Source organism: Ranitomeya variabilis, chromosome 7 (assembly GCF_051348905.1).
Source record: "Ranitomeya variabilis isolate aRanVar5 chromosome 7, aRanVar5.hap1, whole genome shotgun sequence".
In the NCBI taxonomy this organism is placed as follows: domain Eukaryota; kingdom Metazoa; phylum Chordata; class Amphibia; order Anura; family Dendrobatidae; genus Ranitomeya; species Ranitomeya variabilis.
Genome location: NC_135238.1, coordinates 165,234,939 through 165,360,455, shown reverse-complemented (window position 1 = coordinate 165,360,455; position 125,517 = coordinate 165,234,939). Strand labels below are relative to the sequence as shown.

The following is a 125,517-nucleotide window of genomic DNA, read 5'->3' as shown; positions in this document are numbered from 1 at the left end:
CTTGCCTCACCCCTCACTTTGTCTCTTGCTTTTTCTGGGTTCGCCCACGGCGTTTCTCAGCACCGGTGCTGTCTCTTACATTCCTGATGGTTGCTTGCTCTATTCAGCTCAACCCTTGAGCCTGTGGCCTTTTTCTGGTTACCCACCCTCCAAATAATCATGGGTGGCTTGTCCTATACTTAGTTGGACCTAGGTATATAGCCTTGGCATACATAGGGACAGATTTACCGGTGCCATCATCAGTTTGGGCATTGAGCATGCCAATATAATACTGCAAGTTAGCACACTCAGTATATGGGGTCTCTTGACTGGCAGAATACCCCTCAAATGATATCGGGTGGCCTGCTCTATATCTGGTTGGGACCTGGATACATAGCCTAAGCATATATTGTGATGGGCATACCGGTATGATTATTCTTTGGTATATGTACGTTTGGGCACTGAGCATGCTAATATAACACTACAAACTGGTATGTTCAATATATGGGATTATTATAATATCCATGTGTGACTATAGTGAATTGTATGTTCCCATTTAATTATTTTTGCCTTGCATGTATTATACAATATATTGGCATATCTTTGCGCCGTTTGAGACATCTTACCCGGGAACATGAGACTATATATATATATTTTTGTATGCATATAACCAAGTATATTATTTCATTTGGATTGGCAATAATAATTTATATTATGGTTATGCTGTATTATGTATTTTGTACCTAGGGGTGAGGGCTATTGGTCCTGTATTCAGGCATTTTTAAATGGTTTTATTCTATGTGTGTCTTTTTTGAGGTGTCAATAAAATTTGTTGATTTTTTGTACGATTCATGGGTGTGCATACCATCATTGGTCTAGTCTTTTTTCTTCCGAATTAGTGTGTATTGGAACAACACAAAAAAAACTGAGAAAAAAAGGCCGATTGTACATAATTTTACACAAAATTCCCAAAATGTCAATGAACTGATTGAAAGGCTGGAGATGTAACTTACCACTCTTGACCTCACGAAAAGGTATTGGCAAATTCTTATGTCCCAAGATGCAAATGACAAGACTTCATTCTCGAAGCCAGACGGTTTGATCCAGTACATAAGGATGCCGTTTGGGTTGCAAGGAGTTCCAGCCACCTTCCAGAGATCCATGGACCAGATCCTAGCTCCCCACAAATAGTAGGCAGCCGCCTACCTGGATGACATGGTGATCTTCAGCCAGGTTTAGAAAAGCCATCTAAGAAAAGTCAAGGCAATACTTGATGCTCAGCGGAAGGCGGGGTTTTCCATAAACCATAAGAAATGTGCCATGGGCATGGAGGAAGCTAAATAATTGGGCTATGTAGTAGGCAGGGGCGTAATAATTCTACAAATAAATAAAACTGCCATGATCCAGAGTTGGACACAACCTCTCTCATAGCGGCAGGTCAGAGCGTTCTTGGGCATCGTGGGTAGACATGAGCGAATATCTTCGGCGCCCTCCTTATTTGGCAAGCAATAGAGCTTACCGAAGAAGCTGCAGTGGGAACCCGGATACCTGGATCACTCCCAATAATCAGGTGTCCGGTGTCGCAGCTGCATGTGTTGCGGCTGTGTGACAGTCACAACACATGCATGGAGAGCCTGTGTGCTGTGACTGTCACACAGCCGCAACACCTGATTATCGGGAGATCTCCAGGTATCCTGGTTCCCGCTGCAGCTTCTTTGGTAAGTGCTGTAACTTGCGGAATAAGGAGGGAGCCGAAGATATTCGCTCATGTCTACCCAAGATGTCTACCCAAGATGCCCAAGAACTGTCTGACCTGCCGCTATGAGAGAGGTTGTGTCCAACTCTGGATCACGGCAGTTTATTTGTAGAATTATTACGCCCCTGCCTATGCTCATCTCTGATCGTGGGCTATTACCGCTGGATTATCCCTAACTTCACCATGATAGCCACCCCTTTGATGGGCCTCCTTAAAGGGATGAAGTCAGTTATGGATAAGAGGTCTCCAGCAGCTGAGGCGGCCTTTCAGGAACTGAAGCTAGCCCAGTGTGAACAGCCAGTGTTTGTAGCACCAGACTTCTCTAAGGAGTTTGCGGTCCAGACAAACCTGTCAGATGTCGGTCTGGGAGCTGTCTTATCACAAGAGGTCAATGGGCAATAGCACTCCATAATGTATCTAGGTCGAAAGCTGTTATCCTGGGAGAACTACTCCATAGTGGAGAAGGAATGTTTGGCCTTCAAGTGGGTGTTGGACACTCCAAGTACTACCTCTTGGGAAGGAAATTCAGGCTAGTGACAGACTATGCCCCACTGAGGTGCATGCGGGAGAAGAAGGGGAGCAATGCCTGAGTGACCAGGTGGTTCCTAGCACTTCAGTATTTTAGCTTTCATGTAGAGCATAGGTCCAGGAAACTGCATGGCAATGCTAACACTGTCAACGGTCCACTGTTTCATGGCAGAAGGTGCCAAGCCCCCCTGAACTTTGGGTAGAGGTGGGTATGTAAGATGGCTGCCGGACAGATCCTTGAAGGAAGATATGTATCATCGAAGTTGGTAGCTTCAGTGATGTAAGCCCAGGAAAGCAAGCTCCAGCACATATATTGCTGAGAGATTTAATAGGGCATATCTGGGCTGGGTTTACAAGCAATCAGAGAGATGAGTGGGATTGGCTACTCACATATCCCCACCTCAGGGCTTTGGTATGGAAGATAAAAAAGAGACCAGTTGTCTCATTCAGTATCTGTGTCTGGAGGTACGTAGACCTCCAATATTGCTTGTGTTTGCTAAAGGACTCAAGAGCTGGACCCTAACCTGAGTGGCGAACCTGCACTACTGTATAGACTATTTACTTTCTGTTTTCACTCTGTGCCGGAAAAGGCTGTCTTTTTGTTTGATTATGATGATCAGTTTATGAAGTTTGAATAATCCAGCCTAGACTTTTTACAGAAACCATTTCCTGTGCCTACCTCAATCACAGCTGAGTGAGTAGAATAGATATATAGATATAACTCTACACACATACAGCTGATCAGGGCCGAACTGGCCATCTGGCAATTCTGGCAAATGCCAGAAGGGCCTGTCTGGTGGTGGGCCTCCCTGACTGCTACGTTATTAACAGAATTGTTCTCACCCATACCGTTAAGAGTTGTGACGGAGCACAAAGTTGCTGACTCCATCACTTACCCCAGTAGGCCACGGGTATCATTAGAAAGGTCTTGTAGTAAATATTGCTTTCCTCCATCCAGGTTAATATTAGTAATATATCCCATCTGGTGCTTGGGGACGGTGACAGCATGGGCCTGTGTGATTTCAAATGCCCGGGCTGAATTTCTGCCCCAGTCCATACCTGCAGCTGATAGACACTTCTCAACATTATAATTGCAACACCATGAAGGAAAAGTCGTTGAATTATGTAAATCACAGGAAGGATAGATATGCTAATCCCTTTCTGACATCTGACGTACTATCCCGTCGAGGTTAACCGGGCCTGTATAACCATCGATGGGATAGTACGTCATATGCGATCAGCCGCGCTCACGGGGGGTGCGCAGCCGATCGCGGCTGGGTGTCAGCTGACTATCACAGCTGACATCCGGCACTATGTGCCAGGAGTGGTCAAGGACCACTCCCGACACATTAACCCCTGGCACACTGCGATCAAACATGATCGCAGTGTTCCGGCGGTATAGGGAAGCATCGCGCAGGGAGGAGGCTCCCTGCATGCTTCCCTGAGACCTTCAGAACAACGCGATGTGATCGCGTTGTTCTGAGGGTCTCCTCCGTTCTCCTCCCTGCATGCCCCGGATCCAAGATGGCTGCAGGGGTCCTTCCAGGTCCTGTAGGGAGGTGGCTTGCTAGCGCCTGCTGAGAGCAGGCGCTGAGAAGCCTACTGTACTGCCTGACAGATCGCTGATCTGATACAGTGCTCTGCAAAGCGTCAGATCAACGATCTGACAATATATAGTGATGTCCCACCCTGGGACAATGTAAAAAAGTTTAAAAAAAAAAAATTACACTGTGTAAAAATATTTTTTTTTTAAATTCCTAAATAAAGAAAAAAAAAAAATAAATATTGTTCCAATAAATACATTTCTTTATGTAAATAAAAAAGCAATAAAAGTACACATATTTAGTATCACGGCGTCCGTAACGACCCGGCCTATAAAACTGTCCCACTAGTTAACCTCTTCAGTTAACACCGTAAAAAAATAAATAAAAAACGAGGCAAAAAAACAATGCTTTATCATCATACCGCCAAACAAAAAGTGGAATAACACGCGATCAAAAAGACAGATATGAATAAACATGGTACCGCTGACAACGTCTTTTGTCCCGCAAAAACGAGCTGCCATACAGCATCATCAGCGAAAATATTTAAAAAAGTTATAGCCCTCAGAATAAAGCGATGCAAAAATAATTATTTTTTATATAAAATAGTCTTTATTGTATAAAAGCGCCACAACATAAAAAAAATATAAATGAGGTATCGCTGTAATCGTACTAACCCGAAGAATAAAACTGCTTTATCAATTTTACCAAACGCAGAATGGTATAAACGCAACCCCCAAAAGAAATTCATGAATTGCTGGTTTTTGTTCATTGGGCCTAACAAAAATCGTAATAAAAAGCAAACAAAAATCGTAATAAAAAGAGATAAAAAAAAGTCATGTGCCCGAAAGTGGTAGCAATAAAAACGTCAACTCATCCCGAAAAAAACAAGACCTCAAGTGACTCTGTGGACCAAAATATGAAAAAATTATAGCTCTCAAAATGTGGTGACGCAAAAACTATTTTTTGCAATAAAAAGCATCTTTTAGTGTGTGACAGCTGCCAAACATAAAAACCCGCTATAAAAACCCGCTATAAATAGTAAATCAAACCCCCCTTATCACCGCCTTAGTTAGGGAAAAATAATAAAATAAAAAAAAGTATTTATTTCTATTTTCCAATTAGGGTTAGGGTTAGGGTTGGGGCTAAAGTTAAGGTTGGGGCTCAAGTTAGGGTTAGGGTTGGGGCTAAAGTTAGGGTTGGGGCTAGAGTTGGGGTAAGGGTTTGGATTACGTTAACGGTTGGGCTAGGGGTGTTTCAGGGTTAGGGGTGTGGTTAGGGTTATGGTTAGGGTTGTGATTAGAGTTAGGGGTGTGTTGGGGTTAGGGCTGTGTTGGGGTTGGGATTAGGGTTAGGGGTGTGTTCGGGTTAGGGGTGTGGTTAGGGTTATGGTTAGGGTTGGGATTAGGGTTAGGGGTGTGTGGGGTTAAGGGTGTGTTGGGGTTAGGGGTGTGGTTAGGGTTGGCGTTGGAGTTAGAATTGCGGGGTTTCAACTGTTTAGGCACATCAGGGGCTCTGCAAACGCAACATGATGCCCGCAGACCATTCCATAAAAGTCTGCATTCTAAAACACCACGTCTTCCCTTCCGAGCCCCGTCGTGCACCCAAACAGTGGTTTACCCCCACATATGGGGTATCAGCGTACTCAGGACAAATTGGACAACCACCTTTGTGGTCCAATTTCTCGTGTAACCCTTGGGAAAATAAAAATTTGGGGCTAAAAAATCATTTTTGTGGGAAAAAAATGATTTTTTCTTATTTTACGGCTTTGCGTTATAAACTTTAGTGAAACACTTGGGGATTCAAAGTTCTCACAACACATCTAGATATGTTCCCTAGGGAGTCTAGTTTCCAAAATGGGGTCACTTGTGGGGGGTTTCTACTGTTTAGGTACATCAGGGGCTCTGCAAACGCAACGTGACGCCCCCAGACCATTCCATTAAAGTCTGCATTCCAAAACGGCGCTTCTTCCCTTCCGAGCTCTGCCATGAACCCAAACAGTGGTTCCCCCCACATATGGGGTATCAGCATACTCAGGACAAATTGCACAACAACTTTTGGGGTCCAAGTTCTCCGGATACCCTTGGGAAAATAAAAAATTGGGGGTGAAAAGATCATTTTTGTGGAAAAAAAATGATTTTTTAATTTTCACAGCTCTACATTATAAACTTTAGTGAAACAATTGGGGGTTCAAAGTGCACACCACACATCTAGATAAGTTCCTTAGGTGATCTAGTTTCCAAAATGGGGTCACTTGTTGGGGGTTTCCACTGTTTAGGCACATCAGGGGCTCTCCAAACGCGACATGGCATCTGATTTCAATTCCAGCCAATTCTGTGTTGAAAAAGTCAAATGGTGCTTCTTCTATTCCGAGCTCTGCCATGCGCCCAAACAGTGGTTTACCCCCACATACGGGGTATCAACATACTCAGGACAAATTGCACAACAACTTTTGTGGTCCAATTTCTCCTGTTACCCTTGAGAAAATAAAAAATTGGGGGTGAAAAAATCATTTTTGTGAAAAAAATATGATTTTTTATTTAAACGGCTCTAAATTATAAAATTCTGTGAAGAACTTGGGGGTTCAAAGTGCTCACCACACATCTAGATAAGTTCCTTAGAGGGTCTAATTTCCAAAATAGTGTCACTTGTGGCGAGTTTCCACTGTTTAGGCAAACGTGACATGGCATCCGATCTCAATTCCAGCCAATTTTGCATTGAAAAGTGAAACGGTGCTCCTTCCCTTCCGAGCTCTGCCATGCACCCAAACAGTGGTTTACCCCAACATATGGGGTATCGGTGTACTCAGGGCAAATTGCAGAACAACTTTTGGGGTCCAATTTCTCCTATTACCCTTGGTAAAATAAAACAAATTGGTTCTGAAGTAATTTTTTTGTGAAAAAAAAGTTAAATGTTCATTTTTTTTAAACATTCCAAAAATTCCTGTGAAGCACCTGAAGGGTTAATACACTTCTTAAATGTGGTTTTGAGCACCTTGAGGGGTGCAGATTTTAGAATGGTGTCACTTTTTGGTATTTTCTATCATATAGACCCCTCAAAGTTACTTCAAATGTGATGTGGTCCCTAAAAAAAATGGTGTTGTAAAAATGAGAAATCGCTGGTCAACTGGCTGGGGGCAGATGTTTGTAGCCAGGGGGGGGCCAATAACCATGGACCCTCTCTAGGCTATTAATATCTGCCCTCAGTCACTGGCTTTACCATTCTGGTGGAGAAAATTGCGCGGGAGCCCACGCCAATTTTTTCCGCCATTTAACCCTTTATTTTAGCAGCTACAGCGCTGAAATTTTGCACATACACACTACTAACATTAGTAGTGTGGAATATGCAAAAAAAAGGGGGATATCAGATGGTTTACTGTATGTAAACCATGTCTCATATCCTGTCGGGTTTGTGAAGGAGAAATGAAAAGCCGGCAATTGAATTACCGACTTTTCACTAACACCGCTGCGTATTTCTCGCAAGTCACACTGCTAGTCCGTGTGGAATCTGTATTTTTCTCGCCCCCATAGACTTTCATTGGCGATTTTTTTGCGCAATACGCTGACAAATGCAGCATGCTGCGATTTTGTACGGCCGTAGAAAGCCGTATAATACTGAACCGTAATATACGGCTGATAGGAGCAGCCCCATTGAGAATAATTGTGCCGTATGTTATGCGAGTTTTACGGACGTAGTTTCTGCGCTCTTACGTACGTAAAACACGCATGTGTGACGCCGGCCTAACCCTTATAACTCCCTAACAAAAAAAATTTTGGCTCCAAAATTGTGCTGATGTAAAGTAGACATGTGGGAAATGTTACTTATTAAGTATTTTGTGTAACATATCTCTGTGATTTAAGGGCATGAAAATTCAAAGTTGGAAAATTGCGAAATTTTCAAAATTTTCACCAAATTTCCATTTTTTTTCACAAAAAGTAATATCAAAGAAATTTTACCACTATCATGAAGTACAATATGTCACAAGAAAACACTGTCAGAATCACCGGGATCTATTGAAGCTTTCCAGAGTTATAACCTCATAAAGGGACAGTGGTCAGAATTGTAAAAATTGGCCCGGTCATTAAAGTGCAAACCACCCTTGGGGGTAAAGGGGTTAATGGTACGCAAATGATGAAAAAAATGGAAACTACATTTTCTAAATATCTTGATTTATTCAGCATCGTGTATGAATGCCACACACAGCTGCTATGAAAGAGGTTAATAACGCTTGTCTGAGGAATGTGTTCCTGGTAGCTTCAGGTTTGATTCTTATCAAATCTTTGGTAGTTAATGTGGTTCTATTTTGCTTAACACATTTTTTGTGACTTTGTTAACTACTTGCAACAAAACTTTAGATGGTTCTGTGATCAATGTTTTAGCAATTTCAAGAGTGCTGCATCCCTCTTTAAAACTTATAGCAATTTTTGACTTTTCAGAGTCAGTTTCATTTTGCCTGAGGAAAACAAGCTGCCTAAGGCTATGATCACACGCTGCGGATTTTGCTGCGGAACTGCAGCGTTTCCGCAGCTGTTTCCCATGCTTTTACAGTACAATGTAAACCTATGGGAAACGCAATCCGCAGTGCATATGCTGCAGAAAAAAACGTGCGGAAACGCAGTGGTTTACATTCCGCATCATGTCAATTCTTTGTGCAGAATCCACAGCGGTTTTATATCTGCTCCATAATAGAAAACTGCAGGTGGAAAACCGCAGTGGAATCCGCACAAAAACCGTGGTAATTCCACAGGAAATCCGCAGGTAAAACGGAGTGCCTTTTACCTGCGGTTTTCACAAATCCACTGCGGAAAAATCCGCAGAGCTACAAAATACGTGTGCACATACACTCATAATTCTGCACACCTTGATAAAGGGTGAAGTATCCATAGGCCTCACCATCCCTCATTACACAAATACACATCACCTGATCTGCTTCATCCAATAAACATTCACGTTTATTCACACACTTTCCAAAATTTTGTAGAAAACCTTCCCAAAAGAGTGGAAGCTGTTATATCTGCAGAAGGGGAACCAACTCCTCATTAATGGTTATGGATTTAGAATGAGATCTCATCAAAACTTCTATAGGTGTAATGTATAGGTGTCCCAAAGCTTTTGTCCAAATAGTGTGTCTAAGGTAAATAGGCTCTTTGTGACAAATAGAACCTTAATCAATACAATAACTTCTTTAACCCCTTAATGACCCCAGCTTTTTTCGGTTTTGCGTTTTCTTTTTTCGCCCCCCTTCTTCCCAGAGCCATAACTTTTTTTTTTCCCGTCAATATGGCCATGTGAGGGCTTATTTATTGCGGGCCGAGTTGTAAATTTGAACAATACCATTGGTTTTAGCATGTCATGTATTAGAAAACAGGAAAAAAATTCCAAATGCGGTGAAATTGGAAAAAAAGTGCAATCCCACACTTGTTTTTTGTTCGGCTTTTTTGCTAGGTTCACTAAATGCTAAAACTGGCCTGCAATTATGATTCTCCAGGTCATTACGAGTTCATATAAACATAAGGATGAATGACCTCAGGGAGATCAAAATATCCAACACCGCGGAGACACCATCACGTGTTTCTCAACGCAGTGATCCAGAACACTGCCCCCATCCCTAAAGGGAAATATGCAAATGCATGTAGAAAAGCCACGGAGACACCATCACGTGTGTGTTTCTCAACGCAAGCAATAAATAGCCAGGTCTTTCACCGGGAAGGAACAACCACGGGAAGGACAGCATCCAATAAAGGAAAACCACCTATGCCAAAACTGCGTTGAGAAACACGTGATGGTGTCTCCGCGGTGTTGGATGTTTTGATCTCCCCGAGGTCATTCATCCTTATATTTATAGTCCTTTCACTAGGCACTGCTCCTAATAGCCAGTTTCCTACTCCACACTGATGAGGGGCAAATACCCCGAAACAGCTGTCTGTGGATGGATACCATGTTTTGGCATAGGTGGTTTTCCTTTATTGGATGCTGCTCTTCCCGTGGTTGTTCCTTCCCGGTGAAAGACCTGGCTATTTATTGCTTGCGTTGAGAAACATGTGATGGTGTCTCCGCGGCTTTTCTACATGAATTACGAGTTCATAGGCACCAAATATTTCTAGGTTATTTTTTATCTGAGTGGCAAAAAAAAATTCCAAACTTTGCTAAAAAAAATAAAATTGTGCAATTTTCCGTTACCCGTAGCGTCTCCATTTTTCGTGGTCTGGGGTCGGGTGAGTGCTCATATTTTGTGTGCCGAGCTGACGTTTTTAATGATACCATTTTGGTGCAGATATGTTCTTTTGATCGCCCATTAGTGCATTTTAATGCAATGTCGCGGCAACCAAAAAAATGTAATTCTGGTATTTTGAAGTTTTTTTTCTCGCTACGCCATTTAGCGATCAGGTTAATCTTTTTTTTATTGATAGATTAGGTGAATCTACACGCGGTGATACCAAATATGTGTATGTTTGATTTTGAATGAGGCGAAAGGGGGTGATTTGAACTTTTATATTTTTTTATTTTTTTCATATTTTTTTAAAACATTTTTTTTTACTTTTGCCATGCTTCAATAGCCTCCATGGGAGGCTAGAAGCTGCCATAACTTGATCGCCTCTGCTACATAGAGGTGATGCTCAGATCGCTCCTATGTAGCGAAATTACAGCATTGCTATGAGCGCCAACCAAAGGGTGGCGCTCACAGCAATCTGGCATCAACAACCATAGAGGTCTTCAGGAGACATCTGGTTGCCATGCCGATGCATTGCTGACCCCCGATCACGTGATGGGGGTTAGCAATGCGTGCATTTCCGGCCTGATGTCCGGAAGCACTAGTTAAATGTTGCTGTCAGAGTTTGACAGCGGCATTTAACTAGTTAATAGGCGTGGGCGGATTGCGATTCCGCCCGCACCTATTGCGGGCACATGTCAGCTGTTAAGAAGTCTGCAGAAGTAGGCGGAGCTTCAGGGAGGAAGAAAGGAGGAAGTAGGCAGCCATCTGCAGCCCTCCTGAACGCAAGTATGAAACCAACCTAACTTGATGAACTCCCAAAAATTCCTCCATTTCTCAAAGGCCAATTTAACAGCAAGTAACTTGCAATTCCCAACATCATAATTTCTCTCAACAGATGAGAATTTTTTAGAAAACAAAAATCACATGGACACAGGTTAGTCACAGTTTTGGACCCCTACGATAAAATGGCCCTACCCGACCTCTTAAGCATCCACCTCCACAATGAAAGGTTCTTGGAGATGGGGTTGGATTAGAACAGGAGCAGACAGCAAATAATCATTTAATTTTTCAAAAGCCCTGATAGCATCCGGCAACCAAATTTTGAAATCTGCCCTCCATTAGTAAGGCCTCTTTCACACTTCTGTCTTTTCAGATCCGTTGCAATATGTCGTTTTGGGAAAAAACTGGATCCTGCAAATGTGCCCGCAGGATCCGTTTTTTTCCCATAGACTTGTATTAGCGACAGATCGCGACGGATGGCAACACGTTGCATCCGTCGTACGATGGAACCGTCGTGTTTTGGCAGACCGTCGTCTGGAAAAAACATTCAATGTAAGGCTACTTTCACACTAGCGTCGGGCTCGGCCCGTCGCGGTGCGTCGGGCCGAGGTTCCCGACGCTAGCGTTGTCTCCGCCGCACAACGGGGGCAGCGGATGCATTTTTCCAGCGCATCCGCTGCCCCATTGTGAGGTGCGGGAAAGTGCGGGGAGGTGGGGGCGGAGTTCCGGCCGCGCATGCGCGGTCGCAAAAAGCGGACCGTCGGGAGCAAAAAACGTTACATGTAACGTTTTTTGCTCCCGACGGTCCGCCACAGCACGGCGCAACCGTCGCACGACGGTTGCGACGTGTGTCATTGCGTCGCAAATGCGTCGCTAATGTTAGTCAATGCAGAAAAAACGCATCCTGCAAGCACTTTTGCAGGATGCGTTTTTTCAGCAAAACGACGCATTGCGACGTAATGCAGTTAACGCCAGTGTGAAAGTAGCCTAACGTTTTTTGTCTGCATCGAAAAAACGTACAGCAACGGATCCTGCGGCGTCCGTCGTTGGCTAAAATGGAAGCCTATGGGCGCAGGATCCGTTGCTGTCCGTCAAATGATGGAATCCAGCAACAGATTCCGTTTTTTTACACTGAGCATGCCTGGAAGGATTTCTATTCCTTTAATTTAACCAATTTTTCCTGCAGCTGCTGCATCGACAGATCCGTCAAAAAACAGGATCCAGTGCATCCGTTTTTTACAATCTGCACAGGATCCATCTTTTCAACACTTTGACGGATTGTGACTGCTTCTAAAAGACGGAAGTGTGAAAGAGGCCTAAGAGGTTTAGTAATCTGAGAAAACCCCTTGATAAATTTTTTATAATTGTTGGCGAATCCAAGAAAACGTTGTAAAGCCTTAAGGTCACAAAGTTGAATCCAATTAATTATGACCTGCGCCTTGCCAGGGTCCATCATAAGCCCTTCTGCTGACAAGATAACCCCCAAGAATTAAATTTCCTGAACAGAAAAACAGATTTCTCCACTTTAGCAAACAAAGTTCTACTTCAACCTTTGTAATACTACACGGACGTGTTCCTGGTGAGAGTTCAAATCAGGAGAGCAAATTAGAATATCATCTAGGTAAATCACAACAAATCTCTCAATACAATAAGGGAAAATATCATTCATAAAGTTTTGAAAAACAGCAGGTGCATTGGACTACCCAAATGGCATGACAAGATTTTGAAAAAAACCTCAGATGTTAAAAACGCCGTTTTCCATTCATAACCCTTCCAGATGCATATCAAATTGTAAACCCATCTAAGACCAAGTTTAGAAAACCACTTAGCTCCTAAATAGCACAATTATAAGAATGATGGGGAGGTAGTATCTCCGCCTCTTGTCCCAGAACACATCTCCGAAGTCCTTCGGATACCGCGGCAGAACCTTCAGACTAGCAGAGCATATTTGCACCGATTTTAGACATTTCTTGTAATAATTAGGGCTCCATTTAACAATTTCCTTCTGACACCAATCAATAACAGGATTGTGAAGAAACAGCCATGGAATCCCCAGTAACAACCCAGCAAGTAAGTTATCCTAAACAAAACAGGAGATAGATTCAAAGTGAAGTGCTCCCACATGGAGCATGAAAACCACAGTTACCTTCTTGACCAAATTTCGGGCAAATAGTGTTTTGGCAATGGCAAAAATTTGAATGGGTCTTTCCAAACTAACTGTCCCTAATCCTAACTTTAGAACCAGTCATAAATCAATAAAGTTAGCAGCAGACCTGCAGTCAATGAACGCCAATGGTTCCAATGCTTCTAACACCGTATTCATTAATACTTAATCAGAGAAAGAAAAAGGTACCTGTCGGTCTGGGTGACCTGGCCGGAAATCACCCAGACCCCGACCCCAGACATTCTTCTGACGGGTTGCTTGCCCGATGAGTTAGGCAATTCTTAACAAAATATCCAGGAGACCACAGTATAGACAGAGTCCGAGATCTTGTCTATGTTTTCTCTCCACCATACGAAAACTGGCAACTCCAATAGCTCCTCCTCAGGTAAACTGACTTGATTTGGGGAAGTATAATGGGTGAAACTCAGTGCAGTAGTCCTGTGAACAGAATCCATACTGGTGAAAAAGAATAATGTATTGGCCAGATGTAACATGACACTGAGTCACTTCTCACAGACAAGCCTTGAGTTAGAGTGGTCAAAGTGTCCAAGGTCAACAGTCAGGAGGGTACGCATAAACAGAGGGAAGAGACATAGGCATAGTCAGGTAATGGTCCGAGGTCAGAATACCTCTAGGATAATGGACCAGAGCAAAGAGGCTAGGCAAAATGGATGGTCAGAATGAGGTCCAAGGACTGGCAACAAAAAAATCCACAAGCAAAGCACTAGGCACATAGAAAAAAACCCAACAGAGCTGAATCTACATCTGGCAGAAATCCGGTACTGACAATTATCTTACCCAGGGAACACCTGAAGGCAGCCCAGCACCTCCCAGTCTCAGATTGGACAGCTGAGCTGTCAATCAAAACACTGACAGCTTCAGGGCGCCTCAGCATTAAATTGGACGGTTGAGCTGTCCACAACAAATGCATTTACATTAAATAATGTTTGCTGATCAGTGGTCATTTAATAGCTTTATTAAGGTACCTTCACACGAAGCGACGCTGCAGCGATAGCGACAACGATGCCGATCGCTGCAGCGTCGCTGTTTGATCGCTGGGGAGCTGTCACACAGACCGCTCTCCAGCGACCAACGATGCCGAGGTCCCCGGGTAACCAGGGTAAACATCGGGTTGCTAAGCGCAGGGCCGCGCTTAGTAACCCGATGTTTACCCTGGTTACCAGCGTAAAAGTAAAAAAAACAAACAGTACATACTCACCTGCGCGTCCCCCAGCGTCTGCTTCCTGACACTGACTGAGCTCCGGCCCTAACAGCACAGCGGTGACGTCACCGCTGTGCTTTCACTTTCACTTTAGGGCCGGCGCTCAGTACGTGTCAGGAAGCAGACGCTGGGGGACGCGCAGGTGAGTATGTACTGTTTGGTTTTTTTACTTTTACGCTGGTAACCAGGGTAAACATCGGGTTACTAAGCTCGGCCCTGCGCTTGGTAACCCGATGTTTACCCTGGTTACCAGTGTAAAATATCGCTGGTATCGTTGCTTTTGCTTTCAAACACAACGATACACGGCGATCGGACGACCAAATAAAGTTCTGGACTTTATTCAGCGACCAGCGACATCACAGCAGGATCCTGATCGCTGCTGCGTGTCAAACTAAACGATATCGCTAGCGAGGACGCTGCAACGTCACGGATCGCTAGCGATATCGTTACAAAGTCGTTTCGTGTGAAGGTACCTTTACACAGGCTGACTGCGCTTTAGAAATGCACTGAATCATCAGTAGGAGATCGAACAGTGCACTTAGTCTGCTACTGTCCTCGGTAGCACAGGTCTTGGTCACATAGGACTTTTTGCTGCCGAAAATGATGATCTTTTGTTCATTCATCAGGTGATTGACAGCCTGTTTAGACTGCATGATTATTGTAAAACAAACGTTGCAAGGGACCATATTGGTCAACTGATTGTTCTGAGGAAATCTGCCAGTAGTTGTTATATATTTCCCCCAGCACCACCACAGGCCAAACTAAGTATTACACAGTAGATAGTAGAAAAGGTATATACGGCACTCCAGATGAGTGATTCTGGTGTCCAGGTAGGGTTCCACCCCATAATCCAATAGCAACAATAAACCTGGCACTCAGAATGGTTTCAATGTATAAAAGATTTATTAGCAATCCACAATTTAACATTTAAGTCTGTTTAGACCTTTGTAGGAAGATGGACCTGGCTAGTGGTCCCTCTTGTGTATTCGGGCTGGAAGTGTCGGGGCTGCCACCATTGTTTCCAGGGGAAAGAATTTCTGACTGGAGCAGACCTTTGAACCTGACTGATGGGGGCAGGTCAGATATAAAAGGGACTGAGAGCGGGAAGGCGGGGCTTTTGGCGGGTACCCAGCGTGAGCAACAAGAGAAGGTTGACTCCCTCTCCGCTGACCAACGCCAATTGACAAGGCCGCATGAACTGACTACGGACCCCGCTCAGACAGACTCTGCATCTGTAGGGAACATTCCCATGCTTCCCTCGGACCCCAATACCACTTACCAGACTGTACCACTGACATCTGCGGACACTCCGCGCAGTACCGATCCTGCGGTACAAGCTGAATGCAGGAGTGAGACTGTGGCCTGCTCCCCCAGACAGTGTATTCCACCTGTGGTGCGATGTACTTGCTTGCGGAAAGCATCCCGTACCAAGATCAGGAGACCACGTGTAGGAAGACCCAGATACATCACCTCCAGGACTGGCTTCTCACGTCACCTACGGTGCCATCGTGGGATTTTCCAGCCTCCATCGTCCAGGAACCAGAGACTAATAAGTGAACTTGTTACTTGACCCTTACTATTACCCTGTTGTCGTTAACGTTTTAGTGTTACCTTCATATTGTTTCCCCCATACTCCCTGTGTGGAGAATTACTGCTGTGTTAGTTAAATATAAAGAACCCATTAACTCTTTCTCTGTCTCCTGCTTGTCACTGCATCCCACGTTCCTGCTAGTACCGTACACCTTCATCAGAACTGATTGCCGCAGGAGAACTGTCAGAAAAGAGCACTGACACTGGGCAATCCGAATTGCTACAGAAAGGCGAAATGTTAAATTGCGGATTGCCAATAAATGTGTCATACGCTCAAACTATCATGAGTGCCAGGTTTATTGCTACTATAAGTATTACACAGTGGCAGTGTTATTCAAATCAAATTGGTTGCTTCAAATAGGGTGTCTGTGTAATGCATGACAGGACCAACAGTCATTTACCAGAGCCAATGTATTTTCATGTTCTTCTATTTTAACAGTACATCCCTCCCACTCTACAAAATCATTAAATAAGTGCATTTTCTTGCTATGTTGCATAATATATAGGTGCTTCTCACAAAATTAGAATATCATCAAAAAGTTAATTTATTTCAGTTCTTCAATACAAAAAGTGAAACTCATATATTGTATAGAGTCATTACAAACAGAGTGATCTATTTCTGTTAATGTTGATGATTATGGCTTACAGCCAATAAAAATCCAAAAGTCATTATCTCAGTAAATTAGAATACTTTAAGTCACCATCTTGAAAAATTATTTTAACCCCTTTCTGACCTCAGATGGGATAGTATGTCCGAGGTCAGATCCCCTCCCCTCACCGCCTGAGCCCGCATCAAAGCTGGGATATGTAAGCATGTCAGCAATTCACCCGCCGCTATTAACTAGTTAAATGCTGCTGTCAAACGCTGACAGCGGCATTTAACTAGCGATTCCGGCCATCAGGCCGGAAATGAGCGCATCGCTGACCCCGTCACGTGATCGGGGTCAGCGATGCGTCGGCATGACAACCAGAGGTCTCCTTGAGACTGCTATGGTTGTTGATGCCGGATTGCTATGAGCACCACCCTGTGGTCGGCGCTCGTAGCAATGCAACAATTCTACCACATAGGAGTGATCTGAGCTTCGCTCCTATGTAGCAGAGGTGATCGAGTTGTGCCAGCTTCTAGCCTCCTATGGAGACTATTGAAACATGGCAAAAGTAAAAAAAAATGTTTTAAAAAATATTTAAAAAAAATATACATAAAAGTTTAAATCATCCCCCTTTTGCCCCATTCAAAATAAAACAATTTAAAAAAAAAATCAAATATACACATACTTGGTATTGCCGCGTTCAGAATCGCCCAATCTATCAATAAAAAAAGGATAAACCTGATCCCTAAACGTCGTAGTGAGAAACAAATTGAAACACCAGAATTACCTTTTTTTGGTCACTGCGACATTGCATTAAAATGCAATAACGGGCGATCAAAAGAACGTATCTGCACCAAAATGGTATCATTAAAAATGTCACCTTGGCATGCAAAAAATAAGCCCTCAACTGATCCCAGATCATGAAAAATGCAGACACTACAGGTATCGGAAATTGGCACAATTTTTTTTTTTTTTTTTTTTTGCAAAGTTTGGAAAAATGTTTTCACCAAAAGAACCCAGACATGTTTGGTATTAATGAACTCGTAATGACCTGGAGAATCAAAATGGCAGGTCAGTTTTAGCATTTAGTGAACCTAGCAAAAAAGCGAAACAAAAACTAGTGTGGGATTGCACTTTTTTTGCAATTTCACCGCTCTTGGAATTTGTTTCCCATTTTCTAGTACATGACATGCTAAAACCAATGATGTTGTTCAAAAGTACAGCTCATCCCGCAAAATATAAGCCCTCACATGGCCATATTGACGGAAAAATAAAAAAGTTATGGCTCTGGGAAGGAGGGGAGCGAAAAACGAAACCGAAAAAATGAAAATACCCCGGGTCATGAAGGGGTTAAAATCTGAAATGTTGGCCTACTGAAATGTATGTTGAATAAATGCACTCAATACTTGGTCGGGGTTCCTTTTGCATCAATTACTGCATCAATGCGGTGTGGCATTGAGGCGATCAGCCTGTGGCACTGCTGAAGTGTTATGGAAGCCCAGGTTGCTTTGATAGCAGCCTTCAGCTCATCTGCATTGTTGGGTCTGGTGTCTCTCATCTTCCGCTTGACAATACCCCATAGATTCTCTATGGTTAAGGTCAGGCGAGTTTGCTGGCCAATCAAGCACAGTGATACTATTGTTTTTAAACCAGGTATTGGTACTTTTGGCAGTGTGGACAGTCCTGCTGGAGAATGAAATTTCCATCTCCGAAAAGCTTATCGGCAGAGGGAAGCATGAAGTGCTCTAATATTTCCTGGTAGATGGCTGCGCTGACTTTGGTCCTGATAAAACACAGTGGACCTACACCAGCAGATGACTGGCTCCCCAAACCATCACTGATTGTGGAAACTTCACACTAGACCTCAAGCAGCTTGGATTGTGGCCTCTCCACTTTTCCTCCAGACTCTGGGACCTTGATTTCCAAATGAAATGCAAAATTTACATTTGGCTGAAAACAACACCTTGGACCACTAAGCAACAGTCCTGTTCTTTTTCTCCTTGGCCCAGGTAAGACGCTTCTGGCGTTATCTATTGGTCATGAGTGGCTTGACACAAGGAATGCGAAACTTGTAGCCCATGTCCTGGATACGTCTGTGTGTGGAGGCTCTTGAAGCAATGACTCCAGCAGCAGTCCACTCCTTGTGAATCTCCCCCACATTTTTTAATGGTCTTTTCTTAACAATCCTATCAAGGCTGTGGTTATCCCGGTTGCTTGTGAACCTTTTTTTCTACCACACTTTTTCCTACCACTCAACTTTCCATTAATATGCTTGGATACAGCATTCTGTGAACAGCCAGCTTCTTTACCAATGATCTTTTGTGGCTTACCCTCATGGTGGAGTGTGTCAATTGACTGCCTTCTAGACATCTGTCAAGTCAGCAGTCTTCCCCATGATTGTGGAGCCTACTGAAATAGACTAAGGAACCTTTTTAAACGCTTAGGAAAACTTTGCAGGTGTTTTTGTTAATTATTAATATTATTATTATTATACATTTTTATAGCGCCATTTATTCCATGGTGCTTTGTGCAGCGCCCCAGAGTCCTGGTCGTTGCAGTACTGTGGCTCCGCCACTATGGGGAGCTATGGTGCGTCCGATGGCACTGAAGGAGTTCATCTGATCAGGTATCACAGACACCAATACATTTCACAGCCGGGCCTCCGGGGGGAGCTAAGGGTGCTATTCATTAGGCCACTCCCCACCATAGTGGGTAAACTGGGGGTCAGGCAGGAAGTTAGATCAGAAAGCTGACTGGGTTGGAACCAGGCAACACCTTGTGGCAGAGGGTGTTGTAGGGGAAGATACAGTAGGGTCTCTGTCAGGGGTGGGATCCTGACAGAGGCTTGGCAACGAGAACGAACGTAACGGGACCTGTCATGATTCTCAATGGCGAGAGAACATAGCCCAGCATATATGAGAACTAGCTCTTGGAAGATGGAAACTATACTGACCATGAACTAAACCTGCCGCACAACTAGAAGTGGCCGGGTAGCATGCCTACGTTTTTTTATCCCTAGATGCCCAGCGCCAGCCGGAGAACTACCTAATCCTAGCAGAGGAAAAGACAGTCCTGGCTCACCTCTAGAGAAATTTTCCCAAAAGGCAGACAGAGGCCCCCACATATATTGGCGGTGATTTTAGATGAAATGACAAACGTAGTATGAAAATAGGTTTAGCAAAAATCGAGGTCCGCTTACTAGATAGAAAGAAGACAGAAAGGGCACTTTCATGGTCAGCAGAAAACCCTATCAAAACACCATCCAGAAATTACTTTAAGACTCTAGCATTAACTCATAACACCAGAGTGGCAATTTCCGCTCACAAGAGCTTTCCAGACACAGTAACGAAACAGCAGCTGTGAACAGGAACAAAATGCAAAAACACACAAGGACAAAAGTCCAACTTAGCTGGGAGTAGTCTAGTAGCAGGAACATGCACAGAAAGGCTTCTGATTACATTGTTGACCGGCATGAAACTGACAGAGGAGCAAGGTTATATAGCGACTCCCACATCCTGATAGGAGCAGGTGAACAGAGGGGATGATGCACACAAGTACAATTCCACAAGTGGCCACCGGGGGAGCCCAGAATCCAATTTCACAACAGTACCCCCCCCTCAAGGAGGGGGCACCGAACCCTCACCAGAACCACCAGGGCGATCAGGATGAGCCCTATGAAAGGCACGGACAAGATCGGAGGCATGAACATCAGAGGCAGTGACCCAAGAATTATCCTCCTGACCGTATCCCTTCCATTTGACCAGATACTGGAGTTTCCGTCTGGAAACACGAGAGTCCAAGATCTTTTCCACAACGTACTCCAACTCACCCTCAACCAACACCGGAGCAGGAGGCTCAACGGAAGGCACAGCCGGTACCTCATACCTGCGCAACAATGACCGATGAAAAACATTATGAATCGAAAAGGATGCAGGGAGGTCCAAACGGAAGGACACAGGGTTAAGAATCTCCAATATCTTGTACGGGCCGATGAACCGAGGCTTAAACTTAGGAGAAGAAACCCTCATAGGGACAAAACGAGAAGACAACCACACCAAGTCCCCAACACAAAGCCGAGGACCAACACGACGACGGCGGTTGGCAAAAAGCTGAGTCTTCTCCTGGGACAACTTCAAATTGTCCACCACCTGCCCCCAAATCTGATGCAACCTCTCCACCACAGCATCCACTCCAGGACAATCCGAAGATTCCACTTGACCGGAGGAAAATCGAGGATGAAACCCCGAATTACAGAAAAACGGGGACACCAAGGTGGCAGAGCTGGCCCGATTATTGAGGGCGAACTCCGCCAAAGGCAAAAAAGCAACCCAATCATCCTGATCCGCAGACACAAAACACCTCAAATATGTCTCCAAGGTCTGATTAGTCCGCTCGGTCTGGCCATTAGTCTGAGGATGGAAAGCAGATGAAAAAGACAAATCTATGCCCATCCTAGCACAGAATGCCCGCCAAAATCTAGACACGAATTGGGTCCCTCTGTCAGAAACGATATTCTCCGGAATACCATGCAAACGAACAACATTTTGAAAAAACAGAGGAACCAACTCGGAAGAAGAAGGCAACTTAGGCAAGGGAACCAGATGGACCATCTTAGAGAAACGGTCACACACCACCCAGATGACAGACATCTTATGAGAAACAGGCAGATCCGAAATAAAATCCATCGAGATGTGCGTCCAAGGCCTCTTCGGGATAGGCAAGGGTAACAACAATCCACTAGCCCGAGAACAACAAGGCTTGGCCCGAGCACAAACGTCACAAGACTGCACAAAGCCTCGCACATCTCGTGACAGGGAAGGCCACCAGAAGGACCTTGCCACCAAATCCCTGGTACCAAAGATTCCAGGATGACCTGCCAACGCAGAAGAATGAACCTCAGAGATGACTCTACTGGTCCAATCATCAGGAACAAACAGTCTACCAGGTGGGCAACGATCAGGTCTATCCGCCTGAAACTCCTGCAAGGCCCGCCGCAGGTCTGGAGAAACGGCAGACAATATCACTCCATCTTTAAGGATACCTGTGGGCTCAGAATTACCAGGGGAGTCAGGCTCAAAACTCCTAGAAAGGGCATCCGCCTTAACATTCTTAGAACCCGGTAGGTAAGACACCACAAAATTAAACCGAGAGAAAAACAACGACCAGCGCGCCTGTCTAGGATTCAGGCGCCTGGCAGACTCAAGGTAAATTAAATTTTTGTGGTCAGTCAATACCACCACCTGATGTCTGGCCCCCTCAAGCCAGTGACGCCACTCCTCAAAAGCCCACTTCATGGCCAAAAGCTCCCGATTCCCAATATCATAATTCCGCTCGGCGGGCGAAAATTTACGGGAAAAAAAAGCACAAGGTCTCATCACGGAGCAGTCGGAACTTCTCTGCGACAACACCGCCCCAGCTCCGATTTCAGAAGCGTCGACCTCAACCTGAAAAGGAAGAGCAACATCAGGCTGACGCAACACTGGGGCGGAAGAAAAGCGGCGCTTGAGCTCCCGAAAGGCCTCCACAGCATCAGGGGACCAATCAGCAACATCAGCACCCTTCTTAGTCAAATCAGTCAATGGTTTTACAACATCAGAAAAACCAGCAATAAATCGACGATAAAAGTTAGCAAAGCCCAAAAATTTCTGAAGACTCTTAAGAGAAGAGGGTTGCGTCCAATCACCAATAGCCTGAACCTTGACAGGATCCATCTCGATGGAAGAGGGGGAAAAAATGTATCCCAAGAAGGAAATCTTTTGAACCCCAAAAACACACTTAGAACCCTTCACACACAAAGAATTAGACCGCAAAACCTGAAAAACCCTCCTGACCTGCTGGACATGAGAGTCCCAGTCATCCGAAAAAATCAGAATATCATCCAGATACACAATCATAAATTTGTCCAAATAATCGCGGAAAATGTCATGCATAAAGGACTGGAAGACTGAAGGGGCATTTGAAAGACCAAAAGGCATCACCAAATACTCAAAATGGCCCTCGGGCGTATTAAATGCGGTTTTCCACTCATCCCCCTGCTTGATTCGCACCAAATTATACGCCCCACGGAGATCAATCTTAGAGAACCACTTGGCCCCCTTTATACGAGCAAACAAATCAGTAAGCAGTGGTAACGGATATTGATATTTAACCGTGATTTTATTCAAAAGTCGATAATCAATACACGGCCTCAAAGAGCCGTCTTTCTTAGACACAAAGAAAAAACCGGCTCCTAAGGGAGATGACGAAGGACGAATATGTCCCTTTTCCAAGGACTCCTTTATATATTCTCGCATAGCCGCGTGTTCAGGCACAGACAGATTAAATAAACGACCCTTAGGGTATTTACTACCCGGGATCAAGTCTATGGCACAATCGCACTCCCGGTGCGGAGGTAGTGAACCAACCTTGGGTTCTTCAAAAACGTCACGAAAGTCAGACAAGAATTCAGGAATCTCAGAGGGAATAGATGATGAAATGGAAACCAAAGGTACGTCCCCATGAGTTCCTTTACATCCCCAGCTTAACACAGACATAGCTCTCCAGTCGAGGACTGGGTTATGAGATTGCAGCCATGGCAATCCCAGCACCAAAACATCATGTAGATTATACAGCACCAGAAAGCGAATAACCTCCTGGTGATCCGGATTAACACGCATAGTCACTTGTGTCCAGTATTGTGGTTTATTACTAGCCAATGGGGTGGAGTCAATCCCTTTCAGAGGTATCGGAGCCTCCAATGGCTCCAAATCATACCCACAGCGTTTGGCAAAGGACCAATCCATAAGACTCAAAGCAGCGCCAGAGTCGACATAGGCGTCCGCGGTAATAGATGACAAAGAACAAATCAGGGTCACAGATAGAATAAACTTAGACTGTAAAGTGCTAATTGAAACAGACTTGTCAGGCTTCTTAGTACGCTTAAAGCATGCTGATATAACATGAGTTGAATCACCACAATAGAAGCACAACCCATTTTTTCGTCTAAAATTCTGCCGCTCGCTTCTGGACAGAATTCTATCACATTGCATATTTTCTGGCGTTTTCTCAGTAGACACCGCCAAATGGTGCACAGGTTTGCGCTCCCGCAGACGCCTATCGATCTGAATAGCCATCGTCATGGACTCATTCAGACTCGCAGGCACAGGGAACCCCACCATAACATCCTTAATGGCATCAGAGAGACCTTCTCTGAAAATCGCCGCCAGGGCGCACTCATTCCACTGAGTAAGCACAGACCATTTGCGGAATTTTTGGCAGTATATTTCAGCTTCATCTTGCCCCTGAGACAAGGACATCAAGGCCTTTTCCGCCTGAAGCTCTAAATGAGGTTCCTCATAAAGCAACCCCAAGGCCAGAAAAAACGCATCCACATTGAGCAACGCAGGATCCCCTGGTGCCAATGCAAAAGCCCAGTCTTGAGGGTCGCCCTGGAGCAAGGAAATTACAATCCTGACCTGCTGTGCAGGGTCTCCGGCAGAGCGAGACTTCAGGGACAAAAACAATTTGCAATTATTTTTAAAATTTTGAAAGTGAGATCTATTCCCCGAGAAGAATTCAGGCAAAGGAATTCTAGGCTCAGACATAGGTGCATGAACAACGAAATCTTGCAAATTTTGTACCTTTGTGGCGAGATTATTCAAACCTGTAGCTACACTCTGAAGATCCATTTGAAACAGGTGAACACAGAGCCATTCAAGGATAAGAAGGAGAGAAAGAGAGGAAGGCTGCAGTGTAGGCAGACTAGCAAGTGATTCAATTAAGAGCACACTCAGAACTAGAGGAAAAAAAAAAAAAAAAAAAAAATTGTAGCAGACTTCTTTTTTCTCTCCTTTCTCAGCCAGTAATTTAACCCTTTTTTTTGGGCCGGTCAAACTGTCATGATTCTCAATGGCGAGAGAACATAGCCCAGCATATATGAGAACTAGCTCTTGGAAGATGGAAACTATACTGACCATGAACTAAACCTGCCGCACAACTAGAAGTGGCCGGGTAGCATGCCTACGTTTTTTTATCCCTAGATGCCCAGCGCCAGCCGGAGAACTACCTAATCCTAGCAGAGGAAAAGACAGTCCTGGCTCACCTCTAGAGAAATTTTCCCAAAAGGCAGACAGAGGCCCCCACATATATTGGCGGTGATTTTAGATGAAATGACAAACGTAGTATGAAAATAGGTTTAGCAAAAATCGAGGTCCGCTTACTAGATAGAAAGAAGACAGAAAGGGCACTTTCATGGTCAGCAGAAAACCCTATCAAAACACCATCCAGAAATTACTTTAAGACTCTAGCATTAACTCATAACACCAGAGTGGCAATTTCCGCTCACAAGAGCTTTCCAGACACAGTAACGAAACAGCAGCTGTGAACAGGAACAAAATGCAAAAACACACAAGGACAAAAGTCCAACTTAGCTGGGAGTAGTCTAGTAGCAGGAACATGCACAGAAAGGCTTCTGATTACATTGTTGACCGGCATGAAACTGACAGAGGAGCAAGGTTATATAGCGACTCCCACATCCTGATAGGAGCAGGTGAACAGAGGGGATGATGCACACAAGTACAATTCCACAAGTGGCCACCGGGGGAGCCCAGAATCCAATTTCACAACAGGGACCGCGCCTGCTCCGGGTAGCGGCGGTGCCCAAGAAAGGATTAAGAAGAGAGATAGATTGTGCTGAGTGAGAAACGGGATCACGCAAAGGAGAAATACCAGTAGGAGTCGTGCTGTAAGACCGAAGCAACATCCTACTGAGGCGCACTACCGGTGGCCGGAACGCCGAGGGAGTAGAATAACATTCAGCTTCAAGCAATACTCCAAACAGCGGCAGGGCAGTCAGTCTCAGGCGGGCTGTCTAACTCAAATCACCTATGAAGTCTTGGGAGGCAATTGCGGGAGAGGGGCGTCTCTAGGGTCCCGGAAGAACTCCAGGCCTACCCGTCAAACGGGTGCCGTTCCTACCCGAACCTCAGGGAGGGACGGAGGATTAGCAGAACATCATCTAGTCGAGTTGTGAGGGAACATCAGAAACAGACACAACAGTTGTGGGGTACTTTCCGTAAGCACAGCAGGGAAGGACTACAACACATAGCGCTAGGGGGAAGGCACAGATTTCCTCATGTGAAGAGAACTCTGGAAGTGCCATTGGACCGGCCGGACTTGCGCAGCCTGGTGAACCGTATTCTGGATTGAGGACTCAGAGATCTTCAGTAAAGAGGTAAAGAGACTGCAACCTGGTGTCCTTGTTGTTTATCGCGACCTGCACCCCACAACTGCACCATTACAACATCACTTATTGCACCGGACGTCCCCCACTGACAGACAGGGCCACGGACCGGGTCTAGCCACCATGACAACCCCAGGACTGAGTCCCAGAGGCCCGGCTCCGGGTACCCCTCGGCCCTGCGGCGGTGTGGGGGCGCTCCAACTTGGCGTCACGAACAGGATCTACTTAAGCCTGAAGAATCAGGTCATGTGTGCCTTGGAACTGTGATTTGTTGTGCTTGGACTGAACTTTATTGCAAAGACTGTGTGCTGCGCCACTTGCCGCCAAAATCCGCCGCCATTGTAGCGCTGAGGAGAGCGCCGGAAGAGAAGAGGGGCGTGGAGTAGGCGTAGACAAGCTGGAGAGCGCGAAGGACAATGGCCGCCCAGTCTAAACATTTCCTGGTCCTGAGGACGTGTCCGTCAACGGCCGAGGTCCGCCTCCTGATCCTGTTTGGAGGGTGGAGACCATGGAGACGGGGCCGCCCACGAAAGAGACCGCGGGAAGAGGACACCGAGGAAGGAGCAAAGATGGCGACACCAAGAATCCCGCGGGGGACTGACCCGATCCAGCCTGAGGCTGCACCGTCTGACACAGCCTCAGATGCACCAGCGTTGCGGGGACTGACCCTCACGGAGCTACCGATGGGCCGACCCCCCTTGCCACCATCGGAGGAGTGTGTAGCTGCAGCCGAGGCCCGCCAGATAGCGCGCCGCGTGGAGGCCGATGCCCGCGTGCTTGCTCGGCTAGGTCAGCCCACAGAAGTCCACCTATCTCCGGTGTCCCCTGCTCCTTCCCACCCGGCCGCGGCTGAAGGTACGCTGCAGGCACAGGGCATAAAGATCCTGCCGGAGGCTGAGCACCTGCGGCGCTTAATGGCTGCATGGCGGAACCGACCACAACCGGCAGCCCAGATTGATTTAACCACCGTTGCGGAGCCCCCCTTGTCTCACTGGGGTGTGGTGGTCTCTTTCAACCCCCAATATGGACGCGGGGTTATTCAAGAGATTGGAGAGCCGCTACAAGTCCATGTGGACCGGGGGGAGGTGGAGCCTTGCGAAGGACGATTCCCTCGCGATCTGGAGCCTGGTGACGCGGTAACTTATACCAGATGGAGGAGGGCCATGGGAGAGGCTGGCTGGATGGCGCGGGGCGTCCAGCGGTGCGTCGCACTACAAGCCACTGCCGGAGCACCGGAGGATAAATCTCCTGCTGAAAAAGCCGCTGAACCTGGCCATGAAGAACAACGGAGCACCCAGACTCACCATGTACCTTGGGGGCGTGCCGGAGCTTCAGTGAAAAGAACATCCCGGCGAGGGATCCTGTCGCTGTTGGGGCGGGACCCGATCCTGGAACCAGCCGGACGACCCGTTGGTCTGGTGAGGCCCGGGAGGAAACCACCTTCTTCCCCAAAAAACGAGTAAGCATGACTGCTTTAAAAATGTAAATAGTTCTCTCTTTGTTTAACTGTTTGTTTACTGTTTGCTGCTAAACCCGTCCAGGGTTAATTCCTCATGGATCCCTTTGTTGACCCGGGATCCTTGTTGATTTGTTTACTTTTCTTCAAGTTTGCACAAAATTGAAAGAACTGCAGTAATCATGGACCGTGCATGATACAAACTTTTCCCTCTATATAGTTTGCACCTTCTTAAAGGCGCTTCCTACTGGTTTTATTTAAAGACTCTTTGCGAAGATACCGTACCGGAACCTTTGCTGAGCATGGACTGGTAGTCTGAGAAGACGAACTACCTCAGAAAGACTTGATCCCCTCTTAAAGGGGATGCCAAAAGTGTACTTATGAGTGATACTGTTTTAGAACAGTAATGTGATGACAATGCTTAAAGTGAAAATGATAATTTTCTACATGTAACAGTTATATGTATTTGATTGGTTAAATGTAAAGAAATGTAGATGATGTTTCCAGAAAGAAAGTTAGAAGAAAGATGCAGAAGGCCCGTAGGGGTAGACAGAGTGTTCTGCATAGTCAGTAGTAAGAACGTAATAATGAGGATTGATGTTATAAGAGAATAGTTGATAATGTTGATAAGAAAATGGGGATAGAAGGTAAACCCTGAGTCCTCCATAGTAAGTTAGTTATTGTAAAGAAAGAGTTAATAATGTGTTACAGAGGACAGAAAGTGAACCCGTAGGGGTTAGGTAGTGAGTCCTCCTAGGAGCCGTACGTAGATGGCTCAGTGCTTCTAAAACTGAAAGTAATGTTATGATTAGTGTTGAGCGATACCGTCCGATACTTGAAAGTATCGGTATCGGAAAGTATCGGCCGATACCGGCAAAATATCGGATCCAATCCGATACCGATACCCGATACCAATACAAGTCAATGGGACTCATGTATCGGACGGTATTCCTGATGGTTCCCAGGGTCTGAAGGAGAGGAAACTCTCCTTCAGGCCCTGGGAACCATATAAATGTGTAAAAGAAAGAATTAAAATAAAAAATATCGCTATACTCACCTGTCCGACGCAGCCGGGACTTCAGCGAGGGAACCGGCAGCGTTGTTTGTTTAAAATTCGCGCTATTACTTGGTTACGTGAATTCCCGGCTTGTGATTGGTCAGGTCGGCCATGTTGCCGGGACGCGGACCAATCACAGCAAGCCGTGACGAAATTACGTCACGGCTTGCTGTGATTGGTCCGCGTCCCGGCAATATGGCCGCCCTGACCAATCACAAGCCGTGACGTCACGGGAGGCTGGACACGCGCTCATTTTAAAATGGGCGCGTGTCCAGCCTCCCGTGACGTCACGGCTTGTGATTGGTTGCGCCGCGGTCAACCAATCACAAGCCGGGAGGCTGGACGCGCTCATTTTAAAATGGGCGCGTGTCCAGCCTCCCGTGACGTCACGGCTTGTGATTGGTTGCGCCGCGGTCAACCAATCACAAGCCGGGAGGCTGGACGCGCTCATTTTAAAATGGGCGCGTGTCCAGCCTCCCGTGACGTCACGGCTTGTGATTGGTTGCGCCGCGGTCAACCAATCACAAGCCGGGAGGCTGGACGCGCTCATTTTAAAATGGGCGCGTGTCCAGCCTCCCGTGACGTCACGGCTTGTGATTGGTCAGGGCGGCCATATTGCCGGGACGCGGACCAATCACAGCAAGCCGTGACGTAATTTCGTCACGGCTTGCTATGATTGGTCCGCGTCCCGGCAACGTGGCCGACCTGACCAATCACAAGCCGGGAATTCACGTAACCAAGTAATAGCGCGAATTTTAAACAAACAACGCTGCCGGTTCCCTCGCTGAAGTCCCGGCTGCGTCGGAGAGGTGAGTATAGCGATATTTTTTATTTTAATTCTCTCTTTTACACATTTTAACATTAATGTTGTTGCGATACCCGATACCCGATACCACAAGAGTATCGGAATCCCGGTATCGGAATTCCGATACAGCAAGTATCGGCCGATACCCGATACTTGCAGCATCGGAATGCTCAACACTAGTTATGATCTATACTGTGTATAGAAGTTGAAAAGGCAGTAGGCCCTGGCTGAACGGGGCGGTCCTGTAACAGAAAGGAGAGGCAGTAGGTCTGGTGCCGATAGGACAGGTGGTCCTGCAGATTCAAAGAAGGAGAATGAAAAAGTTAACTTACCTTATAATGTGATTATAGGAAGGTCTTTGGTGGATACAGAGTGTATGTCCTTAAAGGCAATGTTAAAGTATTGTTCAGCAATTTTTGCACTTAGTAGAATACCCGGTTGGGTAACAGGAGTTATTTATAGCCTGTAATTTATAATGTTTAATGTTTAACCATGTTTTGTAACGTTCAAGTGTCCTCACCTCCCATAAAGGGAAGCTTGTTCAAGTATACATATTGTTATTTGCACTCAACAAAAATTGTATGTCTTTTTGCTAAACTTGTATTGTTGTTTTCTTCTCAGTCCCGGAGTACTGTGTTTAACCAGGGGGGAGTGCAGCTCCCCAGAGTCCTGGTCGTTGCAGTACTGTGGCTCCGCCACTATGGGGAGCTATGGTGCGTCCGATGGCACTGAAGGAGTTCATCTGATCAGGTATCACAGACACCAATACATTTCACAGCCGGGCCTCCGGGGGGAGCTAAGGGTGCTATTCATTAGGCCACTCCCCACCATAGTGGGTAAACTGGGGGTCAGGCAGGAAGTTAGATCAGAAAGCTGACTGGGTTGGAACCAGGCAACACCTTGTGGCAGAGGGTGTTGTAGGGGAAGATACAGTAGGGTCTCTGTCAGGGGTGGGATCCTGACAGAGGCTTGGCAACGAGAATGAACGTAACGGGACCGCCCCTGCTCCGGGTAGCGGCGGTGCCCAAGAAAGGATTAAGAAGAGAGATAGATTGTGCTGAGTGAGAAACGGGATCACGCAAAGGAGAAATACCAGTAGGAGTCGTGCTGTAAGACCGAAGCAACATCCTACTGAGGCGCACTACCGGTGGCCGGAACGCCGAGGGAGTAGAATAACATTCAGCTTCAAGCAATACTCCAAACAGCGGCAGGGCAGTCAGTCTCAGGCGGGCTGTCTAACTCAAATCACCTATGAAGTCTTGGGAGGCAATTGCGGGAGAGGGGCGTCTCTAGGGTCCCGGAAGAACTCCAGGCCTACCCGTCAAACGGGTGCCGTTCCTACCCGAACCTCAGGGAGGGACGGAGGATTAGCAGAACATCATCTAGTCGAGTTGTGAGGGAACATCAGAAACAGACACAACAGTTGTGGGGTACTTTCCGTAAGCACAGCAGGGAAGGACTACAACACATAGCGCTAGGGGGAAGGCACAGATTTCCTCCTGTGAAGAGAACTCTGGAAGTGCCATTGGACCGGCCGGACTTGCGCAGCCTGGTGAACCGTATTCTGGATTGAGGACTCAGAGATCTTCAGTAAAGAGGTAAAGAGACTGCAACCTGGTGTCCTTGTTGTTTATCGCGACCTGCACCCCACAACTGCACCGTTACAACACCACTTATTGCACCGGACGTCCCCCACTGACAGACAGGGCCACGGACCGGGTCTAGCCACCGTGACAACCCCAGGACTGAGTCCCAGAGGCCCGGCTCCGGGTACCCCTCGGCCCTGCGGCGGTGTGGGGGCGCTCCACTTTACATTATTCTAATTTACTGAGATAATGACTTTTGGGTTTTCATTGACTGTAAGATATAATCATCAACATTAACAGAAATAAAAACTTGAAATAGATCACTCTGTTTGTAATGATTCTATATAATATATGAGGTTTACTTTTTGTTTTGAAGAACTGAAATAAATTAACTTTTTGATGATATTCTCTCTCTGTATGTCTCACTACTTCCATTCATATATTGATTACCATGTTGCGGCAGCTTTATAGACTATTTGTCCATACAATTAGTTATATTCTGGTATACAATCATATATAACACTAGATGGTGGCCCGATTCTAACGCATCGGGTATTCTAGTGTATGCATGTCCACGTAGTATATTGCCCAGCCACGTAGTATATTGCCCAGCCACGTATTATATTGCCCCGCCACGTAGGATATTGCACAGCCCACGTATTATATTGCCCAGCCACGTAGTATATTACACAGCCCACGTAGTATATTGCACAGCCCACGTAGTATATTGCACAGCCCAGGTAGTATATTGCACAACCCAGGTAGTATATTGCACAGCCCAGGTAGTATATTGCACAGCCACGTAGTATAATGCCCAGCCACGTAGTATATTGCACAGCCATGTAGTATATTGCACAGCCCACGTAGTATATTGCACAGCCATGTAGTATATTGTCTAGCCATGTAGCATATTGCACAGCCCACGTAGTATATTGCACAGCCCACATAGTATATTACACAGCCACGTAGTAAATTGCACAGCCACGTAGTATATTGCCCAGCCACGTAGTATATTGCACAGCCCACATAGTATATTGCACAGCCCATGTAGTATATTGCCCAGCCACATAGCATATTGCACAGCCACGTAGTATATTGCACAGCCGCGTAGTATATAGCACAGCCCACGTAGTATATTGCCCAACCACGTAGTATATTGCCCAGCCACGTAGTATATTGCCCAGCCATGTAGTATATTGCACAGCCCACGTAGTATATTGCACAGTCATGTAGTATATTGACCAGCCATGTAGTATATTGCACAGCAATGTAGTATATAGCACAGCCATGTAGTATATTGCCCAGCCACGTAGTATATTGCACAACCCACGTAGTATATTGCACAGCCCACGTACTATGTTGCACAGCCCACGTATTGTGTTGCACAGCCCACGTAGTATATTGCCCAGCCACGTAGTATATTGCCCAGCCACGTAGTATATTGCCCAGCCACGTAGTATATTGCCCAGCTACGTAGTATATTGCACAGCCCACGTAGTATATTGCCCAGCCATGTAGTATATAGCACAGCCACAGAGTATATAGCACATCCCAAGTAGTATATTGCCCAGCCCACATAGTATATTGCACAGCCCACATAGTATATTGCACAGCCCACATAGTATATTGCACAGCCATTTAGTATATTGCCCAGCCACGTAGTATATTGCCCAGCCACATAGAATATTGCCCAGCCATGTAGTATATTGCACAGCCCACATAGTATATTGCCCAGCCCACATAGTATATTGCACAGCCCACGTAGTATATTGCCCAGCCCACGTAGTATATTGCACAGCCCACATAGTATATAGCACAGCCCACGTAGTATATTGCCCAGCCACGTAGTATATTTCCCAGCCACGAAATATATTGCCCAGCCACGGAGTATATTGCCCAGCCACGTAGTATATTGCACAGCCCACGTAGTATATTGCACAGCCCACATAGTATATTGCCCAGCCATGTAGTATATTGCACAGCAATGTAGTATATAGCACAGCCACAGAGTATATAGCACATCCCAAGTTGTATATACTCACCTTCTGTCCGCAGCTGTCAACGCCGCATGTGCTGTGCTGTTTCCTGCTGTCGCAGCTGTCATGAATAACCGTGGCCGTCATCACTGACCGCGGCCGCAAATTTAGTCCCCGGCTTTTTGCCGGGGTAGGCCCAACAGTGCCCATGGTCCCAGCTGGCTCCGCCCTCCTCATGGCAACTCCGCCCCCTTTACAGCACTTGTGGCCGGGCCTGTATGGAGTGGGCGGGGACTCGCTGTGCATACTTACTGGCCTCCCCTGTCCTTTTGTCTACGCCCACTGGCTGGTCTCGACCAATGAATATCCGGGACAGACAGACAGACAGACAGACAGACGGAAGTATCCCTTAGACAATTATATAGTAGATTAACATAATATAATTGATATCAATTAATTTTGAATCATTAAGACTAAATAACACATATGAAAATCTATTAACATTTTCTACTAGTGTCTGTATTAGACCTCATTCAGACATCTGTGTTGTAACAATTCTTTTCATGGATGCAACATGTACCAATTATAATTTATGCTGCTGTTCACATGTGTTTTGCACAGACTGTGAGTCCATGCATAACACATGGATGGAGACATGTCCATTTCATTTCAGGCAGCATTGATGAAAAGGGTCAATACAAGTCTATAAGTCCATTAATACACATACAGCACATGGATGGCATCAGTGTGCCATCCGTGTGCTGTCCATGCCTCACATTGCAAAGTATAGAAGAACATGGAGAAGATTTGTAATGTATTTCTTTATCCATCCATGAAAAAAACTATTGAAATACTGATAGTAAAAATGGACCAACGGATCAAACACTGATGGTAAAAATGGTCATATGGATGAAACACTGATGCACAACACTGATGACACCGGTACTATTTTTTTACGTACGTGTTTAAACACAGACGTGTGAATGGGATGCTAATAGTAGTGTTAATGAGCAGATTTTTCAGACTAGAATCACAGATAGTTTGGCCACATCCCAAGAGCCACTATGGAGGAAGTTCCGTGGTTATCCAAATCGTTTGGAGGGAAACAAAGAACAAAATAAATACACTTCGTTATTTTTTTTACTTGCCTATTAAATACTGCTTTATCTTCAGATGGGAAGTAAATGCATACATAACTATAGAGCCATTACATTCTATTGACCATTAGGTTAAGACTACCTGTCAGTAATAATCTGTCTTCTTGTCTAGACATAGTGACAGAACAGCCCGAAGGACAAGGCTGAAGTATGTTTGTAAACATTCCGACATGGAGACTATGCTCTGTGTTTGCGTCCTTTGTGATCATATACATTTTCCTGATTATTAATAAGGGCCGGGCTCCTTTTATTATGTGCATACACAACGCTCTTAAACGTGTGTCAGGAATTCAGAGACTGATTTGAATTTCCGTCGGGTTTAAATAAGACTAAACAGCTGCTCCTTTCCAGCAAGGATGGGCGATGATTGACGCTGCTATGGAGGCCAACCTGCAGCTGTTGTCACCCTGCTGGAGAATATAAGTTGTGAAATAAAAGACTGCAGAAGACCCTGGGGCTTTATGGTTAAAGCCAACCAATAAGGAAACAAAAGTAAAAAAGCACAATAATCCATTACTTCATCAATTTGACTTCATTTGTTTTCCAACTCTCTTCTCTTCAATGTTCTGTAAATATTATATAAACCATTGCATATTACTGACCAATCCAAATCAATACCTGAAAGACTAATGGCTGTGAATTTATGCCACATTTTTCTGAATCTACAACTGCAAGTAGATTAGAACCTGATCTATTGCTTTTTATGGCAAACAGTCCATCTCCCCTACCAATGATAAATACTGTAGAAATATTTTCTGAAAACTTTGGACTTGGGATTTAGACCATATGCAGAGTTCTTTAAGTAGTTTTTGTAGGAAAGGTAGTGCATATAACTTATTTTTAAGCATCTCCTGATGATGAAAAATGCTCCAAACTAAGCAATGTCTAATCAAAAGGCTTTAAAATTGTTTCAGGTAAATAAAACGCTGCAAAAATGCTTGAAAAACTCTTTAAAACTGCTTCAGTAAACCAAAAACTCATTGTCTTGACCACCCCCAAAAAACTTCATGTGAACCCAACTGGTCCAAGTCTGCCATGCTACCAGTTGGTAATAGTGACATTAAAGATGGGTGTTAGGCTGACTTCACACATCCAAGCTTCGCTGTCCATGATGTAACACACTATAGAACAGCTCTATAGTGTGAAGATAACTAGAAGTTCACCCACTATTCAGGTCCATGACGGGAAGTATAGGACCTCAAAAATCAGAAGTGCAAGACACAGGCCACATGCAAAGCAGGTGATACCAGGAACAGCATCCAGGAGTAGGATGACATTAGACCAAGGAGATATCAGGAATGGTGTCCTGGAGCAGGCCATGGTGAGAATCAGGAGTTACATGGAAACAGCTATCAAGAACAGGTCTCGGATAGGGCCATATCAAGAACTGTAAAGCACTGTAGTTGACAGTCATGCATCGAGGATTGAGAAGACTGCTGCAGGTGGCTTGCAGCAAAGCAGGAAAGGATGAAGCTGTATAAACTGTATACTGTCATGGAGGGAAATGAATGAGATAATTTGCTGAGTTTATATAGCTGACCTGAAGAACATCTGCAGAGCGACAGAATACACAAACAGCAAGAATTAACTCCTGAATATATTTTTTTTGCTGCAGCATTGTGTAGTTGTACAATAAAAATAGAAAACCATCAGGAACAAATACAGGATTACAGGATCAGATAATATCCCACCAGTGGCATTAGCTGTGGGCACTGGCTACCCAGTAGTGCAGTGCAATGGCCAAGAGGATACAGGAGGATGGTGCTGGTGGAGCAGATAACAGTGAGTAATAGAGCAGTACATAATTAAGGTCCTTATGAATTGACTCATTAGAATCTAGAGAACTAATGATTTACAGACTGGGATGCTAAGAGAATAATAGTAAATAAATGATAAGTGACAATTTAGGGACACTAATACAGATCTTACAGTGGTCCTAGGCGATTTTAAGGGGTATTCCAATCTCCGAGATCCTATCCCAATATGTAGTAGGTGTAATAGTAATATTAGCAAATACCTCTAATTTGAAATTTAGTATAGTCCTTTGATTTGCTATGTCGCTAACCCCATGGTAAGGGCATTGCAGTAGCTTAGGTATCCATGGTTATGACCACTATGACTATTTAACTGTGACTATATGAGTGGTCGTAACCATGGATACCTAAGCTACTGCAGTGCCCTGCACATGGAGTAAGTGACATAGCAAATCAGAAGAACTATACTAGATTTATAATTTCAGGTGTTTGTTAATATTATACTTACTACATATTGGGATAGGATCTTGGAGACTGGAATACCCCTTTAAGTTATGCCTTCATTAACCGTAGCAAGATCTTTCAGATGCTGTAGAGCATCCTCCGCCAACAGCACATAGGACATTACTTGCTACAAATCTGACTGCAGGAAAAGTTGATTAGGCCCCAGAGGACCAGAGGATGCTTTTGATGTAAGTCATCTAGGAGGTGTACAGTGATATGGGAAGGTATTCAGACCCCTTTACATTTTTCACTCTTTGTTTTATTGCAGCCATTTGGTAAATTCAAAAAAGTTCAAATTTTTTCACATTAATGAACACTCTGCACCCCATCTTGACTGAAAAAAACAGAAATATAGAATTTTTTGCAAATTTAATTTAAAAAAATCTGAAATATCACATGGTCATAGGTATTCAGACCCTTTGCTCAGACACTCATATTTAAGTCACATGCTGCCCATTTCCTTGTGATCCTCCTTGAGATGGTTCTGCTCTTTCATTGGAATCCAGCTGTGTTTAATTAAACTGATAGGACTTGATTTGGAAAGGCACATGTAACACCCCAGGGTCCTGGTTGTTACAGTGGCATTGCTTTCTTCATGGGGAGAGTAATGTCATGCTTGGAAACGAGGAAGGATCTCTTTTATTAGGTAATCACAAACATGCAACATGTTCATACTCCAGGCCAGAAGGCCAGGAGCTCTGATCCAGCTTGTGGGTGGCTCACTCTATATATATATTCTGGTCTGGAGGGGAAGTTAGGGAGTGAGTGCCAGACAGCAGACTGGAGCAGTCTGAGGGAGAGAAGAAAGAGAGGGTCCGTGCAGCCACGAGAGGTGCTGCAGCTCCTGGAAAGAGCCAAAGGGAAAAGCAGAACAGATTGAAGAGAGCGTGAAGGGGAAGTGAAGCACAGGAAAGTGAAGAACTGGAGGTTAGCAGCGACTGAGCTACCTCCCTGCTGAGCCTGAGCGCAGATACCGGTAGCTGGAAGACTGGGGTTGTGAAGTACTCTACGTCTCACAGCAGAAACCGACAGGACAGCTGGATTGCAAGTCACCTGTCCACCATCGAAACCTGAGGACACAGTAGCGCATAGAGCCCGGGTCATGATAGAGATCCTGTAAAAAGGCTCGAGCTACCTGTCGTACGGGTAATGTCCTACCAACCTGGGGGACAGAGAGAAAACGTGAGGACCTTGTGAGAGGCCTAAGGCAGCAATGGACTACACCACAGCGCTAGAAGGAAGGATTCTAATCCCACCTGGTAAGGTGGGACTCCCAACTCGCTTCCAAGCCAGCCGGACCATCGACACCTGTGATACGGTACCCTGGACTGTGGATGCCTGAACCCTTCACTAAAGAGGTAAAGAGACTGCAACCCTGTGTCCTCAGCTTCTTTCTGGCACCACACCATCCTTGCCAAACACACCAGGAGCCCTGGCGACCCAGCTTCACCTGTGGGAAACAATACCATCTTTGCCGCAGTACTATCATCCCCAGAGGACCCCTTTAAGCAGCGTCGGTCACTCCTAACCAAGTACCACAGGTGGCGTCACGAAGAAACTTTATTCATACCCCTTTAAAGACCGTCCCTTTTACTTGGGCACCCAGGGCCATGGACCAGGTCGCCGCCACCGTGAAACATCCCCTTTAAGTACCAGACCCGGTACCGAGTACCCCACAGCCCTGGCGGTCGTTCCACACACACCTGTCTATATAAGACCTCACAGCTCACAGTGCATGTGAGACCAAATGAGAATCATGAGGTCAAAGGAACTGGCCAGGGAGCTCAGAGACAGAATTGTGGCAAGGCACAGATCTGGCCAAGGTTACAACAGAATTTCTGTAGTACTCAATGTTCCTAAGAGCACAGTGGCCTCCATAATCCTTAAATGGAAGAAGTTGGGACCACCAGAAGTCTTCTTAGACCTGGCCGTCCAGCCAAACTGAGCAATCGTGGGAGAAGTGCCTTCGTGAGAGAGGTAAAGAAGAACCCCAAGAACACTGTGGCTGAGCTCCAGAGATGCACTAGAGAAATGGAAGAAAGTTTCACAAAGTCAACTATCACTGCAGTCTCCACCAGTCGGGCCTTTATGGCAGAGTGGCCAAACGGAAGCCTCTCCTCAGTGCAAGTGAGTCACCCGCCCGGTCGCACTTAAAGAGGATGTCACGGTGGCTGCGACCCGGTCCGTGGGCGCCCAATTAAAAGTGAAAGGTCTTTTAAAGGGTTTTGTATTAAAGTTTGTGTTCGTGACGCCACCTGTGGTTCTCGGTCAGAGGGGACCGACGCTGCTTAAAGGGGTCCTTTGGGGTGATGTTGTTGCAGCAAGATAGTGACACTTCTCACAGGTGAAGCGGGTCCCCTGGGCTCCCAAGGTGTATGGGCAAGGATGGTGTATGCTGGCAAATAAGTGGAGGACACAAAGTTGTAAAGTCTTTACCTGGTTTACTGACAGTAGCCGTCCATAGTCCAGGGTACCAGGAACAGGTGATGGTATGGTCCGGCCGGCCTGGAGGCAATAGTGAATCCCTCTCCCAGGTGAGGTCCATAAGCCTTCCTACTCGAGCTAGTGTGCGAGGTCCCTGCTGTCTGTAGCTGCTGGCAAAGTCCTCTCTCTCCTGTCCTGGGACAGTTACCTGTATCAGTGTTCAGAGCTCTCCCTTCTGGCCTGGATTCAGAATTTGTTGAATGTGGGTGTGTTACCTGATAAAGAGAATCCTCCGTGCCTCCAAGCATGATATTGCCCTTCCTGAAAGGAAGGCAACATCACTGTAACAACCGGTTACCTGGGGTGTTACACAAGACATATGAAAGCACGCATAGAGTTTGCTAAAAAAACACATGAAGGACTCCCAGACTATGAGAAATAAAATTCTCTGGTCTGACGATACGAAGATAGACCTTTTTGGTGATAATTCTAAGCGGTATGTGTGGGGAAAACCAGGCACTGCTCATCACCTGCCCAATGCAATCCCAACAGTGAAACATGGTGGTGGTAGCATCATGCTGTGGGGGTGTTTTTCAGCTGCAGGGACAGGACGACTGGTTGTCATTGAAGGAAACATGAATGCGGCCAAGTACAGAGATATCCTGGATGAAAACATCTTCCAGTGTGCTCTGGACCTCAGACTTGGCCAAAGATTCACCTTCTAACAAGACAATGACCCTAAGCACACAGCTAAAATAACAAAGGAGTGACTTCAGTACAACTCTGTGACCATTCTTGACTGGCCCATCCAGAGCCCTGACCTAAACCCAATTGAGCATCTCTGGAGAAACCTGAAAATGGCTGTCCACCAACATTCACCATCCAACCTGACAGAACTGGAGAGGATCTGCAAGGAAGAAAGGCAGAGGATCAACAAATCCAGGTGTGAAAAACTTGTTGCATCATTGCCAAGAAGACTCATGGCTGTACTAGCTCAAAAGGGTGCTTCTACTCAATACTGAGCAAAGAGTCTAAATACTTATGACCATGTGATATTTCAGTTTTTCAATAAATTTGCAAAAATTACTATATTTCTGGTTTTTTTCAGTCAAGATGGGGTGCAGAATGTACATTAATGAGAAAAAAATGAACTTTTTTGAATTTACTAATTGGCTGCATTGAAACAAACTGAAAAATGTAAAGGGGTCTGAATACTTTCCCACTATATCACTGATGCCAGCAAAGTCCTCCTCTGATTAACTCAACTCCTCGTCACTTCTGCCTTGTTCCAAGATCTTGTTCAAAACAGAATCATCATCAGGTTCATCCATGATTTGGCTGACAGTTGCCTCTGTGTGTGAGATGGCCAGCACTTCTTTTCTCCTTGCTTAATTCCCTGATTCCCGAGGTTGCCCGGGCTCAGAGTGCTACTAATATGTTTTCTCTACCTTCTTGGCTCACAGAGCTTTCAACACAGATTAACATTAGAATTGTGTTGTCCATCTCCTCCGGCAAAATGTCTTGTGAGAACAAAGGCTGTTCATGTCTTCCAAATTATCAACTGGAAGAAGTTTTTTCTGGTGTACTATTTTTCTTAGCCCCATGGTGCTGTGAACTAGAGAAATATGAGGCAGAAGAATAACAGGTATTGACAGATTGCAGATTTCGCTCAGTACAACATTAACTGCTATGCCAGCAAAGGAGGTGGACTGAGTTAAATGCTGACTCCAGCTGCTGGTGTCACTGTCAGAGGCTGCATCATTCTGCTCTGAGTGAGATGAGCGATGGAACATATACTCCATTACGCCCTGCGCTTCCTCTCTGCTAATGCGCTTGTCAGAGTTTGCATGGGAAGCCAAATATGATTTGCAAGTTGTACTACTACTGCTATGACAGTTGCTGCCAGCACTATGGGTGGTGATAGAGCTGCTGCTAGAATGGCAACCATATTATTATCATTTGATATTAACTGCTGCACCCCTCTCTAGAACCACACTCCACTTCCAAATGACTTGAGCCCATACTCTTCCTCCAATTGACTGCAAGTCTCAGGCAGCACACCACACTGCCTCCTGCAATGTTGTCTGCCCTTCTCCCCGATGGTACCATCATATGCTTTTATCTTGCAATCCCTTCTTTTGTTTTTTTTCTCAGTTGGTGACATGTTACCTGAGTCACCACTCAAAGAGCTCTGCACTTCCCCACAGACACGCGGCCAAAAAGTTAAATTTTGGTCTTATCACTCCAAATTCCCTGGCTCCAGAAGTTTTAAGGCTTGCTGTTTTGTGTATTGTAGGCGAGATACTTTGTGGCATTTGCGCAGTAATGGCTTTCATCTTGCGACTTGACCATGCAGCCCATTTTTCTTCAAGTGCCTCCTTATTGTGCATCTTGAAACAGACACACCACTAGTTTTCAGAGAGTCCAGTATTTCAGCTGATGTTATTTGTGTGTTTTTCTTTGCATCTCGAACAATTTTTCTAAGCAGCTGTGGACAAAATTTTTGTTGGTCTACCTGACCATAGTTTTGTTTTTACAGAGCCCCTGATTTTCCATTTATTAATCACAGTTTGAACACTGCTGACTGGCATTATCAATTCCTTGGATATCTTTTTGTATCCCTATCCTATTTTATAAAGATCAGCCACCTTTTCCAGTAGATCCATTGACAATTCTTTTGCTTTCCCCATTACCCACAATCCAGAAACATCAGTGGCTGGATGAAAGATGCAAGAGTCTGTCTGGATCCCAAAAACTCACTCAGCTTTTATGCACACGCACTGATTACAAGCAAACAGGTCACAGGTGAGGATGTTACTTTTAGTAGCCATTCAGATCCATTTCTGTCAACTTCTGTGCATGTATAAGGCTTTCTAAGAACTGGTACTAACCCCTACTCCTTTAACCCCTTAGTGACAGAGCCAATTTGGTACTTAATGACCGGGCCAATTTTCACAATTCTGACCACTGTCACTTTATGAGGTTATAACTCTGGAACGCTTCAACGGATCCCGCTGATTCTGAGATTGTTTTTTCGTGACATATTGTACTTCATATTAGTGGTAACATTTCTTCGATATTTCTTGCGATTATTTATGAAAAAAATGGAAATATGGCGAAAATTTTTAAATTTTGCAATTTTCAAACTTTGTATTTTTATGCCCTTAAATCACAGACATATGTCACACAAAATAGTTAATAAATAACATTTCCCACATGTCTACTTTACATCAGCACAATTTTGGAAACAAAATTTTTTTTGTTAGGGAGGTATAAGGGTTAAAAGTTGACCAGCAATTTCTCATTTTTACAACACCATTTTTTTTTAGGGACCACATCAAATTTGAAGTAATTTTGAGGGGTCTATATGATAGAAAATAACCAAGTGTGACACCATTCTAAAAACTGCACCCCTCAAGGTGCTCAAAACCACATTCAAGAAGTTTATTAACCCTTTACGTGCTTCACAGGAACTGAAACAATGTGGAAGGAAAAAATGAACATTTAACTTTTTTTGCAAACATTTTAATTCAGAACCATATTTTTTTATTTTCACAAGTGTAAAAACAGAAATTTAACCATACATTTTGTTGTGCAATTTCTCCTGAATATGCCGATACCCCATATCTGGGGATAAACCACTGTTTGGGCGCACCGCAGAGCTTGGAAGAGAAGGAGCGCCGTTTGACTTTTTCAATGCAGAATTGGCTGGAATTGAGATCGGGTGCCATGTCATGTTTAGAGAGCCCCTGATGTGCCTAAACAGTGGAAACGCTCCACAAGTGACACCATTTTGGAAACTAGACCCCATAAGGAACTTAACTAGATGTGTGGTGAGCACTTTAAACCCCCAGGTGCTTCACAGAAGTTTATAACGTAGAGCCGTGAAAATAAAAAATCACATTTTTACTACAAAAATGATATTTTTGCCCCCAAATTTTTATTTTCACAAGGGTAACAGGAGAAATTAGACCACAAAAGTTGTTGTGCAATTTCTCCTGAGTACGTCGATACCCCATATGTGGGGGTAAACCACTGTTTGGGCGCACTGCCAAGCTTGGAAGAGAAGGAGTGCCGTTTTACTTTTTCAATGTAGAATTGGCTGGAATTGAGATCGGACACCATGTCGCGTTTGGAGAGCCCCTGATGTGACTAAACAGTGGAAACCCCCCACAAATGACACCATTTTGGAAACTAGACCCCTTAAGGAACTTATCTAGATGTATGGTGAGCACTTTAAACCCCCAGGTGCTTCACGGAAGTTTATAACGTAGAGCCGTGAAAATAAAAAATCGCATTTTTTCTACAAAAATGTTTTTTTGCCCCCAAATTTTTATTTTGACAAGGGTAACAGGAGAAATTAGACCACAAAAGTTGTTGTGCAATTTCTCCTGAGTACGTCGATACCCCACATGTGGGGGTAAACCACTGTTTGGGAGCACCGCAGAGCTTGGAAGAGAAGGAGTGCCGTTTTACTTTTTCAATGTAGAATTGGCTGGAATTGAGATCAGACACCATGTCGCGTTTGGAGAGCCCCTGATGTGCCTAAACAGTAGAAACCCCCCACAAGTGACCCCATTTTGGAAACTAGACCCCTTAAGAAACTTATCTAGATGTGTGGTGAGCACTTTAAACCCCCAAGTGCCTCACAGAAATTTATAACGTAGAGCCGTGAAAATAAAAAATCCTTTTTTTTCCCTCAAAAATGATTTTTTAGCCTGCAATTTTTTATTTTCTCAGGGGGAACAGGAGACATTGGACCCCAAAATCTGTTGATCAGTTTATCCTGAGTACGCTGATACCCCATATGTGAGGGGCACTGTTTGGGTACCCATCAGGGCTCGGAAGGGAAGGAGCGCCGCTTGGAATACAGACTTTGATGGGATGGTCTGCGGGTGTCTTGTTGCATTTGCAGAGCTCCTGATGTGCCTAAACAGTAGAAACCCCCCACAAGTGACCCCATTATGGAAACTAGACCCCCAAAGAGCTTATCTAGATATGTGGTGAGCACTATGAACCCCCAACTGCTTCACAAAAGTTTATAATGTAGAGCCATGAAAATAAAAAAAATCATATTTTTTCCACAAAAATGATGTTTTCACCACCAAATTTTTACTTTCACAAGGGCAACAGGAGAAATTGGACCCCAAAATTTATTGTGCAATTTATGCTGAGTAGGCTGATACCCCATATGTGGGGGATAAACCACTGTTTGGGCGCATGGCAGAGCTCGGAAGGGAAGGAGCGCCGTTTTGGAATGCAGACTTTGATAGAATGGTCTGTGGGCATTATGTTACGTTTGCAGAGCCCTTGATGTACCTAAACAGTAGAAACCCCCCACAAGTGACCCCATTTTGGAAACTAGACCCCCAAAGGAACTTATCTAGATGTGTGGTGAGAACTTTGAATGCCCAAGTGCTTCACAGAAGTTTAGAATGCAGAGTCGTGAAAATAAAAAATATTTTTTTTCCACAAAAAAGATTTTTAGCCCCCAAGTTTTTATTTTCACAAGGGTAACAGGAGAAATTGGACCCCAAAAGTTGTTGTCCAATTTATCCCGAGTACGCTGATGCCCCATATGTGGGGGTAAACCACTGTTTGGGCGCACGGCAGAGCTCAGAAGGGAGGGAGCACCATTTGACTTTTTGAGCGCAAAATTGGCTGTGGCATTTAGAGACCCCCTGATGTACCTAAACAGTAGAAACCCCCCAATTCTAACTCCAACCCTAACCCCCAAAACACCCCTAACCCTAATCCCAAAGCTAACCATAACCCTAATCAAAACCCTAAACCGAACACACCCCTAATCCTAATCTCAACCCTAACCTCAAAACCTAACCCTAATCCCAATACACCCCTATCCCTAATCCCAACCCTAGCCTTAACCCTAATCCCAAAGCTAACCCTAATCCCAAATGTAACCCTAATGCCAACCCTAATCTAAACCCTAATCCCAACTCTAACCCTAACTTTAGCCCCAACCCTAGCCCTAACCCTAACTTTAGTCCAAACCCTAACTTTAGCCCTAAACCTAGCCCCAACCCTAACCCTAACTTTAGCCCCAACCCTAACCCTAGCCCTAACCCTAGCTCTAACCCTAATCCTAGCTCTAACCCTAGCCCTAACCCTAACCCAAGCCCTATCCCTAGCCCTAATCCTAAGGCTATGTGCACACGTTGCGGATTTTGCTGCGGATCCGCAGCGTTTCCGCAGCTGCGGGTCCACAGCAGTTTCCCATGAGTTTACAGTACAATGTAAACCTATGGGAAACATAAAACGCTGTGCCCATGCATGTCAATTCTTTCTGCGGATTCCGCAGCGGTTTTACACCTGCTCCATAATAGAAAACCGCAGGTGTAAAACCGCAGGGGAATCCGCACAAAAACCGCGGTACATCCGCGATAAATCCGCAGGAAAAACGCAGCGTTTTGGACCTGCGGATTTATCAAATCCGCTGCGGAAAAATCCACAGAGAACCATTCTACGTGTGCACATATCCTAACCCTACCCCTAACCCTACCCCTAACCCTACCCCTAACCCTAACCCTTCCCCTAACCCTACCCCTAACCCTAATTGGAAAATAGAAATTCATACATTTTTTTAATTTTATTATTTTTTCCTTACTAAGGGGGTGATAAAGGGGGGGTTATTTACTATTTTTTTTATTTTGATCACTGTGATAGGATCTCACAGTGACCAAAATAAAACAAGAGGAAGAATTTTCCTCTGCCGGCCGGCAGATCATGGCGGGCGCACTGCGCATGCGCCCGCCATTTTCTTACCGGAGCAAGAAGCCGGCGGCCAGCAGAAGAAGCAGGAGGACCCAGGGACACCGGTAAGTATAACAGGGTCCCCGAATCCCCCTATTTCTCTGTCCTCTGATGTGCGATCACATCAGAGGACAGAGAATAACATCGCTTTTTTTTTTTTAAACAGTTAATTACCGGCGATCGCAAAACAGGGGTCGGTAAAAACCGACCCCGATCATATTCTTTGGGGTCTCGGCTACCCCCGGCAGCCGAGACCCCAAAGATCTTCCGGGTGTCGGCGGCGGGCGCACTACGCATGCGCCCGCCATTTTTTCCCCGGAAAAAGATGGCGGCGCCCATGGGGAGCCACGAGGAGCACCGGGGGAGATAGGTGAGTATTGGGGGGTGATCGGGGACCCCATTTCTCTGTCCTCCGATGTGCGATCACATCGGAGAACAGAGAAATTAAATGGCAAATCACGTTTGTTTTTTTTGTTGCGACCGCCGGTAAACGGTTAATTACCGGCGATCGCAACTCGGGGGTCGGTAAAAAAAACCCCGAATCATGTTCTCTGGGGTCTCGGCTACCCTCGGCAACCGAGACCCCAGAGAAAATCCGACTCTGGGGGGCGCTATTCACTTTTTCCACAGCGCCGTTAATTAACGGCGCTGTGGTTTAAGTACCCTTAGCGGCCGCCGTTAAAAGGCGTATCGGCGGTCGTTAAGGGGTTAAGAACAGACTTGGTTATTATTGTAAAGTTGATATATGATAATTGCTGATATTTCCCTTTATGCTGCTATGTTGCCGTATTTCTATGTCATTATATATGCTGTACAATGTATATTGTTTGGTTTGCTTAACCCCTTCATGACCAGATTTTTTTTGGTTTTGCGTTTTTGTTTTTCGCTTCCCTCCTTCCCAAAGCCATAACTTTTTTATTTTTCCGTCAATATGGCCATGTGAGGGCTTATTTTTTGCAGGACGAGTTGTACTTTTGAACAACACAATTGGTTTTAGCATGTCATGTATAAAAAACTGGAAAAAAATTCTAAGTGCTGTAAAATTGCAGCAAAAGTGCAATCCCACACTTGTTTTTTGTTTTGCTTTTTTGCTAGGTTCGCTAAATACTAAAACTGATCTGCCATTATGATTCTCCAGGTCATTATGAGCTCATAGACACCAAGCATGTCTAGGGTCTTATTTATCTAAGTGTTGAAACAAAATTCCCAAATTTGCTAAATTTTTCTTTTTAAAAAATTGTGCCATTTTCCGAGACCCGTAGCGTCTCCATTTTTTGTGATCTCGGGTTGGGTGAGGGCTTATTTTTTGCATGCCGAGCTGAAATTTTTAATGATACCATTTTTGTGCAGATACGTTCTTTTGATCTCCCATTATTCCATTTTAATGCCATGTCATGGCGACCAAAAAAACATAATTCTGCTGTTTTGATTTGTTTCTCGCTACGCCATTTAGCGATCAGTTTAATCCTTTTGACTCTGATAGATCAGACAATTGTGAATGCGGTGATACCAAATATGTGTAGGTTTGATTTTATTTTTATTGTTTTATTTTGAATGTGGCGAAAGGGGGGTGATTTAAACTTTTATATTTTTTTATTTTTTTCATATTTTTTATCATTTTTTTTTACTTTTGGTACTTTTGGCATGCTTCAATATCCTCCATGGGAGGCTACAAGCTGGCACAACTTTATTGGCTCTCCTACATAGAGGCAGCGCTCACATCGCCTCTATGTAGTAGATTTACTGCATTGCTATGGGCGCCGACCACAGGGTGGTGCTCATAGCAATCCGACATCAACAACCATAGAGGTCTCAAGGAGACCTCTGGTTGTCATGCCGACGCACCGCTGACCCCCAATCATGTGACGGGGGTCAGCAGTGTGTGTATTTCTGGCCCAATGGCTGGAAGCGCGTGTTAAATGCCGCTGTCAGCGTTTGACAGCGGAATTTAACTAATCGATAAGCACGGGAGGATCACAATTCTACCTATTGCGGGCACATGTCAGCTGTTGAAAATAGCTGACATGTCGCTGCTTTGAGGTGGGCTCACCGCCGGCCTCAAAGCAGGGCTTCTGATGTCGGACGTACTAACCCGTCCAATGTCAGAAAGGGGTTCATGTACTGCTGCATGTATAGCTTTGCCCTATAATGCTTTTAAAACATACATAATATGCTGTGTATATAGGGAAAGTGCAGTGCCTCAGTTGGGACACTAGATGAGGTAATATATAGAGTGGGAGAAAGTTCAGTGTAGTAAATAGTTAATGTAGGAGGGGTCAGCTGCAACTAAGAGAAGGATAACTTCCTCAAAGTAGTCAGTCGTGCCAGGGTGCCCAAACCGTCTGCACGGGCTTAAGTATGATAGCAGTGACCATGCAACGTTAATTAAGGGAGAAGCCCAGCAATCCACAGCACTGGGCCTTGCAAAGTAGTAGGCCAGAACAGCAGTAGGTAAAAAAGCTTAAGACAGAAGCAGTGACAGTACAGGGATGCAGGTGGCAACTTACCACATGGGTTGATGCCCTCAGAACCAGTGTGAAACGGCTGAGAGAAATCTCAGATGCAGTGAGTTTTGACCAGGAGGATGCTGTGTCACCGCAAGAGACAGTACAGATGGGCAGGTAGCTCGCCATGTGGCAACTGACTTCGGAGTCTGATACTCTCATGTCTGGCGCGAAACAGACTAGGGAGGGTCTAACCTTTCCAGAGCTGAACAGGGAGGACACTGAGGAACCATGTGAGATGGTCTGACCCGGGTACGTGCTGTGTGACAGAGAGAGAAGTGCAGGGAAAGAGGAATAAATGTGCAATGTGAAACCTGTTGTGAATGCTGTGAAGAATATGGATGTGCTGCGTAAAGAAAATAGTAAAGTTGTTCATTTGAAATGGACTGTGTCTCTATTTATGCGGAATCGTCTATAGGGAGCCTACAGAAGAGCAGAGAAGACACTGACGGTGTAGAAAGTGGAGCCACAGGTATGAAGAGTAACAGACGCTATTTTCATGTGATGAGATGCCAGGGCACAAATGCCCCAGAGTCCTCGGCCATGACTACGGCCCTGGCAAGCCCTCACACATGTTATCAGGCCAAAATCACTAGGGTATGTGAAATTTTCATCAGGGTCGTTTGGATGTTTTAGGTTGTCATTATGATTTAAAAAGAGAAAGCACAGTAGTTTGACAATAAATGGCTTCACCCAACCACTAACCATGAGTGGAGAAAAAGTTTTGGCGGTATCATTCATATTCTCTGAAAAAAGGCCAAGAAAGCAAAAATTCTCCTGGGGTATGTAAACTTTTGAGCACAACTGTATGTGGAGCACCTGGACAATGAAGAGATTTTTATCATACAGGAGTAACACAATCAATTACTTTTGCAGGGACGCAGGCTTCTCCTACTGGAACAGCAGGAAAGTGCAACCCAGTCAAATGCTTTATAAGTGATCAACTAGACAAGAGATATTTAGAGTGTGCAGTGAAGAAGAGAAACCAGAGAGCATGTCTTCTTCTAATTTCTGTGGTTGACTTTAAATAGAATGTGCCTTGTAACATAGGCTAATTCCACATGGCTGTATGGCAGCATTGTAGAGTTCATATTACCACAACAATACACAGACCTATAGTGATGGCACTGGAAAAAACGTAGATTTATCATAGTGTTCCACAGATATTTAAAGAGGTTGCCCTTTTCAACTAAGGTTAGCTTGTAGGCTTAATGAGTTTAAAAAAACAAACAAACCAACTGATTTTTATTTATCCTCTTTGAGTTCAGGGCTGTGCCTCAGACGCTGCCCAGTCTTTGTTGATCTGCTGCAGTGGCTGTAAGGGATATAGAGGCACAATCTTAATGGTTATAAGTGGCGGCACGTAGCTTGTGGAGGACTTTGCACTTGTACAGCAAGTTTCCCTGAGTAACCCCATCCTCTCAGTATAGGGGTCACACTGGTCAATATGTGTCACTGCGGCTTCTCACACACAATACTACGTTCTACTTATATAATGGCCGCTCTCCCAGCTGCTATACCTTATATGATAATGTTCCAACCTGGCCGATCCCGTATTCCTTCACTAGGACCAGGAACTGACTTCCCGAGTTACCCTGTAACTCCTCCCTTCATATGGGCTGACCCAGTTCTTTACCCTGTCACCCCCTAGATTAATTATTTATCATTAACATCACTGTAGCCAAATTACCGAGCTCTGTGGCTCATGCCATATGCATGGTCAGAGCCATTGAGCTCAGTGATTGGCCGTAGTTCTGTAGAAGTGATGTCACCGCTGCAGCTGATCAAGACAGTGGTAGTGAGTCGCCTGCCAGGGCCTGGGGTACTTGGTACCGGGTCCGGTCGCACGTAAAGGGGATGTCACGGTGGCTGTGATCCAGTCTGTGGCCCTGAGCACTCAATTAAAGGGGAAAGGTCTTTAAGGGGTATTTTGGAATAAAGTCTATTCATGATGCCACTTGTGGTTCTCGGTCAGAGGGGACCGACGCTGCTTAAAGGGGCCCTCTGGGGTGATATTGTTGCAGCAAGATGGTGGTGCATCCAACAGGTGAAGCGGGATCCCCAGGGCTCCCAAGGTGTACGGCAAGGATGGTGGGTTGCCGGTAAATAACGGAGGACACAGGGTTGCAGTCTTTACCTGGTTTACTGAAGTAGTAGTCAGTCTCAGTCCAGGGTACCAGCAACAGGTGCAGAAGGAGTCCAGGCAGCCCGAAAACAAGTAGAAATCTTCTTGGCAGGTCAGGTTGGGAGCCTTCCACTATGTGCTGGTTTTCTGGTCCCTTGCTACCTGTAGCTTGCTAGCAAGGTACCTCTTTCTCTCTCCTGTCCTAGGACTGTACCTGCACCAAGGGCAAATTGAGCTGTTCTCTTGGGGTCTCTGACACGGTGACTCCAGGCTCTCACTGCTGCTGTAACTCAGGTTTAGTATGGGCAATTTACGTATAGTCCTATGACCTCCGGTTCTACTGTGGACCTTGCAGTATTCCACAGCCTCGGGCTCCCGGTGCCCGGTTTCTGCGCTCTGGCTCACAGGAGGCCAAATCGCCGCCTCCTTAAGCTCCTAATCACTCCTCTGAGCTCCTTTCCTGTGTCTTGTCTAACACAGACTGAACTGACTCCTCCTCCAGACCAGGATCTTTATTGAGGGAAGTTCCCCTAAAACAGGGTTTTGAGCTCCCCCTTCTGGCCTGGATTCAGAATGTGTTGTGTGTAAGATTACCTGCCAAAGGGATCCTACTTGTCTCCAGGCATGGCACTACCCTCCCCGAGAGGAAGGCAGCACCACTGTGGTATCTGAACTCCTGGGGTGCCACAGTAGCGTCTTATGCAGCTCTGGACCAAGGGAAGGTAAGTTAAATTCAGATTGTTTCTTTAGATATCATTGAGCCCAGGGCCGGTTTTAAACAAAAAGGGGCCCAGGGCAAAAAGTGAAAGTGGGGCCCCAAATTCGGGATCCAAATAATGATATTACCAGTACTGCCACTAGCCCATTGCCTCTCTAACAAGACACGTGACTGATACCAATCATGGCAATCATGCGTCCCACCAGGTATGTGTAGATGGGACTTCATTAGCTCATGTCACCTCCTGATGCAACAATGAATGATGCTGGACAAGCACTTTAACTTTAAGTCAAAAGATTCACTTAAAGGAGTTGTCCGGTGAAAACAAATCATCTATCACGTGATAGGTGATAAGTTATTGATCAGTACAAACATTGGGACTCACACTGATCGGCAGAACAGGGAACCTTTATCCCAATCATAATGAAGTGCCAGTGCACATATGAGATCTGCGCTCTTTATTCATATACTATGGGGCTGCCAACCTCTGTTTTTTGGCAGCTTTACAAAGAATGAATGGATCAGCAATGAGACGTTCCCTGTACTGACGATTAGTGCAGGTTCCAGCATTCGGACACCCAAAGATCAGTATCTTGTTTTTACTGGACTACCCCTTTAATCTCCTAATACCGCATGTGTTTTAGACCTTAGCCCCTTAAAGACACTCATATTTTGGGCTTTAAGGACACAATAATTGTTTTGATGTTTCTACTAGTGTGTTTCAACCAGTCAACAAAGCCATTCAAGGGATTTTTTTCCCAGGATAAGTTGTAATTTAATTATTGCATTTTGGCCTACATATGTGTTGCAAAAGTATCTTTTTAGGGCTCATTCACACGTCCGAGATTAGATGCGAATGTGAAAAACGCTACCGGTGTCATCAGTGTTGTGCATCAGCGTGTCCGTTTTTACCATCAGTCATCAGTGCTTTTCACAGTTGGGTAAATTACAAATCTTCTATTATACTTTGCAATATTAAACACGGACACGACACAGATGGCACACGGATGGGACTTGTATTGCCCTTGTTATCCATGCTGCTGGGAAAAAATGGACATGACTCATTGTGTTTTACATGGACACATGGTCTGTGTAAAAACAAGGACATGTGAATAGCACCATAGGTTATAATGGGTACGTGTGGGATCCATGAAAAAATAAATAATACACATACTGGAAACATGGACATATGAAGTCCTTAACCCCTTTCCGACCCTAGACGTATCCATACGTCCCAGTGGCCTGGTACTTACCTACCTCTGCGGTGAGGATACGATTAGGAGATTTTGCGCACCGGCGCTGCACGTACTCGATCGCCACCGGGTGTCAGCTGATTCTGACAGCTGTTACCCGCACTCAGTGCCAGAAGCAGTCCCGCACTTTAATCCCCTAAATGCTGCAATCAAACTTGATCACAACATTTTGAGAGCAGGCAGAGGTGGGAAGAAAGCCCCACTGCTCTTCAATCGGATGACGTCGTGGGGTTCCGATCGTTGCCATGGTGACCGTAGTGCTCAGGGCATGATGAAGCAAGTTTGTTTGTGCTCCTGTTCTCCTATGATATACAAGCGTTCAGCCCGCAAGAAAGTCTCATAGTGGAATAAAGTGCAATAGTGAAAAAAAAATTGTAAAAATATAGAAATAAAAAATTTAAATATATATATATATATATATATATATATATATATATATATATATATATATATACTGTATATAAAATAGAAAAATTGGAACAGCATCAAAAAAACTACCTTGAAAAATGTGCAGAGCTTCCCCAACCACTGTTTAGATGGTTCTTAAATTTAAAGATGAAAAAAGGAAAACAGCACAACAAAATGAAAAAAAGGTGGACTTTATTGCCCAAACGGCGTGGCAACGTTTCGGATGTAATATCCTTTCTCAAGGCTTGAGAAAGGATATTACATCCGAAAAGTTGCCACGCCGTTTGGGCAATAAAGTCCGCCTTTTTTTCACTTTGTTGTGCTGTTTTCCTTTTTTCATCTTTACATATATGCCCTGGCAGAATTTTTGCTTTCTTGGCCATTTTTCAGAGAATATGAATGATAAAACCAAAACTTTTTCTCCGCTCATGGTTAGTGGTTGGGTGAAACTATTTATTGTCAATCTATTGTGTTTTCTCTTTTTAAATCATAATAATGTAAGGAGGAGAGCCGACCCTGGTGTGCCTTGTCCGGGACGAGTCCAGAACCATCAGTGCTGCCGCCCGAGTTGCAGGGGGTAAGCCTAGTTCTCTGGACAGACCTTCGAACTTGAGACCGGGGGGCATGGAGAATATAAAAGGACGACAGTGCGCAGGAACAAGCAGAGTGGCGGCGGGATGCTGTAGTGCACGGAGGTCGACTGTAAGTCCTCCCTTGCTGTATAGTAAGGACAAAGTAGGCCCAAGCCCGAGGAACCCACGGAGTCTTACCTGAGACGATAGGCAGCGATGCCTCCCGGTATCCCTGACAGTTCCGACTCCCATAACACCACTGAGCCTGAGTGATTCCTCTTAACGACCAACCGCAGGGGACGCACTTCAAGACGGGACAACCAGGCCACAGACCGAATACAGCTGCCTGATATATCTGCTCCCGTATACTGCAGCGCTGTGCGCATAAAAGAAAGGACTGTCACCTCTCCAGCGATTCTTCTCTTGGATCCAGGACCCGCGACTGGAAATCTCAGTACCACCGACAACATCAGGACTCAGGACCTCTTCCGAACCTGGACTACTCCGGATCCTTCAAGTGTTCAAGCCGGGACACCTCCGCCATCATCGCAGAGACTGCTCCTCATCTACGTCTGATTGATAAGTTTGATACCTTTGAACTCTCCCCTACCCAATCTTCCCACTGTTGCCCCTAAGTTTACCAAGTATAGCTTGTTCATCCTCCCCTCCACTTATTTTCTCCCTGTGTGGAGTAACGCTGTTACATTAAATCCCTCTGTTAACCCTTGTTCTGCCTCCGACTGTTACTGCATCCTGGTACCTGCTATAATGACAACCCAAAACATCAAATGACCCTGATCAAAAGTTCACATACCCCATTTCTTAATTCCGTGTATTGCCCCCTCTAACATCAATGACAGCTTGAAGTCTTTTGTGGTAGTTGTGGTAGATGTTCTTTATTTTCTCAGATGGTAAAGCTGCCCACTCTTCTTGGTAAAAAAAACCCAGTTCCTGTTAATTCCTGGGCTGTCTAGCATGAACTGCATGCTAGAGATCTTCCCAGAGTGCCTCAATGATATTGAGGTCAGGAGACTGAGATGGCCACTAGAGAACATTCACTTTGCTCTACTATAGCCAATGACAGGTCAACTTGGCCTTGTGTTTTGGATCTCTGTCATGTTGAAACGTCCAAGTATGTCCCATGCGCATCTTCCAGGCTGATGATTGCAAATTTTCCACCAGTATTTGCTGATAACGTGCTACATTAATCTTTCCTTCAACTTTGACCAAGTTTCCTGTGCCTTTGTAGCTCACACGTCAACAAAACAGCAGCGATCCACCTCCGTGGTTTACAGTAGGAAAGGTGTTCCGTTCATCATAGGCCTTTTTGACCGCTCTCCAAATGTAACATTTATGGTTGTGGCCAAAAAGTTCAATTGTGGTCTCATCACTCCAAATTACCTTGTTCCAGAAGTTTTTAGGCTTGTCTCTGTGCTGCTTTGCAGGCGAGATACTTTGAGGCATTTGCACAGTAATGGCTTTCTTCTGGAGACTCGACCATTCAGTCCATTTTTCTTCAAGTGCCTCCTTATTGGGCATCTTGAAACAGCCACACTGCTAGTTTTCAGAGAGTCCAGTATTTCAGCTGATGTTATTTGTGTTTTTTTCTTTGCATTCCGAACAATTTTCCTGCCAGTTGTGGATGAAATTTTTGTTTTTTTACAGAGCCCCTGATTTTCCATTTGTTAATCACAGTTTGGCCCCTGTGACTGGCATTATCAAATCCTTGGATATCTTTTTGTATCCCTTTCCTGTTTTATACAGTTCAACTACCTTTTCCCGTAGATCCATTGACAATTCTTTTGCTTTCCTATGATTCACAATCCAGAAAGGCCAGTGGCTGGATGAAAGATGCAAGGGTCTGTCTGGATCCCAGACACTCACTCAGCTTTTATGCACACGCACTGATTACAAGCAAACAGGTCACAGGTGAGGATGTTACCTTTAGTAGCCATTCAAACCCATTTGTATCAGCTTCTGTGCATGTTATCAGGCCAAAATCACCTGGGTATGTGAACTTTTGATCAGGGTCACTTGGATGTTTTGGGTTGTCATTAGTGTTGAGCATTCCGATACCGCAAGTATCGGGTATCGGCCGATACTTGCGGGTATCGGAATTCCGATACCGAGATCCGATACTTTTGTGGTATCGGGTATCGGTATCGAAACAACATTAATGTGTAAAATAAAGAATTAAAATAAAAAATATTGCTATACTCACCTCTCCGACGCAGCCTGGACCTCACCGAGGGAACCGGCAGCGTTCTTTGCTTAAAATGCGCGCGTTTACTTCCTGCCGTGACGTCACGGCTTCTGATTGGTCGCGTGCCGCCCATGTGGCCGCGACGCGACCAATCACAGCAAGCCGTGACGTAATTTTCAGGTCCTCAATGCCTAATTCTAGGCATTCAGGATTTTAAAATTACGTTCCGGGTTGTGATTGGTCGCGTCGCGGTCACATGGGCGACGCGACCAATCACAAGCCGTGACGTCACGGGAGGCAGGAAACGCACGCATTTTAAAATTACGTCACGGCTTGTGATTGTGATTGGATGATAGAATTAGGCATTGAGGACCTGAAAATTACGTCACGGCTTGCTGTGATTGGTCGCGTCGCGGCCACATGGGCGGCACGCGACCAATCAGAAGCTGTGACATCACGGCAGGAAGTAAACGCGCGCATTTTAAGCAAAGAACGCTGACGGTTCCCTCGGTGAGGTCCAGGCTGCGTCGGAGAGGTGAGTATAGCAATATTTTTTATTTTAATTCTTTATTTTACACATTGATATGGATTCCAGGACCTGAAGGAGAGTTTCCTCTCCTTCAGACCCTGGGAACCATCAGGGATACCGTCCAATACTTGAGTCCCATTGACTTGTATTGGTATCGGGTATCGGTATCGGATTAGATCCGATACTTTGCCGGTATCGGCCGATACTTTCCGATACCGATACTTTCAAGTATCGGACGGTATCGCTCAACACTAGTTGTCATTATGATTTAAAAAGAGAAAACATAGTAGTTTGACAATAAATGGCTTCACCGAACCACTAACCATGAGAGGAGAAAAAGTTTTGGTGTTATCATTCATATTCTACCGGGGTAAGTAAACTTTTGAGCAATTGTATATACAGCTCTGTCAAAAATTAAGAGACCACCACATCAAAACCCTGTTCAGGGCAGCCCAATCTCCAGACCTGAACTCCATTGAAAACCTCTGGAATGCAACCAAGAGGATGATGGATAGTCACAAGCTATCAAACAAAGAAGAACTACTTAAATTTTGCTCCAGAAGCAGTGTGAAAGACTGGTGGAAAGCATGCCAAGACGCATGAAAGCTGTGATTAAAAATCATGTTTGTTCCACAAAATATTGATTTCTGAACTTTTCCTGAGTTAAAACATTAGTATTGTTGTTTCTAAATGATTATGAACTTGATTTCTTTGCATCATTTGAAGTCTGAAAGCACTGTTTTTTTTAATTGACCATTTTTCTTTATCAGAAAAAAATACAAAATTTATTGCTTGGAAATTTGGAGACATGTTGTCAGAAGTTTATAGAATAAAAGAACAATTTACATTTTACTCAAAAATATACCTATAAAGAGAGAAATCAGACAAACTGAATATTTTGCAGTGGTCTCTTAATATTTGCCAGAGCTGCATATGTATAATATATATAGCTGCTGTGACCAGATTATTAGATCACATTCTGGACTGGACAGGTAATATATGTCAACTAAGAAATAAGAATAAATATAGAATGTGTGACATAAATTAATATATTGACATACATCTGCTAGAATGTGTCCTGATTCTGGTCACCTCCTTTTGGCTGCGAACAGCTTTTTAATGCACCTATTTCCAGTATCATGCCTCCCCTGATGGTTTGTCCCGGTCTGTCTGTTATTTGTCCTTGTTCATTTTTCTGCCATCTGACAAATAGATATATTAAGTAGAATTCTTTACTTCGGCTATCCCTCTCTTCTTTATACACTATTAGCTCTCAATCATTTGTGACACCACACTTTCTATCTATTTTATTCTGGCATAAGTCTTCCCACTATATTGTCTCATATTTGGGGGTGAACTTAATGGGTCAGTTTTACATCTTGTGGTTCCCTTATTTTGACATACAGCCCCACCTTGTGGACTTAGACAGTATCATTCTACTTGTCAGTTATATCCTACTCATACCCAGCATTTTATATTCCTTTTATTCAATCTATCCCACTTGGTTATTCCTTCCATGTATTTTAGATAAGCATTAACCTAGTTCCAATTGCCTATGTTTTGGGTTGCTATTTGTGTATTGTGGCGGTTTGAGTGTTTATTTGATTTATTAAGGTTAATTTTTACGATAATTTTTCCCCTTGTTCTGTTTTTGGCATATACCTCTGTCCTGTGTGGTCTGGGGTGTTTTAATTTATTATTCACCCTTGTATTTACATGTGTATACCTACCATTGATGTTTTTACTGCTGTGTGGGCACCTGTCTTCTGTAGCGCCACCATAAAACCATTGTTTGCTCATAAAGGTTTTCTACTATTATTATATTTGTTCTCACTTTTTTGATGGCCACAGGTTCGGTTTTTCTTCTTTGGGTACATATTTTCTCTGAATGATCTGACATTTGACATTCTAGCAGATGTATGTCAATATATTGATTTGTGTCACACATTCTATGTTCATTCTTATTTCTCGGTGATGCAAGGTCAACTTCCTGAGTCCAGAAATTGACGTGACCACCTGATGTCAGCAGTGGCTGCAGCCAGGGGTCACATGATAGGGACTGAGCGAGCAGCGAGATAGTGCCACTCAAAGGCAAATGTGTCAACATGATGTATTTGCAAAAAGGCTTATTTGAACGGTTTAAATGAATGTGCATAATATACATTATAGTGGACTACCTCTTTAACAGTTGTGTTAGGAAATGGGCCCCCTCCTCATCATTTACATCTGGAAGTCATACTTTCTCTGCCACATTTCCAAAGTTGCGTAATATTGCTATATCCCTAAATATGTCTTCGCTTAAACCTGTAAATTGTTGGCTTCAATATGTTTTTGTTTTAAATGCCTTAAAGTGAGAGCAGGTCTTAAATTATTCAATTTATTTACAGCCTCTGTGATGATGCGAGTTCCAGATGCTAGACGTTTCGAAATCTCGATTTTTCGACTACTGTATATTATGTATTACCAACAAATGAGAATTAAAAGCTTCCAAAGCAATTCATTGTAACTAGAGACACTCCACTGACTATAAATACCTCCAAGAGGACAAAAAAATAGGTGCAAAGGTCTCTTAAAAAATTCAATGTTTATTACATTTATTAACTACAAAATGTAATACATTTCATATTCCAACAGAGTATCACAATGGAGGACCACATGGAGTATAATTGTTATAAACATGTAAGGCATCAGAGTAGATACATCCTAGTATTTATTATTATTCCTACTTTTTACTGAAAAGGTATATAGACCATACTAGTTAATCGCCATTACACTAGAACCTTAGCCTCATAACAAGATACTAAAAAAGAAGGAAAAATACTCAAATATCAGATAAGTTAGTATAGCATGTGGTCCTAGAGCCCTATGTCCTGACAAAGCAAGGGTGAAACTTACAATAGATGGATTTATGGTTAAGCTGAGCTTGTTGTCAAAGAAACTGGTTCTTGCATTTAACCCCTTCCCGACCTGTGACACCACGTAGGCGTCATGAAAGTCGGTGCCAATCCGACCTGTGACGCCTATGTGGCGTCATGGAATGATCGCGTTCCTGCAGATCGGGTGAAAGGGTTATCTCCAATTTCACCCGATCTGCAGGGACAGGGGGAGTGGTACTTCAGCCCCCATGGCTACGATTGCTCTGATTGGCTGTTGAAAGTGAAACAGCCAATCAGAGCGATTTGTAATATTTCACCTATGAAAATGGTGAAATATTACAATCCAGCCATGGCCGATGCTGCAATATCATCGGCCATGGCTGGAAACCCTGATCTGCCCTCCCATCGCCACCGATCTGCTCCCTAGTCCTCCTTTCTGCCCCGTACTGTGGTCCGCTCCCCTTCGTCCTCCTGTCTGCTCCCCCGTCCTCCTGTTTGCTCCCCCCGTTCTTCGATCCACCCCCCGTGCTCTGATCACCACCGTGCTCCGATCTCCCTCCCCTCATACTTACCGAGCCTCGCGGTGTCCGTCCGTCTTCTTCATGGGCGCCGCCATCTTCCAAAATGGTGGGCGCATGCGCAGTGCGCCCGCCGAATCTGCCGGCCGGCAGATTCGTTCCAGGTACATTTTGATCACTGTGATAAAACCTATCACAGTGATCAAAATAAAAAAAAAAGTAAATGAACCCCCCTTTATCACCCCCATAGGTAGGGACAATAATAAAATAAAGAAATTTTTTTTTCCTTCCCCCACTAGGGTTAGGGTTAGGGCTAGGGTTAGGGCTAGGGTTAGGGTTAGGCTAGGGTTAGGGCTAGGGTTAGGGATAGGGTTAGAATTAGGGTTAGAACTAGAGTTAGGGTTAGATTAGGCTATGTGCACACATGGTGCGGATTTGGCTGCGGATCTGCAGCCGATTGGCCGCTGCTGATTCGTAGCAGTTTTCCATCAGGTTTACAGTACCATGTATACCTATGGAAAACCAAATCCGCTGTGCCCATGGTGCGGAAAATACCGCGCGGAAACGCTGTGCTGTATTTTCCGCAGCATGTCAAGTCTTTGTGCGGATTCCGTTTTACACCTGTAAATTGTAGTTGTAATTCCTCAATAGGAATCCGCAGGTGAAATCCGCACAAAAAAACACTGGAAATCCGCGGTGCCTTTTACCTGGAGATTTTTCAAAAATGGTGCGGAAAAATCTCACACGAATCCGCAATGTGGGCACATAGCCTTAGGGTTAGGGTTGGAATTAGAGTTAGGGTTGGAATTAGGGCTAGGGTTGGAAATAGGGTTAAGATTAGGCTTGTGGTTAGGGTTATGGTTAGGGTTAGGGGTGTGTTGGGGTTAGGGTTGTGGTTAGGGTTGGGATTAGGGTTAGGGTTGGGATTAGGGTTAGGGGTGTGTTGGGGTTAGGGTTGTGGTTAGTGGTGTATTGGGGTTAGGGTTATATCTAGAGTTGGGATAAGGGTTTGGGGTGTCTTGAGGTTAGTGTTGGAGATAGAATTGAGGGGTTTCCACTGTTTAGGCACATCAGGCGTCTCCAAACGCAACATGGCGCCACCATTGATTCCAGCCAATCTTGCGTTCAAAAAGTCAAATGGTGCTCCCTCCCTTCCGAGCCCCGACGTGCGCCCAAACAGTGGTTTACCCCCACATATGGGGAGCCAGCATACTCAGGACAAACTGGGCAACAATTATTGTGGTCCAATTTCTCCTGTTACCCTTGCGAAAATAAAAAATTGCTTGCTAAAACATAATTTTAGAGGAATGAAAAATTATTTTTTATTTTCACGGCTCTGCGTTGTAAACTTTTGTGAAGCACTTGGGGGTTCAAAGTGCTCACCACACATCTAGATAAGTTCCTTGGGGGGTCTAGTTTCCAAAATGGGGTCACTTGTGCAGGGTTTCTACTGTTTAGGCACATCAGGGGCTCTGCAAACGTAACATGATGCCCGCAGACCATTCCATCAAAGTCTGCATTCCAAAACGTCACTACTTCCCCTCCGAGCCCCGACGTGTGCCCAAACAGTGGTTCCCTCCCACATATGGGGTATCAGCTTACTCAGGACAAACTGGACAACAACTTTTCGGGTCCAATTTCTCCTGTTACTCTTGTGAAAATAAAAAATTGCGGGCTAAAAAATAATTTTTGAGGAAAGAAAAATGATTTTTTATTTTCACGGCTCTGCGTTATAAACTTCTGTGAAGCACTTGGGGGTTCAAAGTGCTCACCGCACATCTAGATTAAATAGTAAAATATAGGTCACCGCGCTACCTTACTCCAGAAAAAGAGGTTGATTGAATATTACCCCCAAGAAGAATAGAGTGAAAGACTTACTTAATCGCTGTAGTGCCGGTACTGTGTCTGTGGGAGCAGTTCTTTTAACGAGGTGGAGCTGAAAGGGAACAGCTGCTCCTCCGTGTGTCTGGAGTTGAGGGTCCGATCGGCAGTGTGGGATGGCAGGGCTGCGGGGAGCGTCCTCCCCTGTTGGCGCCTAACCACCACGCGCACCAGAGAAGTAGACAGGCGGCGTCTCGGCCAGGGAACGCCGCTGTGCTGCAGCGGGGGATGAGGGGGCGTGGTCTGGGTGACGTCACCCGGAGCTGTAGGGAATGAGAAGGAGACGGATGCCGAGCAGGGCCTCTATTGCCTACGCGTTTCGAAGGTCTCCGGACCTTCTTCGTCAGGGCTAGAGGTGCCAGCTGTCTGCTGCTCAGTATATAAAGAAAAAGCCCCGCCCACTACTGGTTAAAAAATGCATGTGTATGTGTCTGAAGGTACTTAAATGTAAATGTATCTAGAAACAAAGAACCCCCCCCAGAAAGAAAACGGCTAGGGGACTGTTTAAGAACTAATTCTAAATTACACATACAAAGCAATTGGAAAGTAGATTGCCTATACTCCTTTGAATCAAATATGGGCATAATTATATCACATTGTGCTATTTGGAAAATGCAAAAGGCCTTTTTACGTTAAAAATATACTTTTTATTAAATTACATTAAAAAGGGAGTGTTGTTAAAACCAAATTTAGTCACACTAACAAAAAATACAGGTATTTCTGTATATATGTACATACACATGCACATACACATATACACACATATACCGATAAAAATTATATATAAAACCATACCAAAAAAAAAAAAAGGAGAGAAATGGTGACCATATAGTCCAAGTGGCCACCCAAGGACAAATATGGAAAGGGAGGGAAGAGGAAGGAATTGAACAAGGAAAAAGAGGTTGCTGAAATTTAATACATGAATAAATAACTATTTAAAAGCATAAAGCTCTAATTCATGGTTCAGACCCCTAGGGGCCATACTATCCAGCAAGAAGATCCACCTGGATTCGGTACGTGACATTAGTTTAATATAGTCACCTCCCCTCCAGTTCTTGCGTACTACCTGAATGCCACAAAATATTAACCCCTTTGTGGACCTATTGTGATGCTCCCTAAAGTGCCTTGAGAGGGGATGGCCGACAAAACCTTTTTCTATATTGTTAAAATGTTCCTTCAGTCGGTCCCTCAATTTGCGCTTAGTGCGGCCTACATATATGTTACCGCAGGGGCATTTAATCAAATAGATGACTCCCGACGACCAGCATGTTATATAGTCCTTAATTCAAAATTCCTGAGTGCCATTGAAGTTAAAAAATTTAAGTTGTTTTGTTTTTTTGAAGTTTGTACGCACACAGCAGGAACAAGTGCCACAGGGTACAAAACCTGGACTCTGTGAGGATGTACTCTTAATAGGGCCCTTGTTGGTTGTTGGAGCTATAATGTTACCTATTGTTTGCGATTTTCTAAAAACAAACTTTGGATGTTTGGGTAGCAGTTCCCCTATCACTTTATCCGACTGCAGAATTGACCAATGCTTATAGATAATTTTTGTAAATTGTTTATATCCATGATGGAATTGCGTGATGATAGGTAACTGATAAATTTGTTTAGGGATATCCATTGGAATAGATTTGTCCCTCATTGTTTTTTGTATCAGAGTGTCTCTTGGTATTTCATATATCTCTTGGTTAGCCACATCTAACGAGTCTTTGGAATACCCTTTTTCTAAAAATTGTCCAGTTAGGTACTCTGCTTCTGTCATGTAGACCTGTATTTTGGTGCAATTGCGTCTTACCCGGGTGAATTGACTTTTGGGGATATTAGTCAACCAAATAGGTAGATGGCAGCTGTTTATATCGATAAATCCATTAGAGTCCACTGTTGTGAATTTGGATTCTGGGCTCCCCCGGTGGCTACTGGTGGAATTGAACTTGTGACATCATCTTCCCTGTTCACCTGTTCTGATTAGATCTGGGTGTCGCTATATAACCTGGCTTCTCTGTTAGATGCTTGCCGGTCAACAATGTTATCAGAAGCCTCTCTGTGCTTGTTCCTGCTCCCAGACATCTACTAGATAAGTTGGACATTCGTCCATGTTTTGTTTTTGTATTTTGGTTCCAGTTCACAGCTGCAGTTTCGTTACTGTGTCTGGAAAGCTCTTGTTGATCAGGAATTGCCACTCTGGTATTATGAGTTAATGCCAGAGTCCTAAAGTAATTTCTGGATGTGTTTTGTTAGGGTTTTCTACTGACCATGAAAGTATGCTTTCTGTCTTCTGCTATCTAGAAAGCGGACCTCAAATTTGCTAAAACTATTTTCCTGCTGCGTTTGTTGTTTCATCTCATATCACCGCCAATATATGTGGGGGGCTTCTGTCTCCTTTTGGGCATTTCTCTAGAGGTGAGTCAGGTCTTATATTTCCCTCTGCTAGCATTATTTAGTTCTCCGGCCGGCGCTGGGCATATAGGGATAAAAAGTAGGACATGCTACCTGGCTACTTCTAGATGATGCGGTAGGTTTAGTTCATGGTCAGTACAGTTACATCTTCCAAGAGCTTGTTCCTATAGAGGCTTATGCTAGTTCTCTGGCCATGGAGATCATGACAGTTTGACCGGCCCACTAAAGGGTTAAAATCCTTGGCTGAGAAAGGAGAGAAATAAGAAGTCTGCTGAGAGTTTTTTTTTTTTCTCTCTCCTTATAATCTTTGAATGGCTTTGTGTTCACCTGTTAATAATGGATCTTCAGAGTGTAACTGCAGGTTTGAATAATCTCACCACGAAAGTACAAAATTTGCAAGATTTTATTATTCATGCTCCGGTATCTGAGCCGAGAATTCCTTTGCCGGAATTCTTCTCAGGGAATAGATCTAGCTTTCAGAATTTTAGAAATAATTGTAAGCTATTTTTGTCCCTGAAATCTCGTTCTGCTGGAGACTCTGCACAGCAGGTTGGGATTGTGATTTCCTTGCTCCGCGGCGACCCTCAAGACTGGGCTTTTGCATTGGCACCAGGGGATCCTGCGTTGCGCAATGTGGATGCGTTTTTTTTGGCCTTGGGCTTGCTGTATGAGGAACCTCATTTGGAACTTCAGGCAGAAAAAACTTTGATGTCCCTATCGCAGGGGCAAGATGAAGCTGAAATTTACTGCCAAAGATTCCGTAAATGGTCTGTGCTTACTCAGTGGAATGAGTGTGCCTTGGCGGCTACTTTCAGAGAGGGTCTCTCTGATGCCATTAAGGATGTTATGGTGGGGTTCCCTGTGCCTGCGGGTCTGAATGAGTCCATGACAATGGCCATTCAGATCGATAGGCGTCTGCGGGAGCGCAAACCTGTGCACCATCTGGCGGTGTCCACTGAGAAGACGCCAGAAAGCATGCAGTGTGATAGAATTCTGTCCAGAAGCGAGCGGCAGAATTTTAGACGGAAAAATGGGTTGTGTTTCTATTGTGGGGATTCTACTCATGTTATATCAGCGTGCTCTAAGCGTACTAAAAAGCTTGATAAATCCGTTTCCATTGGCACTTTACAGTCTAAATTTATTTTGTCTGTGACCCTGATTTGCTCTTTGTCATCTATTACTACTGACGCCTATATCGACTCTGGCGCCGCTTTGAGTCTTATGGATTGGTCCTTTGCCAATCGTTGTGGGTATGATTTAGAGCCTTTGGAAACTCTTATTCCTCTGAAGGGGATTGACTCCACCCCATTGGTTAATAATAAACCACAATACTGGACACAAGTGACTATGTGTATTAATCCGGATCACCAGGAGACTATTCGTTTTCTAGTGCTGTATAATCTACATGAGGATTTGGTGCTGGGATTGCCATGGCTGCAGTCTCACAACCCAGTCCTTGACTGGAGAGCTATGTCTGTGTTGAGCTGGGGATGTAAGGGGACTCATGGGGACGTACCTTTGGTGTCCATTTCATCATCTATTCCCTCTGAAATCCCTGAGTTCCTGTCTGATTATCGTGACGTCTTTGAAGAACCCAAGCTGGGTTCACTACCTCCGCACCGTGAGTGCGATTGTGCTATAGATTTAATTCCGGGTAGTAAATACCCAAAGGGTCGTTTATTTAATCTGTCTGTGCCTGAACATACTGCTATGCGAGAATATATAAAGGAGTCCTTGGAAAAGGGACATATTCGTCCATCGTCATCTCCCTTAGGAGCCGGTTTTTTCTTTGTGTCAAAAAAAGACGGCTCTTTGAGACCATGTATTGATTATCGGCTTTTGAATAAAATCACGGTTAAATATCAATACCCATTGCCGTTGCTGACTGATTTGTTTGCTCGCATAAAGGGGGCCAAGTGGTTCTCTAAGATTGATCTCCGTGGGGCGTATAATTTGGTGCGGATCAGGCAGGGGGATGAGTGGAAAACCGCATTTAATACGCCCGAGGGCCACTTTGAGTATTTGGTGATGCCTTTTGGTCTTTCTAATGCCCCTTCAGTCTTCCAGTCCTTTATGCATGATATTTTCCGCGATTTTTTGGATAAATTTATGATAGTGTATCTGGATGATATTCTGATTTTTTCGGATGACTGGGACTCTCATGTCCGGCAAGTTAAGAGGGTTTTTCAGGTTTTGCGGTCTAATTCTCTGTGTGTCAAGGGTTCTAAGTGCGTTTTTGGGGTTCAGAGAATTTCCTTTTTGGGATATATTTTTTCTCCCTCTTCCATTGAGATGGATCCTGTCAAGGTTCAAGCTATTTGTGATTGGACGCAGCCCTCTTCTCTTAAAAGTCTTCAGAAATTTTTGGGCTTTGCCAACTTTTATCGTCGATTTATTTCTGGTTTTTCGGATGTCGTTAAGCCATTGACCGATTTGACTAGACAGGGTGCTGATGTTGCTAATTGGTCCCCTGATGCTGTGGAGGCCTTTCAGGAGCTTAAGCGCCGTTTTTCTTCTGCCCCTGTGTTGCGTCAGCCTGATGTGACTCTTCCTTTTCAGGTTGAGGTCGACGCTTCTGAGATCGGAGCTGGGGCAGTGTTGTCGCAGAAAAGTTCTGACTGTGCCGTGATGAGGCCTTGTGCCTTCTTTTCCCGTAAATTTTCGCCCGCTGAGCGGAATTATGATGTTGGGAATCGGGAGCTTTTGGCGATGAAGTGGGCGTTTGAGGAGTGGCGCCATTGGCTCGAGGGGGCCAGACATCAGGTGGTGGTATTGACTGACCACAAAAATTTGATTTATCTTGAGACCGCCAGGCGCCTGAATCCTAGACAGGCGCGCTGGTCATTATTTTTTTCTCGGTTTAATTTTGTGGTATCGTACCTACCAGGTTCTAAGAATGTTAAGGCGGATGCCCTTTCTAGGAGTTTTGAGCCTGATTCACCTGGCAACTCTGACCCCACAGGTATTCTTAAGGAGGGAGTTATCTTGTCAGTTGTTTCTCCAGACCTGCGGCGGGCCTTGCAGGAGTTTCAGGCGGATAGACCGGATCGTTGTCCGCCTGATAGGCTGTTTGTTCCTGATGATTGGACCAGTAAAGTCATCTCTGAGGTGCATTCTTCTGCGTTGGCAGGTCATCCTGGAATTTTTGGTACCAGGGATTTGGTGGCAAGATCCTTCTGGTGGCCTTCCCTGTCACGAGATGTGCGAGGCTTTGTGCAGTCTTGTGACGTTTGTGCTCGGGCCAAGCCTTGTTGTTCTCGGGCTAGTGGATTATTGTTGCCCTTGCCTATTCCTAAGAGGCCTTGGACACACATCTCGATGGATTTTATTTCAGATCTGCCTGTTTCTCAGAAGATGTCTGTCATCTGGGTGGTGTGTGACCGTTTTTCTAAGATGGTTCATTTGGTTCCCCTGCCCAAATTGCCTTCTTCTTCCGAGTTGGTGCCCCTGTTTTTTCAAAATGTTGTTCGTTTGCATGGTATTCCTGAGAATATCGTTTCTGACAGAGGAACCCAATTTGTGTCTAGATTTTGGCGGGCATTTTGTGCTAGGATGGGCATAGATTTGTCTTTTTCGTCTGCTTTTCACCCTCAGACTAATGGCCAGACCGAGCGGACTAATCAGACCCTGGAGACATATCTGAGGTGTTTTGTGTCTGCTGACCAGGATGATTGGGTTGCTTTTTTGCCATTGGCGGAGTTCGCCCTCAATAATCGGGCCAGCTCTGCCACCTTGGTTTCCCCGTTTTTCTGTAATTCGGGGTTCCATCCTCGATTTTCCTCCGGTCAGATGGAATCCTCGGATTGTCCTGGAGTGGATGCGGTGGTGGAGAGATTGCATCATATCTGGGGGCAGGTGATGGACAATTTAAAGTTGTCCCAGGAGAAGACTCAGCTTTTTGCCAACCGTCACCGTCGTGTTGGTCCTCGGCTTTGTGTTGGAGATTTGGTGTGGTTGTCTTCTCGTTTTGTCCCTATGAGGGTCTCATCTCCTAAGTTTAAGCCTCGGTTCATCGGTCCGTATAAAATATTGGAGATTCTTAACCCTGTTTCCTTCCGTTTGGACCTCCCTGCATCCTTTTCTATTCATAACGTTTTTCATCGGTCGTTATTGCGCAGGTATGAGGCACCGGTTGTGCCTTCCGTTGAGCCTCCTGCTCCGGTGTTGGTTGAGGGTGAGTTGGAGTACGTTGTGGAAAAAATCCTAGACTCCCGTGTTTCCAGACGGAGACTCCAGTATCTGGTCAAGTGGAGGGGATACGGCCAGGAGGATAATTCTTGGGTCACTGCATCTGATGTTCATGCCTCTGATCTGGTTCGTGCCTTTCATAGGGCCCATCCTGATCGCCCTGGTGGTTCTGGTGAGGGTTCGGTGCCCCCTCCTTGAGGGGGGGGTACTGTTGTGAATTTGGATTCTGGGCTCCCCCGGTGGCTACTGGTGGAATTGAACTTGTGACATCATCTTCCCTGTTCACCTGTTCTGATTAGATCTGGGTGTCGCTATATAACCTGGCTTCTCTGTTAGATGCTTGCCGGTCAACAATGTTATCAGAAGCCTCTCTGTGCTTGTTCCTGCTCCCAGACATCTACTAGATAAGTTGGACATTCGTCCATGTTTTGTTTTTGTATTTTGGTTCCAGTTCACAGCTGCAGTTTCGTTACTGTGTCTGGAAAGCTCTTGTTGATCAGGAATTGCCACTCTGGTATTATGAGTTAATGCCAGAGTCCTAAAGTAATTTCTGGATGTGTTTTGTTAGGGTTTTCTACTGACCATGAAAGTATGCTTTCTGTCTTCTGCTATCTAGAAAGCGGACCTCAAATTTGCTAAAACTATTTTCCTGCTGCGTTTGTTGTTTCATCTCATATCACCGCCAATATATGTGGGGGGCTTCTGTCTCCTTTTGGGCATTTCTCTAGAGGTGAGTCAGGTCTTATATTTCCCTCTGCTAGCATTATTTAGTTCTCCGGCCGGCGCTGGGCATATAGGGATAAAAAGTAGGACATGCTACCTGGCTACTTCTAGATGATGCGGTAGGTTTAGTTCATGGTCAGTACAGTTACATCTTCCAAGAGCTTGTTCCTATAGAGGCTTATGCTAGTTCTCTGGCCATGGAGATCATGACAGTCCACTGACTTACGGTGACACTTAGTTAATACCCGATTGTCTTCAATAAAAATATTCAAGTCTAAAAAGTTAATTTCGGTTTTACTAGTAGTGGCCGTAAACTCCAACCCAAAATCGTTAAAGTTGAGGTTGGCAATAAATACATCTAGTTCGCTTTGAGGGCCATTCCAGATCAATAGCACATCGTCAATAAATCTTCTCCACATAATCAGACCGGTATTGGGGCTTTTTGTGAGCGTAATATGTAGCTCCTCCCATTTGGCTACATAAATATTTGCGTAGCTGGGAGCAAAGCGAGTGCCCATGGCCGTACCCCATGTTTGAAGACAAAACTGACCGTCATGAATAAAATAATTATGTTCTAAAATAAACAAAATGCTCTCCACAATAAACTGGATCTGTGTTTTCTTATAGATGGCTAGTTTATTTAAGTAGTATTCTGCCGCTTGGCACCCTTTTGAGTGACCTATTACCGTAAACAAAGATTTAATATCCAATGTCCCCAAAATAAAGCCACTTTCCCATTGTATTTTTTCCAATATTTGGAGCACCTGACTGGTGTCTTTGAGGTAAGCTGGGATGATGGGCATACATTTCTGAAGATGTGTGTCGACATACCTTGATAGGTTAGATGTCAAGCAATTAATGCCCGAGATAATCGGTCTCCCGGGTGGATGCCTTGCATCTTTATGGATTTTCGGAAGATAATAGAACACTGCTACACTGGGGGTTTTATTCATGATGAATAGGAATTCTTTTTTGTTTAAAATACCTAAAGCTTTACCTCGTGATGCTAAGACGTTTAGATTTTTTACATAACGTTCAGTGGGGTCATTATTTAGTTTCCTATAGGTGATCTCATCATTCAGGAGTCTACCAGATTCCTCCTGATATGCAGTCTGATTGAGAATAACGATCCCACCCCCTTTATCTGCTGAACGTATGATGATGTCGTTATTTTCTTGGAGATCTAGCAGTGCCTTTCGTTCAAGATTGTTTAAATTTTGGGAGATGTATTTTGGGTTTTTTCTCTTCATTTTCCTAATATCTTGAATAACTGCAGTTTCAAATGAACGAAATGCACTTGAATATTCTTGTACGGGGTGAAACGCAGATGGGTTGGATAATGGAGTCTGCATTCCAAATGGCGCTCCTTCACTTCCGAGCCCTTCCATGCGTCCAAACGGTGGTTCCCCCCACATATGGGGTATCAGCGCACTCAGGACAAATTGGACAACAACTTTTGTGGTCCAATTTCTCCTGTTACCCTCGGGAAAATACAAAACTGGGGGCTGAAAAATAATTTTTGTGGGAAAAAATTTTTGTTTTATTTTTACGGCTCTGCATTATAAACTTCTGTGAAGCCCTTGGTGGGTCAAAGCACTCACCACACATCTAGATAAGTTCCTTAGGGGGTCTACTTTCCAAAATGGTGTCACTTGTGGGGGGTTTCTACTGTTTAGGTACATTAGGGGCTCTGCAAACGCAATGTGACGCCTGCAGACCATTCCATCTAAGTCTGCATTCCAAATGGCGCTCCTTCACTTCCGAGCCCTTCCATGCGTCCAAATGGTGGTTCCCCCCCACATATGGGGTATCAGCGCACTCAGGACAAATTGGACAACAAATTTTGGGGTCCAATTTCTCCTGTTACCCTCGGGAAAATACAAAACTGGGGGCTGAAAAATAATTTTTGTGGGAAAAAATTTTTGTTTTATTTTTACGGCTCTGCATTATTAACTTCTGTGAAGCCCTTGGTGGGTCAAAGCGCTCAAAACACATCTAGATAAGTTCCATAGGGGGTCTACTTTCCAAAATGGTGTCACTTGTGGGGGGTTTCAATGTTTAGGCACATCAATGGCTCTCCAAACGCAACATGGCGTCCCATCTCAATTCCTGTCAATTTTGCATTGAAAAGTCAAACGGTGCTACTTCCCTTCCGAGCTCTCCCATGCGCCCAAACAGTGGTTTACCCCCACATATGGGGTATCAGCGTACTCAGGACAAATTGTACAACAACTTTTGGGGTCCAATTTCTTCTCTTACCCTTGGGAAAATATAAAATTGGGGGTGAAAAGATAATTTTTGTGAAAAAATATGATTTTTTATTTTTACGGTTCTGCATTATAAACTTCTGTGAAGCACTTGGTGGGTCAAAGTGCTCACCACACCTCTAGATAAGTTCCTTAGGGGGTCTACTTTCCAAAATGGTGTCACTTGTGGGGGGTTTCAATGTTTACGCACATCAGGGGCTCTCCAAACGCAACATGACGTCCCATCTCAATTCCTGTCAATTTTGCATTGAAAAGTCAAACGGCGCTCCTTCCCTTCCGAGGTCTCCCATGCGCCCAAACAGTGGTTTATCCCCACATATGGGGTATCAGCGTACTCAGGACAAATTGTACAACAACTTTTGGGGTCCAATTTCTTCTCTTACCCTTGGGAAAATAAAAAATTGGGGGCGAAAAATAATTTTTGTGAAAAAATATGATTTTTTATTTTTACGGTTCTGCATTATAAACTTCTGTGAAGCACTTGGTGGGTCAAAGTGCTCACCACACCTCTAGATAAGTTCCTTAGGGGGTCTACTTTCCAAAATGGTGTCACTTGTGGGGGGTATCAATGTTTAGGCACATCAGGGGCTCCCCAAACGCAACATGGCGTCCCATCTCAATTCCAGTCAATTTTGCATTGAAAAGTCAAATGGCGCTCCTTCGCTTCCGAGCTCTGTCATGCGCCCAAACAGTGGTTTACCCCCACATATGGGGTATCGGCGTACTCAGGACAAATTGTACAACAACTTTTGGGGTCCATTTTCTCCTGTTACCCTTGGTAAAATAAAACAAATTGGAGCTGAAGTAAATTTTGTGTGAAAAAAAGTTAAATGTTCATTTTTATTTAAACATTCCAAAAATTCCTGTGAAGCACCAGAAGGGTTAATAAACTTCTTGAATGTGGTTTTGAGTACCTTGAGGGGTGCAGTTTTTAGAATGGTGTCACACTTGGGTATTTTCTATCATTTAGACCCCTCAAAATGACTTCAAATGAGATGTGGTCCCTAAAAAAAAATGGTGTTGTAAAAATGAGAAATTGCTGGTCAACTTTTAACCCTTATAACTCCGTCACAAAAAAAAATTTTGGTTCCAAAATTGTGCTGATGTAAAGTAGACATGTGGGAAATGTTACTTATTAAGTATTTTGTGTGACATATCTCTGTGATTTAAGGGCATAAAAATTCAAAGTTGGAAAATTGCAAAATTTTCAAAATTTTCGCCAAATTTCCATTTTTTTGCAAATAAACGCAGGTAATATCAAAGAAATTTTACCACTATCATGAAGTACAATATGTCACGAGAAAACAGTGTCAGAATCGCCAAGATCCGTTGAAGCGTTCCAGAGTTATAACCTCATAAAGGGACAGTGGTCAGAATTGTAAAAATTGGCCCGGTCATTAACGTGCAAACCACCCTTGGGGGTGAAGGGGTTAAATAGAGTAAATTTATTCTGAACAGTCTGAAAATGTGAAAGTGCGCCCAATTTATCACAGTGGCTCATGCTGGTTAATTAACTTGGTACATCTTTAGACATGTTTGTCTATTTTTATTTTACCTATTCATACACTTTATTACATTAGCAGCGCAAATTTCAACAAATGTATCAATAGGCACTAGATGAATAATAAATCTTCAGATTTGGGCTTCTATTTGTAACTGGGTAAAGTAATAATTTTACAACACCTCTTCCCTGAGTAAAATTGGATTAAAATATGTAAAAAAAAATGCACAAATTTATTTTTCTTATCTTGATTGCCGATATAGCGCCATTAGTATCCACAATGCTTTATAGACATCATCACTGTCTCCATTCGAGTTCACAATATAAATTATATATTTCACGGTGTCTTTAGTGTGTAGGAGGAAACTGGAGAACACCATACAAACTACTTACAGATGTCGTTCTTGTTGGGATTCGAAACCAGGATCCCGGAGCTACAAGGTTACAGTGGTAACCACTGAGATAGGGAATAGCTTCATGATCACTGTGGGTCCAACCTCTGAGACCCCCACTGACACCAAGAACTGGGGCTTTGAAGATTCCTTTGTGAATGGAGCAGTGGCTAATCATGTACATTGCCGCTCCATTCATCCTCTATGGGACCTCCGGAGATAGCTGAGCGCTGCGCTCAGCTGGTTTTCAGCACTCCTATAAGAATGAAGTGGCATTATGCATGATCGACCTCTGCTCCATTCACACCAGGCTCCAACTTCTTGGGTTCGGTAGGGCTGGTAGCAGTCGGAAAGTTTTTCGATATCCTATGGCTAGGGGATAATTTCCAAACTTGATGCGACCCTTTTAATAATAAGCAATCATTTTACACTTATAGGACCCTACCCTGAGTCATTATTGGCCACAGCATCAAAAATTGTATGCGTCTTTACAGCAAATTCATGCAGTTTTGCAATGTAGGTGAAAAACATTAACTTTACAAGTTTTAACTGTAAGGGTAAGTTCACACTAGGTGTTTTTTCAGTGTTTTTATTGGGGGGAGCACGTTTTCCTTGTTTTTTTCGCAGCGGTTTTGATGCATTTTTGGCTATGGCGGTTTTGCTAGATTTGTCTCTTGTGCATGCTGATAAAGTTTAGTGTTAAAAAAACAAAGTCCTATTCCACAGAATCAGGTTTTGGCACAGAAACTGCAGCAAAACATGCTACCTGAGTTTTTTAGCATTTTTTCGCCACCCATTAAAGTTAATGGATGAACGCTAAAAGAAGTGATATGCACTATTGTGCAAAAAAAAACATGCAAAGCACAAAATACTGATGACAAAAAAAACTATTGTGTGTGCATGAGATTACTGGAATCTTATAGGCTTTGCTGGTACTGTAAAACGCAGCTGAAAATTAGCATAAAAACGTAGCCAAAAAACGCCCTGTGTGAACTTAGCCTAAAAATCAAGTGGTCAAAAAAAAGCACATTCCTAAAGTGCTGCAAGTTTTTTTTATATATATTCTTGAGGCGCATTGTAACACGCTCTGAAAAGAGTTTGCACTTTATTTTAACAGCTCTAACAGGTTCTCCTCCTGCTCTTGTTGGTGCAGCTATCCTCACAGATGCCACAGCTCTCCTGTCCACAAAATGGCTGGTGGTAGACAAGCACATGACCAGACCTGTCCATTCGTAGCCTCTAGTTGTAAACAGCTTTTCTGTATGAGGTGTTTTACAGTTGGGCAGGTCTGGTCACACGCTCCTCCACCAGCAGCCATTTTGTGGACAGGGGAGCTGTACAGTCTGTGAGGAACAACTATATTAACAGGAGTAAGAGACGATGCAATATTTATATATTTGGCCGAATTCACAAGTCCGTGAATCAGACTGTGCTTGGATTGTGACACTTGACCCAACCGGTCCTGACATTACTATCTCTATATAGGCCTATGAGGCAGTTAGCGCCAGTCAGAAGGCCGCCAGTCACGTCCGACATTGTGATCTGAGCACAGACGTGTGAATTTTGCCTTGGCAAGTGTCACAAAATCATGTCCCCCAATGTATGTGTCATCATGGACATAAAGAGGCGAATCCCCCTAAGGCCTCATTCACACATCCGTATACGAGAAAAACCTGAACCAGTGTCATCAGTGTTTTCCTTCTGTGTGCTGGTTTTTACCATCGGTGTTTTTCTGGTATAGTTAAAGAAATATCTTACAAAGCTTTTCCTGTACTTTACAATGTTAAAGACGGACAGCACACGGATGGCACACAGATTACGGCCTCTTTCACATGTCAGTGTATCCGGTACGTGTAGTGACAGTTTTCCCACGTACCGGAGACACTGACACACGTAGACACATTAGAATCTATGTGTTTCTGCACATGTGCGTGTTTTCACACGGACCGTATGTCCGTGTGCAAAACACGTAGACATGTCCGTTTTTTTCCGGCAGCATGTACAGCAATACGTCCTGCACACGTGCACACGGAGAACAGTGTGCACTCTCCTCCGTGTGCACGTACCGCCCGCAGGAGAGACAGCGCTACAGTAAGCGATGTCCCCCCCGCTGTGGTGCTGAAGGCGGCATTCATCTCTTCTCCCCCGCAGGAGAGAAGAGATGAAAGATCAAGTTTTTGTTCTTTTTTGTGAAAAATAAAGTTTGCATGTGACCCCCACCTCCCACCCCCAGTGCGCAGCCCGGCCCCTTGCAGAAGAAATACTCACCCAGCTCCCGCGATGTCTCCACTCTCCTCTCAGCGCTGGCCCCTTGTCCTGTGTGAGCGGTCACGTGGGACCGCTCATTACAGTGAGGAATATGCGCATATTCCTCACTGTAATGAGCGGTCTCACGTGACCGCTCACTCAGGACAGGCTGCCGGCGCTGAGAGGAGAGTGGAGACATCGCGGGAGCTGGGTGAGTATTTCTTCTGCAAGGGGCCGGGCGGCGCACTGGGGGTGGGAGGCGGGGGTCACATGCAAACTTTATTTTTCACAAAAAATAACAAAAACTTGATCTTTCATCTCTTCTCTCCTGCGGGGGAGAAGAGATGAATGCCGCCTTCAGCACCACACAGGGGGGACAGCGCTTAGTGTAGCGCTGTCTCTCCTGCACGGTCCGTGTGGTCCTCAGGCGGCACACGGGCGGCACATGGATACCGCACGTATACCACACTGATGTGCCACGTGAGCACACGGACACACGTACACGGATACCTCCGGTACCGATTTCTCCGGTACCGGAATTATCTGGACGTGTGAAAGAGGCCTACAGATGGATACCAACCGTGTGCTGGGTTTTTCACTGACCCATAAGACCGGTTTCACACGTCAGTGGCTCCGGTACGTGTGGTGACAGTTTTATCACGTACCGAAGACACTGATGCAGCGCCCCAGAGTCCTGGTCGTTGCAGTACTGTGGCTCCGCCGCTAAGGGGAGCTATGGTACGTCTGATGGCACTGAAGGAGTTCATCTGACCAGGTATCACAGACACCAATACATTTCACAGCCGGGCCTCCAGGGGGAGCTAAGGGTTCTATTCATTAGGCCACTCCTCACATACTGGTAAAACTGGGGGTCAGGCAGGAAGTTAGAAAGCCGACTGGATGGGAACCAGGCAACACCTTGTGGCAGAGGGTGTTGCAGGGGAAGATTCGGTAGGGTCCCTGTCAGGGGTGGGATCCTGACAGAGACTTGGCAACTTGAGCGAACGTAACGGGGCCGTGCCTGCTCAGCATAGCGGCGGTGCCCAAGGAGGGATTGGAAGCGAGATAGATTGTGCTGAGTGAGAAACGAGATCAAAGCAAGAAGGAGAATACCAGTAGGAGTCGTGCTGTAAGACCGAGGCAACATCCTACTGAGGCGCCTAACCGGCGGCCGGAACGCCGAGGGAGTATTACAATATTCAGCTTCAAGCAATACTCTAAACCAACGGCAGGACAGTCAGTCAAAGGCGGGCTGTCTCATCTAAATCACCTATGCAGTCTTGGGGGGCAACTTGTGGAGAGGGGCGGCTCTAGGGTCCCGGAAGAGCTCCGAGCCTACCCGTCATACGGGTGCCGTCCTAACCGTAACATCAGGGAGGGACGGAGGATTAGCAGAACATCATCTAATCGAGTTGTGAGGGAACTTAAGAAACAGACACAACAGTTGTGGGGACTTTCCGTAAGCACAGCAGAGAAGGACCACAACACATAGCGCTAGAAGGAAGGCACCGATTTCCACCTGTGAAGAGAACTCTGGAGGTGCCATTGAACCGGCTGGACTTGCGAAGCCTGGTTATCCGGACTCCGGACTGAGGACCCAGAGATCTTCAGTAAAGAGGTAAAGAGACTGCAACCTGGTGTCCTCGTTACTTACTGCACCGCACCACCACATCCACCTATCATCATTATCTGATACTGTGCGTCCCTCGGCAGGGTCACGGACCGGGGCCTAGCCACCGTGACAACCCCAGAGCAGAGCAGTCGGCACACGGGCGGCACACGGCTGCTGCACGTGTGCCACACTGATGTGCCACGTGAGTTCACGGACACGGATAACTCCGGTACCGATTTTTCCGGTACCGGAATTATCTGGACGTGTGGGACAGGCCTACAGTCCGTGAGCTCACGTGGCACATCAGTGTGGCACACGTGCGGCAGCCGTGTGCCGACTGGGTACCACACGGACCGTGCAGGAGACAGCGCTACAGTAAGCGCTGTACCCTGCTTTGGGTGCTGAAGCCGCCATTCATTTCTTCTCTCCAGCAGCGTTCGCTGGAGAGAAGAAATGAAAAATCATTGTATTTTTTTTTTTTTGCGGTAGAAATAAAGATTTTTGTCTCCAACCCCCTCCCACCCCCTGTGCGCCCGCCCGCTGGAAATAAAATACCCGGCTCCCTCGAAGCGTCCTCTCCGTGCCGCAGCTTCTCCTGTATGAGTGGTCACATGGTGCCGTCCATTACAGTGATGAATATGCGGCTCCACCTCCCATAGGGGTGGAGCCGCATATTCATCACTGTAATGGGCGGCACCACGTGACCGCTCATATAGGAGAAGCTGCGGCGCGAAGAGGAAGCATCGAGGGAGCCGGGTGAGTATTTTCTTTCCAGCGGTCAGGCGCACAGAGGGTGGGAGGGGGGGGGGAACAAAGATCTTTATTTCTACCGCAAAAAAACCCAAAATACAATGATTTTTCATTTCTTCTCTCCTGCGAACGCTGCTGGAGAGAAGAAATGAATGGCGGCTTCAGCACCACGCTGGGGGGACAGCGCTTACTGTAGCGCTGTCTCCTGCATGGCACACGGACAGCACACGGACAGCATCCGTGTGTGGTACGTGTTTTACACGGACCCATTGATTTTAATGGGTCCGTGTGATCCGTGCGCTCCCACGAACACTGACATGTCTCCGTGTTTTTCAAACGGACACACGGTCCGTGAAAACACGCTGACATGTGCAGAGACACATTGATTTTAATGTGTCTATGTGTGTCAGTGTCTCCGGTACATGAGAAAACTGACACGTCACATACCGGAATCACTGACGTGTGAAACCGGCCTACACTTGTATTTGCACTTGTCATCCGTGCTGACGGAAAAAAACAGACATGTGCATAGCACCATAGGTTATAATGGGTACGTGTTGCATACGTGAAAAAACGGATACAACACGAACTGGAAACACGGCTGTGTGAAGGAGCCATGGACTTGTCCTGTAGGTTGTGTCCCATGACAACTGGATGGAAAAACGGAGTTGCTGGTAGAATTTCCATTAGTTGCCACTAGAGGGCAGTGATGTGCTGCCATGAACCCTCTGAGCACACTGCTGCCTAGATGACACTGTTACTGCTGCCACCCATCCTGCTTCTCTCTACTTCCTGCCTGTAGTCTGCACACACGTCTGTACAATGGCTGCCGGCCTGAGAATCCTTGGAAGATCCGTCCAGCAGCTGAGCAATGTCTGCTCAGCCAGAGTGCCTGTCTGTGCCAGTATTAGGTAAGCCTGTGCTGTCAGCTGTGTGTGCTGTACTCCTCTGTGTGTCTTTTGTTGTGTACTTGATACCTGACCCCAAATATCAAGGTCGGCGGTCCCAGATGTATGGTGAGTAGTAAGTGGTCTGAATGGCTGAATCGTCCTCCAGATGCAAAAATCCTTTACACGTATCTAAAATTTACCTCAGTTTACAGATTGACACATCCTTCGGTGCAGACTGCAGTAGGTGACGGCTGTGAACTTTGTCCCAGTTCTGTGCTGGGAAAGTGATAAGAGCAGACTGGGAATTACACCTTAACCCTGAGGCGGCCGTCGGCACAGAATCCATGTAAACACTTAGGAGCGCACTTGTATTTTGCAGCCCAGAATAATGTTCAGTATCAGGGCTCAGGTCCATGGCAGTATGAGGGCGCTGTGTGGTCCCGGGACCCTCTCTTTTGCGTGAGCACTTCTAATCCTGCCAAACGGGTGGAAAGCGAGGCGCCGCAGCAGGCGGGATTGATTATAACCTTGGACTTAGTGCCACTTCCATTATTCTACAGAGCAAAGTTCTCCGGAGCAGATTCGCTATAAGGCCTCATTTAGACTTCCTTGTGTCACGTCCATGCTTTTTTATGTACAGCACATGTAGCCATTATAGTTTAGCACCACTCCAGTGTTTTTTTTATTTCACTACTGGAGTGGTGCCACTAACATTAGGTCTCTGTCCCCGGTTCCACACTTACCTGCCGCTCTTCCCGGCGCCACTCCGGTTCCGCACCATCATCTTGTGACCGCAGTTTCTGACTAACCAGATGTCAGAGGTAACAGTCACAAGCTCTCAGTGTAAGGCTACTTTCACACTAGCGTTAACTGCAATCCGCCACAATGCGTCGTTTTGCCGAAAAAACGCATCCTGCAAAAGTGCTTGCAGGATGCGTTTTTTCCACATAGACTAACATTAAGCGACGGATTGCCACACGTCGCAACCGTCGTGCGACGGTTGCGCCGTGTTGTGGTGGACCGTCGGGACCAAAAAACACTACATGTAACATTTTTTGCTCACTACGGTCCGCTTTTTCCAAATGCGCATGCGCGGCCGGAACTCTGCCCCCACCTCCTCGCACTTCCCCGCACCTCACAATGGGGCAGCGGATGCGCTGGAAAAATGCATCCGCTGCCCCCGTTGTGCGGCGGAGACAACGCTAGCGTCGGGAACCTCGGCCCGACGCACCGCGACGGGTTGAGCCCGACGCTAGTGTGAAAGTAGCCTTAGTCTATGAGACCCTCGGTCTGGCCTCGTTCTGCGTCTCATAGACTTACGATGAGTTATGACTTCTGGATCGCTCAGCAAACACTGGAGGGATCCAGCAGGTCACAACCTGCAGAAGACCAACCGGAACGACACCAATAACAGAAGAAGATGGCGGCTGGTAATAAGTATGAGACTATGGGCAGGGAATTTAGATTACTGGCGATAAAATAAAATACAACTCTGGAGTGGTGATTTAAGGCTGTGCACATATCAATGGTTTTTTGCAGACTGAGCAGTCCACAAAAAATCACCGTAACATGTCAGATTTTGACCAAATTACCCAAACAAATCTATGGGTCCATGAGAATTACAGAAAGCTCACAGATGGTGTCAGAGTGCAATCCCTGTGCTGACCGTGATTAACATACTAATGGATACAAGAAACTTTTCTATTATTTGTTTATTCTTCAGTGAAAATAACTAATGAAACACTAATGATAAAAACTGACCTACTGAGAAAACTATTTCAAAGACTGGTGAAAAACTGTCTGTACTTTTATGCCCAATGGAAGCTCAATGAGGCCTAAAGTTAGAGAATCGGTGTACCCTTGTTCCTCAGCTGGTAATGACGACCTGTCACCCACTCAAACACTTGAGTTAAATTAAATACCTTATAAAAATCACTGAGCGCCCTTGATTCTGGCCCCTTTTTGGTTCTGCCTCACTCCGTTGTAGAAATATTCACATTTGCTGCCCTTGGACTCAGTATGTGAATTGTTTCCTTCTTTGGCCATATGCTCTCACTTACCCCCCCCCCCCCCCCCTTGGTAGAGCCTGGGATGGTGAAGTGAGAATGCACACCCCTAGAGAGGACTCTGAAGCTGCCAGACTGCTGAGCTACGACTGCCAAGGAGGGAGGCAGGGGTGAATGCGCACGCACCCAGAGCAGACTGAAGAAACGACCAGTTGCACTACAAGCAGAGATTTCACATACTGCGCTACTAAAGCAATAAGTGTGAATATCTCTGCAATGGAGCAATGCAGTACAAAATGAAAAAAGTCACCTTCAGGGGGGACCAGGGATTTATAGAAGGTATTTGACTCAATCATGTTGAACAAGTAACAGGTCCTCTTTAATAAAGGCATATAAGATATGTATGAACCTCTGAATGAGGTTTTAGGCTGTATTCCAAGTGGCATTCAGCTAAAAGGGTGATCCCTCCAAATATGCCTGCAGCAGGATACCGGGTACAGTATACAGCTACCAAACTCAGATTCTGGGACCTGTTTAGTGGGGAGCCTGGGAACAGAGGCTTCTGCGCTGTGTTATAAGATTGTCTGGCCATTTGAATGGGGGACACGTAAAACATAATTTCCACTTCAGTGTAAACATGGGGCTGCCTGCAGAATTCTTCTCTGATAGCTACTGAAAGCTTGGTAGCCATAGTTGTGGGTCCTGAGTCATCAAAGTGATTACGCCAGAATTCTGGAGTAATCGCTTTGCATAGTGGCTACTCCAGGCTGTCATTCATTAAAGTGAAACTAACAGCTGATCGTTGCTGCCCGACCCACAAGCAACATGCATCAGACACCGGCCGCAAGATTCCAGTCTTGCAGGTTTGACTGTGCAATGCTGCGACATTTCAGAAAATACATGCTTCAAAAGCCGTTGGGGACTGAGCCACATGGGCTAGTTGGACAGATGAGTCTCCATTGGCTTTTGATGCCTGCTATCCTTGATAGACAGGTCCTTCCCTATACACACACATGGCGACAGACCTGTCGCTTAAGGGGAACAGGTAGGAGAAGCGGACGAGTACCGGACTTTCCAAATAGTCTCCTATACGACTCAGTCCCTGGAAACTCTTAAAGTATGTTGTTTTTTTCTGAAATCATATGGCTGAAATCATGAAGCCAATGTCTGATACTGACCGATAGATATACGGGCAAAATGTATGCGTCAGCTTTTATTTTCCCTGCATTTCTTATGCCAAATTTCTACGCAAGTCCCTGAATGGAGTTGCATTTCTGGCAAAGATGCTGAATTCACTTAGTATGCACTTCTTTATGAATTTGGCACATCGTACTTCAGCGAGCTCTTTGTTGTGACTGGTGTCATGAGTGCGTCACGTCCACCTTGGAGGACATATTACATATTGTGAATCGCAGGTCTTCCATTTAGCCTGTGTGTTTTGTTACTCATATTAAATGGACTTTGTTTCCTTTGGTGCTGAAGAGGTTAAATACTCTTTCTATGCTGGTTAGAGACATGCAGCTCCATCTCACAGCTGCTCCTGACCTGCACATTTCCTCTCTCTATAAATCTTGGCCAGACCTGCTCATCCCTGACCAGTGAAAGTTTACTTCCTGATTTGCTGGAGTTGGGAGTGCTGAAGTTGGAATTTGCAGTTGCATGCTGTTTTTGAGTGTATGCTTTCTTCATTATCCTATTCCCATTTGGTTTGTATATTTCTATGCTTCCCTATATTCCGCTCTACCTTTTGGTGAGTGTTTTTTGTATGTATGTTGCTTTTTTATTTATTTATTTATTTTTAGCCCTATTTGACTTACATGTTTATTCACTAACATATCTGTCCAGACCTCCTGGGGGAGGGGACGGCTTAGGGTATTACAGGAGAACACTAATGCTTGTGGCCCAAACATCCTCACCTTTAGAGGTACCTTTGGGAGGAGGGATAGTTAGGGCCCAAGCTCTAGGGATGGTGCAGGGACCCTTTCTCTAATCACGTAACGTACAGCCATAGCGTGACCTTAATAACGTAGCCTTAATAAATTTGCCCCAATAAGTACCATATTTTTAAGAACATGTCTATGTAAAGCAATAGGTGGTGATCTATAAAAAGACTTCTTCCTGCTAAAGTGACCAGCTGCCACTTCAAGATTGGCACACTATCCTGGTGCTAACATGTATGTCCTCACTCATTCTTCATTGGCGACCTTGGAGATGTTGCCAGTGGTCAAAAAAAGCTGTCATTATCAAGCCAAGTAACTGACCTGTATGGTGAATTACATGTGCTGCAGAGCTGAACTCCTAATGCCAATGTATAGCGCAGGGAGTTGAGCTATGATTATATTTTTAGTCAAATGTAAACTAGAGATGGCAGAGTATGACATCTTTGAAGAGTGGTCCCCAGCGACAGAATCATGTTTTACACAGATCAGTGGCCAGAAATGCTGATAATGTTTCTCCAGTGTATGAGGACTGTAAAAAGGGACAACACTGTATAAACCTGAATAAAGAGAATACATATTGCAGCACTCTATGTATGCAGTAAGCTTTGCCTGGCGATGACCTTGGGGTACAGCTCCAGACTCTGTATGTTCCTTACAGGCACTTACACTATACAACAAACTGTAAGGAGCTTCCATATCGGTGATTTCAGTTTCCTTTGATAACAATTCAGGAAATCTCAGGATCTTTCTCATGGCCACTTCCAGGTTATAAATGGGGTGTCCCAACAGAAAATGTGGATGGCAAATCACTACGATATTTCTGATTGGGACCGGTGGAGACCACGGAGCTCAGATGCCGCCGAATATGAAGTGGGATGTGCCATCTCTTCTTAAAGGGACAATATATGTCCATAAATGCATTTTGGGCATTGGTACCGATCAGGTGGCTTTCTCGAGGAGCCAAAACAGACAGGCGCTTTCATAGAGCTGCAGCTCCACCCAGATTACTGGTATTGAACGAAGCACGGTGGTGATCTAACTTTTTATTTTCTTCCAGTCAAATTACTGATTTACATGTGGATATGATAAATAGATATAGCAGTATACTATTAAAACATTAGGTAAATAAGGAAAACTTTGAGAGTTTTTCAGGGGTTTGTGCAGGGCTTGCAATAAGAGATCTGCTTTTTTTCTAGAGATGGCACCATACAGTGAACTGCAGTACCAGACACGGCCTATGAACAGATGTGGCGCTGTTTCAGTGAGAAGGCAGAACTCTTTTTCTATTCCTGAAATCCTAATGTTTTGCTTTCCGTGGTGGTTTCTTGCCACCATCACATATTTTCCTTCCCAATCATGGTTTCTCTGGAACACTTGCCTTCAGTGCATTGTCTGGCAATCTCCTGCGCTCAGCATATCTATTTCTTTTCTGGTAATATGATGGAGAATGTTTTGATAAATTTAGAACATTCTTCATAATGCTGCTCGCATCTCAGCAATTTATTCTGGAAATCATTTTCATGTAGGCTTTACATTCTAAAAAAATAAAATGATTTTATTCTATTCTAGATGCCAGCAAACTCAGCCCAGTTCCCATGAGCAAATATCTCGCTTAGAGCCCAGCCAGGCCAAGAGCTTAATGGACATTGGTACAAGACGCATATTCACTGCTGACCACGACATCTTCAGAGAGAGCGTCCGGAGATTCTTCCAGCAAGAGGTGGCACCTTACCATGCAGAGTAAGTTGGGTGTAAGTTCTCCACTGGAGGAGAGAAAAGAGTCTAGACTAGGGTTGAGCGACTTTGACTGTTTTAGGGTCGAGTCATGTTTAGCGAAACCCGACTATTTGAAAAGTCGAGTCGGACGAAATCGGCCGATTACTGCAAAAAGTCTGGGATCGGCCGGAACACGAAACCCTATGCACGTCAATGGAGAAAATCTCTCAATCTCTCTCTCTCTCTCTCGAAAATTTCCTGTTGCACATTGCAAATCCCTACTGCGCACAAGCAATAAAATGGCGATAGGCGTTCACTCCCCTAAGACCTATGTCATCACTCTGCCCACGCTCCTTCATTGGCTGAAAAAATGGCGCTAAACGCGTCATACGAAACGCAACTTTGGCGCCAAGATCGCGTACCGCATGGCCGACCCCACACAGGGATCGGGTCGGGTTTCATGAGACGCCGACTTTGCCAAAAGTCGGCGACTTATGAAAATGACCGATCCGTTTCGCTCAACCCTAGTCTAGACTAATTTTCTTTGTCTATGAACTACTACTCCCCACATGTGCTAACAACAGTGTTTATCAGAACATGCTAGGAGTTGTATTTTTGAAGCAGGTGGAGAGCCAGAGGTAGAGGTTAGGGTTTGCCCTATGTTAACTCCATTGTGAAGCTACAACCTTAATAAGGTAATGAGGTGGAAACAGGTTGTCATCTATCCACAGAGTAGGTGATAATTTGCTGATGGGTGCGGGTCCATCTACTGTGACTTGTGCCAGTAGGCAAAACGGGAAGCTTTTATCTGCATTAGAATGGAGCGGCAGTGCGCGTACTCAACCTATGCTCCATTTGTTCCCTGTGGAGCTGCTGAGGGTTGTGTTTGGCTCTTTCCGGCAAACCCCATAAATAATGGGGCGGCGGTCAGGTATCCAACCTGCTGCGCCATTTTGTAATGTGAATAAAAACTCGATCTACTGATGTGGGTCTGAGCGGTTGTGAAATCACTGATCCGCAAATATTTACCTATCAGATAGGTGATAACTAGTGATGAGCGAATATACTCATTACTCGAGATTTCTCGAGCACGCTCGGGGGTCCTCCGAGTTTTTTTTAGTGCTCGGAGTTTTCGTTTTCAGTGCCGCAGCAGAATGATTTACATCTGTTAGCCAGCATAAGTACATGTGGGGATTCCTTAGCAACCAGGCAACCCCCACATGTACTTATGCTGGCTAACAGATGTAAATCATTCAGCTGCGGCGCTAAAAACTAAAATTCCGAGCACTAAATACTCGGAGGACACCCGTGCGTGCTTGGGAAATCTCGAGTAACGAGTATATTCGCTCATCACTAGTGATAACTTTTTTCTGCCCGAGCAACCCTTCAAAGAGGTTGTCTTTAATGAGTTTGTCCACTACTTGGACAACTTCTTGTCATACCCCGATAACATAATAAAGCCTATACTCACCTTCTGTGCTAGCACCGGTCCCACTGTGTCGGCATTCGCTCTCCCCGGGCTACTCGTTTGTTGTTGTGACACCAGAATCCAATCAGCGCTGGCATCACTGTCCTCGCCTTGGGAGGTTTTGAGCAGGAAGAAGTAGCTCAAAATATTTGCCAGAGGGATCAAATACTTATTTCTCAATGCAAGATGCAAATGCATTTATATAAAGTGCCTTGCGAAAGTATTCGGCTCCCTGGAACTTTTCAACCTTTTCCCACATATCATGCTTCAAACATAAAGATACCAAATGTAAATTTTTGGTGAAGAATCAACAAGTGGAACACAATTGTGAAGTTGAACAAAATTTATTGTTTATTTAAAATTTTTGTGGAAATTCAAAAACTGAAAAGTGGGGCGTGAAATATTATTCGGCCCCTTTAACTTACCATATATACTCGAGTATAAGCCGAGACCCCTAATTTTACCACAAAAAACTGGGAAAACTTAATGACTCGAGTATAAGCCTAGGGTGGAAAATGCAGCAGCTACCGATAAATGTCAAAAATAAAAATAGATACCAATAAAAGTAAAATTAATTGAGACATCAGTAGGTTAAATGTTTTTGAATATCCATATTGAATCAGAAGCCCCATATAATGCTCCATACAGTTCATGATGGCCCCATAAGATGCTTCATATTAAAATATGCCCCATATAATGCTGCACAAATGCTGATTATGGCCCCATAAGATGCTCAATACAGACATTTGCCCCGTATAATGCTGCACAAATGCTGATTATGGCCCCATAAGATGCTCCATACAGACATTTGCCCCGTATAATGCTGCACAAATGCTGATTATGGCCCCATAAGATTCTCCATAGACACATTTGCCCCATATGCTGTTGCTGCGATTAAAAAAAAAAAAAAATGACATACTCGCCTCTCGTTGCTTAGGCCCCCGGCACTTGCTATAGTCACCTTTCCCTGTTCCACCGCCGGGCGCCGCTGTGTCTTCCTCGTCCTCCGCAGTGACGCTCAGGCAGAGGGCGCGCACTAACCACGTCATCGCGCCTTCTGACCTGAGCGTCACAGGCAGATGACGCAGAAGACGGCACCTGGTGATAAACGAGGACAGGTGAATATCTGCGTGCTCCCCCTCCCCATTATACTCACCTGCTCCCGACGCGGTCCCTGGCAGCTTCTCTGATGGACTCTCTGGGCGCGGCAGCTCTTTCAGCTTTGAGCGGTCACTGGTACCGCTCATTACAGTAATGAATATGCGGCTCCACCCCTATGGGAGTGGAGTCGCATCCATATTCATTACTATAATGAGCGGTACGATGTGACCACTCAAAGCTGGAAGAGCTGCCGACGCCTGGAGACCATCAGAGATGCACGGACCGCGCCGGGAGCAGGTGAGTATGTCACAGCCGCCGCTCCCCCTCCCCTGCCGCCCCTCCAGGGACAATGACTCGAGTATAAGCAGAGAGGGGCACTTTCAGCCTAAAAAAATGGGCTGAAAATCTCGGCTTATACTCGAGTATATACGGTAATACTTTGTTGCGCCACCTTTTGCTGCGATTACAGCTGCAAGTCGCTTGGGGTATGTCTCTATTAGTTTTGTACATCGAGAGACTGAAATTCTTGCCCATTCTTCCTTGGCAAACAGCTCAAGCTCAGTGAGGTTTCATGGAGATCGTTTGTGAACAGCAGTTTTCAGCTGTTTCCACAGATTCTCAATTGGATTGAGGTCTGGACTTTGACTTGGCCATTCTATCACCTGGATACGTTTATTTGTGAACGATTCCATTGTAGATTTTGCTTTATGTTTGGGATCACTGTCTTGTTGGAAGACAAATCTCCGTCTCAGGTCTTTTGCAGACTCAAACAGGTTTTCTTCAAGAATGGTTCTGTATTTGGCTCCATCCATCTTCCCATCAATTTTAACCATCTTCCCTGTCCCTGCTGAAGAAAAGCAGGCCCAAACCATGATGCTGCCACCACCATGATTGACAGTGGGGATGGTGTGCTCAGGGTGATGAGCTGTGTTGCCTTTACGCCAAACATATCGTTTGGCATTGTTGTCAAAAAGTTTAATTTTGGTTTCATCTGACCAGAGCACCTTCTTCCACATGTTTGGTGTCTCTCCCAGGTGGCTTGTTGCAAACTTTAAACGACACTTTTTATGGATATCTTTGAGAAATGGCTTTCTTTTTGCCACTCTTCCATAAAAGCCAGATTTGTGCAGTGTACGACTGATTGTTGTCCTATGGACAGACTGTCCCACTTCAGTTGTAGATCTCTGCAGTTCATCCAGAGTGATCATGGGCCTCTTGGCTGCATCTCTCTCTGATCAGTCTTCTCCTTGTTTGAGATGAAAGTTTAGAGGGACGGCCGGGTCTTGGTAGATTTGCAGTGGTATGATACTCCTTCCATTTCAATATTATCGCTTGCACAGTGCTCCTTGGGATGTTTAAAGTTTTGGAAATAATTTTGTATCCAAATCCGGCTTTAAACTTCTCCACAACAGTATCACGGACCTGCCTGTTGTGTTCCTTGGTCTTCATGATGCTCTCTGTGCTTCAAACAGAACCCTGAGACTATCACAGAGCAGGTGCATTTATACGGAGACTTGATTACACACAGGTGGATTATATTTATCATCATTAGGCATTTAGGACAACATTGGATCATTCAAAGATCCACAATGAACTTCTGGAGTGAGTTTGCTGCACTGAAAGTAAAGGGGCAGGATAATATTGCACGCCCCACTTTTCAGTTTTTGAATTTCACAAAAAATTTAAAATAACCAATAAATTTCGTTCAACTTCACAATTGTGTTCCACTTGTTGTTGATTCTTCACCAAAAAATTTACATTTGGTATCTTTATGTTTGAAGCATGATATGTGGGAAAAGTTCCAGGGAGCTGAATACTTTGCAAGGCACTGTCATTTATACAATGTGATTTTCTGGATTTCATTTTTGATATTCTATCTCTCAATGTTAAAATTAACCTACCCTTAAAATTATAGGCTGTTCATGTCTTTGTCAGTGGGCAAACTTACAATTCGACAAGGGATGTCGGTGGGTCTCTCACCCACGTGGGCCTATCCGAGGTTGCGACCTCCGCGATCACTATTGTTACGCCCCTGGAAAAGGAGTAGTGTTTATAAAATTGTGTTTTCCCAATTCCCCTCAAGTGAACCTTTGAAAACACTATTTAGCAATACTTTTCTTACTATATTGTAAAAACGTACAATTATATATAATTTTCTCTATGGTCACTAGAGGGAAGCAGACTCAAACTTGTTAGCTAAAAATGAATGAAAACAGATAGAGATATGCAAGTATACATACCTATATATTGTTGTACCAGTAGATTCTTCTAAAGTCCCACACTCCATAGAAACAAAATCCTTTATGGATACAGTTTTATAAGCGTTATTTAGCGTTACTGCTCTTAATTATAGATTATGCTCAAAAGGCGTAAGATGGACATGCACTAACTTATAAAAGTGCATGCATAAAGAAAGGATTTTGCCTGAATTTTGAAGAATCTGTTGTTGAGTCTTGAAGCCACCAAGAGATCTAGTGCACCCATTGCTTTAAGGGATACAGACTTACCCTGTACAGCAGAATAGACGTGGGAGCTCTCTTCTGTCTGCATATATTGGTATACACCTATATACAATATCTCACAAACTACTCACATGGCCTGTGATAATGTGTGCATTAATAGAGAATAATAAGTCTATATCTTATCATTTATGTTCTGTGGTTTCACTGTCCCAGTGACGTCAGTATAAAGATATTGTGATTTCCATAAGCCTATCTATCTTCACATAATGTTACATCTCTGTAATACCAAGGAAATTCCCACCAGTGGCTTATACACAGGACTGCGTCCCTTCAGGTGCTGCTTGATAACGGCACACTGCAGACCACCCAGGAGCAGAGCTGCTAGTACTACTATCCCATGGTCCTGACTGATACATTTTGCAGTTTCTTGTAACTGTGAAGACCACATCTCGATAATATAAGTTCTTATCACCGAAGAAAGGGGAGACCAGACCACCCTGGGACCACTCCATGCTATTTACACCCTTGGATTCCCCTAACGTTGACATTTCTGGGACCAACTGTGTAGAAATGCTTTGCTTGGAAACCATCCAAAAATGGTCTGCTGTTATTTTTAGGCAGCTTGTGTATTCTTCAATGTACTAACTACTCACTATATGAAGTATTATCAGCTGCTATTAGACAAAGCTTTATATATATTTACTAGCTATTGAACCCATTCTACGCCCGGGTGGCGAGCATTTATATTGGTATATGGTCTCCATCCTGGTATGTGCTGCTCCCATCTTGCTCTCCCACCCTGTCATGTGCTGCTCCATCCTGCATCCCCATCCTGTCATGTGCTGCTCCACCGTGTCATGTGCTGCTCCATCCTGCGCCCCCATCCTGTCATGTGCTGCTCCACCGTGTCATGTGCTGCTCCATCCTGCATCCCCATCCTGTCATGTGCTCCCATCCTGCGCCCCCATCCTATCACGTGCTGCTCCATCCTGCACCCCCATCAGTGCGGGCGGCTGTGCTGAGTGCGGGCGGCTGTGCTGAGTGCGGGCGGCTGTGCTGAGTGCGGGCGGCTGTGCTGAGTGCGGGCGGCTGTGCTGAGTGCGGGCGGCTGTATGTGGCGCGGCTGTGCGTGGCTGTGGTGGGTGCGGTGGCTGTGGTGGGTGCGGCGGCTGTGCGTGGCTGTGCTGTGTGCGGTGGCTGTGCTGGGTGCGGCGGCTGTGGACGGCTGTGCTGGGTGCGGTGGCTGTGCTGGGTGCAGCGGCTGTGCGTGGCTGTAGGCGGCTGTGCGTGGCTGTGCTGGGTGCGGCGGCTGTGCTGGGTGCGGCGGCTGTGCTGGGTGCGGCGGCTGTGCGTGGCTGTAGGCGGCTGTGCGTGGCTGTGGGCGGCTGTGTGTGGCTGTGCTGGGTGCAGCGGCTGTGCGTGGCTGTGGGCGGCTGCGTGGCTGTGCTGGGTGCGGCGGCTGTGCTGGGTGCGGCGGCTGTGCTGGGTGCGGCGGCTGTGCTGGGTGCGGTGGCTGTGCTGGGTGCGGCGGCTGTGCGTGGCTGTAGGCGGCTGTGCGTGGCTGTAGGTGGCTGTGCGTGGCTGTGGGCGGCTGTGCGTGGCTGTGCTGGGTGCGGCGGCTGTGGACGGCTGTGCTGGGTGCGGCGGCTGTGCGTGGCTGTGGGCGGCTGTGCGTGGCTGTGCTGGGTGCGGCGGCTGTGCTGGGTGCGGCGGCTGTGCTGGGTGTGGCGGCTGTGCTGGGTGCGGCGGCTGTGCGTGGCTGTAGGCGGCTGTGCGTGGCTGTGGGCGGCTGTGCGTGGCTGTGCTGGGTGCGGCGGCTGTGCTGGGTGCGGCGGCTGTGCTGGGTGCGGCGGCTGTGCGTGGCTGTGGGCGGCTGTGCGTGGCTGTGCTGGGTGCGGCGGCTGTGCTGGGTGTGGCGGCTGTGCGTGGCTGTGCTGGGTGCGGTGGCTGTGGTGGGTGCGGCGGCTGTGGGTGGCTGTGCGTGGCTGTGGGCGTCTGTGCGTGGCTGTGGGCGGCTGTGCGTGGCTGTGCTGGGTGCAGCGGCTGTAGGCGGCTGTGCGTGGCTGTGCTGGGTGCGGTGGCTGTGGTGGGTGCAGCGGCTGTGCGTGGCTGTGGTGGGTGCGGCGGCTGTGCTGGGTGCGGCGGCTGTGCGTGGCTGTGCTGGGTGCGGCGGCTGTGCTCGGTGCGGCGGCTGTGCGTGGCTGTGCTGGGTGCGGTGGCTGTGGTGGGTGCGGCGGCTGTGGACGTAAGTGACGTAAGTATAAATAGCTGTGGCATGAAGTGCCACAGCCTCATGGCACAGCAATTTGTTAATTGCGGTACCTTATTCATTTCCAGCGCCATTTTCTGTGTCCTCCTGGTTCCCGGAATCGGCGCCTGCGCAGTCTGCGCTTTCCGGCGCCATTTTCTTGAAGACACACTGCAATGTGTCTTCAAGAAAATGGCGCCGGAAAGCGCGGACTGCGCAGGCGCCGATTCCGGGAGCAGGGGGATATTCATGGCCCGGAATGGCGTCGGTGGAACGGGACAGGTAAGTATACTCACCCTCCGCCTCCTGGCTCGTCCCTGTTTCTCCGTTGGAGATCGCGGTGTGCGTTCAGTGCTTACGCATACCGCGATCTCCTGGGAGCGTCGCTCTGTGGGGTCCAGACTGCGCCGGCGCTTGCGCTTGCGCAGTCTATAAAGGCTTTGGAAAGAGTGATGCTCCCAGCGTTATATTATAGATATGGAATTGAATCATGGTGCTTTGTGTTCTTTGAACTTTTCAGGTGGGAGAAAGCTGGACAGGTGAGCCGGGAGTTGTGGGAGAAGGCTGGTCAGCAGGGGCTCCTAGGTGCTTCCATCCCAGAAGAACATGGAGGCATTGGTGGTGATATCTTGTCTTCTGCTGTTGTATGGGAGGAACAGTAAGTTCTTGAGTCACTGATGCTGGGGCAATGCATTACTTATTGATACCCTACATTCTGTAACTTTTATATCTCCGTCTACAGAATGTACGTGAATTGCACAGGTCCAGGATTCAGTCTTCACTCTGACATAGTGATGCCTTATATCTCAAGATATGGTAGTAAGAGCCAGATACAGAAGTACATCCCTCAGATGGCAGCTGGCAAATGCATTGGGGCCATAGCAATGACTGAACCAGGAGCTGGAAGGTATGGTGTGCAGATTTGTAACTCTACATCTTGTGCTGTGCGGTTTAACATCCTGATCTCCTTTCTTGTTCTGTCCTTTTAGTGATCTGCAGGGCGTGCGAACAAATGCAAAGAAAGATGGAAGTGACTGGATCTTAAATGGCAGCAAGGTGAGGTTTTATGCTGATCTACGTAACGTCTTTAACCCCTTACCGACATCGGACGTACTATCTATACCGTCCGATGTCGGCTCCCCTGCTTTGATGCAGGGCTCCGCGGTGAGCCCGCATCAAAGCCGGGACATGTCAGCTGTTTTGAACAGCTGACATGTGCCCGCAATAGCGGCGGGTGAAATCGCGATTCACCCGCCGCTATTAACTAGTTAAATGCCGCTGTCAAACGCAGACAGCGGCATTTAACTACCGCATCCGGCCGGGCGGCCGGAAATGACGTCATCGCCGACCCCCGTCACATGATCGGGGGTCGGCGATGCATCAGGAAGGTAACCATAGAGGTCCTTGAGACCTCTATGGTTACTGATTTCCGGCAGCTGTGAGCGCCACCCTGTGGTCGGCGCTCACAGCACACCTGCATTTCTGCTGTGTAGCAGCGATCTTATGATCGCTGCTACATAGCAGAGCCGATCGCGTTGTGCCTGCTTCTAGCCTCCCATGGAGGCTACTGAAGCATGGCAAAAGTAAAAAAAAAAAGTTTAAAAAAATGTGAAAAAAATAAAAAAAACATAAAAGTTTAAATCACCCCCCTTTCGCCCCAATCAAAATAAATCAATAAAAAAAAAATCAAATCTACACATATTTGGTATCGCCGCGTTCAGAATCGCCCGATCTATCAATTAAAAAAAAAGCATTAACCTGATCGCTAAACGGCGTAACGAGGAAAAAAATCGAAACGCCAGAATTACGTTTTTTTGGTCACCGCGTCATTGCATTAAAATGCAATAACGGGTGATCATAAGAACGTATCTGCACCAAAATGCTATCATTAAAAACGCCAGCTCGGCACGCAAAAAATAAGCCCTCAACCGACCCCAGATCATGAAATTGGAGACGCTACGAGTATCGGAAAATGGCGCAATTTTTTTTTTATTTTTTTTTTTTAGCAAAGTTTGGAATTTTTTTTCACCACTTAGGTAAAAAATAACATAGTCATGTTAGGTGTCTATGAACTCGTAATGACCTGGAGAATCATAATGGCAGGTCAGTTTTAGCATTTAGTGAACCTAGCAAAAAAGCCAAGCAAAAAACAAGTGTGGATTGCACTTTTTTTGCAATTTCACCGCACTTGGAATTTTTTTCCCGTTTTCTAGTACACGACATGGTAAAACCAATGATGTCGTTCAAAAGTACAACTCGTCCCGCAAAAAATAAGCCCTCACATGGCCAAATTGACGGAAAAATAAAAAAGTTATGGCTCTGGGAAGGAGGGGAGTGAAAAACGGAAAAAGCTCCGGGGGTGAAGGGGTTAAATACTTGCGGACCACCAACGTCTTAAAAAGTCCACCCACTCCGCATATTGCTCTGCAAGGACATTTTAGAACGTCATTGCAGAGTCAGAAGCTGCACGGAGATTGTACAGGCGCGGGGAACCAGCTGTCCAAAATGGCCATGCTCTCCAAAGAGAAAGCACAAGATTTATTACTATCTCTGCCTTCTGAAATTGCTGTTTTCACGGTTCTGAACTAGTCAGAACAATAGAGCTTCATCAGTACACAAATTGCTCAGAGTGAAACATGACCAAGAGAAATAGCGACGTGGTATGTAAGCGGTGCCCACCACTCTCATCTAAGTGCCACGTTTCATATCTACTACTTTACGGGATAGGATCCTACTTAGGCACCTACAAGCCAGAAGTTCCATGTCTTTTTCCCTGCTTCACAGTAGGATATGCAGCTGTATCTGTACTAGAGATGGGTGGACTGCACAACGAAAGGGTGCAGGTGGGTACTTTCTGGCCAAGGACAGGAGGCTTGAGAACTTCTTGAGATTCTTTGTTCCCCAGAGCCACTTTGGATTCACCGACCTGGCGTGACGTCATCTGCCCGGTGCACAGGTGATGTCTCATCAGCTTCTAATCATGAGCTGATCCGGGAGGGTAACTCAGCTTGTGCAGCTCCTGTCTACCGCCAGAGACTACTGACCTGGACTATGTACTGGGATCACGTGAAATGATCTGCTCATCTCTAGTCTATACACGTCTTCATTTTTTCTCTGCTTATGACTTCATTGTTCACTATACTATACTCCATATTCAGCATTGGAGCAAACGTGCTAGTATATGAATATAGAACCTATATATGTATCTCATGTCTATAGATGAGCATGTGAAATCTAGGGATAAATCACACGTCCAGGAATCCCATTGTTGCAGAGACGAACCTCACAGAGCCATCCGCTATCAAAAGCAAGGACAACGTGAACTGGTGGGATTGTTGCAGAAGTGTGGAGATTTAGTGTTCCCTCGGACCCTTTAATTATGTAGGCGGAAAGTTGACCAATATTGCTGTAAAATGTCTAATTTTAAGACACAGTGCGATTTGTCCAATTGTCGCTAAAAATCTATTTTTTTTATAAATGTCATTGAAATATTTATACATGTCCATAAACATATGAATGGTATTAAATTAGTACTACAAGGTCACCTAATGAACTTCATATAAGGTGAGTATGTGTGCACTACTAATGATGGTGCTCAGGTAGGTTCCCACACCATGTGATAATAGACTGAAGAACCTGGCACTCAACTTAATGCTTGTGAAAGATTTATTTGTAGTACCAACAAACGTTTCGGTCCCAAATTCGGGACCTTCATCAGTTACGTACTAATGGACGTTTTGGGAAGAAAGAACCAATGGTAATAGACTGCGTCAGTTAAAAGTTAGGGCCATCAGGTGAATAGGCTTAAGCAGCGAGTGTTCCTGGCCGAGACGCGGCATCCACCGCTCGTCTCAAGCGGTGGATGCCGCGTCTCGGCCAGGAACACTCGCTGCTTAAGCCTATTCACCTGATGGCCCTAACTTTTAACTGACGCAGTCTATTACCATTGGTTCTTTCTTCCCAAAACGTCCATTAGTACGTAACTGATGAAGGTCCCGAATTTGGGACCGAAACGTTTGTTGGTACTACAAATAAATCTTTCACAAGCATTAAGTTGAGTGCCAGGTTCTTTAGCCTACCTAATGAACTTCAGACATGGGCTGTACAGAGGTTTTCTTGACTTGTTAGGTGGTCAGTCACCAAATAGTGACTCGTATTTTAGACTTTGAAAATGTCCTTGAGATTCGTGCCAACTCCTAGTTCCCGAACCCTCCCATAATGAAGGGCATTGGTACTATGTAATGCCTCCGACCCTGATGAAGGAAGGTCTGACCTCGTTGTGAGTTCAGAATTTCCGATGAGTGGGGAGAAGAGTTTTAATGTGAGAATCTCCTTAAAAAAATTGAAGTATTTGGCATCTGGCAACATTTGGCACAAATTTCTGTTACAGAATTTCAGTCTTCAGCCAAATCAATTTTCAATGTGACCTCCCCCACAACACATGTTACAGTAGCTGCCTGCTGTCTATACACCGTACTGTAGCTGACAAACCTCGCTGCCCTGTGCACTCTATTTTACTCCTGTATAAGTTATTGTATTTTCTTCTTGAGACAGCCATGGTGAAACGTACGTCGGGGTCTTGATTGTGTTATCAGTTTCTCTCTTTTTTACTGATGGTATGCCTGTAATCTTATATTTCCACTGAATTTATATTCTATTTATTAATATTTTTGATCCATGTTCAGTGGATGTATACATTTATATAGTACATTTTATTATTGTTTTTTTTCAACGTTCTATATTTTGCATACAGTCTTTTTACACTTTTTAGACTATTTGCACTATGTTTATACCTATACCTGATGCTTTTGTCATGAACTTTCTTTCTTGAAGTTTTTATTATACATCTTTTTTACGAACATGTATTAATAAAGTATATATTATGTGTAGGTATTTATTACGAATGGATTTATGAGTGATGTGGTTATTGTGGTGGCAATGACTAACCGTGAGGCCCGCACTCCGGCTCATGGTATTAGCCTCTTCCTCGTGGACAATGGGACTAAAGGTTTCATCAAGGGAAAGAAACTGGAGAAAATTGGTCTGAAGGCACAGGTAAGTGGCCTGAAACCTGTATGCTGATTCCTAGATGTCTGTACCTTCTCATTACATGTAGGGCTCTTGCAGAACACTTGTACTACTGCTCTGTATAGAATGGGATTCAGTCCTATTGTTTGAGGTCGTTCAGTTTCATCCAGAAAAGGGGACGATTTTGTTCTCACTTGTCATCCATATGCAAGCCATGTGAAATCTGCTTTCTTACAGCAGCTATTAATCATTTACAGTTTCTTGTGATACCCAATTGCAATGTATCTGTACAATTCGGATGCTATACTGTGGCATACAGTTTTTCTTGAGCAGCCATAGACTTGATTGAGCTAGTCTCATGCTATTTGCATTGGAAATTCGTGCATACTGTGATTTTTGTTCTTCACATGCCGATTCGGTCAGTGAAAAAAATAATTAATCTGCACTTGAATAACATTGGTTCGAGTGCAACCTGTTTTCTTAAGGGACAGCACTCGGATTTATGAGCTGTAATAGAACATTTGAGTTACTATGTGGTTTACAAACCAATTGTCTTTTTATTCTTGAACTCCTTAAAGGGAATCTGTCACCACAATTGACCTTTATAAGCTATTAGTATGGCCATACAGGTTATAGACCGCTGAAAACAGTCCTCCCTGTGTGTCTCATATCAGATGTCTTGTTGTTGATAATCATCTTTTATCACTTTATATAAATGACCTCTTCCAGGCTCTGGGGAAGATGTTACCTGGAAGATAACTCTGCCCCCGGAGATTATACATGAAGGGGAGTTACCAGTGTGATGTGTAATGGCCTCTCTCTGCTCTCCTGATGTAACTGCAGGGCTGTGTGTGATTATACCTGACACATCTGCAGGTTCCTCTCCGCTTCCATCTCACAGGCAGACAGGGCTGCAATACTATTGCAATACAGCAGAGCTGAGGGAGAATCAAAAAAAGTGTTTTCAAGAAGACAAATGTCATTTCTCCTATTCTGTGTTAGTTACTTGTCTCACACTGGTAACTCCCCCTTTATGTAAAACAAGCTCTGGAGGCAGAGTTATCTTCCAGGCAGCGCCCTCCTCAGAGCCTGGAAGAAGATATTTATATAAATGGATAAAAGACGATTTATCAACAACAGATCTGAGACATACAAGTAGGACTGTCTATAACCTGTATTCCCATAGTGACCGTTTAGATAGGTCAAATGTGGTGACAGATTCCCTTTAAGATGTTCGTCTGCAGGGATTTGTAAAGTATTTTGCAGAACATTAAAGTGGACTTTTCCCTCTGAATGTCAATTTCCCTGTGATGGAATATAGCATAATGCTATTCATTTTACTGTCTTTGCTTTCATTCTAGGACACCGCAGAGTTGTTTTTTGAAGATGTCAGACTCCCTGCTGAAGCTTTACTGGGAGAAGAAAATAAAGGCTTCTACTACCTGATGAAAGAACTTCCCCAGGTAAGTACACTTTTTTTTTTACATGTTTTAGGAAGCGGTAGATTAAATAACAGCAAGATGATGAACATTTACATGATCTCCAAGAAGGTTAGTGTTCCAAACGGTAAATGCGAAAATTAAATTCACTAATAGCTATGAAAAATTAGTGAAGGTGATTTATTGGGTTGCCGTCTAGAGAAATTACACTTATATAGGCTTTTTGAAAGCATCAATAAGGTTGACCATGGACATCACTAACAGGTCAGCTCCTACACTGCAGTGGGACAGTTAGACTACTAGGCACTGCACAGCAAAGTGCTAAAGGATAGATGCAAACTGTCAGCACAAGCTCACTGTAGACAATTAAAGGCATTTTCTAGTACTTTTATGTTGATTACCTAGCCTTACAATAGGTCATCATATAAGATGGGTGGGGGTGAGAAAGCCGGTCCCCCCACTGATCGGCCATTGTCACTGCCAGCATTGGTCAAATGTAAGTGGTGACTGGAGCAGAACCCTGCTGCTCTCCACAGTGTTTAGTGGCTGCTGTCAGGTACTGCAGATCAGCTCCATTGATAAGAAGAAAAGCTGATCTTCACTACTCGGCAGCAGCCACTAAATAGTTAATGGAGCTGCTGGGCTCCTCTCCGTAGACTTCTTAGGCTACGTTCACACGATCCTTTTTTTCATCTTTTTTTTTTTCAGGTCCTGTTTTGAAAAACCGCAGCTAAATTCAGCGCTGATTTTAGCTGCGGTTTTGGATCCTTTTTCTTCTGCGGATTCCACTGCGGGTTTCCAAATGCAGTTTCCTATTGGTGCTGCTGGAAACCCGCAGCGGAATCTGCAGAAAGAATTGACATGGTACTTCTTTTTTCTGCAGGCAAAACCGCTGCGGATTTGCCTGTGGAAAAAAGGATCGTCGGCACAGCGGGTCCTTTTTTCCATTGGGTTACATTGTACTGTAACCTACATGGAAAACTGCTGCGGATCCGCAGTGCAATTCCGCTGCGGATCCGCAGCAAAAACCGCACCGTGTGAACATAGCCTTATATTTGGCCAGTGCTGAAGGTGATGATAGTTGACCTGCCGGGAAGCTGAGTGTCTTTCCCCCAATGATCTTATATTGGTGACCTATAGTATGGAAAGGTCATCGATGTAAAAATACTGAAGGTGGCCATAACTATTAGATGAATATTGGAGGGACCGGACAACTATCTACTGTGTATGGGGGTCTTCCATCTTACCCAGGATGACAGATGTTGGGATGAAAAGACGGGCTGGGTATGTTAAATGAACCAATGATTTGTTCTCATCTGTGATAAGCTACCCCCTGGTGGAGGTTCCTGGCAGCATCTTGCTCCTATCTACTCACCACATCACATGCTTGGTCAAGCGTGCCTGCATATGGGGTAGTGGGTCTGGAGGCACAGGTGTTCACCAAATGGCTTTCTGAAGTCTATAGCCAATTTGTGTGAGTAAGTTATTCTAAAAGATTACAGCTCAACCAGCCTCAAAGTTGAGAAGACTGTGGCCCAGGGCATTAACTTCTTGGGATCTACAGGTGTTTGTGTGTGCGTTGTATTGTGTATGGATTGCGTAGTTTGGGAATGCATTAGCTCTTCTAAAATCTTTGTGTTAGTCTTTTCCCACCAAAGTCTTTTATGCCATGTCCACCAGATATGCCATTAACGCTCAATAAGAGAGAACCCAACCTCCAGGACCAAAAGCGAGGAAAACTGATCAGTTATTCCAGCAGAAGCAGTTGGACGAAAAGTCATAATAGTTTTTTTTCCCCTATTGTCACGTTTCAGGAGAGACTCCTGATAGCCGACATGGCGGTTGCTAGCTGTGAATTCATGTTTGAAGAAACCAGGAATTACGTCAAGCAGAGGAAAGCCTTCGGAAAAACGATTGCACACTTACAGGTAATATAAAGACGCCGATAAATAACAATGACAGTAATGTGTGATGGAGGTAACTGCAATACGTACAGTGCCCTAATGTACTCCCTTAACAAAAATCATCGCTATTGTAAGTGGGAGCAGTCTGAACCTGGAAGTAGAGAAATATGCAAAATATCGTACATTTTCCAACAACTTGTCGAGACTTTGGCCTTGTATGGCTCCATAACTTCTCAGGTTGGATAATGCAGGTGTTCAGATCTTTCCTTTTCAGTCATACTTTTGAGAGATGTTTCCCTGTTTTCTGATCTGATACCATCCTTGGACCTAGATATACTGTTCCTGTAAGGAAAAGTAAAGCAGTTAAGGGTATTTTATGAATCTAGATGACAAAGGTTATTCCAAAGTTAATAAGATTCAGAACACAATAGCGGGAATTTAATATGAAACCCAGTAAGGTGCTTGCACATGCACATGTTACATGATAGTTGTGCTGTTTCCAGAGGAAAATCTACAGTGTAGTTCAGTAACACACATGTAGATAATACGTAATAGATCACGTCTTGATTATTTTGCAGATATTTTCTGCTTATAAATTGGCATAAAATGCGGATTTTCAAATCCACTGCTTGTCGATTCAATGTGGATTTAACCTTTACAAACCATAGGGTGATATCTGTGGCAGTTCCCTAACAAAATCTGTATGTACTGTACATTCTATTTTAAGAGTTAGTCCCAACATTACACAAAGAATAGGTGATAGCAGCTGGATCAGAAAGTAGCCGATTGCTGAGATCCCCACTGATCCTGAAAATATGACTCTGAAAAGCCCTGTAGCAATGGAGTGCGTCCTTATCCATTCATTCTCTATAGGAATGCTGGAGGTAGCGGAGTACAGTGCTCTGCATCTTGTAGTGGTCCCACAGAGAATGCTTTGGGAGGTGGTGCACATGCATGACAACCACTCTAATTCAGGGCCTCGTGTTAGGGTTCAGCAGGGGTCCCAGTAGTCACCTACTCCCTCCACCACCTTTACTGATCTGTAAGTTATTAGCATTTTATTTATTGCCTATGGGAGTGCCAGAAAAAGCCAATTACAGTAGTCTAAAAAAAAATCACAGAAGAAAAGGCAGCTGTTTTTACTACAAGACACAATATTAAATGATAAATGCAGCATGCCTCTATGATAAAGGGATATCCCTTTAAATGAATGTACTATTATGGCTCACCCGCTGAGGTGGGATTCGCTAAACCGTAAGCAGCATGAACTCAGAAGAATTAATGCAGTGGATTTGGATAGGCCGGACGGCACATTGAGCAATGAGGATAAGAAGAGCTGAACATGCTGGTTTGCACGTGGAGCAGCTGAGCTGTTTATGCCGACAGGGACCTTAGAATAGCAGAGATGAGAGTGCTGAAACCTTGGAGTGGCAGAGCAATATGTGCAGTCAGGCATTTTGGTACAGCAGGTTACCCGCTTAGCATGCGCACAAGAACAGAGAGAGCCCGCCGCAGGAGAGGGAAGGCGCATAGAGCATGTTATGTCTGTATAGGCACAATCACACAGGTAATGTACAAACCAGGTGAGACCTACGCCTGAACCTGACAGGTCCCTTTGCAGACTAGGAAAGTCCCTAATCTGACCGTGATTGGTCCCTGCCTGACCTCGGAGGTTGGCACCCTAAGTATACGCAAGGCGCTCCCGCTCAACGTCAACTAACCCTGAATATCCTTAACTGCACCCTCTCTATAAGCAATGTGAAATACACTAAAATCTGAGCAAACGTCAGTTCACAGAGACACACGGGGAAAGATGAGAGAAAATATGAAGAACTACACAACAAACTGAATACGTGGAAAAAAAACTCCCAGACCCCAAATGTAAAAGAAAGGAAAGGGTACTGGGGAGGAAGACAGACAAACAACCGTAGGAAAAGCAACAGAGTTTAACTAGGTAAGATAATCCCTAGCTGAGGAACTGGATCTCCAAACACCATCTGTCTTGAAATATAGCCAGGAAAGATGCAGGTACAAGGGGAGTATAAAGAGTCTCTCCCAAGAAGTGATAGGACAGAATCATCAGCAGTTGGACAGAGACCAAACTGGCTGTGGCTCAGCAAAAAGGGAAAGGCATGAGAGAGCAGCACTGGAACCGGGACGTTTGAGTAAAACATACAGTGTGTAGTATATATATCTTTTTTTTTTTTTTTACTGCATGGAATATCAACAGCTATTTTGGGCAGCAAAAAAAAATATATGGCCCAAACTGAGGCCAAAAGGACATCGGGGGAATGTTTACGTATATTTGACACACATGCTGGAGCTTTCCTGGTGCATACAGAAAAGATGCAGTATGAATGCAGAGTTCATTGTGATGTTAATTGTGTACAAGGCACTAGGCGGTTTAGTTTTTATATTTTATTACATGTATTTTTTTTTCCTAGACCGTACAACACAAGTTGGCAGAAATGAAAACGCAGATCTGTGTGGGTCGCACCTTCTTAGACAACTGCCTCCAGCTTCACACAGATAGACGCTTGGATTCTGGAACCGCTTCCATGGCAAAATATTGGTATGCATGAGAAAGATGCTTTCCACAGAAGCCCACACTTGTACACACTCCTGTTTTATTACTTTTGTATTGTACTATTTTCAATGTAAACCTGCATCAGGATTCCTTAATATTTGCATGAAAGTTTATGTGTCTTTTCTTTAGTTGATGAATCAGGTCCTCTCCATTTCTCGGAAAAGTCTACCCAAGTCTTCGGGGTTAAGCTTGTTGATTGCCGTTCCAGTCTCCATGGAGCTGTCCTTTTAGCTCTTTCACAAGTCTGGCATTTGTTTTCACTTGATCTTTTCAGAGCATTGTCTGGTTAAAGGAAAGTAGGCATTAAATTGCCCTTTTTACAAGCACATAAAGTACACTTCTATTTAACACTGGAGGTATGTCGGCTGACAAATTGGTCCGGTTCATTGGAGACACTCTAGAATTTTATCGGACTTTCTTTTGACTACACTTATGGTGGTCACCACTTATATACTTTCCTGACGTAAGAATGTAAATGTTATTTTATGTGATAGCAATAGGCTCCCTCTTTATCGTCTTTTTCTCAGCTGGATGGTTTTTTTATTGGCTTGTTTTCTCTGACACAATTCTATAGTCATATAGTAGGTACAATGCCGGTGGACAGATTCACATTAAATGTCCCAAAAAATCAGTAGCGAAATACAAAATGTATTTGGAAGGAAAACGGCAGAAAATAATGATGTTTGATATGTAAAACTTCCAGCAGATGTGCAGTCATGAGCACAAAAATATCCTATCGATGGGTTATGCTTATCTTCTATTTCTTTTTTTTTTTTTTTACGTACTGCTGGGTTGACTTTTTAGCTAGGCTTCTGCTGTGAGGAGGCTTTTCAGCCTTGCAATGCTCCTCTTGGAGTTTAAATGTGCAAATTGCCTCTTCAGAGAAGAGGACTAGAACTTTAGTGCCACTGATTGAAAGTTGCAATCCTAAAAGTCAATATCAGCCTTGTCACATAACTTAGGATAAAAGCCAAACTAGAATCCCCATCCACAATCTAATATATAATTGCCTAGAATACTACTTCCTGCAATTTGTGCCAACTTCCGTGGCTTTGTCCGGAGCTAATGTCCGGAGCTAATGTCCGGAGATAAGTGACGTCACCAGTGTCCTACACCCAGGCAGAGCACAGGGGCCCCAGGCAGCATATGGGGCCCCAGGCAGAGCACAGTGGCCCCAGGCAGAGCACAGGGGCCCCAGGCAGCATATGGGGCCCCAGGCAGAGCACAGTGGTCCCAGGCAGAGCACAGGGGCCCCAGGCAGCCTATGGGGCCCCAGACAGAGCACAGTGGCCCCAGGCAGAGCACAGGGGCCCCAGGCAGAGCACAGGGGCCCCAGGCAGCATATGGGGCCCCAGGCAGAGCACAGTGGCCCCAGGCAGAGCACAGGGGCCCCAGGCAGAACATGGGGCCCCAGGCAGAGCACAGGGGCCCCAGGCAGAGCACAGGGGCCCCAGGCAGCATATGGGGCCCCAGGCAGAGCACAGGGGCCCCAGGCAGCATATGGGGCCCCAGGCAGAGCACAGTGGCCCCAGGCAGTATATGGGGCCCCAGGCAGAGCACAGTGGCCCCAGGCAGAGCACAGGGGCCCCAGGCAGCATATGGGGCCCCAGGCAGAGCACAGTGGTCCCAGGCAGAGCACAGGGGCCCCAGGCAGCTTATGGGGCCCCAGGCAGAGCACAGTGGCCCCAAGCAGAACATGGGGCCCCAGGCAGAGCACAGGGGCCCCAGGCAGAACATGGGGCCCCAGGCAGAGCACAGGGGCCCCAGGCAGCATATCGGGCCCCAGGCAGAGCACAGGGGCCCCAGGCAGCATATGGGGCCCCAGGCAGAGCACAGTGGCCCCAGGCAGAGCACACACCAAATCGGAGGCCGAGGGGCCCCGCCAACCAAATCGGAGGCCGAGGGGCCCCGCCAACCAAATCGGAGGCCGAGGAGCCCCGCCCACCAAATCGAAGGCTGAGCGGCCCCGCCCACCAAAGCGGAGGCCGAGGGGCCCGGCCCCGCCCACCAAATCGGAGGCCGAGGGGCCCCGCCCACCAAATCGGAGGCCGAGGGTCCCCGCCCACCAAATCGGAGGCCGAGGGTCCCCGCCCACCAAATCGGAGGCCGAGGGTCCACACCATCCAAATCGGAGGCCGAGGGTCCCCGCCCACCAAATCGGAGGCCGAGGGTCCCCGCCCACAAAATCGGAGGCCGAGGGTCCCCGCCCACCAAATCGGAGGCCGAGGGGCCCCGCCAACCAAATCGGAGGCCGAGGAGCCCCGCCCACCAAATCGAAGGTCGAGGGGCCCCGCCCACCAAATCGGAGGCCGAGGGTCCCCGCCCACCAAATCGGAGGCCGAGGGTCCCCGCCCACCAAATCGGAGGCCGAGGGTCCCCGCCCACCAAATCGGAGGCCGAGGGTCCCCGCCCACCAAATCGGAGGCCGAGGGGCCCCGCCCACCACATCGGAGGCCGAGGGGCCCCGCCCACCACATCGGAGGCCGAGGGGCCCCGCCCACCACATCGGAGGCCGAGGGTCCCCGCCCACCAAATCGGAGGCCGAGGGTCCACGCCCACCAAATCGGAGGATAAGGGGCCCCGCCCACCAAATTGGAGGCCGAGAGGCCCCACCAACCAAATCGGAGGCCGAGGAGCCCCGCCCACCAAATCGAAGGCCGAGCGGCCCCGCCCACCAAAGCGGAGGCAGAGGGACCCCGCCCACCAAATCGGAGGCCGTGGGGCCCCGCCAACCAAAGCGGAGGCCGAGGGTCCCCGCCCACCAAATTGGAGGCAGAGGGACCCCGCCCACCAAATCGGAGGTCGAGGGTCCCCGCCCACCAAATCGGAGGCCGAGGGTCCCCGCCCACCAAATCGGAGGCCGGTCCCCGCCCACCAAATCGGAGGCCGAGGGTCCCCACCCACCAAATCGGAGGACGAGGGGCCCCACCAACCAAATCGGAGGCCGAGGAGCCCCGCCCACCAAAAGTAAGTGCGGCCCCAAAAGTAAGTGCGCCCCCGGGTGCAAAAGTAAGTGCGCCCCCGGGTGCAAAAGTAAGTGCGCCCCCAGGTGCAAAAGTAAGTGCGCCCCCGGGTGCAAAAGTAAGTGCGCCCCCGGGTGCAAAAGTAAGCGCGCCCCCGGCCCCGGGTGCAAAAGTAAGCGCGCCCCCCAGTCCCGTGTGTGAAAAGTGCTGCTGTAAAGCTGGTAGCGCTGTTCAAGCACCATGTATTTCCTTCAGGAAATGCCCATCTAATATATAATTGCCTAGAATACTACTTCCTGCAATTTGTGCCAAGAAAGAACATACCAATATACATAGTTATTGATACATATTATTTATTATTTACATTATTGTTCTTAAGCAAAGAACCGTTGTTGTGGCATTTGCCACAACACGCAAAGTTGTTGTCTGATGTCTTTCATCACTCCCCTCATAAGCATGTTCATGGATCCTGTGTAACTGTACCTTAAATAACAAGAATTGTCAAGAGCTGGTGAGTGCAGCCATTTTTTGTTCTTTCTTACTATTATTTATTAATTGTATTATTCTTACATTTGAATAAATAAAGTATATATGGATTCTAGACTCCCGATTCTTTAGAATCGGGCTGCCATCTAGTGGTTAATAAAACAAACCTCCAAAACAGATGAACATATTAACAAGTGACTTTAAAAAAGTGCAGATGAAAAACAAAAACTGTCGCAAAGCTAGACAAAAATGGCACTAAAGCAGTGGTGAATCAGCCCCACAGTCTTTTGGTAAATTGGGTCATTATTCTGGGGGATTTTGCTTGATAAATGTCCCTCACTGTCTAATAGGGTTTCCTGTTATTTTCCAGGGCATCTGACCTCCAGAACGCAGTGGCTACTCAAGGTGTCCAACTCCATGGAGGATGGGGTTACATGTGGGAATATCCCATTGCAAAGTAAGTCGCATTTTAAAGTACACCGTCCATATGAGATATCTAATATATAAAGCTGAATGTGTGTATGTGTGTATGTCCGGGATTGGCATCTGAACCGTCGCAGCTACAGCCACAAAATTTTGCGCAGTCACACGTCTGGACCCCGAGAGCGTCATAGGCTATGTTGTGAGGTGAAATTTTAACCCCGCGCTTTCCAATTCACCAAACAATTTTGCCCCTATCTACATAATGGGGAAAAAGTGAAAGGAAAAGTGTTGGAGGCGTCGCAGCTACAGGCACAAAATTTTGCACAGTCACACGTCTGGACCCCGAGAGCGTCAAAGCTAGGTTGTGAGGTGAAATTTTAACCCCGCGCTTTCCAATTCACCAAACAATTTTGCCCCTATCTACATAATGGGGAAAAAATGAAAGGAAAAGTGTTGGAGGCAAATTAACAGCTGCCAGATGTGAACAAGGGGGACTTAAAGAATGAGAGCGATGGCGCCAAAGAGTATATACTGTACAGTTGCTAAGGTGGGGCCCCAACATGGGATAATCACCACACCACCACGGGGATATGAACACACACACAAAATACGCCACACACTACCACGTGCTCGAACACATATACCACCCTCAGCGCACATTTCACCACACATACACCAACCTCGCCACATAAAAGTCGAAACACAAAAGTCGCCGCTCAAAACTCGCCACGCGCAAAACTCTCCACATGCAAAACTCGCCACACGTGCAAAACTCGCCACATGGAAAACTCGCCACACGCAAAACTTGCACACGTGGAAAAATTGCCACATGCACAAAAGTTGCAACACATGCAAGAGTTGCCTCACACAAAACTTGCACATACTCAAAAGGTACCACACATAAAACTCGCCACGTGCAAAACTCTCCACATGCAAAACTCGCCACACGTGCAAAACTCGCCACATGGAAAACTCGCCACACGCAAAACTTGCACACGTGGAAAAATTGCCACATGCACAAAAGTTGCAACACATGCAAGAGTTGCCTCACACAAAACTTGCACATACTCAAAAGGTACCACACATAAAACTCGCCACGTGCAAAACTCGCCATGCGCAAAACTTGCTGCACACAACTTGCTACACTAACCTGTCACATGCAACTCGACACACAAAAAGTTGCTACACGCATGTCGCCACACAAAACTCATCTCACAAAAGTCGCTACATGCATGTCGCCACACGCAACTCAACACAACTTGACACACGAAACTCGCCCTAAAACACACACAAGTCTGGTATTATCCTTCAAAAATAAAAATCTGATTAATAAGCAGACAAACTACAAGAGCAACAAATGTACCATATAGGAATCCGGCAGCTGTCAGTCACATGACCAGTCTATTATGTGTATGTGTGAGCTAATATATACTGCCAGGGGGTGGGCTTCCTGTAGGCTGGGGATTTATCAGGCTGCCAATTTAGCTTACAAATACTGAGGTAAAAATACTGACCAAATAACGTGTGAACGAGGTCTAATACAGGAGGAGATGACATACAGATATATACTATATACAGGAGGAGATGACATACAGGTATATACTATATACAGGAGGAGATGACACACAGGTATATACTATATACAGGAGGAGATGACACACAGATATATACTATATACAGGAGAGATGACACACAGGTATATACTATATACAGGGGAGATGACACACAGGCATATACTATATACAGGAGAGATGACACACAGGTATAAAGTATATACAGGAGGAGATGACATACAGGTATATACTATATACAGGAGGAGATGACACACAGGTTTATACTATTTACAGGGGAGATGACACACAGGTATATACTATACACAGGAGGAGATGACACACAGATATATACTATATACAGGAGAGATGACACACAGATATATACTATATACAGGAGAGATGACACACAGGTATATACTATATACAGGGGAGATGACACAGGCATATACTATATACAGGAGAGATGACACACAGGTATAAAGTATATACAGGAGGAGATGACATACAGGTATATACTATATACAGGAGGAGATGACACACAGGTATATACTATTTACAGGGGAGATGACACACAGGTATATACTATACACAGGAGGAGATGACACACAGATATATACTATATACAGGAGAGATGACACACAGGTATATACTATATAGAGGAGGAGATGACATACAGGTACATACTACATACAGGAGGAGATTACATACAGGTATATACTATATACAGGAGGAGATGACACACAGGTATATACTATATACAGGAGCAGATTACCTACAGGTATATAGTATATACAGGAGGAGATGACATACAGGTATATACTATATACAGGAGGAGATGACACACAGATATATACTATATATAGGTGAGATGACACACAGGTATATACTATATACAGGAGATTACATACAGGTATATCTAATATATAAAGCTAAATGTGTGTATGTCCGGGATTGGCATCTGCACCGTCGCAGCTACAGCCACAAAATTTTGCACAGTCACACGTCTGGACCCCGAGAGCGTCATAGGCTATGTTGTGAGGTGAAATTTTAACCCCGCGCGTTCCAATTCACCAAACAATTTTGCCCCTATCTACATAATGGGGAAAAAGTGAAGGGAAAGTGTTGGAGGAAAATTGACAGCTGCCAGATGTGAACAATGGGGACTTAAAGAATGAGACTGATGGCGCCAGAGAGTATATACCGTACAGTTGCTAAGGTGGGGCCCCGACATGGGATACTCACCACACACGGGGATATGAACACACACACAAAATGTGCCACACACTACCACGTGCTTGAACACATATACCACCCTCAGCACACATTTCACCACACACACACCAACCTCGCCACATAAAAGTCGAAACACAAAAGTCACCACTCAAAACTCGCCACGCGCAAAACTCGCTACATGCAAAACTCGCCATATGCAAAACTAGGCTCCCTACAAAACTCGCCACACGTGCAAAACTCACCTCATGGAAAACTCACCTCATGGAAAACTCACCTCATGCAAAACTTGCACACACAGAAAAAGTTGCCTCACACAAAACTTGCACATACTCAAAACGCACCACACATAAAACTCGCCACGCGCAAAACTCACCATGCACAAATCTTGCTGCACACAACTTGCTACACTACCCTGTCACATGCAACTCGACACACAAAAAGTTGCTACACGCATGTCACCACACAAAACTCATCTCACAAAAGTCGCTACACGCATGTCGCCACACGCAACTCAACACACACAACTTGACACATGAAACTCGCCCTAAAACACACACAAGTCTGGTATTATCCTTCAAAAATAAAAATCTGATTAATAAGCAGACAAACTACAAGAGCAACAATTGTACCATATAGGAATCCGGCAGCTGTCAGTCACATGACCAGTCTATTATGTGTATGTGTGAGCTAATATATACTGCCAGGGGGGAGGGCTTCCTGTTGGCTGGGGATTTATCAGGCTGCCAATAGCAACCAATCACAGCTCCGCTTCTATTTTGCTACAGTTAATTAATCTGAGCTCTGATTGGTTAATATAGGCAACAAAGACATTCTCAGTATAACAAAGCTAATATATGTTGTGAAATTCTTCTATTAGCTTAGTTTTTGCCTTTTAATAATTACATTTCTATCTATTTGTTTTGTGGTTTTTGTGTGCAGAATAAATTTTTGTTAACACATTCTATTTTGCTAACAGCAGTCATTAACCCGGGCGAAGCCGGGTAGTACAGCTAGTAGTCTATAAAACATACAAAGACTTACTGTAGTTTTTTTTGCCAGAAAAATCATCATTAAAAAAACTCTAACCATACCCTATTAGCATCTGATATTTTATATATTTCATAAAAAACCTACGGTATACACGCGAGTATAAGCCGAGTTTTTCAGTACATTTTTTTGTGTGCTGAAAACGTCCCCTTCGGCTTATACTAGTGTCATTGTCCCAGAAGATGGCGGGGGAGGGGGAGCGGCGGATCAGCAGGTCACAGGAGGCAGGAGCCGACTGTTGCGGCTAAGTCCTGTGCCCGCTGCTGAAGAGATATGAATATTCACTTCAGTAGCAGCGGCCCGGCAATCACTGGTGCGGGCTACTTAAGAGTTATGAATATTCACCTCTATCCACTCCCATAAGCATGGAGTGGAGTGAATATTCATTACCTTAATGAGCGAGGACACGTGATCACCCAGCCACTGGAGCTGCGGGCACCAGAACAAGATGCAGCGAGGGCATAAATTGAAGGTAAGTAGGATGTTTGGTTTTTGTATGGTATGAGGAGGCCATGCAGACAAGGATAGGGATAAGGAGCCATGCAGACAAGGATGGGGATGAGGAGCCATGCAGACAAGGATGGGGATGAGGAGCCATGCAGACAAGGATGGGGAAGAGGAGCCATGCAGACAAGGATGGGGATGAGGAGGCCATGCAGACAAGGATGGGGATGAGGAGCCATGCAGACAAGGATGGGTATGAGGAGGCCATGCAGACAAGGATGGGGATGAGGAGCCATGCAGACAAGGATTGGGATGAGGAGGCCATGCAGACAAGGATGGGGATGAGGAGGCCATGCAGACAAGGATGGGGATGAGGAGCCATGCAGACAAGGATGTGGATGAGGAGCCATGCAGACAAGGATGGGGATGAGGAGCCATGCAGACAAGGATGCGGATGAGGAGCCATGCAGACAAGGATGGAGATGAGGGGACAATGCATACCCGGCTTAAGTTGTTAAGAATAAGTTTTCCCTGTTTTTCGTGGCCAAATTATACTCCGGCTTATACTCAGGTCGGCTTATACACGAGTATATACGGTACCTTTAGTACAACCCATATTTCCTTTGAAACAATGTTCTCATCTTAACATTCCTTAATTTGTCTCCTTTCCAAAAACTTATGTCTGCAGGTTCAGTTACCTGTAAAGAAAGCAACTGAGCTTCACCTCTGAGCTCAGTGATTGGCTGCAGCGGTGTAGTAGTGATGTTACTGCTGCAGCAAAACAACAGAGACAGTGGAGAGACACAGCACAGCACTAATGAGTTAAGCTCAGTGGGTTTGTTTTGACAGGTTACTGTGCCTGCATTCAGAAGTTTTTTGAAAGGGGACAATCTAATTAAGTAGTCAGAGTTTTTGCTGTTCCCTTTTTTATAGGTTTCCTCCACTTAAAAAAAAAAAAAAAGGAGCAGTCACAATCTAGAAAATGTCGCTTTTAGTGTTTTACACATAATAATTTTTTTTTCTCCCGTTTTCTGTGCAGGGCTTATGTAGATTCTCGTGTTCAGCCCATATACGGTGGCACAAATGAGATAATGAAGGAACTCATTGCAAGAGATATTGTGAAAGACAAGTGATGGTTTTTTGTGGATGCCACCAAGTGCCTGCAATTTATACAAATTTGCCACCTAAGGACTAATATGCGAACCAACGATTGATTTCACACTTGGAAAAGTGTAATCTGTGTACAAAATCTATTTAACTGTAACTTTGTCATCTGATTTGTAGCAATTTTTTTTGAATGTCTAATAAAAGGTTTAATAAGATGCCTTTAAGGGAGCAGAGATGTGACCACCCATGCAGCCCACGTGCCTATGATTTCATCTGCTTCTATTCCTAATGTTTGTATCCCATCCACTTTCCAAATATGAAACAACACAGTAGGCAAAATAGAGGATATATACACTATAGGGCCGATGCATCAAAGTGGTTATGATAGTTTTTTGGCATAAAGCACTTTGAAAATTTGTCCAGTTTTTGTGTAACGCAAGGTTGCACAAAATTTGTGCGAATTTTGGTGTTTTTATGCCAGTCCTGTGCAGCTCTGCCAAAGTGGGCAGCCCATGGATAGGGTATAATTCATCATACATCACTCCATACAAGTGGTGTCACACCACAAATGTTACACATGTCTAACAAGGCACAAGGAGGCGTACACCGCTGAGAAAAGGCGTCTGATTTATAAAGTTGTTTGCACCTCTAATGAATTTTTGCGCATCATATCCCACCTTGGCCGTTTATTTAGACTGGCGAGTACAGCAGCATCTTTAATGAATTGGCCCCCAACATGCATATAGTACCATTTGGTCACACTCTAGATATTGGTGTACATCGAATGACCCTCCTGACATTACATTGTGATTGAGAATGCATGACCAAAAAGTGTGTGTGACTGATCTGCAGTTTGCTGCACTATTGCTATTTTAGTGCCGAAATTTGGCTGTAAAACACAAAACAATCACAAGCGGGTCACAGTCCGGATTTGGATTTTTGGCCCCAGTCATGTTGGAGTAACATGCTGCAACATGACTTACTGCATATAAGTAAATGTGAAATCTGCGTGTGCGATTGTGATCTTCATGTTGAACAACCAAGGTTGCCTTGTAAACACCCAATAATCTGAGACAGATCTCTATAACTGGAAACCGTCACCATGATATATACAGTACATAAGACAGACCCGAAATATGTCACATAATAATGAACCAAAAATATATAATAAATATAAAGTGCAATAAAATATATAATAAATATCACAAAGAAGTATAAAGGAAATCTACTTTGGCAGAGGCCAAATTTAAGTAATATATGAGGCAGAGCACCACAGATTCCGGTGAATGGGAGAAAACCAGTAGTATTCAGCAGTGATAATAAGCAAAGTATGGTGCCACTGAGTTATGTCTCATACATTGGCCCTATCCTGGATATCGTCATACCTAACAGACCGGGCATTCAGCGTCTCCCACTCACACACCACCTCCTCACCTCGCCCCCTATCTGTCGGAGTCCCGCAAGGTTCAATCCTAGGGCCCCTGCTCTTTTCCACCTTTGGCCTGGGACAGCTCATAGAATCTCACGGTTTTCAGTATCATCTCTATGCTGATGACACACAGATCTACATCTCTGGACCCGATATCTTCCTACTAACCAAAATTCCACATTCCTCAGTGTAATCCTTGCCACTGATCTCTCCTTCAAACCACATATCAACCTGTCCATTTGTGAAGCAACACTGATTGTGAATTAATTTGTCCTGCTGTTGTGCAAATGAAACAGACAGCGGGTAGAAATGATAAGCAAATAGCAAGACAACTTCTATAAAGGAGTGGTTCTGCAGGGGCTGACCACAGACCATTTCTCTGTTCTCATTCTTTTTGTTGTTGTTTTGGTCAGTTTTCCATTTTGTCATTGCTGACAACCCAGCAGCAGGACCACAACCTCATCCTTTGTGCAAGGAGAAGTGCTAGAGCCCTGAAAAATGACCTCCAGAATGCCATTAACATCCATGTGTCTGCTCAAACTGTCAGAAACAGACTCCATGAGGGTGATATGAGGGCCTGACATCCACAAGTGGGTGTTGTTCTTACAGCCCAATACTGTGCAGGGCGATTGGCATTTACCAGAGAACAAGTTTTGGCACATTCGACATTGGCACCCTGTGCTCTTCAAGGATGAGAGCAGATCACACTGACTATATGTAACAGACATGACAGTCTTGAGACGCCGCAGAGAACATTCTGCTGCCTGCAACATTCTTCAGCATGACCAGTTTGGCTATGGGTCAGTAATGGTGTGAGGAGGCATTTCTTTGGAGGGCCACACAGCCCTCCATGTGCTAGCCAGAGGTAGCCTGACTGCCAATAGGTACTGGGATGAGATCCTCAGACCCATTGTGAGACCATATTTAGATGCAGTGGGCCCTGGGTTCCTTGTGATGCATGACAATGCTAGGCCTCATGTGGCTGAAGTGTGTCAGCAGTTCCTGCATGATGAAGGTATTGATGCTATGGACTGACCTGCCCATTCCCCAGAACCTGAATCCAATCAAGCACATCTTGGACATCATGTCTCGTTTCATCCATCAACACCACGTTACACCACAGACTGTCCAGGAGTTGGCGGATGCTTTAATCCAGGTTTCAGAGGAGATCCCTCAGGAGAACATCCGCCGCCTCATCAAGAGCATGCCCAGATGTAGGGAGGTCATACAGGCACGTGGAAGCCACACACACTACTGAGCATCATTTCCTTATCTTGAGGCATTTCCACTGAAGTTGGATCAGCCTGTAATTTGATTTTCCACTTGGATTTTGAGTATCATTCCAAATCTTAGACCTTGGGACATTCATTTTGATTTACATTACTTATTTTAATGTTTTATCGTTCTCAACGCATTCCACTATGTAATGAATAAAGATTTGCAACTGGAATATTTCATCCAGTGATATCTAGGTTGTGGTATTTTAGTGTTCCCTTTATTTTTTGAACAGTATATATATTATCACGGTTGCATGATTTAAAGTTCCACTATTAAATCATCTTTGATATAATAATTTCCCAAATTTGGCATTAAGTATAAAGTGCCCACACCCAGGACATGTACAGCCTGCAGTCATACATGTGTATGCACAGATCTTGGCACGTGGATTTGCATGTTATTAGAACTATAACCTTCTCAAAAGAATAAGGTGAAAAAAATACCAATACAAAAATATGATTTTTTTTAATAATATTAAAATACATATATAGATTAAAAAAGGGGGACAACCTAAAAACAGAATAAGAAAAACCCAAAGTGCAATAATTGGAGTGAGTACATGGACACAGTCATAAACTGACTAAACCCATTAAAATATAGCCAATATATATTTGCAAACCTTCATTCAAAAGTCAATAAGGCAACAATAATAGGATAAAGGAAAAATCTTATTGCATTATAAAGTCCATACCCAATAATATCCAGTTTCCTTCAACGCACGTTTCGCCTGGTAATGGCTTTTTCAAGGAGCCACCCGACTGGCTTCTCCTAGTGCCACTGTACATGATTGACAGATCTCTGTGAATCACATAGAATGGCACTGGGGGATCTTTAAAGCGTATTTTCTGTGATGGCAAAGACACACTTCAGACTCAGATTTTTGGAATTGATGTTGCGCGCTGTATTAGACTTCATTGACGTTAGATGCTATGTTGCATTTTGAAATTGCCACTGACATACGTAGTATCACGAAGGGAGTTATAAGTGACACCGATGCTATGTCCTGGGAACAGGGCCGGCTCCAGGTTTTTGAGGGCCCCGGGCGAAAGAGTCTCAGTGGGCCCCCCTTTAACACATACCACGATTCATGATCGCATATAACACAGCCATGTAGTATATAACACAGCCCACGTAGTATATAACAGCCCACGTAGCATATAACAGCCCACGTAGTATATAGAACAGCCATCTAGTATATAGCACAGCCCACGTAGCGTATAACAGCCCATATAGTATATAGCACAGCCACATAGAATATAACACGGCCCACGTAGTATATAGAACAGCCATGTAGTATATAGAACAGACATGCAGTATACAGCACAGCCCCCCTCCCCCAAAGAATGGCCCCATAGTCCAGTACTCACTGTTATAGTTACGGAAAAAAAAAACACTCCTCACCTCTCAACGTGCCCGCGCTGCTCCCTGCTCCGGTCTCGGCGGCTGCCGCTGCACTGCCTGACACAGCGAGTGCACGATGACGTCATCGCGCACCCGCAGCAGCACTGTCAGAGGCAGAGTGAGGAATGATGGGAGAGGGAGCGTCAGGTGACGCTCCCTCCTCCATCATTTGCTTTGAACTTTACCGGCAGACGCCGGTATAGTTCAATGTGGCGGCGGGGGAGTTGGCGCTTGCGACAGGCGGGCCCCCTGCCTCCCAGGGGCCCCATAGCAGCTGCGTGATGTGCCACTAGCTGAGGGCCCCTGGGGGAGCGGGGGCCCTAGGCACTGGCAGCTGCCTGCCCCTAACGCCGGCCCTGAATGGGCCCCCCTGTCTCGCCAGGCCCCGGTACTTGCCCGGGTACGCCGGGTGCTGACGCCAGCCCTGCCTGGGAAGACAGGACCCAGAGATAGCCACAGACTCCCAGGAATGCGGGGCAAGCGAGACTGGAGAGAGATAGCTTCAGGCTTGAAAGGACCTGAATCACCTGACTGCTGGAGGGCGTGGCCTAAGCTCCAGGGAGCTAGAAGCTGAAGGAAAACTCCTAGAAAGGTAACTAAAGAACAGAGCTACCAAGGAGCACAGACAAAGCCATAAATAGATCAGGCCGGGGTCAGAGCACGGGAGAGTGTAACGGTACCAATGGACTAGACCGAAAGGATAGTAGGGGCCAAGCAGAGGTCAATACCAAACGGACAAAGAAAGTTCAAAGATGGAATCCAACAAACAGTATCCAGAGAACAGACCAAGTCAAAAAGCCAAGGGATCAAGCAAACCAGCACACAGCACAAAACTCACTCAGGGGTCAATACACTTAGCCAAGGGCAGAAGTATCACTGACAAAGGAAACTGCCAGATGGCGGCTATAAAAAATCCACCCAGGATCAATGTGAGGCTACAGGAATTAACCCTAGAAGAACCGACCCAGACAAACCATGACAATACCCCCCTCTCAACGGGGGGGGGGGCCCACTCGACCCCCAGGCTTACCAAGATACCTAGAATGTAATGCACGAACCAAGCGATCTGCGTGTACTAAACAGGCCATAACCCAGGACCTGTCCTCCGGCCCATACCCCTTCCAATGAACCAGATACTGTACCGACCGCCGCACCAACCTGGAATCCACAATCTCATATTCCATGTGTCCCTCAACAAAAACAGGAGGAGCGGCGGACCCGGACTCCCCCCAAACTGCCACAAAAGGTTTCAGTAGAGATTTATAGAAGACATTAGGGATTTTGAATGAGACTGGTAGACACAACCTGTATGCTACTGGATTGATCTTTTCCACAATCTTGCATGGGCCAATGAACTTGGGGCCCAACTTGGCTGATGGAACCTTCAACTTACCGTAATGTTTCGTGTGGAGAGCCAAACTTTGTCCCCAACCTGAAACACAGGTCCTGGGGTTCTTTTTCTGTCAGCAAAAAATTGATATCTCTCTTGAGACCTGGAGATATTCCGCTGGACCTCCGCCCACGTATTCTTTAATCGATGAACAGAACCCAAAAGAATCCAAACGAGAAAACTCACCGAAATGTGGAATAAATCCATAATTGATCATGAAAGGAGACATACCGGTAGCTTGGCTCGCCCGACTATTGAAGGCAAACTCCGCCAACGGCAGTACATCACACCAGTCATTCTGTCCCACGGAAGTCAGACATCTGAGGATCTGTTCCAGAGACTGATTATTAGTGCGTTCAGTTTGAGCATTGCTCTCTGGGTGGTATGCAGATGAAAAGGATAGAGAAATCCCCAATTTCTTACAGAAAGCATGCCAAAACTTTGCCACAAACTGCCCCCCACGATCAGACACCACATTCAGGGGTACCCAATGCAACCGGATCACATGCTGCACAAACAATCTGGACAAAGTCTCAGCTGAGGGTAGTGCTGTCAAGGGTACAAAATTAGCCTCCTTCGAGAACAAGTCCACCACTACCCATACCACCGTATTGCCCCTAGACAGGGGAAGATTGGTAATAAAGTCCTTTCGGGAACTGCCAAGGGCAGGGCCGTATTTGCCACTAGGCACATGAGGGCACGTGCCTAGGGCGGGGCAATGTGGGGGGGCGGCACCTGAGCAGGTTTTTTTTTTTTTTTTTTTTATATCACTTTGTCCGGTCCAGTCCGACCCCCCCCCCCCCCCCCAGCGACCCCAGCGCCGCCGCCGCTGCTGATGCCTCCTTGCTGGCACAGCCCCCATTGACTGTCTGTCTCATACTCACCTCACCTGCTCCAGCGGTGCCGGCTGGTCTGCTCTCAGCGACTGCAGCTCGCCCTGTGTGAGCGGTCACATGGTGCCGCCACATTAAGCGGTACCACCTGACCGCGGCGCTCACAGGACGAGGCGAGGAGGACGGTGCTGCGCAGGGACAGAGCCTGGCGGAGGATTCCGACTCCGAGGATTCCGTCCTTCTGCGCGGTGTGTGTGAGGTGAGTATGAATGATGATTGACAGCATCAGCCAGGGAGGAGGGGGGGCCGGGGAGGATGTAGGAGGCCCACGGTGGACGGGGAGCCGAGCCACACAGGATGGGAGCGTCGGTGAGCCGATGAGCCGCGGCGCCACGCATACAGCCAGAGCCAGGCCCGGGGGGGAGATGAGCCACGCATATGGCGGGGCCGGGTGGGGTGGGGTGAATATGAGCCATGCATACAGGGGGGGAGGTTAATATGAGCCATGCATACTGGGGGGGGAGGTTAATATGAGCCATGCATACAGGGGGGGAGGTTAATATGAGCCATGCATACAGGGGGGGAGGTTAATATGAGCCATGCATACAGGGGGGGAGGTTAATATGAGCCATGCATACAGGGGGGGGGGGTGAATATGAGCCATGCATACAGGGGGGGAGGTTAATATGAGCCATGCATACAGGGGGGGAGGTTAATATGAGCCATGCATACAGGGGGGGGAGGGGTGAATATGAGCCATGCATACGGGGGGGGAGGTTAATATGAGCCATGTATACAGGGGGGGGGTGAATATGAGCCATGCATACAGGGGGGGGAGGTTAATATGAGCCATGCATACAGGGGGGAGGTTAATATGAGCCATGCATACAGGGGGGGAGGTTAATATGAGCCATGCATACAGGGGGGGAGGGGTGAATATGAGCCATGCATACAGGGGGGGAGGTTAATATGAGCCATGCATACAGGGGGGGGGGGTGAATATGAGCCATGCATACAGGGGGAGGTTAATATGAGCCATGAATACAGGGGGGGGAGGGGTGAATATGAGCCATGCATACAGGGGGGGGAGGGGTGAATATGAGCCATGCATACAGGGGGGGGTGAATATGAGCCATGCATACAGGGGGGGGAGGTTAATATGAGCCATGCATACAGGGGGGGGGGGTGAATATGAGCCATGCATACAGGGGGGGAGGTTAATATGAGCCATGCATACAGGGGGGGGTGAATATGAGCCATGCATACAGGGGGGGGAGGTTAATATGAGCCATGCATACAGGGGGGGAGGTTAATATGAGCCATGCATACAGGGGGGGAATATGAGCCATGCATACAGAAGGGGGGTTAATATGAGCCATGCATACAGAAGGGGGGTTAATATGAGCCATGCATACAGAAGGGGGGTTAATATGAGCCATGCATACAGAAGGGGGGGTTAATATGAGCCATGCATACAGAAGGGGGGGTTAATATGAGCCATGCATACAGAAGGGGGGTTAATATGAGCCATGCATACAGAAGGGGGGTTAATATGAGCCATGCATATAGAAGGGGGGTTAATATGAGCCATGCATACAGAAGGGGGGTTAATATGAGCCATGCATACAGAAGGGGGGTTAATATGAGCCATGCATACAGAAGGGGGGGGTTAATATGAGGTCTGTCCCGGTATCAGGGCACCTGCATCATTGACCTCTGGTTGTTTTGTATCCATTCTTTGCCCCCTGAGGAACCGTATGACGGGGAAACGCGTCGGGGCTTTCCACCGACAGCTAAGTGTCCTGTTTTGGGGACAACATCTTTGCCTTTCTTGGTTGTCTTGTGTATCAATTATGTGTATGGGTCCACTGTACTGTGTCTAAACGTAGATGCTGACTACCTGCTAATACTGCCTGCTGCACCTATCTGATGTTCTTTAATGCAGGCGCTCCTGTAATATTATTTATCTTTACATGCAATTACTTTGAGGAGTATTAAATAATATATGTCAGCTAGCGTGGGCATGTACAGTTTTCCATTTGGACCTAACCAGGTCATTTAAACTATATTTAATTATCCTTCAATTTACCCACTACCTTCGTACACACCAGCCTATATGTGCTTGTTGGATGGTGCGGAGGACTAGTACCTTATGTTTATTAGCCAGTTTGGCCTTACATCCTTAGTGTTCTTGTCCTGAGTGGGGCTGTTTGATATGAAGGATTATTAGCTTTTTTTTTTTCTCCTAGTGTGCACCTAATTTGTTTCACTCCTGCTTTCTTCATCACTTTTATTTGCTTATTGTTTTCTTACCTGCAGCTGGCTAGATATATAATAGGGTCAGCAGGTTACAGCCGCCGCGGAGTGGGGGCGCCAAATACTCTATCAGGGTGCCAACCTCCACTGCCAGGCAGGGATAGCAGGAGAGTGAAGGGATATTATTAGGGTAGGTGCACCTAGTAGTAGAGTTTTTTTGAGTCTTTTTTGCAACATTTTTCATTTTTTCTGTTTTACACTGGGAAGTGGTATTTTTATTATATACTCTAATAAAATATTTAAGAATTTTAAGGGGAATTTATGTCACATGTTCATTTTGATTTCCCTTGTGTATAAAATTGTTTTTCTTTATGCTTGGGGGTTAATATGAGCCATGCATACAGGGGGGGGAGGTTAATATGAGCCATGCATACAGGGGGGGAATATGAGCCATGCATACAGAAGGGGGGTTAATATGAGCCATGCATACAGAAGGGGGATTAATATGAGCCATGCATACAGAAGGGGGGTTAATATGAGCCATGCATAGGGGGGGGGGTGAATATGAGCCATGCATACAGGGAGGTGAATATGAGCCATGCATACAGGAGGGGGGGTGTCAATATACAGTATGGAGAACTGTGTGTGGCCATAATACAGTATTGAGCATCATGTGTGGCCGTTATACAGGATGGAGCATCATGTGTGGCCGTTATACAGGATGGAGCATCATGTGTGCCCGTTATACAGTATTGAGCATCATGTGGCCGTTATACAGTATGGAGCATCATGTGTGGCCAATGGCCATTATACAGTATGGAGCATCATGTGCGGTCATTATACAGGATGGAGCATCATGTGTGGCCATTATACAGTATTGGGCATCATGTGGCCGTTATACAGTATGGAGCATCATGTGTGGCCAATGGCCATTATACAGTATGGAGCATCATGTGCAGTCATTATACAGTATGGAGCATCATGTGTGGCCATTATACAGTATTGAGCATCATGTGTGGCCATTATACAGTATGGAGCATCATGTCTGGCCATTATACAGTATGGAGCATCATGTCTGGCCATTATACAGTATGGAGCACTGTGGCCATATTTTTTTGTTTATAATTATTGTATATAAAACAGTGTGATCAGCAGTGCTAAATGGCTGTGGTTGGAACGTGGATATGGGTGTGACTAGTTGTGAAATGGGTGTGGTCAGAGGCGTGGCCTAAAATTTGCCGCGGCGCACTACGTGCACCGCAAACTTTATACCTCCTTCCCTTCTTTAAAAGTTGGGAGGTATGGTACCGCATTTTCCAGATCATGGCAAGTGGCACAAATCCCATAGGGAATTAATGAGGCCGAACGCAGTGTTGCTGTAAGTGATCCGTTACGCAGCACATGCAGAAAAACTGCCCGATCTGCTGCAAAAGGCGACTTTCGCATCAGCAATTATTGCCAAAAGTCACTGCCGATAGTGTCATACTCACCAAAGGGGGAGGCAGCGCTAAAAGTGCCTAGGGCAGCAGAAACTCTAAATACGGCCCTGGCCAAGGGCATAAGTTCCCCAGCCGGCCAGCTGTGTGAGTTTTTAGAACAAGCGCAGACCCCACAAGCAGAAATGAATCTTTCAACATCAGAACTAGAGTAGGCCACCAAAAGATCTTAGCCACCACCAGGCGCGTGGCCGAGATACCAGGGTGAGCCCTAAGCTTGGATTCATGAAACTCCGGCAGGAGTTTAAGCCGAAGTTGCAATGGGACAAACATCTTACCCCCCGGCTTGGCAGCAGGAGCCAGTGACTGGGCCCCCTCAATATCCCGTTCCAACTCAGACGAGACCCCTGCCAACACTACCCCAGGGCGAAGAATGGAGGACGGTGGCTCAGGGGGAGACACCGGATGAAAACTACGAGATAAGGCATCAGCCTTGATATTCTTTGACCCTGGACGAAATTGTAAACTGAAAACGGGAGAAAAAAAGTGACCAACAGGCCTGTCTGGGCGTAAGTCTTTTAGCAGACTCGATATATGATAAATGTTTATGGTCGGTAATCACAGTGACCGGGTGACAGGCCCCCTCCAAAAAGTCCCTCCATTCTTCAAATGCCAATTTGACCGCAAGAAGCTCTCTATTGCCTACATCATAATTCCTTTCAGCAGCAGAGAAATTCCTGGAAAAAAAAACGCATGGCTGAGGTTGGTCAGAGTGACGGGCCCTTGGGATAACACAGCACCCACCCCCACCTCAGAGGCGTCCACTTCCACAATAAATGGTTTGGACGGATCTGGCTGTACCAAAATCAGGGGGCAGTAATAAAGTGGAGCGCCCCCAGACGCAGGGCCGTGGGGTACTCGGTACCGGGCCTCTCTGTCTCGGTCCTGGGGATGTCACGGTGGCTAGACCCGGTCCGTGACCCTGCTAAGGGGCGTCCAATTAAAGGTGGTGGTGTGTGGTGCGATGAAATAATGAGGACACAGGGTTGCAGTCTCTTTACCTCTTTACTGAAGGCTTCGGGATCCGCAAACCAGAGCACTGCTAACAGGGCTGTCCGAGACCGGCCGGTCCGAAGGCACATCCAGAGTTCCCTTTGCAGGTGGAAATCAGTGCCTACCCACTAGCGCCTGGGTGTTGTAGTACTTCCCTGCTGAGCACCACAGGATAGTCCTCACAACTGTCGTGTATGTTTCTGATGTTCTTTCTCTCTTCGTCCCCCAGATGATATGGATAGGACGCACCCGTATGACGGGTAGGCCTGGAGTTATTCTGGGACCCTAGAGACGCCACTCTCCCACAATTGCCTCCTATGTCTGCTTAGGTGAATTAGGTGAGACAGCCAACCTATAATCAACTGTCCTGCCGCTGTTTGAAGTAATGCTTGGAGCCCAATACTTCCTCGGCGTTCCGGCCACCGGCTACGCGCCTCAGTAGGATGTTGCCACGATCTTAGGGCACGACTCCTACTGGTTCTCTCGCCTTTGTGCTGCAATCTCGTTTCTCACTTCTCCACAATATAGTTCGCTTTGTGTCCTTTCTTAAGATGCCGCCGCAAGGTAGTGCAGGTGCGGCTCATTAACAATCTGTCCTGTTCGCTAGGCCACTGTCAGGATCCCACCCCTGACAGGGACCCACCTGAATCTTCCCAAGTAACGCTCTTCTCTCACTAGATGCTACCTGGGCAAAACCCAGTCAGCTTCTCTCTAACTTCCTATCCAGCCCCCAGTTTTACCCAAGTGTGAGGAGTGGCCTAATACATAGAACCCTTTGCTCCCCCTGGTGGCCGGAGTGTGAAGTGTAATGTGTGACTGTGATACCTGGTCAGGTGAACTCCTTTAGTGCAATCAGACGTACCATCACTCCCCTTAGTGGCAGAGCGACGTTACTGCAACGACCAGGTCTCTGGGGCGCTGCAAAAGCATTTATTCAGAGCAGGAAAGGCCTCTTTTGCGGGCGAGGACCAATTTTTCATATCCGTACCTTTGCGTGTTAAATCTGTGAGTGGTTTGACCACCTGCAAAAACCCCCGAATAAATTTACAGTAATAATTGGCTAACCCCAAAAAGTGCTGGAGCCCTTTAAGATCTTGGGGTTGCACCCAATCAGCAATGGCCTGCACTTTCTTGGATATAGAAATAGTCCACGGCACTCAAGGTTCCTTGGTGGTGCACAAGTAGGGTATCCAACCCGTATACAAACAAAAAAAGCACTTGGCACTCAGAGATTCATTTGCAAAAAAACGTGAGAGTTTTTTATTTATTTATGCGACCAGATCAAGAGTGTTTAAACGTTTTCGGTCATAAGACCTTCATCAGAAACATCTCTCATGAAACTGAAAAATATGTAAACAACAATTACAGGATTGTAAAAGACATCTGATATACAATTGATTAACAGATTTGTACATAAAAGGAGAACAAGTCTGGTTACAACGAATGTTTTGTACAGAAGAGATCAGCACATGATGACTAAATAAATAAATAAACAGTCAATAACAACCGTGACGGTCAGGAAAAAATCCAGACTGGTGATCCATGAGTCGTCGAATTCTCAGTTTAGGCTATAGGAAGCTGTGAACGTGGATAAGGATAACAAGCAATTGCACACCCTTAATGCCGAGATTAACAACAACTTGAGCAAATGCCCATAAGGATACTGTGAGAGCAGTGCTGCAGGGTGTCTGATGGTGGCACTAGGAGCAAGAGTGCAGGGTGAATACCTACAATAGAAATGTGACATTGTGAATGAACAGAGGAGAGCCAAATGGATAGGGTGAACTCCAGCAATATATGTACGTCCACCCCGTATAAAGGTACTACCATGTATATAGCGCATACTACACTATGATATAGTATCCCCAACCAGGAGTGCTAATAATGTCTAATGGTGACATAAGCTAGAGACCACAGCAGAGAAAGTTTATATACACTACCTGGAGGCAGGATTGCGCACTACATAAGCCAGAGAGGCCCACATGTATGTAAGAGGGACCTTGCAAAAACACCTGGAGGGTATGATAAGGACCGTGTTATAGGTTATGAAAAGCAGGGCGAACATAAGGTGTAATAGTATAACCGGTGATGTGTGTTGGAGCTGAATGTTACCTCGGGGATCCTGGGGGATGTGTGGGAGGAAGAGCGCTCTGGGAGGGCAAACAGCCGCTGCAGGGATTGGCGCTGCAAAGATAAATACACAATGGGAGAAATACCTAGAGAACAAACAAAAGCGGGGTGAGCTCTAAACATGAGCCAAGTATATTTACCAGGAGAATCCAGGTCCGGGGTGCCGAGGTGCTGGGGGTCCGGTATAGGCAGAAGCCGCTGTGTGACAGCGGTACTTCCGGGTATAAAAGCGCCCAGAGCGGGTCATGTGACCCGCCTCGTCATAGGGCACATGATCGCCTGCGTTGAGTCAGGGGCTGTCATAAGCAGGAGCAGAGCGCTGTGCTAAGAGCTCTGCGCCTGCGCAGGGTAAAAAGGGGAGAAGAAGTGCTAAAGACAAGCGCTGTAAGCCTATGGGTAAGCGCTGTAAAAAATAAATAGTAAGCAGCGCTGGTAGTATCACTAATGATATGAGCTCTAGGGGGGGGGGGGTGTCCTTAGGAAGAAAATAAGGAAAAGAGAGAAGCTGGCTAATGTGTATGCATGGTGACCCCTGAATAAACGGAACAAAGCACATATATACTCTACCATATGTGGTGCCACCAGTGCCCAGTGCGTGACTGAGTTTAACGATTCTAAAAGACAGTAAAAGAAATAGTATTAGGTTAAGTGCTTGAACAAAGCAAAAACAACAGCAATAAAAACAATAAAATAAAATATATAGAAGCTCCAATAAACATGGTTAGCATTATTGTAGAAAAGCTGAAATATCATAATCTCTATTTAACCCCTTGGGTTCCAGGGTCTGCAGTGTAAAGATCCAGAAGGCCTCCCTCTTTTTAAGCATTTTAATACGATTCTGGCCTCTCCTTAGGGGGTCTATTTGTTCTAAGACCTGAAACCTAAGTTGGGAGATATTATGGTTCTTTTCAAGAAAGTGGGACGGGAGGGGAAGGTGGGTTTTTTTGCAGCGAATGGTTGACTTATGCTGAGACACCCTGTCCCGAACCGTTTGAGTGGTCTCTCCCACATAGGCCAGGCCGCATGGGCATTTAATCAAGTACACTACAAATGAGGACTCACATGTGTAGAAACCTTTAATTGGAATAGCTCTGCCCGTGTGGGGATGAAAGACTGAAGGGCCCTTTTGTACGTTACTGCACTGGAGGCAGTTGAGGCAAGGGAAAGTGCCTTGTCTTTGGGTCTGCAGAAAGGACTGTTTTGGAAGAATCGTACCTGAACCCACATCTGCTTTGACCAATCTGTCTTTAAGGTTTTTGGCCCGTCTAAAACAGGACATGAATGGTACCTTAAACTCAGGGATGTGTGGGTAGCTTTTTGCGAGTATGCCCCAATGTCTCCTGATGGTGGATTGTACCAAACCAGAGAACGGGTGAAAGGTAGTGACAAAGGGAATTCTTTTACACCCCTCAGTGGATTTCCTGGATGTCATGTCATTTTTGGCCTTTGTGAGCACCCCCTGTGGATAACCCCTGGCCGAGAATTTATTTTCCATTTCAGTTAGCCTAGCCTGTTTGGTGTCCCT

General features: G+C 45.6%; 1 protein-coding gene and 1 long non-coding RNA gene across 3 annotated transcripts; one reads left to right on the top strand and one right to left on the bottom strand.

Moving 5' to 3' along the window:
- The first annotated feature begins 73,391 nt into the window (after positions 1–73,391).
- Positions 73,392–111,001, top strand: ACADL (acyl-CoA dehydrogenase long chain). 2 transcript variants are annotated; one of them, XM_077272233.1, is made up of 12 exons: positions 73,484–73,502; positions 77,544–77,652; positions 83,147–83,317; positions 91,093–91,230; positions 91,315–91,479; positions 91,562–91,628; positions 95,463–95,627; positions 96,962–97,063; positions 98,854–98,967; positions 101,388–101,515; positions 105,350–105,436; positions 110,719–111,001. In XM_077272233.1, the coding sequence occupies exons 2-12, from the start codon at positions 77,564–77,566 to the stop codon at positions 110,810–110,812; spliced, it is 1,320 nt and encodes a 439-aa protein (XP_077128348.1). In that variant the 5' UTR covers positions 73,484–73,502; positions 77,544–77,563; the 3' UTR covers positions 110,813–111,001. The 2 variants fall into 2 exon arrangements, with proteins under 2 accessions (XP_077128347.1, XP_077128348.1); XM_077272232.1 differs by lacking the exon at positions 77,544–77,652 and having other exon boundaries at positions 73,392–73,502.
- Positions 111,002–123,293: 12,292 nt separating this feature from the next.
- LOC143785738 (uncharacterized) lies at positions 123,294–124,982 on the bottom strand. The gene is made up of 3 exons (XR_013218068.1): positions 124,560–124,982; positions 123,527–123,589; positions 123,294–123,440 (listed from the first exon to the last, which is right to left on the bottom strand). It is a non-coding gene; the product is annotated as an uncharacterized LOC143785738 (long non-coding RNA).
- Positions 124,983–125,517: the final 535 nt, after the last annotated feature.

Excerpts from the sequence above, each read along its gene's own strand:
- ACADL (XM_077272233.1), top strand. The coding sequence starts at position 77,564 with ATGGCTGCCGGCCTGAGAATCCTTGGAAGATCCGTCCAGCAGCTGAGC. Across the intron at positions 83,318-91,092 it reads GTGGCACCTTACCATGCAGA|GTGGGAGAAAGCTGGACAGG; the intron begins GTAAGTTGGGTG and ends TGAACTTTTCAG. Across the intron at positions 97,064-98,853 it reads TGATGAAAGAACTTCCCCAG|GAGAGACTCCTGATAGCCGA; the intron begins GTAAGTACACTT and ends GTCACGTTTCAG.